We start from the raw sequence: 123,991 nt of genomic DNA, 5'->3' as shown, positions 1-123,991 counted from the left end.
GCAGAACCAGTGGCCTTGATAACTTACTGACATTCAAATATGTCACGTTAATCCTCTGGAGGCTGGGCTCATTTTATACATTTTACAAAACAAAACAAAATTCACCGTTTAACCCTTGTGTTGCCTTCGGGTCATTTTGACCCGAATCAATATTACACCTTCCTGCCGCCTTCGGGTTAATTTGACCCCATTCAATGTTTAATGTCGGTGTTCTTTCGGTAGTCAACAAACAAACATAAAGTGCCTCACACTTAAACTTGGAAAACAATATTAATTCTAATAATTTTCCGGAGGTTTTAATTGCTGGCGTCAAATTGAACCCAAAGGGTAAAATATGTTAGTAAATATAAAGGTAACAGGAGGGTGAAACATTGAATCGGGTCAAAATGACCCAAAGGCGGGGGGAGGGTTAAATATTTAATCGGGTCAAAATGACCCGAAGGCAACACAAGGGTTAAAAGTGTTTCCCTTCTTTTTAAAGACAAAACTTCACACAGAGCTGTGTTTTCAAAGAGGGTCCTACATATAAAGTGCCAGCGAGGTATTTAATATCGTGGATGATAAATTGTTTCTTCAGTGAAACATCAGATTAGTAAAAAATATATATATATTGAGACCCCATTGGTCCTGTCATCTTCAACATTGAACAGCAGCAGAACCAGTGGCCTTGGTAACTGACTGACATTCACATATTTGTCACGTTAACCCTCTGGAGGCTGGGGGCATTTTATACATTTTACAAAATAAATTAAATTCACCGTTTAAAGTCTTTTGCATGTGACACACCCCCACGTGTTATACATCAAACATTCCAGAACAATCTCAGCTCTGAAATGAGGCTCATTGTCCTCGCGCCGTGTCCTCTGGTTCTCTGACTGACAGGCTGCTAAATGAGCCTGACCTGTGAGGTGGGAGGTCCTTTGTGATTTACTGAGTGTTCATTGGGTTTTTTGTCCCCCCGAAATGTTGACAGACAAACGGATTGACCAATCACGTTGAAGGTTTCGTGTGTCGCGTTCTTTCCGCGCCGCGTCACCCGACACGTCGCCCCTGTGTTCCTCTGTGTATCAGAGGGGGAGACGGGAGGAAGGAGGAGCAGGAGGAAACCCGACTGATTCATCCACGAGTTTAAACTGATTTCTGCTCCTTATTTTCGCGGAGAAATTATTGTTTTAAAAACGGAAACAGTGTCAAACCGTACTGCCGCGGTTTAAAAAAAAAAAAAAAAAAACTTGCGTTAATTGCGTTAAAATATTTTTGTGCGTTAACGCGGCCAAATTAATCGCATAGATTAACGCGTTAACGCTGACAGCCCTAATATATATATAATGCTATCAATCTGTTTAGAGGTCAAATTAAGTTTAAAAAGCATCAACAATTATTTTTTCTTCAGTAATGACCCTCCAGATGATTGTTTATCATCCTGAGATTAAATGCACAAATGCATCTTGTTTTCTGGTCCTAATAGGTTCCACTGCTGTTGTGCCTTTCAATACACATGTTCAGATTATCGTAATTTATTATCAGTCGGTTTCAAATGAACCCATTGTTATTCCCTCCGCATCTTCCCATTGCTCGCGCCTTGCAGGCCGAGCTGTGACGCCACTAAGAGCAGCAATCTGTCTTCCCTCCTCTTGACACACTCGAGTGGTGTTAATTAACTGGTGTGGAGCACCTGCACCCCAGAGGAGAGTTCTGCACGAGCAGTTCGACCCACTGATTCTACTCGAGTTGCAAACTCTATTGTTGGAATAATAAAGTATGCAGGTTTTCTTTTAGGTCTGTTGAATTTAATGTTATTACCTTTTTAATATTACAATTTTTTTTTATCAGCCATTTCACATTCCCTGAATTGAATGAATACTTCCCAGCCGGTCTCAGTCTTGATTGGCTCTTTCCAGCCAGGCAGGTTTGTATAGTTAAAAAGAAAATGTCTCTGACTCTGAACTGCGATGGTGGCTATAGGGCCTGCAGCAAAGTCCCGACGGATCGCATTCAAAATAAACACACACACAAAAAATAGATAATATTGTAGTATTTTTGTGGTAAATAAAAAATAAGGTGTAATCATGTTATGCAATGAACATCTTGGTGGAACGAAAAATAAAACCACTGATACAGCTGAGGCTTGGGTTCTGTACCGAACAAAATTATTAAACAAACGAAAGACAAACAACCACATTATTTCAACGCGTGGTTAACGCTCTAAGGTTGATTTCAAAAGAACTCAACATGCAACAAAGTACCCCCCCCCCCCCCTCCCGTTCCCCACGGCCTACGCACTGTGGGGAAGCCGTGTTGTCACCGGGCTCTGAGTCGATGCATGACGGTGAGGTCAGGGGCCACAGAGGGCGCTGGTTCGATCTTGCGTGGCGACAGAATCATTTGGCACATCTGTCGCAGCGGGCTCCGGCAGCCCCTCATGTCGTCACAATCTTTAAAAGGTCAGATTCAATTCAAACACTCGCCCTCAAAAGCCAGCGGATTCGGCGGCCGATCGCTTCGACTCACACCGGGCGAAGCTGGAGAAGAAGCATCGACAACAACTAATCAAAGCAGACATTTTTAAAAGTAAGAACGTGTTTAAAGTACATTTTAAAAATATACAGAATACAGGGATTTTCCTAAATCTTTGTAAAAAAAATAAAAAAAAAGGGCTTACAAGTGGCTTACATATAATGTCGGGGAAACATCATTTAAAAAATAAAAGTACAGGGCAGTTGATTGGAGACGAGACTCGTGGTTTTGTCAGCCTCTCAGTCCGGCCTTCCCCTGGTGGACAAACCGCCATTTTATCAGGAGATGACTGAATTGCATCTGAGGCCATTAATCATTTACAATCCAACAGGTGTACAAGTTGAACGTGACTCATTAAAGCCTTCAGAACAAACAACAAAGGTGTGCCGCTTTGCATGCCAACACTTTGAAGGTGTGTGTTAGCGTGGAGATAGGAGCTCCCGCTTGAGATTATACCAACTGTGCTCAAAATCATAAAATACCTCAAGTGATGTCACTTCGTAAGCTCAGAGTTTACTATTTGTTATCTGGACTTGCTATCTGGCTTCATTAGCTGCTGCTAGCGTACAACAACAACGGGGGAGCGGCCTGTCCATCACAAGGTAGCCCCGCCCTAAAGCATACATGGTTTATTTCACTCTAATCAGGAACGTCATTTACGAAGTGAACATCATGCTCTATTGAAAAAGACTTTAAACTATAGTATAGATTGAAACAAAGAGAATAATTTTCTCTTAAAGTTCCATATAATCAGACTACTTTTAGCAACCAGAGGAGTCGCCCCCTGATGGCCGTTAGAAAGGATGCAAGTTTAAGGCACTCTTTTCTTTTCAGAACCACAGGTGGCCCACCTGTTATAACTCCTACGTACTTTACCATACGACGTCAGACCCGACTCCGTAAGATAAGTGGCCCTTTCCGTACTCCTCCGAATGTGAGTGTGAACTCCCTCAGCCACCGTACATGAATGTGATGCTGGTCAGTGTTGTGACACCAATGTCAGTCAACAGTGACACAACAACAGCTGCTTGACGCTTTAGAAAGGCGTTATACCCAGTCTATGAATACCAAAGTCTCCCCTGAGTCCGAAGCACTCTCAGTTGTAATAGAGTGTATTGAATTTCCCTCTGCTTCTCAGTTTAATTATCTGGCATGACCTATCGGCGGAGATCACACGCTTGTGCATCGCAGTGCAGTGTGCAGACAAAACTATTACGCTGATCAAGTCTTGGAAGCTCATTTCAGAGCGGAGATGGGTTTGAGAAAGCGCCGGCCTTCATGGCAAGACTCGTGGCGATCCATCTACATTAAAATAAAAGTTTGGCCACCATTCAGCGGCGCAACTTCTTCACCACGAGGTCTGAGGCGTAAGGCTGAACAGAGGAGCAGGGCACAGTGCCACAACACTGGATATTAGCTAAGTGGAAAGGCACACACACACACAAACACACACACACACTGTAGCCTTCATTAATTGTATTCCAATTACGGAATGTATTGATGTACACTGCAAAATATGCAACATTTAAAATGAATAATTATTAGAGTGAAAGATTGTTATCTGGGCTTTTGTAAGGGAAATAATACAATTAAAAAGTCTAATAAAGCTAATAATAACATTGCAACGTTGTATGCGTCAGTAAGCGTGTGCTTTCCACATATGCATAGTTGTCCTTGAGTGAGCATTAATATGGTTAAACATGGTTAATATGCATAACACACAGCGCACTGATGAAATAGGATGCATGGACGGGATTCTTGTGTGTGTGTGTGTGTGTGTGTTCTTGTATCCCGGTGGGGACTTTTACTTGAGTGCACACAGACACATGGGGACTTGTGTAACCGTGGGGTCCCCACCGACACGCCACTCCCACAAGCTTCAACACAGTAGACACGCCCCGTGAAGTTTTCAAGGAAGTCCTTATGAAAAAATGCACATTAAAATGTCATTTTAATTACGTAAACAGAGATTGAAGGAAAAGTGTTATTCACTGTGGGTCATGATAATCCATCTAAATCCATCCAGTGTGCACATACATTGGGACACTGCTGGCTGTGGAGCCTCGTTCCTCAACTATACCGTGCACACCTGTCGAAGGCCTTTGCATCAACAGCAGCGACTCAACGTGGGCTGGGAAGAACTGAAGAGTAGAAGAGGAAGAACTCCGCTGGCATTTGTTCTGTCTGTGAACACATCACAGCGTCAACTGTAACTGGTCGTATTCTTGACTCGGGGAGAACCACGATGAGTAATTCATGACAGCACACACTGGTACTGTTGGACAATACTGCACCAGGGTTACACAATGGCTGGACTCTCGCTATCAGCTCAGAGCTCTGGCTCTCGGTTATCAGATTGCCGGCTGGAGCCGGATGTTTCAAGGTGATCTCGCTGGTGTGTCAACACATCTGAAAAAATGTGATACCCAAAAAGACCTCTTCCTCTATATATTAGATATATTTATCTATTTACAAAGTGCCAGCGACCTTTCTACAACAACTCGACTTCTCAAAAGCCAAAAGCTGTTCTTTGACGACTTGGACAATTCTTTCCAGGTTTACTTCACGATGCCGTCACTGATTTCATGATGTTGGCCAAGTGAATATTGTGGCAGACTATTTCATGTCGAAGGACAAACGGTTATCCAAAGACTAAGGTCAAATAAACGGTAAAACATTATATAATGACCTAATGACTTGTTTCCATGACATTTTTCCAACCGGTGCTTCCAGTAAAAAGGGAGGTCAGCGTGATCAATATGCAGCCTTATGCAGTCCTCTGCCGCCCTCCTCTGGTACTTAAATATACACACAGGGCTTTAAACATTTACCTGCTACCTCCTGGACACATTTACCAGCTTGAATGAACTTTGAGAAACAAAGCCTGGAATCTTGTTAGTGAAATCCATATATTTTTTTATGTTGCAACATGAGCAGTCATCATCACGCCGGCTGTGTTAGTCACATATGCATCGACTCATTGAACCAAATTAAAACAAATATACCATAGATTGGATTTAGCCTCACTCGAGAGACCCGTTCAACTTGGGGCTCTCTCACAGCATCCTCCACTTCCTCTACCTCCACCTCCTCCTCCTCCTCTGCCTTTCTCCAACCTTAAAAGGTTGCTTTCTCAGAGGATTAATACAAATTGAAATGGTTGTACTTGTTACGCAGCTTCCATAGTGCTGGACATGTGTATAGATGTAATATATCATATCACAAGTGTTACCATCTTATTTGGATGCTGTTCGTAGAGGCATCACAGATATGGACACCCAATTAGCCTGAACCGAACCAGTATGCAATCCTATGAACACAACCAGACACGTCTTTATCACATACCTGTTGGAACAGCCCTGGAGTTTCAAGAAGAAGAGGGTCAGGGCGGGGGGGGGGGGGGGGGGGGGGGGCAATCAACTCCTCTGGGACTACATTCATATTCTCATTAATATGCCAAAACATCAGGTCTTAATTTGGATTTGAGATGTTGTGCTTCTCATCAAATAAACACTTTTTTAATCTGACACCTTCCTTGTATAATCGGAAACAAACACATTATTATTACTTGTACATGAGATTAGTTTCACCAGGTGTGAAAACGTCCCCTCGGCAGCGCGTTATGATGACTGATGATTATCATGAAGATCATGATCATGATGATGATCGATCTTTTCCCCTAGTGGTGAGTTAAAAACAAATTAAACTGTAAAGCCATCAATTAAAACTTTAATCAAGATTGTATTACATTTGGATGACACATTGAACATACTTAAAAACATATTTCTCATTTGCACAACAGCAACAATTGTTACGTAACTGCAAAATATCTCTATGATACTCCTGTCTCGTGATACTGTCGACACGTTTACTATAAAGAGACAAGTCTCTAGTTTTCCTCGCAGTCAGAGCAGACGCTTTCATTTCACGACCGAGGACCCTGGACGTGACGTCACATCCTACAGCTGGAGTAGCTCTGCGCATGCGCTGTTTTGCAGAGGCTCGCCTCCGTCTGCTTTGTTGAGACCATCGATGCTCCGACTTTCGGCGAGTCCACCGCGAATTTGCACGACATAAACGGGACGACCGACAGCGGTTTCCGGTCATTGGACGCCGTTCGCTCGTTCTAAGTTCACCGTGTGCACGCGCCAGACGACGGGAGCGAGGATTCCCCCCTCCCCCGCCCCGCCCCCCTGTATATAAACAAAACGCAGCAAGCTGCTTTTTTTTTTAAGGTCGCACGTCAGAGAGCCGCAACAACAACAACAACTCGCTCGATCTGTTAAGTTCGCTAACTTCGTGTCGTCCGTGCCGTCGGCGATGGGAACCCCCGTGGAGCTTCGTTAGGAGTTAAACTCCCAAACCTGCGCGTGCGAACATGAGAGAAGAGGACAGTCTGTTGTCAGGAAGGCAGCTCGTGGCCAGTGAGAGAGGGGGTGCACGTCCCTGCTGCTGCTGCTGCTGCTCCGACTTGACAGAAGGAGCTATCGCTACCGAGAAGGGTGACCCGAGGCCTCTTGCTCATCTGTCCGTCCCCGAGTAGTATCCCATCCCGGCGTCGGCACAATATGGAGACGGTGGGCAAATTTGAGTTCAGTCGGAAGGACCTGATAGGACATGGCGCATTCGCTGTCGTCTTTAAAGGCAGACACCGAGAGGTGAGTGCTTTCCTTGTCTGCTATACTTTTTACTTTAAAAAAACAATAACAAATGAATACAAATAGAAAATACTATTGCTGAAGCGATGCAAAAAAATAAATGAAATAGCAGTTCGCTCGTTGACGTGAGTCGCATTTGATTGGCCATCTGGTGTATTTGTTGTCATAGTACGGCCTTAAGAGGCCTGGGAGCACGAATAGCGTGTAACGACACAGTTATTGGATACAATACTTGTGGTTTTGTATCTTTACTGCATGCGACCTTTTCTTGATGATGATGTTACTTAGTGAGGGTTTTTATGTTATTATGTTTGGTCCATAATCCTGTTAAATGTCAATGTAGAGCAGCAGAGCTTTATTGTTTCCATGAGAAAGCTTTGTACTGAGAACAACAATGAACAAGTTGTAACATGCCCTACACCTGACATGAAAGAGTATATATTATGATGTCTTTGCAGTAATACAATACATCACACCTGCTAACACAGACAGATACTTTGGGTAAATGTAGGCCTGTGGCATCTTTGTTGCTTTATTAGTCAATGGGCATATCAGTGCCATCTATATTCTATAATAAAGGAGAATGGCATCTTGGAACACATATTGCAATGTACACATAATATAATACATTTAAAAGGTCAGAAAATGCAGAACAAGGACATTGCATTGTATAGTTGAGTTTATGGAAGTAAAGATCCAAATCTATCTCAGTAACCAGACTTTCTGGTTGATTGCAGTGACGGCATGTGATAAGTAACCAACAACCATGAGTGTGACCCCTGGAATATCCAAGTATTATAAATGGATTATGCATTGCATGGGATTTTTGACTGCGCAGTGACACATTTTGGAAGTTTAACCAAGTTGAAACATTCTGACTTACTTGTGAACCGTAGTACAAAGAATCTTAATTTCTTTATCCGCCCCCAAAACATACTGTGTGCGCGTCTTTCCTCCTAGAAACACGACTGGGAGGTGGCGGTAAAGTGCATCAACAAGAAGAACTTGGCCAAATCCCATACGCTGCTGGGGAAAGAGATTAAAATACTCAAGGTAAGTCAAAAGTATTCCTTCCCCATGGGTACTTCACTGGTTTCCAGTTATTAGGTCACTATATGTAATACAATGAACACATGCAGGATGCATTTGCATTTAAACTGTCTGCCCTCACCAGCAGTGGTAAACCCCTGAATGACTCTGCTGTTTCCCCATCACATGTGTGTCACCTTGATATGTTAAAGTCTTATATTAGATCATCGTGAAGAGTATCTAGTGGTGGAAAGGTGCCACATGTCAGAGGGACATATGAGCACTGGTTATTACGGTAGCATGGGACGTCTCGTTCAACATGGGGAGGTCATAGTGGAACATCGTGCAAAGTCAAATTGGAAGCAAAAAAATAAGGATTAGGCATACACCATCCAAATATTTATATTTTCTTTATCTGTCATTTCTGCAGGAACTGAAACATGAGAACATTGTTGCATTACTGGACTTTCAGGTATGTAAATCAACACTGGCGTCTGGGTCTGGGTGGATTGAGCGCCGTCTGTGCATAGATAATTATCACACCTCTGTGTGCCTCACGAAGCAGCTGTGTGTGTGTGTGTGTGTGTGTGTGTGTGTTCCACATGACCCACTTGGTTCTCATGCAGCTTGAATAGTCTTGTTTTCTCCTAGTCGTGAAATGAGGCTTCGCTAAATTAGTTTGTTCTTTTAAAAAAACAACTTCTGTTTCAGTTCAATACTTCTGCCTTTCTGCGAGCGCAGTCGTCTCTCTCGTTAACATTCTGTCTCCAGTTCCTGCCGGAGCTCCTTGATGGAGGAGGCTATGTGTGAATTCTAGTGTCTGTATCTCTGCTCATAGCAAGAAAAAAATCTTGTCACCTTTTTTTTTTTCGGGCACGATCCGTCGGGTGTTGACGAGGTGTTTTCTGCGCATGTGTAATGCTCATATTATCGTGTTATAACCTCTTCGCTCGGTGCCACACCAAAGCGGGCGTCGCATTGTGACCATAGTGCTGCCTGAAGCCTACAGACCAGTCAGGAGCTCACTGGGCTCACTGGGGCAACACCTGCCAGACGGATGTAGACGGCCCGACGCAAATACATATCCTTCACTCCCCGTGTGTTTCCTTTGATAACACACCATCTGGTGAAAAAACATCTCGTGTTCAAATTATTCTTATCGCGCCATCTGACAAGACCACATTTTCGCACGACGCCGTGTGCCGTCAAGCGTGATTAGCGACTGTTGACTTCCATCCTGTTTCACCGCGGCCTCTCAGTAATCGACTGCCGTGATCGTGGTCTCACTGTGCTCTTTGTTTTGATGCAGTTTCTTTCATTTATTTATTTTATCCCATTTAAAATCTCAAAATGAAAACTGCTTTTTAATTCTGGATAATAAAAATACTGCCAGCCTTATTGATCTGTGTTATCCAGAGGGATTTAAAGATTAGTCCGAGAGTTGATAAATAATCGTAATGTTCGACATTATCCGAGAACTGCATGCAAACGACCCGTTTGACTGTCACACGGATTTTGAGCAAAAGCAAAAATACTAAACTTTCTCTTGTTCCAGCTTCACAAATGTAAATATTTGTAGCTTTTTTTTGCTAATTATTTATCAAGAGTAATTGGCCTATTGAGGGATAATGCAAGTACTCCTTATTTGCAGATCTAATGTAATATTATATTTAAACACTGAAACAGTGAATAGTTGCCGTGGGAAAAGGCCTGGTTGTCTCTGTATTTATTAGCAAGTCACATTACGAGATTAAGATTGCCTTTCAATGTGGCGCCAAACGACGTATCAAGCTGAAGTTTGGTGCACTTCTGTCAGAGAGCCGGTGGAAACCAGTTGGTTGCTGCCTGGTTGGTTGCCGTCCGGATTCAATAAAGCCAAAGACAACCGATTTAAAGAGGCCTGACTCAGCGAAACTATAGAAAACAGCCTGGCCTCTGACTGGTAGATTAAACAAGATACTGAGATGAGGTCAGAGTGAAAGTCATCTGTTGCCATGTGATAAGAGGGCTTCTTTTTTCTTTCTGTTTTTAAAGCAGGCATTAATGTGTTTTATTTTTCACAACTTGTGCCTCAGGTGGGTTTAAAGAAGTCAAGACGGGAGATAGCAGAGGAAAAATAAATGTTTGAAAAGATGTTATAGAACTCTGAATTCCCCCACACCCCAAATGTGCAATATAAAAACTACATGTTTGCTCAGTATTAATGGAGCAGAGCATTGCTTTTAAAAGTCCAGTGGTACAGGAGTCTGGGGTTGAATCAGCTTTTACTAAATCAGTGTGTTTATGTAGACGGCAGAAAGCAATGCTTTAATTTGCTCTCCTTTTACCTCTACCTTGTGTCTTTTCTTTCTCAAGACTCAGCAGTTTTCTGTTTGTTTTGTTTAGTCAGTCCTCAATATTTACATACAACTTTTTTGGGATAATTTGATATTTCTCCAATTTGAATCTGCCCAGTTTAGTTTGCTCAAACAGAATGTCTGTGCACAAGTGCCACCTGTTCCTTTGTCTGTTACTCATTACAACTCGTGGTGATACAGTTCAGAGTTACATTCGAATTATCAACTGGTCCGACTAAGGTGTTTACATGAAACGGATAATTCGATTTCAGTCCGACTAAGCCAATAATTCGATTGCATGTAACCGCACTGACTGACATGTGTTTGTTTACCCCTCCCCCCCTCCCCCCTCCCCCTCTTATCTCTTCCCTCTTTAGGAAACTGCCAGCTCAGTGTACCTGGTAATGGAGGTAAGGCTTCTGTGATGTTTGGCTCTGTTTGCTGAGCGCTGTATGGACCTGGGCTTTAATTATCTGTGTCCTCAGGGGGGGGGCACTGGTCAACATCCATAAACTGCTAGGTTTTTTTTGCTGTGATTTCCCTCAAAACCTGTACCTACGACTTTACCTTGGCCTCTGGACGAATGCTTTAAATCTGACAAGTGCTTCATACTAACTTATTATTCCTGTAAGGCAAGACATGGTCACGCTCGCTCTTCAGACCCCATAATTGGACATTCCAGTACTTCTTAGAGGGCTAATCAAATGCTATGTGTGTAGATTATTTTGTTGTTGTTGCATCCAATACTGTGTGAACACGTTTGCCGTCCGAGCCGAAGAGCTCGCTCAAAAACAACTTCTTCAAAGTGGCGTTGGTCGCCAGAGGCTCCGGATCTCGAAATGTGTTCAGTGTTCACATCCACAATGAATACTGAGGACTGCAGGAGCATCTGAAAATGATTGGAACGTAACTTAGCAGGAAATACAAATATATATATATATATATATTTATATTCTTCATGTGCATCCCCTGAAGCATCATCTTCATGTGTTCATGCTTATCTCAGTGTCTGGGAAAAGGAAAGGACTGAGCCACCTCATAACACACCTTGTCTCTTCCTGGATTCATTCATATTGATGAGCGGGTGGTTATATATTGGTAAACGGATCACTCCTCAGCAAATCACTGCTCTGATCTCCTTTTCCTTTCTAGTCCCTTCAGAGACATGTTGATATCAAAGACGTATTCACTATGGTTATACAGCCGCCTGTGTTTTACCCATGTGTCCTAATGTGATTCCTTTTCATCTCCTTCTTTCATTTCCTCTTCTCCCCCCCCCCCCCCCTCTCTCCCCCTCCCTGCCTCTCTTTCTCATCCCAGTACTGCAATGGGGGCGACCTTGCTGACTATTTACACTGTAAGTGCGACAATTTCCAACAGTAGAATAATAGTTTCTATAGGTTTAAATCAGTAAAGCGATCAATCGAGGCATTTAAGTGACTAAATCAACTCTAATTAAATCTTTTAAATATTCTATGAGACCTAGAATGATGCTATGGTCTTCAGACAGGAACGGCTGGTTAGGACTGTGACTAGTAGAAGAAGAAGAATCATTTTGCAGCTCTGATAAGTACCAAGACCATTGAAAAAAGTGCAAATAAAAGTGAAGAACTTTATAAGTAAAATATAGGCCCCAGACGGCCTTTGAGTTTCCTGTTTGACCACAGGAAGCTGCCTTCTTATCTGCGGCCCTGAAGACGGAGACAGATTTGGAGCCAAGGCTTAAAATCGACTTCAACACGCAGTGTCATGAAACCACGTGGAGACGTATATGTATTTGTGAGACATATATCGCATGCACACGGTACACCGCCTCAGTACTACGCTAACAAACTGGCTGTTAAAGTAACGTTGAGAAGTCGAGAAGTCTGTCTGCCGGTTTGCCGTGTCTCATAAATTGCTGGGCTCTTAACAGCCAGTGCACTCGCCTCGTCGGGGGCGGGCCTTGATCTGTCAGCGTGGGAAAAAAGACATGCAGCAGTTAGCAGACTAATTACAGCTCTAGCTGCTAACTCTGTCTGTCAGGTACACATCGTGTAAAGAGAGGACCTATTCCAGGAACAGTCTTTTCCTGCCTGGTAGAGAAATAGAAAACATGAACAATCAGGGCAATGAACAATCTTTTTTTCCTGGCTCTGGTCAAGCCTGATTCTGGCTCTAAAGGAAGGGAGGTGGACTCAGAGAGAAATTCAAGACAAGGGAGGGACGCTCACATAGAACCATGTCGTACCACCGTGAGATGAGGGACACTATTGGAGGAAGGGAGGAGACGAGGAGCAGGAGGTGGCAGTGGGGTGATGCGAGAAAACAGAGGGAAAAAATACATCTGGTTACAAAATGTTGTTTTGAAAACGAGTATGATTTGCATACATTTCAAAATCTATGTTAGAGGGATATTCAGTCCCAATCCGTCTAGTATGCCCCCACCATGTTTCCTCCATCAGTAATGCATCAATACGCCACATTGTACACCCAGGATACCAAACAGACCGACAGTCAATGAACCCTGTTTCTCTGCAGCCAAGGGCACGCTGAGTGAGGACACCATCCGGGTGTTCCTGCAGCAGATTGCAGGGGCCATGAGGGTCTTACAGGGCAAAGGCATAATCCACAGGGACCTCAAGCCCCAGAACATTCTGCTCCACTACCCACCGGGATGCAAGTCACACTCCAACAACACCTGCATCAAGATTGGTAGGTTTGATGGTGGGAGAGCCTGCCATGTTGTGGCATGTGGACGCGGTGTGGTGGCATGTGCACGTGGCATGTGCACGCGGTGTGGTGGCATGTGCATGCACTTGTTAATTTCTTGAGATCTGTAATATTAAAGTGATTTTAAAATGTGTCAGAACTTGTGCAACCCAGTTGTATTGTATGTGTGTTTATAGGAAATGAAAAGAATAAAAAACGTTTTTATATTTCTAGACCAAATCTTGTTGGTTTACATTAGGATTTTACAGTAAAACACTAGGACCCTCAACAGAAGCACAGTATGGACTCTCATGACACAGCACATTGGAAACCTGCACGCTGTAATCCAGCTCTGTATATTGAGAAACTCTAAACTGGTTCAGGAAATTTATTAAATTATAAATATCATTTCACATTTTCTTCCTCTGATAAACATTGTGGGGAAGAAATACCCGAAACAGTAAGAACCCTCAAGAAGTATGCGTCCCCTCGGTTTTGAGTTTGGCTCATTTGACCGTGAACAAAGTCGGTTTAATGACGAGCACTGAGAGTTAGGGTTCAGCTGTTTGGAAACTCTGCTAATCCTTAAGCCTATTCATTTGTGTTCCTCTGGAGAGAATGGATTGCCTCATGGGAGTGAAGTCTGAGGCTCCCAGTCACTGCAGAATGTTATTCTCCTCACCGCTCGGGGAAAAGTGTCACGGCCACACTAACAAACAGACTGATCACACTCACTGCACCTCCTCAGACATGAGTACCGACACACGGGCACAGCCACGCCGGGGTTAATAAACATGTTGACACTGATATTAGGTTTCATTTAATGAGTTTAAAGAAGATTTTTGATCTAATAATCCGAGTAATATAATTAGCTACACAGAGGTTATTATATATATATATATATATGCACTGTTGTTAAGAAAACAATGGTGCTTTATGATTGGCATGGGTTTTATTAAACAATATCTCCCTGGGGGGTGAACTCCAGTGGGATAATACTGCATTGTCAGCATATCTGTAATCACAGTGAAGCTGCCTCTCAACCATCATTAATATTATGATTTATAGTTTTATCAGTTTTTAAAATAGATACCGTTTAATTGGAAACCTGTAGGAGACAAAACATAAAATGTTTTTAGAGCACAATAGATTTCTTTTTTTTGGGCAGTTGTTTTTCTGGGAGTTCTTTTCTATTGTTCTTGATTTCATCAGTTTGAGTCTGAGCATGTGCACATGTTCTCTCCACAGCGGACTTTGGCTTTGCCAGGTACCTTCAGAGCAACATGATGGCGGCCACGCTGTGCGGCTCCCCGATGTACATGGTAAGCATCCTTTGTTCACCCGCACCTGGTGAAGGTGTGGCTTCTGATGCTTCTCCTAGCGTTGGTCACGGGAAAAAGCCAAGCGAGGAGCAGGATCTTTTTTAATTTGGGAGTGTTTGCTGAACACATACTCTTTACGTCTCGGGTGATATTAACTTATTGGTCTCATTAATTGTTCATCAAAGAGTTCCACTGAAGTGTCGCAATCTCATTTTGTTTCCTCACTAGGCGCCTGAAGTCATCATGTCCCAACACTATGATGCCAAGGCTGACTTGTGGAGCATCGGAACCATCTTGTTCCAGTGCCTGAGTGGAAAGGCTCCTTTTCAGGTATTTTACAATATTAACCGCTTCCCTCACAACGCCATTTAGGGAGGAGCCAGCAGTAAGACTCCATTGCCTGTTATCACTGGCATTTAAGTCATACGCATATGTGTACAGAAAAGTGAAACAAAAGAAAATCTGAATCTTTAAATGGCCTTTGCATAATATCTGTGAACAATATGCAGTAACATTAGTTTGCTTGTCAGTTTGCACAAGAAAATGGGATTGAAGCAGATATTTCAACGTAATCCAAAAGATGGAAAACACATGCAGTAATAACAAAATAGTGAGAAGTTAAAGTGCTGAATGCCTTTTTGGCAACATCAGTAAGTCTATTTGTTGAAAGTCTTCAACACACGTGTGTTGTTGTGCCGTCTGTGCAAGGGCAGCGCACTGTGCCATAAAAGTGTGTGTGTGTGTGTGTGTGTGTGTGTGTGTGTGTGTGTGTGTGTGTGTGTGTGTGTGTGTGTGTGTGTGTGTGTGTGTGTGTGTGTGTGTGTGTGTGTGTGTGTGTGTGTGTGTGTGTGTGTGTGTGTGTGTGTGTGTGTGTGTGTGTGTGTGTGTGTGTGTGCAGATGTACATACATTTGCAGACATTTGCATGTTTTCAACGATCGCTCTGACCCTTTTGTCATTATTTTAGGCCAGCAGTCCCCAGGACCTCCGGCTGTTCTATGAAAAGAACAAGACTCTCAGCCCCAAGTAAGGAGTCACGATGACAGCCCATTTATTTACAACGTGATCAACCAATGTTATGCATTCGCTTCATGGGTTTCACTTCAAAGAAAGAAGAAACTTTGCAGCGATACATCTGGAGAGCAGACTAGCCAACAGAAATTGAAGCCGTGGCCTAAACTCTTCAGAGAGAGCCAATTATCTTTGACAGTGTGTTTGCTCAAACCAAAACAAATGCAGTCTTTCACATAAATGCTTCCAGTCACGGCCGCGCCAGCCGGGTGGTTTAAAACAGTCGAACAGCAGTGTATTCACAACATTGTTCGCGACGACAAGCCCCCGACCAATCCCCGACATCCCAACCTAATCATGCGGCTTTACATTTCAGCTCTGCACAGCTGCCTCGTGAAACCACCCTGTGGTTTTCATTCATTTAATCATCTCAAGGCAATAGAGAGAGATTATATATTTGGTGGCAGTACAAACATAACAAGTGAACCGAGCGCAGCTAAAAGTGATCGTGTATCTGTTCTGTATTTGAAGCATCCCCAGAGAGACTTCGAGCCACCTGAGGCATCTGCTGCTGGGTGTGCTGCAGCGCGACCACAAGGACCGCATGGACTTTGGTCAGTCAACTTTAAGGGCGGGGAAATGAATGAGACCGTTGACTACGTGCTGTTGATGCAGATCTACAATACTGCAAACCTACGAATGTAGCATTTTATAAATGCTTATCGAGTAAATATGATGAAACAAGTATTCCTGTGTTGGTCTATATCTCTATGAATATGGACTTCACTACCTCCTACTTATCCTGTTTCTCTTTGTGTGTCGTTGCTAGACGAGTTCTTTTGTCATCCCTTCCTGGAGGCGAGCTCATCCCTGAAAAAGAGTAAGTGAGAATAAAGAGTACACTTCTTAATAAAGCTAGGTTGAATAATTGCCAGTAATACAAAAGTGCAGGACTGTGGGTGTGGGTGTATCAAATGTCTTGGAACTAGAATGTATAATTATATAACTAACTATAACTATAATGTGTAATAAACATTACACATTTTCTGATGGTAGTAAGTGCAAAAATGTGCATCTCTTTTAAAATAGTAGATTGAAATAATGACTGGACTTGATTTTTCATCGATATGATGCCTTGACTCCATTGTAGGACTCGATTCGAGACGTAGAGACGGACACATTGTGATGCGTAGCGACAACAAAAGCTATTTCCTTTTGTCAAAACGCCAGAGACTCGTGGCATGCCGTGTGTCGGACTTCTTCTCGTGCACAAACTCTGTGTTTCTCACGCCGCCGTGACTTGTCTAACGAGTTGTCTTGCATTTGGCCGCAGCAACTCCTACTGTGTCCATGACCTGCTTCCCAAGCTCTGCGTCAGCCAGCTCCTGCAGCAGCTCGTCCACCTCTCACCTCGCCTCTCCCCCGGTTCGTGTTTGTCATTCCTGTATTATTCCTCTGTCTGTTCCGAGGCAGCGTTAAGACGTGCAATCGTAGAAACCGACCACGTGCCTGTTTCTCACACGGTTTTCTCTGCTTCGTTGTGTCGTTTCTGTGCTTTCTCTCTTCGTTTACTCTCTCTCTCCTCGTCTCTGCAGCAGTCTCTTGCGGAGGGTCAGCACTTGCGTGCCAAAGCTCTGGCCTCCCCTACCCAGGAGGCGACTGGTTTCCTCCTCAAGGACTCCTCTGGTGGGGGCGGCAGCAGCAAGAACTCCTCCTGTGACACGGATGACTTTGTCATGGTGCCTGCTCACTTCAACAGTGAGAAAACATATTATTGTTGTAAAACCTACAAATCAAATGCCGCTGTGCAGAGTCCATGCCTTGGCATATTTTATTATGTGGCAGTAATAGCATTTCATAAGTTGGACTCTTGTCGTCATCTGTTTGATTTATTCCCCCCTGGTTTTCCAGCGGGTGAGCTGGCATGTGAGAGTAAAGTGCTGCAGGACAGCCTCATGAATAGCAGGTGAGACGCGAGGATGTGGTTATTCATAGGCATTACCTGTATTACACCAATCTAATGTAGTTGTGTCACATTATTAGAGAACCCCGCTGGTAAAAGAGGATAACTGACTATCCTTAATTTAATTCAGTCTAAAGTGAGAGCGTGTTGTATTCCTTTTCGCAACGGCATCTCGATCGAGCCCTAACGACATCCCTTCTCCTCGTTCACCAGCTCTCTTCTGGCTTCTGCCGGTCTGTGCAGCCAAGTGAAAACCCCACCACACTCCCCACCCTGCAGCGGCTCTCCGACTGCCGTCAGGTAACGGCTCTCCGCTATATGCTCGGCTGTGGTGAAACATGTGCTGCTCTGACGCTCGGACGGCAAGCCACTGACGGATAGATTAGTAGAACAAGAACAACAACAAGAAGAACAAGAACAGGAACAGATTGTCCCTTGGACGTGTGGAGTACTCGTTCATGTTAAACTCGTCTGTGTCCACACACACACACACACACACACACCCTCACACTCACCGCTAAACTGTTTCTCTTGGCACACTCTGCTCCTCTGTTGTTGGCAGGCCCAGTGAGTGCTCGGGAAGTAACTTCGGTCAATCATTGCCGATCCCAGTGCCCACCCAGGTCCAGAACTACCAGCGCATGGAGCAGAATCTCCACTGTACCAAACAGGATGTCTCTCCACGGTCTGTGTTGTGTTGCTGATGTAAACGTGTGTTGACATTTCTCGTAATGGACTGCAGTGACTAGCGGACGGTGTCGCGTTATTAGGCTGTCGACACCGGTGCGTCGTTGCAGCAGCGGAAGCTCGTTGGCCTTTGCTCGGGCCGGACGTTCACCGCCCCACGGGCCGGGGGCGGCCCCCACCAACCCTAGGCTTTCCCTGGGAGGCGCCAGACCTTTCCATCTCTCCCCTCAAGGTATCTCAAAGGCTACACGTTGCTTTGTGAACCACCTCCACGGATACACATCACAGCGTTCTCTATGCTACTTTCTACGGTTACAAATTATTATAAAGTAATGAGGTGCAGCCCTGGAAAGTCAAGTGGCTTTTTGTCGGTGTTTTTGCCTCAGAAATTCAAGTGCAGACAAAGAAGGAAATACTTTTGTGGTTCGCATTTGCCAATGTTGCTCAGAGTCAACCAGTTTGTTACTTTTGAAAGTCCTCGGTTGAGACAACAAACCAACCGCCTACGTACACAAACACTCCTTCTCACCACCGGCTGCTCTCTAGTCGTCTGTGCCTCACGCTGGCGCTGTCTGGACATCCAGCATGGCAGCGTGGGAGTTAGGCAGCGTCCAGTTCTGCAGTCTCTTGTTGTCTGGTCTCACATCTCATTGTGCGACGACACCTGCTGTCTAAAAGCGGGAAACATTCTGACCTCTGACCTCTGTCCCGCAGCTCCTCAGTACATTGAGTCCCGGGTGACTTCTCAGCAACGACCGCAGACGGCGGTGGGTCTGGGCACGCGGCTCCACAGTGCCCCCTGTCTTCTGGAGGGTGGCGGTGGCGGTGGTGGCAAGCAAAAGATCCGGAAGCAGCACTCCGACCCGGTGGTGGCCCCCTCGGCGGGTCTGAAGACCCTCCGCCCTCTACACTCTTCCCCCAGACTCAGTGAGCTGATGCAGCGTAGCCCCCTCCCCACCATCCTGGGCTCCCCTTCCAGGGTGAGTCGGCACTGTGTGTGTGCGTGTGTGTGCCAGAGAGTGAGACAAATGTGTGTGTGTGTGTCAGAGAGTGAGACAAGTGTGTGTGTGTTTGTCAGAGAGTGAGACCAGTGTGTGTGTGTGTGTGTCAGAGAGTGAGACAAGTGTGTGTGTGTTTGTCAGAGTGAGACAAGTGTGTGTGTGTGTCAGAGAGTGAGACCAGTGTGTGTGTGTTTGTCAGAGTGAGACAAGTGTGTGTGTCAGAGAGTGAGACAAGTGTGTGTGTGTTTGTCAGAGAGTGAGACAAGTGTGTGTGTGTGTCAGAGAGTGAGACAAGTGTGTGTGTGTGTTTGTCAGAGAGTGAGACAAGTGTGTGTGTGTTTGTCAGAGAGTGAGACAAGTGTGTGTGTGTTTGTCAGAGAGTGAGACAAGTGTGTGTGTGTTTGTCAGAGAGTGAGACAAGTGTGTGTGTGTGTGTGTGTCAGAGTGAGACAAGTGTGTGTGTGTTTGTCAGAGAGTGAGACAAGTGTGTGTGTGTTTGTCAGAGAGTGAGACAAGTGTGTGTGTGTTTGTCAGAGAGTGAGACAAGTGTGTGTGTGTGTCAGAGTGAGACAAGTGTGTGTATGTGTCAGAGAGTGAGACAAGTGTGTGTGTGTCAGAGAGTGAGACAAGTGTGTGTGTGTGTGTGTTTGTCAGAGAGTGAGACGTGTAAGTGTCAGAGAGTGAGACAAATATGTGTGGCTATGTCAGAGAGTGAGACGAATATGTGTGTGTGTGTGTGTGTGTGTGTCAGAGAGTGAGACGTGTATGTATCAGAGAGTGAGACAAATGTGTGTGTGTGTGTGTGTCAGAGAGTGAGACAAATGTGTGTGTGTGCGTGTGTGTGTGTCAGAGAGTGAGACGTGTGTGTGTGTGTCAGAGAGTGAGACGTGTATGTATCAGAGAGTTAGACAAGTGTGTGTGTGTGTGTCAGAGTGAGACAAATTTGTGTTTGTGCGTGTGTGTCAGAGAGTGAGACGTGTGTGTGTGAGAGAGAGAGTGAGACGTGTGTGTGTGTGAGAGAGAGAGAGTGAGACGTGTGTGTGTGTGAGAGAGAGAGAGTGAGACGTGTGTGTGTGTCAGAGAGTGAGACAAATTTGTGTTTGTGCGTGTGTGTCAGAGAGTGAGACATGTGTGTGTGAGAGAGAGTGAGACGTGTGTGTGTGTGTGTGTGAGAGAGAGAGAGTGAGACGTGTGTGTGTGTGTGTGTGTGTGAGAGAGAGAGAGTGAGACGTGTGTGTGTGTGTGTGTGTGTGTGTCAGAGAGAGTGAGACCGATATGTGCGTACTTGAGTCTCTGGAGATACACAGAACAGGTGAAGACTACCGAGCAGTTCCCACAAACCCGTCTCCTTCTCTCGTCTCCTTCCTCAGACCATCCCTCCGTTTGAGTTCCCGAAGCCTCCGAGCTCTCCCAACCTCGTGGCCTTCCTGACCCAGCAGGGTCTGGTCATCGGCTCCCCTCTCGGCAGGACCGCTCCGGTGGAGCCCAGAGAGGCGGGACCACCAGCGCTCACGCAGGCTCTCCAGCCGGCCCACTGCATCCACAGACTGGGCGACGACACCAAGGCCTTCGGAAGGTTCGGCTATTGTTTATTCTGTTGTTTTCTCCGCGTTGCGTTTATCACGCTGATGCTGTGTATCCATGAGGAATTGTTTGTCTTCAGAAGGAAATGGGCAGCTATTAAAAAGAACTAAAAGACATGTATAAAACAAGGATCTGCACCTAATTCCTATCCCTCTGTCCTTCCATGTTCTCCACTTGTTTCTTCGGAGCAGGTCTCAGAGTGCCGGCCGTCTGTCTGACATGCTGCTGATGGCTGCATTCGGACCAGGTGGGCCTGTGGCGGACCGAGGCAGCACAGAGAACTTGACCTCTGAAAAAACCGCAGGCATAACAGGTAGAAACTCTTTGTTGATTTACATGAACAAACACATGTCTGACATTTAGGATTGCTGTTTATTTAACCCTCCTGTTACCTTTCGGGTCAAATTGACCCCATGCAATGTTTAACGTCGGTGTTCTTTGGGGTCAATTTGACCCCAGGCTGTTTTTCACTGTGTCAAACATATAAGAAATATCGACTTTTTTATATATTTAAAGGGCTATTTAGGTAGTCAACAAACAAACATAAAGTACCTCACACTTAAACTTGGGAAACAATATTAATTCTAATAATTTTCTGGAGGTTTTAATTGCTGGGGTCAAATTGACCCCGAGGATAAAATATGTGAGTAAATGTAAAGGTAACAGGAGGGTTAAGTGGCTCAATCCACCGATGCATCAGGACAGTATACACACATCTTTTAATTCTGTCGTTGAAATACAATCTAGTAGTTCTTGGTATTTATTGGAAAACGAACAGGTCAATGATGTGCAGTATCCCCCAGCTGGAGCTTCACTCATCGCTCTTTTCTTGCCTCTAGTGCCCCCGCGTGGTGGGGGATGTTTTGCACCTGGCTCGGTCAGCCCTGCTCAGGTGGTCTTCACTGTGGGCTCTCCTCCCAGTGGCAGCACCCCACCTCACACCTCCAGACCGAGGAAATACTCAGGTAGCTCGTGCACATTGGAACACAAAGAAATACAAGTCATGTGTCTCTGCCTCCCTTCTGCAGCTCGCAGGAATCAAATCCCACTTTTGCAGCATTTTACCACACAGAGCACTGGGAAGATATTACTTTCATTTTCCAACGATGTAGAAACTTAATTAGATATTAGGGAGACGAGCGTAAAAGGTTGACTAACTTTTAATTCTGATAAAACCTAACTGTGGAGAAATGTAGCTACATTTAGGGACTAATAACCCAAATGACTTCTTTTTTTTCAAACACACAATTTTCCAATTGGTAATTAGAGTTTGGAGCATTTTAAGGGAAAAGAAAAATTCATGTAGCCGCTGGCAGATGTTGATCATTAACTGGAACGAATCTCTACTCAACACAGTGGTCATCAAGTGTGAATGCCGAGAGCAACAAGCATGGCATTTGATCTAGAAAATGCGTACGTATTAAATACATTTAATTTCACATGTTTCTTCTAATTTGTTCTCCTCCAGGCTCGTTCACTTCAATCAGCCCTGCAGGCTCCTTCACTAGCCGCTATCCCCAGACCGCCACCTATTTGGATGGCTTTGAGGCTCCTCCCAGTCCTCGCTACGGCTTCGCTGATCCTATCACCGCCAACATGGGCGGGCATATAACCTTCGAGGCTCCTGAGCTGCCCGAGGAGACGCTGATGGAGGTGAGGAGCAGGTTTTATACACGGCACGTCTACCAGGGGTTCATTCTCAGAAAACCTTGATATGAATAATCTCCCTTGAAAGTGCAGACTGTAAGAAAAATGCAACAAGAAAGATCAAAGTGTAGTTGAAAGGGTCTTTGGCTCAAGTCATCGTGGTAAAATGAGCCTAATCTTGAATCTGAGAATGGAAAATTTTAATTCATTGACCGGTCTCCTGTTAATGCTGGTTTCACCAATGCAGTCTGCTGCCCTCTGTTTCTAAGTTCTCTCTCTCAACAATCTGTCTCTCCGTCTCTCCCCTTGTGTCCGTCTCTGGGCGAGCGCAGCAGGAGCACACGGACACCGTGCAGAGCCTGCGCTTCACGTTGGATTTCGCCCGCTGCCTGATGGAGATCGCTGGCGCCTGTGAGGTTGTGGTGTTTGAGGAGCAGGGAGACGCGTGTCAAGCCTTCCAGCAGCAGAGCCTGGTAGCAGATCAGATAAGCTCACTGAGCCGGGAGTGGAGGTACGGCCGTATCAATCGACTATCGCCCTGAGTCTGTGTGGATGGGGACGGATCCAATTTGGATAGAACATTATTTAAATGTGGATCTCATGTTTTTCTTTTTTAGTGGCAAAACGGTTTGTCAGACTTTCATGTGGCAGTTGGCAGATGTATAGAAGCTGCTCACGAGTATTGACTCAAATATGTCAAAATGCATGCATGCATTTCAATGTATGAAATGAGATTTATGAGCTTGAATCCATTCCTTTGGCTCCAGAACAAACAAAGACGCGCTGACTTAAATATGATAAAGTCAGGGAAAAAGAGGAGGAGATTTCATGCCTGCTAGCATTTGGGAATACACACGGCGGATGAGTATGATAATAAGGAGCGTGTAATTTAATGAGAACGTCTTTGATCTCATCTCTGGTCCTGAGGGTGATCAGAGATATTGTCTGCGCCGTAGCCAGCGGTCGCATTAACGTTTTCTCATTTTCTGTGACCTTCTTGCTGCATAACGGCCCCACACAACTCGATCATGCAGATATTTCCCTAACTTTCACAATAGAACACAATTTAGATTTAAGTTTTAACCTGTGTGTGTGTGTGTGTGTTGTGTGTGTGTGTCTCCTCAGTCATGCAGAACAGCTGGTTCTCTACCTAAAGACTGCAGAACTCTTGTCCGCAGCCTTGCACACAGCCATGGAGCGAGTTAAACAGGGCAAACTCTACCCATCCTCCACAGTCAAACAAAGTACGAGCCATTTCGTTTTTCTTTTTCTTGTACGAGGATGTTCTTGTCGAGGCATCCGATACGTGTCTGAAACAGGATGCCCGATGAGTGTCCTGGCAGCATATTGAAATGCATGTCTGTCCGCATACAGTAGTGAGGAGGCTGAATGAGCTGTACAAGTCCAGTGTGGCCTCCTGTCGCTCTCTCAGCACCCGTCTGGAGCACTTCTTTTCCAGGAAGCACCGCCTAATGGACCAAATCACATCTATCACAGCCGAGCGGCTGCTGTTCAGCCACACTGTGCAGATGGTAAGCCGCCAGGGGGGGGGGGGAGTTAGAGAGTTGGGATGCAGAGGAGCAGATGAGGGTTATTGACCTGCAGGCCGAAGCGTCATCATTTAAATACTGTATGTGTGGGCGGCCAGCATCAAATTCAACAAGCAGTCATGGCCAACCGAGGCGCCCCGATGGCAACGTTCAGCCTCCGAGCCCTTGCTCTCAGATTGTTTGTTGCTTTATGGCCACAGCAATATTGTACGGCCACGAAAGTAACTGTCAGCGAAATAGAGTGTTTGTATATCTGCCACACAAAGCGAGGACCGCAGACGCCGGTGGATGATGTCGGTGTTTTTAACCCGGACGAAAAATGAAACTTCGATGCGTTGACTTGAGCCTGCCGGTGTGGTCTCAGGTTCAGACCGCTGCACTGGACGAGATGTTCCACCAGGGGGAAGCGTCCGTCCGGCGCTACCATAAAGCTCTGCTGCTGATGGAGGGCCTGTCTCTGCTGCTCACTGAGCAGGAGGACATCCTCAGCGTGAGCAAATGTAAGTGAGAGAAGGGATGCCTCCGATCTTTCCATTGATACAGCGATGTTAAAATTAATATTTCAGCCAGTTCATCATAAAGCTAATGCAGAAAAAAAAACATCATAGCACATGGAAGAAACCCCCATTATCGTGGATATGACTTGTCATGCCGTCTTTGCTCCTGTTTGTCTGCAGGTAAGGAGTGCATTGAACGCCGCCTCACAGCTCTGCAGTCGGGTCTCTGCATTTGACCGTCCCACACTGCTTCCCGAGCGCGGCTGAGATGTCAGTCGTTTGCACCCTCGCACATTACCAACAAACCAAATCCTCCACCAAAAGAATCTCATGGTTTTCACTTAGAAGTTGCTTTTTTCTTTTCACGAGAAAACCGCAAGGCTTGAAGTTTGGACTCGACCGCCGGGGCTTGTGCGCTCCCTGAATGGCTCGCCTTTCATCCCGAGTCCTGGACTGCGGCGGTGACTTTCCCCCCCCCGCGCTAAACTCGTGCCAGCCGCGGACACGAAGCACTTGTGCTGCGAAAGAATGTCCGCGCTCTTGTCTATGTGAGACTTTGCTCCTGGCACTGAAAAGAGGGGGTATCGCCTGCCAGGAAGAAGATTTCTCTCACCAGGCGAAACACGGGCAGGAGTCACTGTTGCCAAGTAGCTGCATACACACGTACAATACTTTACTCAACACAAACACAATGTTATCTTTTACCAGGATCAGGAGCTGGAGGGCAAGTCCTGTATCTGCTGTACACTTCCGCACAGTGAGGACGAGTGCTGGGGAAAGGCGGGAATGTCCAAGTCTGAATCTCATCACGTGTGTTTGTCTTCACCCCATGTTTGCTTTCCCGAGTTTCTTTAATTTCTGGTATTTACCAAATTGTTACTTGCTTGCTGAAGGGAAATTTAAATAGCGGCGCTCCGGTCTGTATGGAAGTCCACACAGGCACGATGACGAAACTGTTGCCAAAATGAAATGTAGGTTTGTTTCTGTGTTATATATTTTAGAGTACTGTAGGTTATCATGCTGGTTTGGGGGGTGGGGGGGGAGTTCCCTGTGTTTGTCACTTTACTGATTCTATACTTTCTTAACGTTGAAGACTACGTTCCATGATTGAAACCATGGCGTAGTGGAGATTTTGTGTTTTAAAATGATGGCTGGTATTAAAGCAACAGACAGAAAGTTGGGTCCATAAAACACTTTAAATGTAAAATATAGTTTGAGTTCAACAGCTCTGAGCTGCTCTGTTTGCATTCTTGGTTGCAATCATGTTAAATAACCTGGGGTGTATTCTTAACCCTCCTGTTACCTTTACATTTACTAACATATTTTACCCTCAGGGTCAATTTGACCCCAGCAATTAAAACCTCCAGAAAATTATTAGAATTAATATTGTTTCCCAAGTTTAAGTGTGAGGTACTTTATGTTTGTTTGTTGACTACGTAAATAGCCCTTTAAATATATAAAAAAGTTGATATTTCTTCTATGTTTGACACAGTGAAAAACAGCCTGGGGTCAAATTGACCCCAAAGAACACCGACATTAAACATTGAATGGGGTCAAATTGACCCTAAAGGTAACAGGAGGGTAAAGTCATTCAGACGCTTAAGTGCTGGAGTTGCTAATAATGCCGTCACATCATTCCATATTCTGTCTGATCATATGTTATCAATCAATCATGTTGGAGTTGAGCAGGTTTAATCGAAGTTGAATGTAGGGCCGCCAGAAGAGAAACGGCGTTAATATCAGCCCATTGTTACTGAAGTTGAGGGTTTGTCCCGGGATGAACGTCTGAGTGTGTTTGCACTGTTGAAGTACTGTATGAGATGAGCTCGAGTGGGGCATGTTAAACGTGTCCAGTTGTTCTATTTACCGAGACATATTTGCTTATTTAGAGATCTATTTTCCATGCTTTGATTGCAGTTCAGTTGTTTTACAGTCAAAAGGCACGGAGGTGTGCTCCATGTGAGAATACCGACACGGAGATGGTATAAGCTATGAAACCTTAGAAAGAGTTCTTTAAGAAGTAAAAGGAGAATATAAATTGCTTTTACACTGAAAAATGATTTGCATTGCCCGCGCGGAGGAGTTTGTAGTTAGTATGTTTGTTTTGAAAAGTGACCGGTTGATTTGCAGTGCTAGTTAAAAATGTGTATTTGACCTGAAATATGTATGTATTTGTTGACCGTAGCCATATATTTTAACATGATACCTTTACTCCACCAAAGGGTGGGTCAACTTCTACTTTGGCTGCTGCAGAGAGAAGTGTGTGTGCATGTGTGAAGTGATGTTCAACGTATTAATGGATGCTGGGGATTGTTCCCTACACAACTAAAGGCATTGCTCCGCAACCAAATGTGAATGATTGGATGTTGACTCCACTCCTGCTGTGGATGTGGTTCAACAAGACCCGCTGGAACTCAGAGCATCCTCTGGCGTAACCGACTTCCTTTTCCCCCCGGGGGGTATTTTCCTCTGCCTTTTGTAAAGTTTATTAACATGGGGACTAAAGATGCACCCGAGTGCATATTTTGGAATACGTTGTTGATGTACGGTCAGGGCTGAAGATTGTTGAAGCTGAGATTTTTGGACGCCAGTATAGTAGCAGTATGTCAGCAGAACAGAATGGAGGAAATCATATGATGTAAATGTACATCATTTGTATTTGTTTTTTTTGGGTCTATTTTCTTTCATACATTTTCTTCGGTTTTCACTCTAGCGAGAGCATTTTGTGTGTGTGTAATGTTTGTGAGGGTGTACATTCCTGATATCAACTCACCCACAGCCTCTTCCCTCTTACAGATGCTGTTCTGCTCTGTTATTATGTCGTGGCAATGTCTCAAAAGATACAGATGGCAGAAAGAGATGACGTCGTACCTTGATAGAACTGATGCATGTCACTTTTTATTGTTCCCTACAATCATTGCTATTGGCCATCCTGTCGGTGGACGGGGTCGACAGATGTGTGCAGCTGTTGATATAATATAAAACGGCTGATTCATCATAAAATCATCTGTCATTGATTTAGATTTATGTTAGAACGCACCTGAATGTTCTAATTTCTTTGAGTTCACATTATTCATTCTGTATTACCTGTACATATTGTAAATGAAGTTATTGTTGTAGTGTAAATGACGCCGCAGGAATGGAGAGAATGGCACCACACCACCGATACATTTCCAAAGATTAGACTTTCTTCTGATTTTCCATATTGCCTCTGACTGTTTCCAAATCATTTTAATGTTGTCATATCTATGACCGACACACTTTCTCAGTGTCCCCGTGTGTGATGTAACCTTTACTGTTGGAGAGTTGCAACATGAATAAAGTGAATGGAAAGGTAATTTGTCTTAAGATGAAGTGAGTTTCCTTAATTTATATTTAACATCCACGATAAATAGCTTTTCCCCATTAGTCCCCATAGATATGGAGTAGTGTACACGGGAATCTGTTATACAAGTTATACCAGCAGCTACTGTCCTGCTGCTGACCCAGTGAACCCACGGCTACAGGACCCATTCAAGTTGGGGACTTGACATTAAGTCTATTTAAAGGAGCATACCAGTGTCTTGGCATGTTTTAGAGTTAGACAATTAATTATAAGTGACATGTCTTCAACATCACAGCTGGTAATTTCTTAAAACATAATGTGTGTGTAAGTGAGGTGGGGAGATAAAAGAAAGTGAAGAGAAAGAGGTGAGTGAGAGCTGCAAACACTGAGTAACCACTTGCCTTGTGTGAAATGAGAAAAACAGAGAGAAACTCCAAATGTTGCGTGAGTGACCCATGAGAGTGTGACTGTTGGCTTCAGAGACTGCAAACAAACACTCCAACTTGTGGTCGGTCACCATCCACATCTCATGAGCTTTTTCAGTAAATACATTCTCAATTATTCCCCCAATCCAAAGTTACTCTGTTGTGCTGCAGAAGTTTCATGCTAAATACTTGTTTTGTGAGTGTATTATGATGTATGTGTATTTGTATGTGCTGTAGTCTGCTTTTTCTTTTTGCATGTACTATAGGTAAACATGCATATTTCGTTGAGTCATAGTGAGGTCACATCTCTTGCAACATGGATGAGTCTTGACTCTTGACAATCCAGGATGTCCACGTTTTTTTTAATAGTTTTGTTGTAATATGTCAAAAAGTCAGACACATCTTGGATGTGTACCCTAGAAACTCGTAGGAATATGACGTTTTTAGTCCTGTTTGAGGTTCTGGGAGAAGCCTGGTTAAACACTCCCTCGGACAAGGGAGGAGTTTTTTAATATCCAGGATGTGTACCCTAGAAACTCGTAGGAATATTTTTTTTTAATGTAATATGTCAACAAATTTGACACATCTTCGATGTGTATCATAGAAACTCGTAGGAATAGTAACTTTTTTATTTTGTGTACATTACTTTTTCTTTTTTTTTACGGCAGCCTGTTGGTTGTCACGGCAACGTTGTGTGTGAGTGGGGCGCGTGTCAAACGAGTGCGAAGGTAATTCATGGAGGCGAGCGCTACTTAAGCTGTAGACCACCAGGATAACCATGTAGGGCGACCTGCTGACACCGGGAAGCAATGGTGAGAGAAAACGGTCTGCTCACGACGCCGGTTAACGGTTAACGATAGTTCGTCGCCTTGCTAGTTAGCTAACTAGTTAGCATGAACCGGAGCCATGTCTAGTCGTAATCTCCCCCCGGTGCAACACCTGCCTCAGTGGACTCGAGTCGGGCGATTCGGGAAGTCTGACACTCCGCGATATTTACCGGCGAGCCAACCGCAACAACTGCCTGTCGCCCCGCCGGCGATCCGGGGAGCGTGCGGTGCGGCGGGGGCGTCCCGCCACGGCGACGTGGACCCCCGCAGCGCGTCGGTCCAGAAGAATATCCAGTTCCTTCAGCAACAACACAAGGACACTCTCGAGAAGCTCCACGCAGAGATAGAGTATCTCAGACGGGAGAATAAAGGTAAAGAAACCAGTGGGAACAATACCATTATTATTTTACCAGTTTTTATTTTTTTTATTTTTTATGGTTAAGGAGCAAAACGGCAAATAATGCTTTGTGATCAATATTCTTATTCATAGATGGTTAGATTAAAAATTGTAACTTGTTTTATTCCCAAGAGAATATTGCAGGGTAATAGTGTTCTTGGAGGAATCGGCTACTTTATGGACACCAGGCCCAGAAGAATCCATATCACTTTTTAATTTTCATTTCAAAGGGGTAAACTTAGCAACCTGCTGTTGTGTCCACAGCACGCCTTCTATGTAATTCATTTACATGAATGCCAAAGAGCTGTCCGCTTCTGATAAGGTGATGAAAAGAGAGACATTCAATAGGTACCGTGGTCTCATAGCAACTCCAGGGTTTTGATGGTCTCTCGGTGGGAGGTAGACAAAGATGCAGTGTCACTTTACTGAACAGGTCAAATGCTGTTCCATATAAAGGCCTCTCGCCACCACCAGGAGACTCTCCAGGAGATCTGTCTCGGCAGTCGGGCCCCGTGGAAACATAGGCCGTCCGTCGGGTCCGTGTTGCATGATTGTGCCTCCCTACAGTACATTGCACACTAAAATACTCTCAATGTGGATTTTGCAGAGTTGCAGTATAAGATGATAATGGAGCCTGCAAATTCAAGTAGAAAAGGTAAGAATCCCTGATTTACTGTTCTTTTTGGTTCTTTCAGGTAAGCTCAGAAATATGGCTAACATCTTTATGAAGGGATATATGTGTATATTTTACATTCTGGTATGAATATATAGTGATATTTAAATCAACCAGGTGTTAACAGTATATCACTGAACCTTACTTCAAAGGCATCCTCAGAACAGAAAGGCTATGTTCTTGTTGTTGGTCTCTCATCCTCGGCCAATTAGGTGAAACTCGTCTACCAAATAACAGCACATGTGTTTAATAACAGTTCAGATTCTAACACTCCTTTTGTCGGGTCCTCTTTCTTCTAGGGAAGACATACAGTCGGAGAGGCGCTAGACCACCCACTCAGGGAAGTGAAGCTCATACGGGACTCTACCTGGAGGAGCAGCTGCAGGACACGCGAACCTCACAGGACCAAGCACAAAGGTGAATTTACATTCAGATACATCTGGTTCTGTTCAGCAGCTGCCTACCTGCCTCAGCGTGGATGTAGTGGGATTATATAAGGTACGGGATTTTTGAGAACCCGTGCCTGTTCAAAACTGTCTGTTGAGAACAGGCTGAATGCTTGGCCTGTGGGGGTGCTGCTTGCATCTTTCTCTGGGAAAGTGCTCAGACAAACAACTTCACACTTGACTGCACTTCGTTGGGACCTGAACAATGACCGGCCATCACACAGCTCATCACGGTCAGAAACAATGGTGAAATACAGTGGGTACGGAAAGTATTCAGACCCCTTTTAAATTGTTCACTCTTTGTTTCATTGCAGCCATTTGCTAAAATCCAAAAAGTTCATTTTATTTCTCATTAATGTGACTCAGAACCCCATCTTGACAGAATGTTCTTGGCAATTTTTTTTTTTTTTTTAAACCCTGAAATGTCACATGGTCATAAGTATTCAGAGCCTGTTCTTTCTGTCAAGATTAAAATAAACTTTTTTTATTTTAGCAAATGGCTGCAATGAAACAAAGAGTGAACATTTTAAAGGAGTCTGAATACTTTCCGTACCCACTGTAGGTCTGCCATCTGGTTCACAAGAAAAAACACCAAGGGCCGACTTTACCGCGTGGCAATCTTTAACAACCTGGGCAATTATAGATTCATTATGATATGAAAAGTATTGAATTATGCATATTATAACTAAAGTAACTTAAAAGGCCCCCAATGCATATGCAACTTGGCTGTATAGAGTATATACATATGCATATGCAGCTGTATAGCATAGTACTTACTGTATACTCTTCTTGTACTTCAGAGGAAAACATTGTAGTACTAATACGTGGTTATATCACAGATTCAGATTTGACTCGTGAAATACAACAGTTAACATATGATTCATTGTTATTTATTCAATTATCCAGCATATTATCCTAATTTAAAGGTCCACCTTGAACCGACATTCAGTACCCTTCAAGTCATTGTGCCTCGTTTTCACTGAAGTAAACATTTAAATGCCGGATTTTTATTGTGTGGTATTAGTAGTTTTACTATTGATAATTAATAGTTTTACTTGAGAAACATTTTTTGCTTAGCCTACTTCTTCTACTTCAATACCAACATTACTAGGTAGAGAAAGGCTGTAAATTAAACAAGCATTTGGGCCCAAAATCACTTAATCCAATCCTGAAAAACACACAGAGTTCTGGATTACGCACAATCAGAAACATTGATAGAGGAGGTAATTTACAAATAGATACATTAGTCGCTTGTTATGACATAACCACCTCGGTTATAAAGTAGAGCACAGATGTAATTAGCAGAGGTATTTGGCTGGCGATAACGTTAAATCCATACAGCGAGGAAATAGAGCGAGGATAGTCTGAATAGCCCATACATGTGTGTGACTCAACTGTAATTCAGCTGCTAAAACATTAAGAAAACACTGAATCAATCTAAAGAAAATCTGATAATATCTCATCTCATGATATCACTGTTCAGCTGTCCAGCTCTAAATGAAATTATAGCAATACACTGACATGAAATGACATGTTTGTTGATACAAGGTCATGTCATTTTGAGATGAGACCAAATTAAGCTCAGTATAGGTGAAACACAATGTACAACACGAGTCATATAATGTATAAGGTACATAACATATTGAACTAGAATGGGCACTCGGTAGAGCGCATACCTTAGCATATCACAAGATTGGGCATTGAATTATGAACATTTTGGCATTAGTTGCATGCCAATTGGACAAAAATGTATCGTGCTATGGTAAAAAAAGAGTTTGACCTTTCCATGACCTTGACCTTTGACCCGATTGATCCCAAAATCTAATCAAATGGTCCCCGGATAATAACCAATCATCCCACCAAATTTCATGCGATTCAAGAAGATTTTGACCTTTTCGTGACCTTGACCTTTGACCCGATCGATCCCAAAATCTAATCAACTGGTCCCCGGATAATAAACAATCATCCCTCCAAATTTCATGCGATTCGGTTCAATACTTTTTGAGTTTTGCGAATAACACGCATACAAATAAATAAATACACGGCGATCAAAACATAACCTTCCGGCATTTTCAATGCGAAGGTAATTACATTATTATAACCTGAATGGCACAAAGAAGATGTCGAAACAAGAACACTTTCATCCCCACCACATGCAGTGGTACACCACAGCGACGGCATGGGAAGAAGCACAAGGCGGGTTCACAGAGAGGCTGTGACACTGACACTGAATGTCAAATCCAAAGTTTATGGCCAGCATATGTATCAATATTTGTAAATCCAGATTGCAGTCCAATCTTGTTCTTCTGATTTTATGGTATGGATTTCTTCAAACCATATATTATTTGATTAAACCCTGTTTGTGCTTGATTGGGTATGCCAAGCTCAAGAAGTTATATTTGTTAAAAAAAATTGTATCTAGGGTTTTTAGTGTGTGCTTATGCAAAGACTCAATTCATTTGACCACAGTGCAGTTAGCACGTATGAACACATAGATCTGGTCACATTCAAATGTTGGACACTTTTCCAGCATTTCCTCATGTGGGAAGGCTACTCAGAACATTTTCTCAATTTAATAGTTTTAATGTCCTTTTTTGTAGGTGCAAAATATACCTTGTCTTTTTGAAAGCCACATATTTAGATACAATCGACCCGCGTCCCATTGGTGACGTTGGTCCTAGACTCAACTCCGAGGAGCCTGGGCCATGAGAGACATATTGTACATCTGATCTAGTCGTACAAACAAGGCAAAGGAATAGAGTTGAGTCTCGCTCTGTACGTGTAGGCGAAGCACCGAGACGTTCACAGCTTTAACAGCTTGTCTGTTATTGCTCATTGGTATTGTCTCCCTCACTACTCGGCAGCAGCATTGGAGAGGGCAGCGACGTTCTGGGATCTGCCAGACCGGACCATAGCCCGGACATGAAGGGGGGCCTCCTCACCTCATTACAGCCGCTACGAATCCACAGCCATCCCTCCCATCCGCCGCGCGCTCCCACACTGCAGGAGTGCGAGGTCATCATCCGGCAGCTCTACAATGCTAACAGTTTACAGTCTCAGGAAGTGAGTTCCCCATCAACAGACAATATTAGGCAAAATAGATTCAGCTTTCCATAATTGTGGTATTTCTTATTATTTAGTTGTTTAATAGATCTTTTTGTGGGTATAATTTCATGACTTTATGACTGTGCTTTTAGATTATTCGTGTGAAGGCGTTGCTGAGAGATATTGTCTTGAGCAAGAAAATAACCTCGGAAAATCACATTCTGACCAAGGCGTACCTTGTTGATGGTACCCGGTAAAGTGATACATTATTATCATTTTTTAAGGTATTCCTTTCATTTTAAAAATAAAATAAAATAGCACAGTTGTGACAAGGGTGTCTTTTGTTTTTGGCACTTCTCAGCAAATCTTCAGAAGAAAAGAAATTTCCAAAACTTGGTGTTCAAACATATCCGGAAAAAACGTATGTAAACCTGTCTCTCCCTCTAATCTCAATAATATAGCATTTACTGCCTGTTGTAACAATACAAAGACTTTTTGGGGCCCTAAAAGACTAAACGCCATCTCGGCCCTCAGATAAATCTGTATATTCCCTTTTCCCAGGGCTGGACCCTCTCATTCTGGTGTGGTCCTCCCGGCCCTCAAACAGAGCCTCAGCTCCACCATCGCAGACCGAAAGAGGAGGACCCGGGCGGTGCAGAGGGACCGCTTCAAAAGGACGGTGCAGTGACGGGATCAGAACCTAACACAGCTGCTAAGAGCTGGGGGCTTTTCATGGTTGTTCTAAAAAGCCCTTTTCAGTTATTGATATCCATTTGAAGTATTTATAGCCTATAAAATGTTTTTTTAAGATGTCGATCACGGGTACAGAAATCTACTCTCGTAGGACACATAATATGAAAAGATTTTTAAAAAGGTCCATAGACTTTAAAAGCCTTTAATTTTGCACACACAAAAAGAAGATGAAACATGGTCCCAAATCTACCTTTTTACTGGAAATTGTAACTGTATTTATTAATTTGACCTTTTTTAGTTTAGTTCTCACTGCACTTTTGTTGTAATTCTGCCAAAAGGATGGTGGAATTGTTGTATATCATATAATTGTATATAACCAATCACATGTTACGTTTAGCTCAGTGTTCAAAATGTTCACCAATGCAAACAACCACCGTAAAGTCTTTAACAGCACATTAGTTAATGAAACAGGAGAGACTCTTCAGGGTTACTTCTCAGGCACTTTTTGTATTTATTTATTGCTGTAACTGGCCTGTTATCGGTCTTGCACCTGCAGCACAGCTTAGCGCAACAATACAAAACTCTATTAAAATGATCAGCAATCTACTGAGTTATTCTTTCTGTACCACTTGACACCCGAGTCCATTTACCGGAGGCAAATGACATGAGACGGTAGTTCCTGAATTCACTTCTCGGGAAAGGTTGCGCAGCAAAGCATATCTCAGACTGCATCTCACAATGCCAGCTGTGCTATATTCAGCTGCACGATGTCGGCAGTGTCTCATGCAGTGACTCTGCATTAGATTAGGAGATGTCTGAGGCAGCAGACTTTAAATGATCACTCAGCAACTCTGTTCCAAGCTTGACTTCCACACATTCTACAAACCCAGATAATTGGGGCTGCACAAGGTGCACCCTAGCATTACTGAAAGAGACATACAGCTTATATTAAGGGTGCCTCCCTTTCTAATGATGTTCTCAAACCCCTCACGTGCCTTCTTGTGAAATGCAGACGCTTTTAATGCCACCGTGTTTCATAAAGTATGAAACAGTCTATAAAGGTTGCTTATGACTAATCATGCAACTGAACAGTCAACAATCTAAAATAAAATAAAAAATGGCTGAAACGTGACTGTTATGTAGCCTTGTTTTCACAATGTATTAATTGTTTTAGTTAAGATGCATGAAATGTGTGTATTTATTATAAATACCATAATGAAATTATTTATATGACCTACACTGAAAACTCCATCCTACCGTGTCATGAAATCACAATATATGGTTTAAACAAAGCTGTATACCAAGTGAATGGCTAAACCATGTTTGTAATGACGCTTAGAGGTAAACAGTATGCATCCCTCAATAATTGGGTCGTTTACTTCTAAGGAGTAAGGGGATGTTTGTATGTATCTATCCTATTTTTTGCTCCCCTGTGTTGTGTAAATGTGTGAATTAGCAGGCATTAGCCGTCGAGACCCAGTGGGTGTGAATCTATTAACATGCAGGCAGCGCTGCAGTGATGAGAGCTGCTCTCTGCCAGCTGCAGCCTCGTGATGCACGGGCACAGAAACCTCAATAACCAGAGGAACAGAGTTACAGCGTTATATTTATTTTACTTTCATCAATTAGCAGAAGTTGTCCTGACGCGTTGGAAGGCTCGTCGTGTTTAATATGAGTTTTTCAGCATATTCTTTGGTTTATCACTCTTTATTCAGGCTTCTTTTGAGCCACGACACCCCCTCCATTTCAATTCCCTCTCTCCCTTCCAGCATATTGTGCTGAGGGTTGGGGAGCTCCGAATCGATGTGTCACAGTGCTGTGCCAGATACTAATACTTAAAATAATGAGTTTGAATGGAGGGGAAGTTGGAGAACAACAGGAAATTAAAATAGGGAAACATGTCCAACTTTTTACGGGTGGCATGAAATAGCTGACGGAGCAAATGTACTGTACCTCAAACATGTGAGCCACAGTCAGCTACGGCCGTGAGGCGAAGAAGAAATACATCATGAATATCACTTCACATCATCAGGCAGACAGACAGGGATGATTGGGGGTAAAACTGTCATGACTTAAATCATCAGCCACTCATTATCACGATACAGTAATAGTGGAATTAAACAGTTTATTCTGCCTAGGAATAAATGTCCTTTACTTTGAGATGTCAACAGATGTGGTGGAAAGAAAAAAATAAACTAACTACTTACTTTGCAATTTGAGATTGCATAAATATATTATAGGATTAGCTAAGCATACATTTTAAATAATTACACCCCAATCGACATCAACAGCAAAATGCCACTTGCACGTAATGCTTCAGTTATAACAGTCCAATGCTAAAACAATGAAAAGGAATACAGGAGTACCTTATTTCGCTGATAATATTAAGTTTATTTTTAAATGCAGGACTTGATCTTGTAGTATTTTCCACATTGTGCTGTTGCTACTTTTATTTATTCAACCTTTAGTTATTCGGACTGAGTTAGACAGGATACGGATGTGCATGTGAGATTTACCCGTCATGTATGTGCATGTAAGTTGCACCATGATATTGAGAGTTATGCAATGAGCAAATTAGTCAACTTGTTTTGCACTTTACTGCAAACTGTTTAAAAAAATAACACCATGGAACATGCCTGTGTGGTCGTGCTGCTGTTATAAACATTTCTGCACTGTATTTGGACTTTTACCGCTGGTAGTTTGTTCTTTATCGTTGGTCATACAAAATGTTCTGTAGCTGTGTCCCGGAAACGTGATCGACACTTCGCTCTGGGGGGGGAGGGGGGGGCTGTCCGTGGCTCGTCACCCCGCCCACCCCGTTTCCTCCCCCCCCACCTCCCCCTCCAGGCGTCAGTGACGTGCAGACAGAAAGCGGGACCTGCCCTCCCGTCGCCATTTTTCGGTCTCGTACTCGTACTTCTGGTGTCTCGGGTGAGGGGGGGGGGGACGAGCAGAGATAAGGGAAACATCAAATACTGAACCCGTTAAGCCGTTATCCCTCGCGAGCGGTCGGAAATACGCGCGCGAGCTTCAGCATAACGGCGTGGCACCTGAGATGAACGCGCAGGAGACGCGCCGCTGCTGTGAAATCTTTTTTTGTGTGAAGACGTGTTGCGGGCCGCCATTTTTTGCTCCGCTGCCTCAAAAGTCTGCTCCGGCTCGAGAAAGGAGATTCAAAAACGCATTTTTCATGACTTGTACCTCACAGTGAGACCACGAAGAGACGAAGTAGTCCGCTCGTTTCCGACCTGTGGCCACTGGCGACTTTTTCTCTGGCCGACAGATGTAAAACCGAGTCTACCTTTTCCGTTCTCAGAACTGACACTGACTGGAGGAGATACAATTATTAGACGCCTGGTGTTTCTCGGAAGGCGGAACGAAAAAGGGAAGCTTCATTGATCCGCTGTTGCTTTGGTCTTCGTCGGCGTTTGGCCGTCGCAAGTTTGTAGTTGTTTTTTTGTGTGTATTTTGGCCGCTGAAACAATCCTTTGACTGCGGAACACAGGAACCACATAATGGTCCAAAGTTGGATCAAGCCAGTCGCAGCCTGTCTCTGAAACACGTCAGGCTGTTTGTGTTTTCTGTTGCCTGGTTGTTTTTTTGATCCGCGGTCTCTAGAGTCGGCAGCGTTTGTGCAGGACTCCCGGGGCGACGAGTGCCCTGCCCTGCATCTTTCTCAACCCTCCGGCTGCCTGTGATTAACTCTTAACAAACGCGCGCACGCGTTTAAAAAAAACCGTATTGTCTCGTCTATTTTGTAATGTGTCCTTCTTATTTTTAAATCTTTATTAACTTATTTTTTCGGGAGCAGAAATGTCAAACGCTCGGTTTGATTCGTCTGATCGGTCCGCCTGGTATGTTGGACCCGTGTCGCGACAAGAGGCTCAGAACCGGTTACAGGGACAGCGGCACGGCATGTTTCTGGTTCGCGACTCGTCGACCTGCCCCGGCGACTACGTGCTGTCGGTGTCCGAGAACTCCAAAGTGTCTCACTATATCATCAACTCTTTGCCCAGCAAGAGGTTTAAAATCGGCGACCAAGAATTCGAGCACCTCCCGGCTCTCCTGGAGTTCTACAAAATCCACTACCTGGACACGACCACGCTCATCGAGCCAGCCCCCAGGTAGGAACGTCTCGTGGTCACACACGACTGGGCCCCACCACGTTTTACCACCGGAGGACTGGGTGATCTGGGTTAATAGGCTGTCTATTTTAATCAAAAGCAACCCACTTACAGGCCTCAGTAACTTCCTCGTGCAGCATTGGTTTGTTTGCCACATTTTGGACAAACTGGTGGCACTTCCACTGCACCAGCACTCCCAACACGCATCCAGTGCATTAGTTGGCAGTCTGTGGCGTGTCCCAGCAAACAAGACAGCAGCCAAAGATGCTAATGCACGTTTGTGTTTATTTACTCTGTTGCCATGTTTGCTTACATACAACTAGAGCTCTCCACTTGATGTTACGTTTTTGCTTCTTCACCACTGATGACAGGGCTTTTTTTTAATCAATCTGTATGTGGGATTGCTTGCTCAGTCATTTTAATAAAAATATAGATGTTTTCTTTTAAGCCTTTGTTTTGCCAACTGCGTACATACACTACATTATTATTAACCATGAGTTGAATGCCAGTCAACAAAAAAATATGTGACAGATGTCCCTGATTTTATGAGTGTTAATACTATCCAGTTTTTAATGGTAACTGCATTGTGTCTTCTGGCTTGGCCTCATTGTTATATTCTCTCAAGGTACCCAAGCACAGTGAGCGGTCCTATCCAGCCCATGGGAGGCCCAGATGAGAACCTGGAGTATGTGCGGACTCTGTACGACTTCATTGGCAGCGACGCAGAGGACCTTCCCTTCAAGAAGGGGGAGGTCCTCGTCATCCTCGAGAAGCCCGAGGAGCAGTGGTGGAGCGCCAAGAGTAAAGAGGGACGTGTCGGGATGATCCCTGTGCCCTACGTGGAGAAATTGGTCCGGCCATCACCTCAACCCGGCCAACCTTCCCATGGATCTCGCAACTCCAACAGCTATGGGATCCCCGAGCCCTCCCACGCTCTCGTCCACGCCTACGCCCAGCCTCAGACGCCATCGCCATTGCCCCCCGGATTGCCTGGAGCAGTTATCAGCCCTCTACCGTCCGTGCAGAACGGCCCCGTCATGGCAAAAGCCATCCAGAAACGAGTGCCCTGCGCCTATGACAAAACTGCTCTTGCTTTAGAGGTAAAGTACATTTGGAGTTCACTTATCTAAAATGTGTTTCCTCTTTCATTTGATTATTTCCCTTTCTTCTCTTGTTTGCCTGTCTAGGGGATAGTATTGGCTTGATCAGCTGTTTTTAAAATTATTCCATAATGGATTGCTGCTCTTGTGAGAGATTAAATGTTGTACTAACGACAGTCGTAAAACTCCACTTCAGCGTTTGTGGGTTGTAATGGCCAACAGAGCAATGTGGAGAGAGTTGGGCAGAGGTGTGTTTTTGGATGTTAGAAGTAAAACAATGTGTCTGAGGTCTGATTCATTCAAGGGGAACAGATCTTCAACCGGGTCTGTCGCTGCAGTGCAGGCAGGTGGATCTCCGCCGGGTGACTCGATACACGGGGTGGACGTCTGCCGGAGGCGGAGCGGCGAGCGTCCACATGCGTGTGGTGCCCGAGCTGCAGCGGCAGACAGTTGAACATCGCTCCCACTCCGCATCCCAGCCGTTTCTGCCCTCTCCGGTTAAAATATTCAATTCCTTTCTTGCCTCTGACCTCTGTCGTTGGGCGTAGTCGGCAATGTGCTTTATTGAATCCGTAACCACGCTCGACAGTGAGGTTCCAGGGTTCTGTGGTCCACGATGTGCATCACTGCAGCAAGGAGAGAAGTCAACCGCTGGCCATGAAAAACAAGCTTCTTTGGAAGTGTTGATTTGACCACAGTTCAGAGTTTGTCGTAAGATGCCAGTCTTGCGCTCCGCATATCGTCACATTCGGCCCGGGAGCTCAAAGAGGAGCCGTGAGGACGAACTGCACTCGGCGTTGAAATTGCGTCAGTCAGTAGCAAGGGAACGAAAGGTTGTTTTTATGTGTGACGGTGTCGTATGATAACGTGCAGCCCTTCTTTTACGTGTAAGGCCGTTTCCTGCGTGGTCACACCGGTAGATTCATAACCCAACAGCAGCCACCCTGTCTGCACGCCGTATCTGCAGGGGCTTGTTGGTAATGTGCAGCGAGTTGACAGCTGGTTGCTCCGGGCGCTGGCATCGTGCTGCGTGCTGATTGGACGGTGGGTAGATGGTCCTTGATGGCGTTCATTGGAAATGAGTGAACGTGTGCCACATTTAGTTTTTAGACAATTTTGGAGAATGCTAAATCCACGTTGGCAGTGGTTACAGGGTTCGTACGGTCATGGAAAACCTGGAAAAGTCATGGCATTTTAAAATGGTCATTTCCAGGCCTGGAAAAGTCATGGAAATGTGTTATAATCACATGTTCATTCAGTGGTGAGATTGAGGGTACTGCGGTGGGACGACACCATCATGTCCCAATTTCAAATGACGGGTCCGAGCGGCGCTCCACTCTGACCGGTTGCCTGAAGCTCGGGCTCAAATCTACTTGCTAGCCGCTGTTTCGCTTCTCAGCTCCATTGTATTTCCACTTTGTGCCCTCCGGCTCATTCAAATCCGCTCCGACTGCGGTGACATGCCGGAGCGTGTCCTGTGACGCACCACCTGCGCTTCGTATATCGGGCCTCCGGAATGCTCCGCTCTGGATCCCCGGCCGAGCTGCAGCGATGCCCCCGGGGGACGGTTGGAAGTGGAAGGTGTCTCTGGGCTCATCGCTGCCGCCGCTCTCCGGCATCAGAGTGAGTCAGCGGACGTAGGAAGTGAAGCCGGCCGCTGCAGCGTGGGCGCTGTGCTCCACGACGGCCCCGTGACTCTGAAAGGAGGTGTATATTTGGATCGTGAGCAAACCCGGTGACGGGTATTCATTTAGAAGGTCAGGCCGCTCGGTCTAGTTGTCTCGCGCCCGTTTGTGTTCTTTCACATTTACATTAATAATTGCCTCAGTAAGGACTCATTTAAATCCTGTGTGGATCCCTTCTGATGGTTGCTGAAGTTATTGATTGGTTATTGCAGTTGTGCTTCCATACACTTTGCCAAAAAAACACAACTCTAGCCTAAACATGGACAGTCTTTTTTTTTGGGTGCAATGCTTATAATGATGCTATTGACGAAGAAGTAGTTAATAGTGACTGTTTTTTATTTATTAATTGTGCTGTGATGCCTGTAATCCTCAGTTCCCATGTGACCCCTGCCTTAAAGCAGGAGGACTGAGGAGACCCCGTACTCGGTTGCAGCTGCAGTGTTTCCCACAGATCTGGAGTGGGAAACACTTCGTCCCCCACCACTGTTCTGACACGAGAAATCCACTGGCTCATCCATTTATTTATTTTTTTACAAAAATGCTCATGTAGTTCAAATATATTCGTCCGGCTGTATGTACCTGTGCGGCCCGCCCACGTAAAGTGTACATATAAGTATAATATACAGGACTGTCTCAGAAAATTAGAATATTGTGATAAAGTTCTTTATTTTCTGTAATGCAATTAAAAAAACAAATGTCATGCATTCTGGATTCATTACAAATCAACTGAAATATTGCAAGCCTTTTATTCTTTTAATATTTAATAATTTTTTAATTGCATTACAGAAAATAAAGAACTTTGTCACAATATTCTAATTTTCTGAGACAGTCCTGTATACACTGATTCGTCCTGGATTATCATTAAATCATCCCCTGTCGTTAACAGTTCCACATTTCAATGCACTAATCTTACTAATCTTACACTTTCTTTTACAACACTATATCTTTCAATATTGGACGTTATTAAAACTCTCTGCTCCATAAATATTCTGTATTCTGAATGATTTGAGCAGGAGATGCAAAGGAGCAGACCTCCATGTAAAGGGCCTACGGTATGACGCTGTCCCTCACCAACACGGGGCAATCCGTGGCGTCATCTCTCTGATTGAGACGAGGAAGCCACCATAAAGATGACGAGAAACAAACCGCCGTGTGTCCTGTGGCATTTCTTATTGACTGGCGTTGCAGAAGCTGAGGGTCGTGATGTATTCTCTCTCGGCGAGGCAGACCCAGCATCTCATCGGGTTATGTCCTCATTGGTTTGAGTTTGAAATGATTGACCTCACACTCCTCGTCTGCTCCTTCATGCCTGTGTTCTTTATAGTTAGGATGATAATTCTAAACATTACATTTGATTCTGATTTGTTGGGATTCCGGTTTTAATAATAAGCCCCAAGTACGAAGTTAACGCACGTCTTTTAATTAGGCTATCATTAACAATCAATCTGTTCTGATTTGTAGAATATTAATCCCGTGACATTTTAGATATAATTCAACACTTGGGTCAATTATTCCACCGTGACTGTCGTTTTTGTCTTTAAACGTGCGTGACTCGTTTGACTCCACGCGTCGCACAAAGTGAAGCTTTTCATGACGAAGCAGCATTCCTGTCTTCCCATGATGGCGTAAAGGATTATTGTTTCTCATCATGTTTCGGACTAGATGTCCGTGAAGTTGAAGCTGCCGACGGCGTGCCCTCACATTCTCCTTTCAGTCATGCTTCTTTTTTTTTCCACGATGAAGACTTTGCCCGTCTAATCCCGATGAAGAGCATTTGTCTTTAACCGATCGGGGTCGTGATCAGTGTCACTCACCCATCTGAGCGGCAGCCCTGTGCTCCTGACCGTCTGCTTAATGCCAATGTGGAGCTCTGAAAAACGGCTTTTATTTTGTAATGAATATGAAGTACGATGACCCCTGCTCGTCCTGTAACCCGGCCTCCTGTCCTTCTGCCCTCAGGTTGGTGACATCGTCATGGTTACTCGGATGAACATCAGCGGCCAGTGGGAGGGAGAGGTAAATGGACGGAGGGGTCTCTTCCCGTTCACCCATGTCAAAATCATAGACCCCCAGAACCCGGATGAGAGTGACTGACCCACGAGTTCGACCGGACCGTCGCGTCAGTATTTCCTGTAGCTGAATCTGCTGGCTGTGTCCACCTCTCCCGCCAGCGTCACCACGGTTACGTGCTTGCCTGCTTCGGGCTGTACCATGACAGCGACCCCTCTTGTTGCCAACCGTTGTAAGGCTTTCTGACTGTTTACAGCTTTGGACATTGGTTCCAAACTAAAAAAAACCTGACCCCTCTTCTCCCCGTCCCCTTTCCCCACAGCTGGGCAGTGTTTGGTTGTTTTTTGCATTTGTGTCCTTTTCATTTCCAGATCACTGGGCGTCAGTGTGAGTCTGAATGTGTATGTGCGGATGTATGTATAATTGTGTATGTGTGTGTGTGATCACAATAGATATATAGCACATTACATCACAACATGGTTTTTTTTGTTTTTCCTCTCCTAATATCTGTTATGTTTGAAGTATTGGGGACTTTAGAAAGTGTCGGTGTTTGTTTTGTTGTGAGGATGTTTGTGCAAAGTAGGGAAGGCAATATCCCGACGGACTTTGGAGAGCACTGAGGCGATGAGGAGAGAACCAGCCAGTCAAATGTTATGTCTCCAAACAATCAAGTCACTGTTGTACCTTAACCATCACACACACACACACACACACACACACACTGGCCATGAGTGTTATTCAGGTTGACAGTTTCTTTTGTTTTTCTACGTGCATGTGATGTGTGACTGACGTCAGGAGGAAGCAGGAAAGAGGTTTGAGGAAGAGCTTGGTTGTACCTTGACATAATATATCCCCTCCACTCTTCAACCTGGCACATGTCTGGCTGACGAGACTTATTTATAATATGTTAATAAGACATGACACGGCCATAAGTGATGTTATTTGTGCCACATGATCAAATATAGTTTTTATTTTGTTAGTTTCAACAAAAAAATGGTGTGACATTGAGAGGATGTGTTGTAGAGTGCTGACTGCATGTCCACTCGGTACCTCTCTTTACGGTCCTTCGTATTATTTTGAACAGGGAGGACATTGCTTGGAGGTGAGTAGGCGTTTGGATCGGACAGCGCCGAGCACTAAAAGAGGTTTCTGCTTTCTGAGTGCCACGCTTCAAACGGCACGGAGCAACACCGCGGCCCTGGCCAGCACTTTCCCACAAGCGTCCGACTAAATGGCCGAAGGCGTTCCACTGAGGCGGCGATGCCCGCGTTCAGTGGCTCAGGTCAGGGGAGGAGTTAATGCTTCAGCAAGCCAATGAGAATCCCATCAATGCCTTTTTCCAGAGTAAGATCAATGCATCCTTCTTCTTCTTTTTAGCGCATGCTCTGCAAACTTGTGTTTTTAAATGCCGTGTTGCTCGCGTCAGGTTTGGGATTTCAACCATCTTTGTTACGTCGATATCCGTCTGTGCACAACTCGCCTCTTTGTTCCGACTGAGCTGCCACCAGCGTGGCCAGTAGGAGCAGCCAGTTAAGCAGTTGTGTAAACGATGCCACGCCCACATTTTCTGCTGTAAAAATGCCTCTGCGCCTCATGCTTTCCCTTCAAATCAGTGCTCAGCCATTCACTCAGTCATATTGTGCAGCTCTTAGTCGTATCCCCTTATTTTCTTTTTTTTCTGCCAGTTTATAGTCGGCTATTAAATCGAGCATTTTCTTAAAACGATTGGTGTTCTTAAACTTGCGTGTCTACGGTGACATTTACAAAAGGGAAAGCTGCCTGCCGGTTGCCTCTGTGCATGACCTCTTGGCCGGGGGGGGGGGGGTTCTGCCTGGCCAAATGCTGCTTAATGCCATTGTTCTCCTTATTGAATCCAGTTGATCTCATTGTAATCCCCCCTGGGCTGCACACTCACACCAGTGTGGGTTGTTCTCATCAAACTCAATGAAATCTACTAATTAAACAATACGCCCCGATTCTTTCCTTTGTTGATGTGAACTTGCTTTTCTCTTGCTTCCGAGTTGTTTTGTAATGTGGCATTAACAGTATTACTGTGCTCTCTTCTCATATTCTAGGAAAGTCTGTCTTTTACTTAAGAATTGAAAATTGTGCCTTTTTATTTTCTTAAACCATTTACATGTGTTAATATTTCCCATGGTTAACACCTGTGCTGGTAATGACCCTTTATGTACAGAACAAGTAAATAAAATTTACGTCTACTTCTTTAATTTTCTCTCCTCTATACACATGTTGTCTGTGGGAGAGTCACAGGTTGTGTATCTAGAGCACAGGACAGTTGCTCTAATTTTTGACAGTCCCAGTTTTGATTCTGGCTGCGCCCAGGAGAAAGGAAGCAATTAATGAATTTTAATGAAGGGCTAATAAAAGAAACTCCGCTGACCTAAAGATGGGGAGTGGAAAAGTTTTGAAGGGCAGTGTTTGAGATGAGCATGTTCTCTGACTTGTTTATTCAACACTTTTCAAACCAGCTACACTTATAACACAGGTTTAAATATGTTTATCCAACATCTGTAAAGAAGTGGATGGTATACTGAAATATACAAGTTCTGGCTCATTGAGAAGTAACATTCTCTTCCTCTTTGACCACCGGAGATCACCGTGCCATTTTGAACTACATCATAGAATAAGCATAGCCTCATTGCCCCGCTCTGTTTTTAAACCATGCTGTGTATTTAGTCTCTCCCTGACCTTTCCTGACCTTGGGCTTTGTGTGCATGTGCCAGGTTAAATTGTCATTAAAGCCGATCGATGCTTAGCTCCAGACTGGCTGCAGTGGGAATGACCACGGGGAGCCTCTCGGAGCCTGACCTCTCCTCGGGCTCGCTGCATGTCGGTTGTGGAGAAATGGATTTGCTCGACGGTCAATGGAAGCTTTCCTGCCGAGCTCAAACTGAGAGTTTAGCACACGGGACATGTTCGCTGCTAAAGAATATTAAGATTTCAATTCAATTTCAGTTTATTTGTATAGCCCATTCTCACAAATTACAAATTTGTCTCAGAGAGCTTTACAATCCGTACACAGAGACATCCCTGTTCCAGAACCTCGCATCGGATCAGGAAAAACTCCTAAACAAACCTTTCCTGGGAAAAAAAGGGAAGAAACCTTCAGGAGAGCAACAGAGGAGGATCCCTCTCCAGGATGGACAGAAGAATAGATGTCATGTGACCAGAAGGAATCATTACAGAGTTACAACACATTCAATGAGTATGACAGTGTATGAATAGTTGGTAGTCGGCATGGACCACGATCCAGACCTCCATGATCCATCAGGCAGATGGAGGGAGAGAGAAGTGGGCGGAGCATCAACAGGGCCATGGCGTAAGATAAATGATTTAAAGAGGACTACAATCAAGGTTAAGGTAACGAGAAACATTTAGTCACTGATTACTAATTTCACTCTTTTACAAGCAGAAACCACCAGTATATACTAGATATAAGTAATCTTAATGTCAAGTGTAGTCTTGAGTCTACTCTACATGAGGTGACTGTCTGCCTCCCGGACTGAAGGGGGAAGCTGGTTCCATAAAAGAGGAGCTTGATAACTGAAGGCTGGCTCCTATCCTACCATGTCTTGCTACATACGTTGACATTTATATGACTTTTTGGTCATGCTATACCCGGGCTCCTCAAAGCTCTGAGGACTCAGAAAACAGAAACGGGCTCACACACGACGATCTATCCATTCCTTCTCACTTACACATTAAACTGTTGAGTCTTACACACACATTTATCATGCAATTTTAATGACTTACTTTACTCTTACATCTTTTATGATTTTTTTGTGACATACTCTTACAAGGCCTTAGGTGCCTGAATTACAACGTGTGCATTAGAATTGATCCCATCTAGGGTAAATAATATATTTCTTTTAAGAGGAGTCTGGGATGGACTGCGTGGGCGTCCCAGATGACCCAGGCTACTTATCATCCTGTAATCAGAATCATCCATCTTTACAACCTATATTTTAATAAAGCATCCTGTAGAAACACTGACTGAAAGCCTGTCTGCTCTCGGGCTGGTGCCATTCAAGATGTTGCTTTCTGTATGTATTTTTGTCAGTGATCTTATAAAACAAAATTTTAAAAAGTATCGCACAACAACATGTCAGTTGATATGCTCTAGAAAATGTATTTGCAGTGTCTGCTCCCTGAAGCTGGATGAATGTCCCAGATATGGCCTCTCTCTCTTTCTTTCTCTCTTTCTCTTTCTCGTAAAACATTTACAGCACAGACGCTGCTGCCTTCTGCAGAAGAAACTATGCCAGACTGTGAAGCTCATTTTATACTCACTATCTGCCATAACTTCATCTGGTCAGACTAAAGTTATATATATATATATATATATATATATATAGCTTTATATATAGCTTTATATATATATATATAGCTTTATACATATAGCGCTATATATATATATATAGCTTTATATATATACATATAGCTTTATATATATAGCTTTATATATATAGCTTTATATATATATATATAGCTTTATATATATAGCTTTATATATATAGCTTTATATATATATATATATATATATATATATATATAGCTTTATATATATAGCTTGAAAGGCTTTTTTTCAAACAAACAATTAAAGTGACCCCCACATACAGTACAGGCTCTCGGAAACATGCCATTAGGAAACACTCTACACAATGATATACTTTTAACATAAACTGCTAGAGTGGCCTTCCCGTAGTCCACCCATAATAACAGCATTCCTTCAAGGCTTTCGTGGTTTTATCCCCCGTCGACGACGTCACCGTTGCAAAGTTCACCAACAGGAGTAGGAAAAGAGCGGGTACTGGCTCCAGTCCGCCGCGTGGCCGCCGCGGTGGTGAGCGTGACGGTAGTAGCCGTGCTGTTGAGCGGTGTGTTCGGCCGTGGCAAGGGGAGGAGGTGGAGGGTGGACGTGGGTGTGCGCTGCGTCAACGCCGTTGGAGGAAAGTGGATACCTGGTGTACTCTACAGACCTAGAGAAATGAAGAGTGACATGGCGTTTACATTTCATGGATCATTAGTTTGCATTTCTATTTCCCCGTACACGGACACGCGGGTAATTGGATTTGCTCTCAACCTCGGAAGGCTATTTTAAAATCACCTGTAGGGCTGGTATGGCACGGATGCAGGCACCATCTGTTCTTCACAGCTGTAATCGTACTCTTGCAGCTCCAGGGGCTCAGTGTGGAGACTCTCAGGCGGGTCCTGCTCCGCAGCCGAGGCCGAAAGGTCAACGGCCTTCAGTGGCTGCTGTGTGGAAACCTGACCCCGCTCGGCCTCCGCTGACGGAGAGGTCAAGGGCATCCTCTGCAGGACTGATGTGGAAATACAATATTTAATACGACCACTCTGACCACTGTGATTTGTGTTGTAAAAACTTGAAAATGACTGAAACTCACTAGAAGGACTATTGCAAAGGGTATTCCTGTCCAGAACGGCTCTTTTCGGAGGAGGGCTTCTTTTTGAGCGACAACTAGAGGGAAAAACAGATCATTTATCGCTTTTTTTTCGCCACTTTTCTGCACATTTTGATTACATCTTTCTCCGTTACCTGAAAGTTCATGGTAAAAAAACAAATGTCTGTCTTCAATTTATATACGGAACATTGAAAACGTGTTTTCACAATTCGATTAATTCCGACCTTTTGCTGTGGGAATGGGTACCTCCCTCCCTGAATCCCTTCGCGAAGGGGTTGTGGTCGATTTTCAATTTGGTGATCTTAAAAAAGCAAAAGAAAGATACTGAAAAACTGTTGGTGGTACGGTGTGTTTAGTTTAAATCAGGAATATCCTCACATTGGTGTCGGCTTAATGTTTCATAAACCTGCTGAGCTCATACCCGTGGATTCTGGTAAGCGGTCGCTGCAGTGAAGGTGGTCTCTGGGAAGGAGACGGTCTGAAATGGCGCCCAGCAGATCGTGTAGGGACTGTCGGCCTGGGTGACATGAAACCGGGGGTAGTAGCGTTGCATGGAGTGGAGGATGATCTGAGGGATTAAGAGAGACACATTGAAGTTAAAAGCATACATGTGTGTTCTCATTTGAACCCTGTGTGTAAGATGCGGTCTCACATGGCCGTATTGGTCCAATGTGTTGTTGGTGAGCTTCATCCTGAGAAAAGACAACGGCTGCTTCATCCAGTGACTTCCTGTGGCAGGGGAGTCCGGGTGCATGTATGTCCGACACGGGGGCTGGGGCTCTGCCTTCCCCGCGACCTCCCACTGCTCCTTTTTCCACTACAAAGAGACGGGGGAGGGGATGCAAAGTCATCAAGGGTTAGACCGGAGGCCATGTCTGATTAATCAGAAGTCTTGGTGAAGCATGAAATACCCTTTTCCCCCTCATAATGACTGGTGCAACGCAAGAGAGAAACACTGTCTTTGTTGGCAGACTGTTCTTCACGTTGTGTTACAAAGGTGAGGTTCTTTCTTTCTGCTCCAGTATGCGAAATATATATGCATAGAACTGAAAGGAAAATCCTAAACGACCACTGTTTCTACAAATTCACCACCAGCCAACGACCAAATGCTCTCCTCCAGTACTTTTCCTTTATTATGTAGCTCTTTGTTTCACATGTGTGCTAAAGGCGATATCAAGGGCCAAATGGGCCACAGCAGTTGGTGTAAGAGCCGTTGAGAGTATGAATGGTCGACTGCGACTCATTCACCGATCGTGAATAAGGAGGGATGCTAATTGATTGGGCCTCCAGCTGAGACTGCACAAACAGGAAGCAATGAAAGGCTTTGAAATGCAGCGGTGAACGGCTCAGAGGGCCGGCCCTGTCTGCAGACTGCTGCGTTTTACATACTGCAATCGGCTGGGTTTAATCTCCCAAATGACGTTAAAAACAGTGCATACAGTATACAATGAGCACTTTATATGTATATATATATATATTATATATGCATTTACATATATATATATAATATATATATGCATTTACATATATATACAGGACTGTCTCAGAAAATTAGAATATTGTGATAAAGTTCTTTATTTTCTGTAATGCAATTAAAAAAACAAAAATGTCATGCATTCTGGATTCATTACAAATCAACTGAAATATTGCAAGCCTTTTATTCTTTTAATATTGCTGATTATGGCTTACAGCTTAAGAAAACTCTAATATCCTATCTCATAAAATTAGAATATTTCCTGAGAAAGTAAAAAAGTAGGGTATTAAACAAATCACTTGAGTGTTTAATTAACTCGAAACACCTGGAAACACATGTTTCAAATGACAATTCAAGTGATTTGTTTAATACCCTACTAGTATACTTTTTCATGATATTCTAATTTTATGAGATAGGATATTTGAGTTTTCTTAAGCTGTAAGCCATAATCAGCAATAAATCAGAATAAAAGGCTTGCAATATTTCAGTTGATTTGTAATGAATCCAGAATGCATGACATTTTTGTTTTTTTAATTGCATTACAGAAAATAAAGAACTTTATCACAATATTCTAATTTTCTGAGACAGTCCTGTATATATATATATATATATATATATATATATATATATATATATATATATATGCATTTACCTTGTATTTGAAGCTGTCTGCAGGAACCATGTCCATCATGATGACGTAATTAACAAAAGGCTGGAGCCCAGATACACTGATGCTGCAGTGTGGAAACATTCTCCTGAAACAAACACACAAGGTCCCGTGTCACGGAAGTCATTTCTTCGACAAAGCACTGTTAGTATTTTCAGAAACCAGCGTTCAGTATTGTTACCTTCCATGCTTTGTTATAATCATCTCCGTCCCAATGTTGTGAAAGGACTTCCAGAGGTCAGCGTTCTCCAGGGTCATCCTGATGCTGCCCTGCTGGTACGAGTCAGCAGCCGGGGGGGACGGGGGCATGCTCAGATGCGATTTGGAGTCTGTGGGGGGACATGCCCATGAGAACAGTTCTGCAAAATCAGATGTATGTCATCAAAGACATCCAAAAAGAAAAGAAAAGTTTGTCGGCATATTCAAAACAGGAAAAATATGTTCTTTCACAAAAGAAGAAGACCTTCAGACATCGTATCATAGGTCCGGATAGTTTTTCCCCATCCTAATTTAATGATCAATTTCTCTTCAAATCAGTAAAAAAAAAGAACATTTGGGTTGAAAGTAAAGTAAATTAAAGAACTATGTGAGACTTAATGGCCAAACGCATCTTGCATCTAAGAACAAATCATTGCACGGTGGGATACAGTGAGTTGAAACTTACCAGAAGTGTGTTGCATGTTACACCAACGCGTCCTGAGACCAAGTGATGTTCTCAGATAGGTCTCTACCCTCACAAAGTCTGAGCTTTACACTTGATTGGTCATCGCACAAAAGGGTGGGGTCTGAACAGCCATGTGTGGGGGTGGGGGTGTGGGGGGGGGGCAGGTGAGAATATTACCTGATGTGGTTCAATTGTTCTCGGATGACTCTGTGAGCAGACACAAAGCAGCCGTGAAAGAGATGCCTAGATTTGTACTATCTCTGAAGGGAGATGAAAAGAAAATTCCGTAAACCGTTCCATGAAAACATAAATATATACACACCAGCCAGGTGTGTTCAGTCTTGATTTGCTCCTTGGTTGGCCCGCTTGTTGTTATTGTCTTTTGGACAGAATTGTATGTGATTTTGTAGATACCACCCAAAGACAGTAATCTACCTGCGACTTTGATTCTGGCGATGCAGCACAAATCTACTGTGTGTGTGTGTGTGCGTGTTGTTTGTGTGTGTGTGTGTGTGTGTGTGTGCGCTGTAGGCCTTAAATGCATAAAAGATTCTCTCTGCTTCAGTCTAAGTTGAGGAACAGTGAGCAGGAAGTCGAAGGCCCCGGGGGATGGAGGAGCAGACAGGTCTCTTCCTGGCAGCTCTGCTTGTGTATTGAGGACAAATCATGAGATTACAGAGGTGATTGGAGCTGCAGTGTAGCCTTCACAATGCTGCTTGTCCTATGAGGCCATTTGGGGAGGAGAGTATAGGCTCCCTGATGGAGCGAGCAGTTAGCAGCCCGTTTAAATGGCAGACCGATGGGAAGGAATTTGGGCCTTTAGAGCAACACATATTTAAAGAGTACGAAGCAGTTTGTGAATTTCATCGAGGAAAATGTCTTTCCAGAAATACCAAACATGTCAGGCGTCACAAAACATCTTGAATCTTTGCATTTAATGCAACGGTTGAGCCATATAAAACACTCGGGTTTACCATCGGTGTAAACAAAATACTGCTTCAGTGAAGAAGTTGGAACGAGCAAATACAGAATATATGAGGCTGTCTGACGGAGTGGAGTTTTGCAACCGTAAAGCATAAAAGAAAAGGGAAAATAAACTATACGAGGGGTTAACACCTGGAAGACAACATCTGCAAAAAGGGTGATTGTTTCGACTTGTTACAATCAATACAACTTTTACAGTTTCAGATGAAATGTTCTGAGCATTCAACAAATGAACGAGAGCAAAATCAACTAAATTTGTTCATCTGTGGCCAGACATTGACATTTAATTCAATTCAGTTTATTTTGTATAGCCCAATATCACAAATTACAAATTTGCCTCAGAGGGCTTTACAATCTGCACACAGTGAGGTGAGTTTGACCGTAATGCCTCATCATCATCACCCTTTAGGCTGAGCGCAGCTATATCAGTTCAGCTATGAGTTGCTCTTGCCAAGATGAACTAAAACAAAATTAATTAAAATCCTGTAAGCCCTCCGAGTCACCAGAGAATTCAATGAGACGAATGATGAGCAATTCGATTCACATTCTTCATTTCGCGTTTAAGTGTTTTACTGACTGTTTTCTCGTTGCAATCAGTCGTATAGCTCTTTCCAGGTTTGGGGTCACAGTGTGAGGGCGTTGCATATTGGGAACGTTCCTGGTGGAGGCCTCGCTGTAGCCTACGGTGTTACTCTCCTTACGTCAGAGCTCACGTAGGAGGAGCGGCTTGTAGACGTGTTGAGACACTTCTCTGTTATAACTTTCAGGATTAAAGATGGAATTCAGTCTGTTCCCGCCTGCGGCACGCGGCACCTCGGCAGACACACAACGTCAAGTTCGTGTGGGAGAAGATACCACGAACATCTGCCTCTGCTAATGGCATTTCAGCATGATTGGGCAGTGCTATAATGGGAATGCAAATGAAGTAATGTCAAAGTGTTGCCTTGGATCTTGGGTGCGATTTGCTTCAACGTCTCATCCGGTGATCCGATAGCAGGGGAAATTGCAGATCTCCAGATATCCCATTTATGTTAGATGTGTATTCTTCCTGTATTAAATGTGCTTAGTGTCATGTTTCTGTGATGCATCCGATCCGCTGCATTAAAAAACTATCTGGTGGCACAGGAAGTGTTGCGGTTTTCGACAGTTTCACAAGGTCCTTCGAAGCTGCAGCTGGAAGATGCTGCATAACCTCGTGGACGTGGATGTGTGATCTGTTCACCGCTTCGGAGGAAGTCGCTGAGTGGATGAATAATCTGAGGCTCTGACTCAAGCAAGTCATATCAAATACAGAGAAAGGTAGGCGGGTTTTTTGTGTGTGGAGGCCAAATACATGACATTTGTCTTCCTTCAAAAACGACCTCCTGCAGCATCTAACAAACAGTATCCAGAACAACGTATAGTATCACGTCCACATCTATGAGGACATCTATGAGGTAGGACCGTTTACCATCGTCCCACAACTGTAGAGATAAGAAGTAATGTTAAGAAGCCAAAACAAGTTTCTATAAAGCTCTTATTTGTCAATACTGCCACCTACTGGATATTTATTTAAAACCTCACATTTCAGAATATGAATGATCCATTCACTCATAATTGTTTTAGAATAGAATAGAATATACACTTTTATTAATCCCCAAGGGGAAATTAGTTCTCTGCATTTAACCCATCCTTGGTTATTAAGGAGCAGTGGGCTGCGGGTGAAGCGCCGGAGGCTGGTGAAGCGCCCAGGAAGCAACTGGGGGTTCAGTGCCTTGCTCAAGGACACTTCGACTTGCAACTAATGGGGAGAGCAGGGATCGAACCCACAACCCTGCGGTTGCAGGACGGCCCTCTTACCCCACTGAGCTAAAGCCGCCCGTACCTATATATTTACCTTGTGTTGTTGTGCGAATTTTTTTTGTAATTCAAAAAAATCCACAATGCAAATCAGCCTTCATTCTCGACATCAACAGTGCCCCGTAGGGTTAAATTCCATCTGGACAGCTAAATACCGTCCTTTACCCAGCTTATGCTTTAATGTACTACGTGTAGTTATTCATTCATATTTGTATTCACACAAATTCACTATGTATGTAATAAATATTACAATAAATGCAATAAATATTGTCGAGCAAATTAACTCAATGTTTAAGCACTTTAGATACATCTACATAACAAACACACACACACACTAACTGTCACAAATTCCTCGTCATATACGTTGTTTTCATTCTGTTTGCTGGTTTAATGACCCTGCATGTCATTTCAGACCTGATCTTCCTTCACTCCCTTCACCTGGTTCTCTCGCCCCTCTCCCCTGCAGCCCATCCCTTCTTTAGTCTGTCAGTTCTTCACTCACACTGGTCCTCTGCCAGGTTGCCTTGTGTTTTTGTGCCAAGCGCTCCAGCGTATCTTATTCTGTATTCCTGTTCTGCCTGTTCTGACCTTCCGTTTTCTGACCTTCCATTTTCAGCCACTTTGTTGGACCCGTTTGCCTCATGGACTGATCTCCCGGTTTGAACCCTCCCTGTATCCGGTAAAAACAATCATCTTAGTTTCCCCCCGTCTCAGAGTCGTGCTTTTGGGTTCCAGTTTGTTGCACAAACACTATATGTGATGATATAATGAAGATATGATGATACACAAAAACTGGAGCAAACATAATATTAAGAGGAAGGTTACTGAATTGCCAGACCTTGTACTCTTATTATTTGAGGCATAATTAATGAAATCAATTCCAGTGCTGATCATCGGCAAATAACAGAGAAAAGCATGAAGGTGGCAAAATTTGACTATTAATTCTCACTTTTCTCGTACATTAAGATGTTTTGAGCTCACCAAGAATGACTTGAGGCATGAGTTCATATTTATAGACAGAAATTCACGGACAAATATACAATATTTAGCTCGATATTAACGTTTGAGGACATCTCTTGTGATGTACTTTGTTAATTATTGACACTTACGCGTTATGCATTCAAAATGTAAATATTCCTGAAACCTGATAGAATGACGACATCCTAAAATGTAAAGATTTCATGCAAAGGGGAGAACGAATCCTCCAGATTTAGTGTGAAAAGCGTGTAAAATCAAAGAAAATTGCAAAGGAATTAATAAAAAGAGCTCACGAAACTATTAAACAGAGACACTCGAAGATGAGGCAGGACAAAGAGAAGGGCGAGAGAGGGTGAAGGCAGAAGGAAAAGGGATGAACAAGGAGGAAGAAGCCTTGAGAAAATGTGCACAAGACAAAAACCTCCAGTGTCTAAAAGGGGCAGCTCACGATAACAAGGTAGACCGACATTGAAAGGACAGTTCTTCATTTGGGGAGAAGACAATAATAAAGTAGAGTTTAGAGCAGATACTTCTTTGTCCGAAGATCCAAAGTAGAATAAATTAAACGTCCACAATTCAGACACTCAAGTGCCTGCACATCTAAGAAATAACTGAGGGAGGGTCTGAGGAAGCCCCCGGGGGACAGACTTTAGTCGAAGTCGCTGAACAGAAGCCGAGGAATATTTAAAGAGACATGAAAAAAGATCAGAGCACACACGTCTGCAGATATCTCTGCTACCAAACTCTGCTGCAACAGGTGTGTGTGTGTGTGTGTGTGGAGGGAATGTCAGCCACACACCAAGAAGGCTTTAACCCGCCTGGACCCAAGTAAGGGTATTTCTTAATCTATGACATAATCACAGATTATTGATCAGACCGCACAACCATCATCATGCTGGTTTAACCAACTAATGTCAGATGTCCCCACCAGCAGAGGGCGCCAGACCCAAAACACACAGGATAACCTGTCTGCATATTTGCAATGCAATATGAGCGAATAACTATTCTCCCACTACTACTACCACTACTACCACTACTACTACTACTACTACTACTACTACTACCACTACTACCACTACCACTACTACTACTACTACTACTACTACTACTACTTGGAAAGTAAACCAAGGTCCTTCCTGCTGTGCTGTTATTTTAAATTATCGAAAATGCTCATGAAGAATATAGTTCAGACACATTTAGAAAACAGTGCTGAGCCGCTGGTCACCACAGGTTGCGCGTCCCAGAATCCTACCCAATGCTCTCAAACCATTCCATGACAACATTTCGTAAGAGTATTTCAGCCTGATGTATTGATTGGCCTGTGCCATTGATAATGGGTGCAAAAGGCCTTTTGGGGTCATTTCCAGTTCAAGGAAAAGATCCATGCCTAGCGAAGTATCTCATGTATGAAATGAAAATACATCTTTGGACCATGACCGAACCCCCTTGTGTCTGAGATAAGTCATTGATGCTCCAGAGGGTGTGAAATGATGAGATTCATAACTCTAGAGTATTCCATGTGAACTTATGCGCTTGATCTTGAAAAGTAAAACAATGTTTTTTCATCCTCTATAACTTACTGTAGGTTTCCGTGTGCTCCTAAAGCAGCTCCTCCCTGCAGTCAGGGCTCACAGCAGCATCCTTCTCAGGTCTTTAAAGGTCTGTGTTGTTTTATTCGGCACCTGTGCCCGCCTCAGGGGTCCTGCCCGGAGCTCTTTGATGTGTGCGTAAGGACAGGCGGAATGAAGAAGCTGCTGCTTTCCCCCATGACCACCACCTCCTGCTCCATGGAGGGAGGACGATCCTGCAAGCCGAAAGCACACACACACACACACACACACACACCTGCACCTCTGGCATTGTGAGGATACAGATTCACACAATGCATTGCCAAGCCCCTTACTCTACCCATCACAACTGAAGCCCTAACCCGTACGACTAATTCAACCCTGAACCTTAAACGCAGGTCTGAATTCTCATACAGGCCTTTAAAAGGTATAAAACTCTCACACACAAAGAGAGATAGAGAGAGAGGGAGAGAGAGAAAATACTTATTACAACCTGGGTCTTGATTTCATAGAAGGAAAAAATAAATCCTACCAGTAACACATCGTGCATGTCCGTTGAGATCTGTGAACGTGACAGTGTCCCTTGATACAAATTTAACGGGGCAAGAGACGTGAGATTTGGAAGAGAAAACAAATGTAAATACATAAATGGAGTAAACAGCCATCAGAGTTTACAGACCAACCTCCTGTTTCAATTTGGCTTTTCTGACTCGCCATATTTGTACATGCACAAATTCATTTTGGATGTTGCAGGTTTCACCTTCAAATGTCATGGTTTTGGTAACCTGGCTCAACAGCTTTTTTAATAACCTATGTAATCATCTCCTCAAACCTTAATTTAGCAGTTATTTTGGGGATTATGTTGTTATCATAACTGATAGAAATTATGGTCCAAACTATAAAAAAAAGGCAGACGTTGTAATAAACAGAATTGTGCTTTAACAGACCGTATTAGCAACAACTGGGAGGAAACCGTTTCTCCTCTGTGGATTACGTAGGCTACTTACCGCTAAATTGCTTCTTTATCTTTGCTCTTGTCTCTCCGGAGACAACATTCTATTTCTATCCGTTTGTCTTTTTCATTGTTTGTTCTGTGGCTGCCAGTTCCTCCGTTATCAGTTTGCCTGTGTCCGGATATCAAACAGGCTCTTCCTGAACATTTGTTCCTCCTCTCACACAACACAACCACACTTGCAGCTCCTCAGCTTCGCGAGCCGGTCCTCAACTCTTGAATATTTTAGTTACGCAGTGATGGATTGGCTGTGCCGGCCCATCTGGAGACTCAGCGAGCAGCGAGAGGGCCGAGGCGAGACTCTAGAAGAAGTGGATGATGACACTCTTTTTTGAAGATTCAGTGAAACAGTAGTTTAGAAAATGAAAAATGTCTACCTACAATAACATTACAGTATTACTAAATCAACCACATCTAATTGTTTCATTCATGGTGTCTTACCAGACAGGAAGTAGACTACCACGAGTAAGTGACCCATCCCTGCTACATTTGCCTGTGGGTGCAGGTGCTCTCCTGGTGGCTGCTGAGACACACCGGTTAATTAATACCACTCGAGTGTGTCAAGAGCAAGGAAGGGAAACTGCTGCCGTTGGCAGGAATGATGACTGAGTGAGTTTTTAACCTTTGAAATAATAGTCACAGAAAAGGGATAACAATATTTTGACATTTATTAACTAGTTTTGAATTAATTTTGAGGAACTGAACTGTGTAATAAAGCATTATAAAGTGTGTGTGTGTGTTGATACGCTGTTCACTTTTGCGTCTGCTTAAATTCAAGGATACCTTTATCTTACCTGTATACGAGGCATTGCAGCTGTACATCCGCTGCACATGAAGACCGATAATTACGCCGAGTGCATTTTTCTCTAACTTGCAGTATTTTTTCCTTCCACATATGAGGCAGTTGTTCAAGGTGTTGTTTTTGTTTTTACATTCAACGTTCTCCTTGTCATGTTCTGCAATCAAATTGAACATCATTCATAACTGAAACATCAGATATTGCAGAAAAGGACAGTGGTGCTTTTGCTGACGATGCACATATAATATTTACCACGTGATTCATGAGGCTGACGTCCTCTTAACTTCTCTGATCTGTGAATTGGCAGTATCTGAGCGCCTGGATTTTTGTCGGATGAGGTGACATTACTTCCCTGATTCTCTTTCCTTCAGAAGCCCAGAGGTACACTGTATCTCTCTGCCAGTGAATGTATTCATGAAGCCACTCACAGTGTGAACGTGCGCTGTGATGGACAGGTTGTGTTTTGCATCCGTGATGAGCAGCAGTGGTCATTACGAGAGGAAACATCAGAGAGATGGAGAGCAGCTTGGTGTCTGTAAACTGCCGTGTTTCCTTCATCCGTCTTCAAGGCCGGCCTCCTTCTCTCTAGACACTAATTACACTCTCACACAGACACCACACCGAGTCCTCAGAATGACCTGCCTTGGGAGAAATGCATGTGACCGGGCCAATAAAGTCATTCAGATGTTTTTTAATCTTTTTCTAAAAAAATATTTTACATTATAAAACACAGCTTAAAATATACACAGACCACTCGGTTATGCAGTAAGTGCAGAACCCTTCAACTCAAATATATCGGTCTATAGGTAAATATATCTTTACGGCAAGAATAAATCCAGGGACCACGTTGTGACTTATTCAGAAGGAGCTCAGGGTGATAAATCATCCAACAGTCCAGAAAAAAGTCTCTATAAACTATGGCCTAAGCAATGTTAAATAAACAGGAAGATTATTTCATCTGAATTTGATACAAAAGATACAGCTAAACCAAGAGCAAGAGGGAATGCTTCTGAACCAGAGGTGAAAATGATGAAACCATGGGAAAAGGTACGCGTGCAGCAGCGCCTCCATTCAGAGTACAGACCGAGTCCACCGACACATCGGACCTCCTGGAGGCTCTCGCAGTCAGAAGTTTGCAGATTGAATGTTTGTGGTGCACACAGCAAAGTAAATCTGCATTACTTTCATAACTTCCAATTCAAGAGTCCCTGTTACTGTCTAACTTAGTTTTGAACTATTTCCATTGCAACTAGTTTTACAGCGTTGCACTGCACAAATAAACTCACCTCCACTGTATTGAGCTGTCGGCAGAAACTATTACATGATAATCAAACTGCCTACATGGCTCGGTGCGACTAGAGCTGTATGGGAATAGGTATTGAGGTGATAAAAAAAAAAAAAATCAAGATTAACTTCATTCATACTATTCACAAGCAAGAGCACAGCAGAATGAAATAATAGCGTCATAAAAAAGTGCTAACAATATTTTTACCATTTTTAAACTAGTTTTGAACAATTTCTGGGGAACTGGACCGTGTAATAAAACATCTGCTTTAATTACAAAAGAAATAGACAACAGTGGGTATGTGTGTGTGTGTGTGTCGGTACGCTGTTCACCTTTGCGCCTGCTTAAATTCAAGGATACCTTTATCTCATCTGTATATGAGGCACTGCAGCTGAACATCTGCTGCACATGAAGACCGATAATTATGCTGAGTGCATTTGGAATATGTTTCTATAACTTGCAGTATTTCTCCTTCCACATATGAGGCAGTTTGACAATTCAGGAAAACACTTTGTAAAGCATGTGTGGGTTGATGCCTATACGGATGACTACTTAATCTGGCAGTGTCCACCAAACGACCTGTAAGATAAATAACCAAAGGATACCAAAGCTATTGTAAGACGAGGCTTCCACTGAGCTGGCGACTGGCCCTTCACCTGTCAGCTCAGGAGCGTTGTCCCATGCTTTGGCATCATAGCGGTTCTGAGCGGAGGGCCAGCGAGAGCGTCCAGAGAGGCGGCAGCAGCCACACGGGAGACGGGGAGGGCCGCGCTCCCGAAGGAGAGGCGCCGCCAGAGGTGCAGGAGCACACCTCGTAGCCGTTCTCCGCGTGGTCCGGCTGAGGCGGCACGTTGACTCTCGTCTCCGTGCTTTTGGGCTCCGAGTCCGGAGAGTCCGACTGCATCTCGGTGCACAGCAGCCAGTCTTTAGCGATGGGGCGCGGGGACCCGGCCTCCGCCTCCATGGCGCTGGTCGGCACTCGCCAGTACTCCTTCCCCTTGAAGAAATAGGATGAGCCTGGAGAGAGAGAGAGAGAGAGAGAGGGAGAGAGAGATAGAAAGAGTGGGAGAGAGAGGAAGGGAGAGGGTGAGAGAGGGAGAGAGAGAGAGAGAGAGGGAGAGAGAGGAAGGGAGAGGGTGAGAGAGGAGAGGGAGAGAGGAGAGGGAGAGAGGGAGGGAGGAGAGAGAGGGAGAGAGAGAGAGATGAGGGAGAGATGAGGGAGAGAGAGGGAGGGAGAGAGAGAGGGAGAGAAGAGAGGAGAGAGGAGTGAGAGGGAGAGAGGAGAGAGAGGGAAGAGAGAGGAGAGAGAGGGAGATGAGAGAGAGAGAGGGAAGAGAGAAAGGGAAGAGAGAGGAGAGAGAGGGAGAGGAGAGAGAGGAGAGAGAGAGGAGAGAGGAGAGAGGGGAGAGAGAGAGAGAGGGGAGAGAGAGAGAGAGGAGGAGAGAGGAGACAGGAGAGGAGAGAGGAGAGGAGGGAGGAGAGAGAGAGAGGGAGAGGGAGAGAGAGAGAGGGAGAGAGAGAGAGAGAGGAGGGAGAGAGGGAGAGAGAGAGAGGGAGAGAGAGAGGGAGAGAAAGAGACACACAGTTTGAGAACAGAACACAATAATCTGTGCTTTAGTATTCTTCACACAAGGTGCAGAGTCGTTTTTTATGTAGAATACATCTCAAGCATTGTTGGGATCCGGTAGGAGCGTGTTTGCTTTTAAGCAAGTATTAAAACTAAATCCTTGATATCAATAAAAGTATTACAATACATTACATGTCATTGAGCTGACGCTTTTATCCAAAGGGACTTACAATCATGTTACATTCACACACCGTAAGTGTCTTGCTCAAGGACACATCGACTATGGCGGGGATAGAACCGCTAACCCCGTGCTTGAAAGGTGGGCCTGCTAACCACTGACCCACATTTGCCCCCCCCCCCTATTAATATCAATATAATTATTAACAGATATGAACTAAAACGGGGCACCACCCTGAGATCAAGGACCAATAACCAGACTGTAGATAACATTTCAAACTTGGTGTTCACTCAAAAATGTCAATAGTCAAAGTACTAATCCACATTTATAGCCTTGGTGACATCATGGCCGTGTCAGAGGGACGTCCTGTGGGCTCATCCAATGAGGCACCGGTGTTTGGTTTGACCCAAATCTCACACAGAGGTGAGACGTTGACGCCTGATGGGGATTTGTGCGGTTAAACCAGCTTTAAGCTTTTGAAATGCCCGGTGAGCCTCTCCTTGGTTTCAGCCACATGGTAAACAACAACATCCCAACAACTTAAAACATCAATGCCCTTAATATCATGAATCAGTGATCCAGAATGCAGAACAGCATCTCAACACCTTCACACTGTTGTTCACAGACCACATGGCACACCTGCTCAAGACCGAGTGGGATTACAAAAGATCACCCAACAAAGAGACATGCTATTCATACGCACATACAATAAGATCAATAAAATAGAGCTCTTAGGGTATTGACACACGACTAGTATTAAAAACTAAAACCAACAACCTGACAAGCAGTTGTCGTGCAGATGGTACTGTATGCTCGATTATCTCCGTATGAGAACAATGGCTAAGCTGCCACACATCATTGTCACCACTATGTGTTGTCTCAATCTCTTTTTATTTGGATGCAGCTAGGCATTGTGGAGCGGTGGCTATCCAACGAGGGAGTGAACCAAATTGAATGAAGGTGGCAGATGCAGATGTGACTCCTGCACTTCGAGCTAATCCCTCTCAATCCAGACTGTTTGCTGTCCTGGCTCCTCAGTGGTGGAACGAGCTCCCCACTGACATCAGGACAGCAGAAAGTCTCTACACCTTCCGCCGGAAACTGAAAACACATCTTTTCCGACTATATCTGGATTAAAACACAGATTAGCACTTCAGTGGCACTTAAATGGCTCTTATTATGGTACTTTTGTAGTTCGACTATGTTGAGGAAATGTTACTTTCTGTATTCTTGTTGTTCTTAGTTTGTACTCTAGGTTGAAATGCACTTATTGTAAGTCGCTTTGGATAAAAGCGTCTGCTAAATGTAAATGTAATGTAATATATACTCGGATGCTTTAAGCCAGAACTTTGCTGGTGAGATAGCTGCAAGCTTCATCGCCGACGCCAGGAGAAACTGGATCATAGAACACCAGCAAGAGCATGCAAAGGCGATCCTTAAATTAGTCGTGACAAGGTGTATTTTGTTCAGCTGTTTAGGAGATTTGGTTATCAGAAGATAACAAATGTCCAATTTAAAGACAGAATCATTCAAACGGGTCGGATGTACAGACATCAAAGGGTTAACGTCATTTTGTGGGTGTCTTTGTTGCAAAGCAGAAAACAGCAACCCTGGGTGGACATTCTTGACACCACAATTGCACTGTGCCAGTTATTGACATTCACTTAAAATAATTATTGTTTCCAAAAAAGCAAATGGATTTTGGCAGGACAAAAGAGAGAGAAAAAACAAACCCAGTGTGCTTCCATTGAAAATGCTATTTCCAAATAGTCTCCAAAATGTTTTATGAAAAACAGGTTTCTAAAATAGATGACAATCGTTTTTCTCCGTACATTCCTTATGCTATCATCACGTCAAATTTGAGTATAAACATATGTATTATTTGTCAATTTGCATATGGGCCCAAAATAATGAATGACTGGTGATTGAAATGAATACGAGGTCAGGAAAACAAAAGAATGAGCGTGAGCAATCTGAACAATGTTCCCGAGTCGTTGACGACATTGGGAGCTCAACATTCACGTTGGAGTAAATGTTCTTTTGGGTTTAAATGCTTGTCGAATAAAATCTATTTAAAAAATAGGAATCTGTAATATCACACAGCCATGAGCCTTTCATTCATTTTGGTGGAGGATGTAAAAGAATGAGACAGAAAATGATTAAATCCTTCAGTTTACTTCTGATTGTTTCCTGCACCCCGAGTGGAATATTCATCAAATCCTATTTTCAAGCATTACGTTAGAGCATAACCTTCGTGTTAAGTTCAAAGAATAATGCACATTTGATCATGCAGCAATGTTTACATCGAAGATTAAGATCCATGCTTTGCTCTTGATGCCAAACAGGGGAATCTCTGATCTACCAAATAAAGGCTAAAGATGTTTTCTTCTGGATAATTCTGCCTCTGAGGACACAACAAGTTACACCTACTCTTCATGTTTAAGAAAACCCGGGAGCTGAACCCTGACAAACACTAATGGGTATGACTCGGTGTTTCCCCTACCATTATAACAGGGTGGCGGCCACCCCCCTGAAATACTCCCCCGCCCCCCTGTCCTTTTCTCCATAGCGCCAGATTACAATAGAAGTAATTTAAGGTTCCCCACCGTGTTCTTTTATTAAACTAAACGGCCATATGTTATTGATCGTAACTCCACAACAGCAATGCCATTTCTGTCTCTACGTGGTCGCGTTAACACTTCTCCTCGGCTCTCGGTATCACGCGTGGCGGAGCTGTATGGCCGGATCAAGCCTGCACCCCCGTTTTAAAAAGAGGTGTCGTGGAAAGCTCATTGCAGCGTATAATAATGATAAAACGTGATGACTCACGCATATCTGCACTCGTTTTGTTTTGCTCTGCAAAGGTTGCACATTATTGCTTTGAAAAGATATGCAGTGTAAAACTCAGTAAAACTCTTTATTGGCAAATATTTGAACTTGTTTTGTTTAGTTTTTCACAGGTTGCACTTTATTGTTATTATTATTATTATTATTATTAATAATATATTGTGTAAAACAGGTTAATTGCAGCCACAATAAGCTATTTTTTTGCCAAATGTTAGTTATATTTTGCCCAGATAGAACTGTATTTTCTGTAAAAGTGATTGAGAACTTGTATTAGTTTTTCGTCTGATGGAGCAATCTTGTTTAGTTGAAAGTGATTGCAAAGTAATTATATTATTTGAAAAAGCATAGATGGAGGAGTCACAAAAAGTTGTTATTTCAATATAAATTCAGCATGGACGAAAGTGGGGCATGACAGTAGCAGCTTGAGAACCCCTGCAGTACACAGAGAATGAAAAAGGGCTTATTTCAGTTTTCTTTTTGGCTTTAGAAATGTTCTGTCCAATATGTAGACAGCTTAACCAGTTGTGAGAGGAAATCAGGCCCGGCTCCCTGCCAGTCCTACAGAAAGGATGTTTGGCTCTTCAATGTGATGCTGGCAACACTGTCCTCACATCATTTGAGCCCACTGCGGTCCTGGAGCATGAGTCCGTCGTGGGGCATTCAAGGGCTTGTACTGGCTCATAAAGCAGAACATATATGTAAAATACATTATAAGGACCCAAATCACACCAACTAGCTAATCTGTTGGGCTGCACCTATTTTGACAAGCTCAATAAGCTTCTTCTGTACATGTTGACCATATTTTTTGTTTTGCGTTATGTGATAGTTATATAAATTTTTTTGAGTTTGGCAAAAGCACCATCTATAGGTGTTTGTGTCAGTCGGTCGGTCGCCCCCCCTGAAGCTGTAAACCTAGGGGAAACACTGTGACTAATACAAAAAATACATCAAATGTACAAGGTAAGGTAACAAGACGCGTGCTGTGCAAAGTCCAGAGATATATTCAACCTGGGTTTTCAACCTGTTGGAATAAAAATAAGGTACTCTCTCCATTTCACAAACACACTCATCATACCTCTAACCTTCTGAGGACCATTTCTCTCTGTCCTACCTTAACCATAAAACAAGTTCTAAAAAAGCACTGAGGCCCTTTGCAATGAGGATTTATCATAGCCTCACTTTCCAAAAATGCCCCAATCCACCAAGTCTAGAGCTGAACTTTATCCTCCCAAAGACATGAGCACAAGAATAATCGCACTCACAAAGTCACTCTCCTTATCCATCTATCACTATTATTGGAAGTCCAATCCCATAGGGCTGAATGAACACATCTGAAAGCTCACCCGCCACTGGACAATAACACCTGAATCTATTTGAGAATAGTTTTACTTAAGATTGTTTGACTGAGGAAAATCGATGGCTTTTACTTTGGACTGCATGGTCATTTTGGATCATTATACCAAAAGGACAGCGCTATTCATTCAATACTGAAACATCAGGAAAAAAAAGAATAAGGCAGGTGTTGCTTTATATCTTTCTTGCCAAGAAATCCCATGAAAAGATCACGCACCAAACTCATTCACTCATACAGAAGACTCAAATCACTAATATGGATCACACATACACTACCGTTCAAAAGTTTGGGATCACCCAGACAATTTTGTGTCTTCCATGAAAAATCACACTTTTATTTATCAAATGAATATAAAATATAGTCAAGACATTGACAAGGTTAGAAATAATGATTAATATTTGAAATATTAATTTTGTTCTACAAACTTCAAGCTCAAAGGAAGGCCAGTTGTATAGCTTATATCACCAGCATAACTGTTTTCAGCTGTGCTAACATAATTGCACAAGGGTTTTCTAATCAGACATTAGTCTTCTAAGGCGATTAGCAAACACAATGTACCATTAGAACACTGGAGTGATAGTTGATGGAAATGGGCCTCTATACACCTATGGAGATATTTCATTAGAAACCAGACACTTCCACCTAGAAGAGTCATTTACCACATTAACAATGTAGAGTGTATTTCTGATTAATTTAATGTTATCTTTATTGAAAAAACAGTGCTTTTCTTTGAAAAATAAAGTAATTTCTAAGTGATCCCAAACTTTTGAACGGTAGTGTACTTCTAACAAAGGACGAGTAGCTTTCCTAAACAGCAGGGCACTGTAGTTTCTCAACAGGAGGAAGTAAGTGTATTTATTGGGCATTATTTTCATCTGAGCTTTACACCTATTATTTAGGAGCATTTGTGGTATTTACTCAAAGTAAACAACAGTGCCCATATTCAAGCTGATGAAGGAACCGGTGTCATCCATTGTTGCGTTTCTAATAGTTTTTTGGAACACACTGGACAATAACGCTGTGTAGCAAAGTTATGATTCCTTGAATATGCCATTCTCACTATAATATATTTTTATATAATAATTTAAAATATTATCATTGAAATATTATGCTATTTAATATCTTTTAAAAAATAAATACTGTTCATATTGTGTTTTTAGTTTCCAACTGGGTACAATAGTGTGTTGTGTGCAACACGTGGCTTTTGAGGTACCCACGATTAGAATGTTTGATGTCAAAATCATTACAGGAAAAACGTCCTGACATAATGTTTAACGTTGACTACTAATGACACGCTACTAGAATTATGGATGCTGACTGGTATATTTAAACTTCCTCTACATATGACTAAATGGCAACACTATTCCTGGTTGCCATACTGGTGCCAGCAGTTATGGTTGTTATGCCCATTACTATTTTGGAAACGAGGTGTCACCGTATCGCCTCTCTCCTTCTCGCTGCCACACCAACTCTTTTCTTCCGTGTCTTTGCTCTCTATGCACGCTGAGCTGCTGAAACCAACAGAGAGCAGTCTTTGATGTAGCTCCAGTTTCCGTGCCCCATGGTCCGTCTATGCGTTTGTGCGTGTAAGTTTCCAAGTTTAACCCTTCCCGGCTCCGTGGTGATGATGGCCGGGGTTGGAGCGTCAGGGGGTAAAGAGTCGGGACCCTGCGATTGGCCTCATCTCATACACATCAAAGAGTTTGGAGTGAGACCGAAGACGGAACACAGACCAATAAACACCTGGCAGCGAAGGAGCTTCCTTGTGCTAACATACCGCAGGGGGTGTTCGGGACATCCCCAGAGTGGCCGAAAAGGACTCAGTGGCTACTTATTGGGGGTATTTTGTTTCACAAATAATGCCCTTGCTTCACTCAGAGCTTCATCTACACACAAGCCGAACAGAAAAACTAAAATGTGTCAGAAAAGTTTCTTGCAAATAGTGTAGGCTCCATGTGATCAGATGACTGTGGTGCTTTGACGGAAGCCGGCGGTCTAACCTTGACCCTCAGCTCAGTGGAGCTGAGCGGTGTGATTACACTGGGCGAGCTCCAAGGGTTGAACATATTCCCCGCTGTGAATGTGAAGCTCAGTGTTGGCTGAAACCGACCATGTGTGCTCCGTCAAAACAACACACAATATGAGAGATATAATTTGTCTTTAACTAATAAATACATACAATTTGAATTAAAACCATTATTATTATTCATTATTCAAATGAGTACACGGTGTTAAAGTCTGTATTCCACACAAACATCAATGGGATGCAATGTAAAGACAATGGCACCATTGCTATGCCATGCTAGCGGCGTAGCAGGGAGGCACGCGGCTTTGAGCTAAACGCTCATGTCAACATGCTAACATGCTCAGAATCATACGAGCAAGCTAATCTTTAGAAGGTAGAATTATAACCATCTTTGTTTACCAGTTAGCATGCTGGCATGAGCTAATTAGTACTACATTTATGAATTTAGCAAGGAATCAAAGTCAAGTATTACAATTCTTGAATGTGTGTTTCGCACAAAATCACACATTTAAACGTTATGCGAGAGGAAGTTTAGAAATCACCAAGTCAGTAGGATTCACGCTCAGGGGACCAAGAACGTTCATTCACGATATTAGCAAGGCTGAAAAGACACATTCAAAGTGATTACAACTGGTTCAGCGTTTTACTGCTCCTGGAAAGTTGTCTCAGATAAGATTGTAAAACTTCATCCAGGACTTCAGGCTGCACGTTTGCTAACTTGCATAATTGTTCAATCCTCGTCTCACATATCTCTTGTAATTCATTCGTCTTTGAGGATTTCCCCAAAGAAGGATATTGCACAGTCTTGCCTTTGGCACCAGCAGATACCAGAGCTACCAGTGGTCCGACGCTCTGGTGGAGTGTTACGACTATCGCTCTCTGAGAAATGTAATCAGTTATCGCTGGAAGCAACATACAGTGGTGATTCATCATTTACACGTTAAATGTAATCAATCAGTATACCTTTATAATCAGATTTTAATAAAGACAGAAGAGGTCAACATAGGTCACCGGTTGCATTTCACACACCTTTTCACTGTGCGATGGATCACTTTTGGGGAGATGTGGTTTTGATAGTTTATTTGTGGAATATTGAAAAAGTAGCAACACAGCTTTATAGTCACACGTACATTTATTTGAAGTTCATTTGTTATTCGTTATTGAAACAACAAAGACAAATAAAGACGAGATATACTTTTGTGGTATTTTACAATGATATGATAAAGTATCATAGCGATCTGTCTGGATTGCATTTGATTGTAAAGAACGTTGTGACTTTTTCTCAAGGTGTCATATTAATCTATTTTTTGACTTTCCTTTCAGCACAGGAGAGAGCACCGGAGGCTGGACTTCTTATGTCGAGGTAAAAGCGGTTGAGATATCGACTGTACTTTAGGTCACGTGACGTGTCATCCAACCACGCCTACAGGAGAGCCACTCATATCCTCTGTTGTAATGGGGTGGTTCACACACTGTTGGACAATCTGATCAGCACCTCACTTGTTGCCTTACGCCCCAAAGGCAAAGCTTCCCTCACGTCACACCTTTCCTTTCTTAAACTTTGGTTCGTGGCAAAACGAGATGATGGATCTTGTGCACAAAGGGTCAAATTACATTTCTTTGGAGCGTGACAAGTTAAAGTGCCCAAAGGACGTAAAAGTCAACGTCAAAAGTCAAAGTCTTTCTTCAATTCCTGTGCATGACTCGTTATGGGAAAGCAGAACCAGACCACTCCTGAGGTACTACATCTTCAAAATGATGGGAATTACCTGGACATTCCCGAGGAGGAATAAAGGAATGTTCTTGGCAAACTAAGAACGATGCAGATCAAAAATGGAATAAAACAAACAAACAAGCATAAATGGATGATGATAAAATGTCATCCGTGTGTATTCTTTAAGGCCACTCACCGTCAGACCACCTCATGGCGTCATCCAGTTGTGTCGGCAGCCCCTTCCAGAGCGAGCTGTCTTTGGGGTAGCCCAGGTCCATACGCCTCAGGTGGTCATCGTAGCGCCAGTAGTGGCTGTCCTTGAAGAAGTAGGTTTTGTCGTTGTGTAACCACACAAAGGCTGCATCCACTCCTTCCAAGGGCAGGCCAAAGTCACTGATTGGACGAGGGTAGCCCTCCTCAGCAATGTTGTCTTGAAATACCCAGTACTGTAGACCTGAAGAGGAGGGGGACACAGAAAATCCCTTGAGATGGTACATTTGAAAATATAAGCTGTGAATGATACGTTAAGTACACTGATAAAATAAAGAAAGATCCATTCATACGTTTTGCTAAGGCGCCAAGAAAAAGTGTTCTCTGCAAGGAAGGCTGTTTTAAATTTCATATCAAGAGTGAAACATGCCCTTGTTTCTGCACCCACTTTTATTTATTTTGTTTACAGAAAATGTACATCTCTTCTTTCTCTCTCTCACATAGTTAGATCAAAAGTCATAATTTCCTTCAACGTCTCTGTGACAGATGTCTCTTTTGATCAGGACTCATTATAGTGTGGATGAATCACAATTAAATAAATCCTGCAAATCATCCAGATTATAAAATGAGAAGAAAAAAACCCACTCTTTTTCTTACTTTTGAATTAGACAAAGAGAAGAAAGAGAACAATTACATCCAGTGATTACAGATGCTCACTGACACTATTGAACCAGAACCACTTGAAGTACAATTCAATACTTATTCCAAGATCTGATCCTGTTTCTGGTTCTGTACCTTTGAAAAAGACTATCTTGTGGTCCCCAGGCCGCTCATAAACAGCATCCACACGGTCCAGATTGGTTGGGAGGCCCCTCCAGAAGCGCTGGATCTGAGCCGGACGCAGAGACACCAGGTGCTTCTCTCTCGTTAGTCGCCAAAAGTACTTCCCTGTGGGGAACAAAACAGTTAAAAAAATTGTTTTTGTTATTTTAATGAAGAAATGAATTAGTTTAGTATCAGTCTTAATCACAATGCATTAGCTATTTCCTATCCTCTGAAGTTTGTATATTGCAGTTTACCCATGTAGTGACACTTCAGAACAGCTCCAACACTTTATTTAAAAAAACGCATCACTGTGCTTCAGACAATAACCAAAATATAATATAGCATTTGCGGAACTGCACGCAAAATCTACACCTAGATCAATTCAGATGTTTGAAAAAAATAACATTCAAAAGGCAAAATGATTGGAACGACTAATCCAAAAACGTGTAACGTCATCTCATGTAAAAATCTAAGTATAAAAGGTTAAAACAGTTCGAAAACGGTCAGTTAAAGTGCAGCACAGTTAGCCAACGCTTGTTCTGCTGAAGGTAAGTCGGTTTCCTATTTCCATTGGCAGTGGGAGGCTTGGGGTCATTCATGAAAGACTGATGTCCTTTTTGGACTGCAGTCCCTCAGCGGAGCTCCACTGGCTCAGTCGGCTGGCTGCATCCACCCCACTCGCTCATCCTCCTTCTATTCTCTCTTTTTTAAATGTGCTTTTATTTCAGCTCAATTAGCTCATTTTGTATTTCCCCCAAGCAGCTCTGCAGCTTTGCGTCCGCCTTTCTCCCTTTGTGACTTGGTACCTTTGAAAAAGAAGGCCTCCCCTCGTATCTGGGCCACTGCATCAAAGTGACTGGTGCATCTGTCTGGGGCATCTCGAGCCAGCCTGAGAGAGATGTGAAGAAAGAAGAAAGGAAGAATGCGAAAGTGTGGGAGGGGGGAACCACTTTTGTAAATCCCGGACACATTCAATCTTTGAACATCACAGTCAATAATGTTTATGTGCCCTGATGAATGTGTATATATATTTTTAAGACCTTTTTAGGTTCACTTTGAATTTCAGGATGCCTCCTCATGCACCAGTAGAATGAGGCTAAACGAGAGAGGTGATAGCTGACACGTTGAGATCGCACACTGCAGTGATGCTACGTTTTTTAAGTGATATAAAGCACTGACGTGACTGGCCTTCCAATGATGAATCCATTAGCATTACAGGGCAGGGAGTGGGAGCCCGCCAGGCCTTATATTGCCAACAAAGGTCTCTATTCAAAGCTCTATTAACGCGACACCACTGCCTAGTGGTCAGCATTGGAGCTCTTGTCAGGCCTAATCCAGCGTTTTCACGCCTCATGACCCGATGGAGTCAGTCGAACATGATTAATGAAGGCGGTGGCAGTCTGAAAGAGTGGGAAGAAAAAGATTACGTTTAAATATTGATCCACTGCCTGTTCAACTTGGTCATTTTTTCTAAGTGCTGCCTTTACTGTAGTGTGTATCTATGTTTTTTTAATAATGTGAATTACACCATCCTTCCAAATTAAGGCATCTTTTGGTTTTGTCTTCCTCTCGGGGGCTACTTTAAGGTTAGTGCTTGCTGGTTTGGGTGTGTGAGTGAAAAAATACATAAATGGACAAAATTAAGCCAAATTATCCTTGATAATGTTATAGCGGCCCAACTTGCTTTAGGGAATTACTTAATTAGACGGGCAGGCTCCCAAGCTCACGCTCGGCATCTTTGCTAATTTGCTTTGTTGGCTCCTCGTGACTTTCTATGAAGCACCAACAAAATATCTGTTATAATAAAGGTTAAGTATTCCTGCACGGGTTCCTTACAATAATTCTCAGTGGAAGTGGAGAAAGAGCATGCACATTAGAAAAACAATCAAACTCAAATTATGCTGATGTACAAGGAACTCTATAATGAACGAGCAATACAGTTACACTGCAATAAATACCACCTGTGTGAGGCCTATTAGGAGTATAATGTTCATATTGCATTTTATTGCCATCATTTTAATCGACACATGTTTTATGGCTCTGTAAACATGCCTAGTTAAGGAATTGATATCACATTGAAATGCAAATGAAGAATTTTCATGAGCATTTCCAACCTTGGCAACTGAGGACAGAAGACGTCTTGAAGAGCATCACTTCTACTTTCTAATCAGATGTGTCACTTTTGGTGCCAACATTGAACTGTGCCATCCCGGTTCTTATCCTTTCTGCCGCACTCATCTGGCCACTGGAGCACAGGCCGTGTCATGTTGAATGGGATCAACAGAATGAGTGACGGCTGGAAACATTTCATAAAACACTGAAACTATTGTGAAGCAAGAGCGCTGCATTTGACCACATGCACAACAGGAAGATCCTATGAGAGAGATGCCCGCGGATTATTGAAGAGGCCGGATTGGATCTTTTAGTGCAGTACCAGGTTGTTTTGTGCTGCATGTGAAATAATCCAAGACACTTTACATCTTCTACTTACAGGAGGGTGGATCTGTTTTCAGGGAGGTCCAGCAGGACAGGAGGTTCAGTTGTCTGGGAGGGGTCGCCTGGTCGGTTTGTGTGGGACACCGAGTCTCTGACACCTAGGAAGATGTCAAATGTCAACTCAAAAGAATATAAAGCAACATTGCTGTGATTCTTGGTTATTTTCTCTACTCCTGTTTTTTTTCAATGCTACCATCTCCCTATGTTGTACCAAATTATAACAGTGCACACCATGTGTGTACTTACCCCCCTCTTTTGTGTTTGCTGTATTTATTCGTTCTCTCATGTACTTCACTGCACTCCTCTCCATGTTCACCCTTCTCTTTCCTCACACTGCCATTTGCTTTCCACCCCAGAGTGAATGGTGTGATAAGGTCTCATGCCATCGCGAGGTACATGTTTACATTAAATCAATAACCTTCCTCTACAGAGCTCGTCAATTGCTGCTTCCTGCACGAGAAGGCCTCTGTGTCTTTAGTCTGCTGAGCTGGCACCAGCAAACGGCTGTTTCCAACACTACTCTGGGAAACGTACATAATTACAGCAGAGGTTCTTGCGATATGGTAGACATGGTGGTACGGTAGGTAGTACAGAAGAGGAAGTTTCTGTGAAACAAGTATGTGTCCACGCTGTTCTTGTTTCACACACTTATGCACTTATGAGACAGAAACATCTGTCAAGACTCTAATGAACAGCTAACTCAGCCAGTATGTGATATAACAGAGATATCATATTCATAATAACAGACCTTTCCCATCGTTGTTTACGTAATTATAGGTCCAGTAGGTAATGACAGAGGCTTAGTGAGGTACGGAAAAGAGATCAGTATTTCCAAGTACTTTGAAATTATTTTTATGGCTGACTGTAAAATGAATTGAACATGGACTTCCCACAAAATGTCATACATGTTGGTGCCGTTCATAGTTATATGGCCATTTTGTTACACTAACAGCATCTTCCTCAGTGCCCCCAAAATAAGTTTTTTTCGGTTTGTGTGCTGTTTTTTTAGTTAAAAAACAGAATTGGTGATAGAAATGCAACAAATGTAACAGCACCCCGTTTTTTATCTCTTTCACACATAACACAGATATAGTAAGTTGACTACATGATCCCGCGTACCGTAGAGCTGCCAGACGCGGACCTTGTCCTCATAGGGTAGGTCGTATTTCAGAGGGTCTCCTACAGGACCCTGGTAGTACGGCCTCATGATGGACTCGATGGCTGAGGTGTGGACCAGGCCGATGGCGTGGCCAAACTCATGGACCGCCACCGCAAACAGATCCATCCCATGAGAGTCTGACGGAGACAGAGAGAGCGAGAGAGAGAGATCATTAAATAAAAGAATACATCATAGTCACAGTTGTTTGAAGTGAATTTTCTTTAAAAAACTAAATACTGACAGGGTCAAAATGGATGGTAAATGCTCAATCTGACTTCCTAACAATTCTCTATTGGACAGAATATAGGCCAATCAATCTGTACCTGTGTGAGGGGATCAACAGAAACTACTATTGTAACGCGTTACAGTTGGGTTATTACTAATGTAGAGACACAGGACGGTTACTTGTAAAGTGTTTTCTTCATGTAATAACCATTGTATGGCTTTCAGCTATGTGTACGGGACTAGTTCCTACACATTGTTGTGTAACGGCTTTTTTTCCGTGACCAATACAATGGTTCAAATGGTCAAACATATTGAACACATTGTTCATAAATCTTTGAGTTTGATGTTTGAACAGGGCATGAAAGATTTGGGGGAAATAGCTTTGGAAAGAGTGCCGCCGCTCACCCATGTGCCCAATATACTCTGTGTCCTAAATTGACCTCGTCAAAGCCCTATTCAGGTATTTTATACTTTTTCAGCTCATCTGCTTATGATGCAAATGAAGAGGCATGACAGACAGCTCAGGAGGCTTTAAGTGCCGTTAGCCATGTGGTGTTGTGAGATAACTATGGTAGAACTGCCCGAGTTCCTCGGCTGGCAATCAGAAAGTGTGGAGAGACACCTGAAGAGGCTTCGGGCTATTTAAGCATCCTTCCCTCTATGTTCAGCAAGAAACCGAAAAAAAAGCCTCCCAAACTCTTTGTCTGACTTTGTCAACCAAGACAAAACCTGGGCTTGGAGATTTAGATTTGCTAAAATATGGAGAGCTAGCGTCTCAAGCCAAGCTAGTTTAGGGTTCCTTGGTGGCTAAGCTGAGGTCTGCCTTCAGTTAACCTACGGTTGGCCTCAGCATGGGACGTGCACTCATGCCTACCGTACCCAGTCGGGGTATTCGAGAGGCAAATGCCAAGTCTAATCTACAAGAGCACATGGTGCAGAGAGAAAAGGTGGACAAAAGAAATGAGAGAGAGAGAGAGAGAGAGAGAGTAGGGGCTCAGAACAGAGTTTGTACTATGTCATCATATTCACGGTCCATGGGAGGCTGACAGAATGAACGTAATGCCTGTGGACAAAGTAGGAGCAGAGAGAATTGGATGGATGAACCAGATTCATTTCGGGAGGTAGAGAGAGATAGAGAGACAGAGAGGACTTTTGTGTAACTCCACAGACTATTTAATTCTTTTATATTTTGGGGTTCAATCTTTGTTCCGCTGGATTAACCAGGGAGACATTACGCAGGTTTTTATCAACCTTAGTGCTCTCACTGCATGATGCTGATGATGGGGAATCATTTAATAGACCTCTAAACTCTTTCTGTCTTCCAATCCTACAGTCCTCAAAATACTAGGATCTAAGGATACAGTGGCATTGATCTTAGAGGGCCTTAAAGACAGCAACCTCATAAAGCAAAAGCAACAACACACAGCCTTCAGTAGATGACCTGGATTTTACCTGCAGGGCCAGCATGTCTGTGGAAGACTGGCTCAGTCAACATGAGTCTGAAGTAACTTTGATAGTCATCATGTTTAAAGACCTAACATCAAGAAACTTGCATCCAACATCATTACCAACTTCCTCAATGCTCCAAACTCTCCCTTCCAGGAAGCAACTCAGGATAACGTGAGCCAAACAGCCTCTTCCCCTGAGCAGTGCTCCTCATCGATACATCTGATATCCCCCAAAAATGTTAAATATAAATATTTAGTTGCATTTCAAACTCAATTTTTTACTTGATTTGTGTAAGGGATCTTCAATTGTTTTTTAAATAAATGTTGTTTTCGTGGGAGTTTTCCTCAACAACGATGGAGGGCTATACTTGATATTGCTGTATCTGCAGAACGCATATAGATTATAATATTATATATTGTTGCTTTGTGTTTTCATTTTTTTTCTCTTCGTGCAATCAATATTTTATAACTGCATTGCAATGCATTTTATAACTATTTCTAGAGGAGTATTCGTTAAAGTTGTATTTCTGTTTATTGTTATCATAACAATGCAATATGGGTATTAAGACTATAAGGCTCTCAGTGGCAAAATGGGCTGTAGCAAATATATCTCTCCACTCAGTCCAATTCCTTATTAACATGGCAAAGACAATGTTTATTACCCCCTATGCGAGATAGTTGAGAAATTGGCATTATGAAAACTGAATAATGAGCCTGAAGCAACCTTGTGTAACACAGAATTAATCAGTTTATGTTGTTGCCTTGTTCGTCTTGCGCTTTGTCAAAATTGAGCTGACGGTGATATAATGAGCTACATTTCAACATGTATGGGGATTCTTTTCCTCTCTGTTACTAGTTTCAATATCTTCCTTCCAGCTCCTCAAACATTCATGGTAAATGAAGGCAAAGCTTTTTCCATGTTGTCGATATCTCACAACAGAATGATGGTTTATGCAGCGTCCCCGGGGCTCCGGTCCAAGTAAAGATCATTTGTTGTGCCATGAATACAGTGAAGTCAAGTGCTGCATTACCTGCGATGTGGTATGATGTAAAGACTCTCCGGCCTCCACTTTGCTAAACTTTAACAAGGACATGAACGATCGACGATCAGGTTGCTCGTGTTTATTGATCTTGATTAAAAAAATGCACATTGGTTTTGCAATTGAGCATTTAAATGTTCTCGTCCATTTTTTCTTCATGAGGATGATAATTATTGCACCGGAAACTCTGAGGGACAACGGTTAGAGATGACCTCTTACCAATCTGAAATAATAGTACTGGCATTCACAGTTCAGCATGTGTTTAAGCACACATTTTCCACAGGCCACAAGAGTATACTCCCTTCCTGATATCTCCTGCATGCTCAGTGAGCCCTAACAGAGCTTTGTGTTTACATGTTTATCCACCGGAGGTACACGAACACAGCTCAGTGTTATTGTGTACACTCGGCCATACTGCAAGTCCACTGGCACAGCTTACATCTAACAACGGTGACAAGAAGCAACCGAATGGCCGTGTTGCCTCGATGAGACGAACACACTCATGTTTAAAAAAAATATATCCTGTATTATGTTCCTATAATAGATAATGGCAGAACTAGATCAGTTTGTGCTACTTTATTTTGGAGGAAAGATAAACCAGAAATAAGTAAGTTATAACTTAAGTCCAAACAGTTGAGTAGATAAAGGCTCCAGTAACTCCGCCTCCTCACGTCCTGTTATAGTTTTCTATTTTGTGATGTGATGTGATATAAAAGGTATTATCTGGTAGGAAGTTTAAATGTATGATAATCTAGTAGCATTTGGCTGTCCAATGTGCCTATTATGGTCTTATTTTTTGTTCATTTTTTTTTGCAGAAGATATGAGGTTCACAATGATGCATGATCACAGAAAAATATCTTGAAAAATGAACCCGCATGAAGAAACTTGTTTTAAATCGGGGTAATCAGTTTGCAGAAGCAGATTGTTGGCAGTCTGCTAATTAATAGAATATATCTGCTGCGGATCAAAGCGAAAACAACACATCCTGACCTCCACTTGTTTGTCCCACCGGGACTCCGCCCTCTCACGACTCCTAATGGAGGGGTGAGCCGTCAATCACACAGCAGGGGCGAACTGGTCCGCTAAATGTGGTGCTTAATATTCCACCATTCAGCATCATCACACACATGAGGACACGGCCATGGCAGACTTCAATGTCGGGTCCCGCAGAGAACAATGCACCAGGAGATGGGGGTAGGGAATTAGCAAAGGCAATTACTCAGCTACGGATTTGTCTGATAAGGTTAATTTTTCTAAAGACGATTACATAGCTCTGCAATCTGCTGCAGCGCCGACATTCACGTTTTACCCACTGGGCTGACCTAACAAGTTTACATCTTCTCAAGGGATTCGCGTGCTTTAGAAAAAGTTGCTAAGAACAACAATTTACAAATCTGATAGCTTTGTGGGAGCAGAGCTGAGCTAGGCAGGACGTGTGCCGCCTTAAAGGCAGAGCGACGCGCAGAAGCAGGGATACAGTTGATGATGCTGGGGGAGGATGTTGTGAGATAGCAGCAAGGTGAGGCTGGCAGAGTGTGACTTGAAGAAATTAAGAGTGGTTTAATTAACTTTTTTGCAGCTCTGCCTCAGTGTGCCAGTCTGGCAGCCTCAGAGCGAGAGTGAAGGCAAATCCCAAGGGTTTAGCAGAGCATCCTAATCCAGAGGTGAGCTGAACACACGGAAGAACCACAGAAGACGAGAGGAGATCTGCGGCTCTCTTGGGGGGCTTATTAAAGTTGTTTCAGGAGAGTATTGATGGGATTCACCATGCTGGAAAAAATAGGCATCCATAAAAACAGCAACGTCCAACCAGGTATGACGATTCCCACCTCGAAGGCCACTTTAGCCGACAAGCTCAATGGGCAGCATCACCCTTCAGTCTCCCTCCATGCATTATGGTCAAATCAACATGGCGTTTGAAAATGAGCACATGAATGCCGAGACTACTGTAACTCCCTCCTGACAGGTCTACCTGCTGAGGCCATCCGACCTCTGCAGCTCATCCAGAATGCAGCAGCTCCACTGGTCTTCAGCCTAAATTCATCCACACTACTCCGCTCCTCCGCTCCCTTCACTGGTGACCGGTGGCCGCATGCCTCGCTTCAAAACATTGGTGCTTGCGTACCGTGCTGTGAACAGATCGGGCCCCGTCTACATCCAGGACATGGTCAAACCTGACATCCCGGCACGTTCAATCTGCTCGGCAACAACCAATCGACTTGTGACTCCGTCACTTCGGGCTCATCGCTCGACTAAATCCAGACTGGTTGGTGTCCTGGTTCCTCATTGGTGGAACGAGCTCCCCGCTGACATCAGGACAGCAGAAAGTCTCCACATCATCCACCGGAAACGAAAAACACATATTTTCCGACAATACCTTGAATAAAAACAGATTAGCGCTCCAGTGGCACTTGAATACTACTTATGGTGTTTTTGTAGTTTGGCTTTCTTGAAGAAACGTTACTTTCTTGATTCTTGTTGTTCTGACTTTGTACTCATGGTTGAATGCACTTATTGTAAGTCCCTTTGGATAAAAGTGTCAGTAATGTAATGTAATATAGAAGGCAATAACGTTGCTGTTGTTTTAGGTTAAGTTTGAGCTATTTTACTGAATTGTTTTTTAACTACAAATGTATTAAATATATTTGCATTACTGTCTTTTATAAAGCACCATGATTGAGGCAGATAAATAAATTAGTCACCAGACGATGTCCCACCTTTGACCGCACCCGGCCTCACTGCCCTGCTCCCATTAACCAAACCCACATCTGTGCAGCTGCTCCTCCCCCCCTCCAGTGACACCGTCTCTGTGACCCGGTGGGAGGTCTAATTGGAGCAGATTGAGCTGCTGTCCTGTAACATATGGCTCACAGCCAACACAAAGGAGGGAGACCCAAAGAGGTCCTGGCCCCATCAAAGACTCATCAGCTGGGATGGATGGATGGACGCACGCACACACACGCACACACAAACACAGCTCCGTTAAGGGCCTTGCATCAGACCTTTCTTATGGACAATAACACAACTGAATAAAAGCATGTTAAATTGGAATTCGGTTACCATATTAAACACATTGTTAAACCAATTTCAGAGTCTAAATCTTCACGATAAAGTGTTGAAATTCTTGCAGTTACTAATTAAGAAAACAAAGTCATTCCATGAACATGTAGCTCGTCTGATCCCAAGTCCCCTCGTTAAATACACAATTCCCTTTTGGCTTAGCCATGTTAGAGGGAAGTGACTAAGTGTTATGAAACGGAGACTAAGAAGCCAGGCATGCATTAATTTCAACACTTCATATTCAGTGAGGAAAAACAAAATGTTAATTTAAATTCATCCTTCAGATCCGTGGTAAACAACAAGCGATTGAACCTCTGGTCTCACACACCATCAGCTCATTGTTTACAACAGAGTTGAACTTCCTGCTTATCGTGTGTGACAAGTGACTAACTAAGCTCTTGATATCATGCAACTTACAACTAGCTAATTAACACATATTCTATCAAAATCTAAATATTGCTATTACAAGACTGTTCCAATAAAGTATTGCTGCATGAACTTGTTCCTGACCTCGGTGTCTCACAGTGCGTTGCACAGGAGAATGTACACATCACACTGAAAGTCATCCAGTGAGTGTCCAGGCATACGTCTATTGCGTCTCTCCTACTGTAAGTGCAGCTGCTTCAGGAGTTACTGCTTGCTGACAGATTGCACTCCGTTTTGGTTCCAGCTCCGGAAGAAGTATTCATATCAGGTTTTGTCACATATTCATCTCTCTTCCAGGAATTACTCTCCTTGGGATGTGTAAGGATGCGGTGAGAGAAAAAAGTGTATTTTTAAATAGATATAAGCTGCCTAATTCCGTTTTTCTACTGGAAGGATGAAACAGCTTCACTCAGAAACAGAGGAGGAGTAACGGCGGCGAACGCGTCGCAAACTTTTGGCACCCTTTCATTTCTTGGCTGCCGGGACTTTCCAGCATATGATGATATATATATAGCGTGGCGGTAACAATGTCTCTTCCCCTGCTTCGGCACGGTTTGCTATTATATAGGAACAAAGGCAAAATACCACCATCAATACAACCCGCTCACTGTGTGCAGCACTGTTGATGTCTTTGAGGAGAGACTGAGCTTCATGTGGCCCATTACTCACTGAACCCCACGGGGCCTCCTCTTAACGGCACCTGGTCCCCTTTAAGTGACAGGTGATGATAACAAACATTTTTTGTGGGGCTTCCCTGTGACATAACTAATCACCTACATTTCTATCAACCCTTTTGCTCATTTGTTTAGCGTATCAGCCGAAGTGCGTCACTTTAAAAAAACATAACCCGTATGCCAATATCCATTACAGCGTGGTGCTAAATTACCTCGGTCAGAATTGCACCCTCAGGACACTCGTCTATCAACCCTTTGCTTTATCACCCAGCCGATAACGCAGCCTGATAGGATTTTGCGCCACGATTCTGGATGGCATTTCTTTTGTGTGTGTCCTGGTATTGATGGACCAAGTCAGAGTGCCGTGGCTTCTGCTCACAGCACAATCTATTTTTGAGATAACGCAAAGAAGAAATATTGGCACGTATTCCTGCTTACACACTTGTGTTTCGTCTATAATCTTCTTGACAGTGTCCTAAGATTATTTTTAAAAGCCTTTGCCGCATTCGAATTGAAAGGAGTTATTAAAGTACAAGAGCGTCATCCAACGACAACTTCACTCCGACTTCCTTCTTGGATTTACTTGTGAAACTCGTGAGGGACTTTTTTTCTCTCCAAATATTTTCTCAAATCATCTCCACCTCTCTTGTTTGTTTCTCTCCTCTGTTGTCCATCCATCTTTCAGACAGAAAGGTGAATGAAGGTACACTGAGCAGAGGAGAGCGGAAGGACATTTTAAATCCAGTCATCCAGATGAAAGGGAGACTAAAGAAGGCAAGTCGGAGTAAAGTAGAGTTAATGATTCATGTTGTCATTCGTGCGACCGCACTGAGACAGCCTCTGCCTGGCGATGCATTCAGCGCGACGACATCACTCCGTGCGCTCATTTCATACGGATGAGTGGACTTGTAGTGCTCCCATGCCCTTTCCTGCTTTCCTGCCGCCCCCCTTCTTTAAAAAACAGAAAAGAAAAAAAGTGCAAAGGACACTGAAGAGAAATGATGCCGAGTGACAAGACCGCCACAAGTTGAGAGAATGTGACGATTAGATCACATTTTGGGATTAATGGTCCTGCTGAGCCACCGGTAATTTAATTTACACCAGTGAACACACACATATGCACGCCCACGCACACACATTTCTGCAGAGGTGCAAAGAGGACGCCAGTGAATGAGACATCGTGTTGATGCTTGGACGGTGAGTGAGTGAATGTGTGGAGGTAACCTTCTCGAGCCAAAACACCGAAGCACTGTGTTGCGTTTTCCAGAGCTGTCAAGGAATAATGGATATTTCTAATATGAGCTCGTCTATCTTTGAGTGGCAGAGCTGATTGAATTCCATTTTGAGCCGCTGTCATTCTGTCCTCGTCGCACATCTCCCTCAGCGGGTAATCACGCGCTTTCAAAACTGTTTGATGAAAGTAATTTGCTCCGATCATTCAGGATAATTCCGCATAAAGCGATCTATTAGCCCACACAGCTCAAAACAAAAACACTGCGTGGATATGTTTCAAGGGAATGGGCCAAACAGCCTGAGTGTCGATGAGTAAAAACAGACTTAATAATAACACAATCCAACAGAGATTCATTATCCTGGCTGTGGTTAATAAACTACCTTGACACTGAATCAAAGCTTCATTTCACCGAAATGAAAGGCTTGGGATGCTGTTGCCAGGGTTACGTAGAAAGTTCAACTGAAATGACGTGGGTTAAGGAGGGAAAACAAACAGACACATTGGATTTCACACTGGTGTTAATGTTTTCTATTGTGAATGAAAGCTAGACGGCAAGCGAGCAAATTAGTTGAACTTTTACTCTAAGTAATGGATACATGTTGAAATCAGCTTAAATGGTTTTAAATACGACATTCAGAGCAGTGATCAGTGGTAACCGCTATGAACGCACAGCAGAGCGCCGGCTATTATCTAACCAGCGGGCCAATAAATGAAGATTCACATGAACTAATATGTACACACACACACACACACAGACACAGACACACACACAGAGACACACACACCTAGTGGTTTACTGCTGTATTAAAGCTCGGAATATCATATTGAGAAGCTTCAATGTAATAGAGAAAGTGTTGAAAAAGCTGTAATGATGGAACAGTGGAAAAGATGTTTTCCACGAGATTGCAGCCTTCCTCACCTGGAGATCTGAAGGTCCAGGCCTCGTCATCATCAAAGTGTGTATCTCCAGCTGTGAACCTCTCTCCGGGGAAAAATGCGTGCGCCACGGTTCCCCCCGGCCCGTCAAAGGGATACCCATCGTTGTGGTCGGCCTTCGTGAAGTCAATCTGAATGTCCGCATCACTGCCGGCCACTTCATGGAAGTTTAGCGGTGCGATGTCACTCCAGACCTTCAGGGCGTAGTACATCAGGGCTCGGACCGTGTCCCGGCCCAGTGAGGCCGAATCCTTGGGGAAGGTCCTCACTCTGAGAGAAGAGAGAGAGAGAGGGAGGGGGACAGATCTTAGTTACAAAAGAGAAGAATGAGATGGGGTGTGGAGGAAAGAAATAAGGACACGGGGGAGTTGAGATGACAAGAAAGGAGAGTAGAGAAGAGGTGGCTGATTAAGGGAGAGGATGGGAGACTTGACAGAAGAACAAAGTAAAAGTGGATAAAAGAGGAAAGAGTGAGAGAAGAAAAGGAGATGACGGACAAGAGACAAGAGGGGAAGAAAAAGAAAAAAATATGGAGGAAAGGGTCAGGGATGTAAAATCCATGGCAGGAGACAGGATAATAGGATGTCAAATGTAAGGGTGACACATCACAGATGAATGGGGAAGGGGCACGGAAGGAAAATGTCTGGGAAAGATGGAGCCGAGCACAGAAAAAAGAAATAAGTGGAAAAAGGAATCCGGGTGCAGCAGTCGATACTGGCAGGAGGGGAGGAGGATGGAGAGAGAGAGCTCTGAATTGTAGAAACGCATAAAGGTCGACTGTGCAATGTTTGCCACTGGGACAGACCTGCACAGAAACAAACAAATCATGTTTGCATCCAGTGATTCCATTGATTTTTGTATTTCATGGTTAAGTGCCCCCGCTGCTCACACATCCTGATAATAAATAGAGAATACAAAGTGCATTGGAACAGATTGTGGCTAAATTTCCCTTTCCTCCCTTATTTGATTTTCTCCCTATTATCACACTTGGCATCTCTCAAGCTATTTTGACTTTGCGTCAGTGACGGTAGAAACAGGATAGGAACAAACAGAAAGTCATCCAGAAGTTTGTTTACCTCTTCTCCTTCTTCATCATTCCCTTATTTTGCCTCCTCCTCCTCCTCCGCCCTTAACTTCTTTCTCCCCACTCCTCTGTATATTTACAAGAAGCGATTTGGCCACTGCAGGCTGCTGTTGGACTTGTAATCAAGGCGCTTGGCCTTGAGAGACGCCGCCTGACGTTGCTTAAAAATAAGCACAGTTTTGTATTGATGGAGCTATATTTTTCATTTGAAAATGAAAATCTAACGAGAGAGAGAGAGTCACAGCATTGAAACTGAAATTTGCATTGCCGATTGTTGCGATACATAATAAAAATAACCAATGGTACTTTAAGGTATTCATATGTTTAACATTTCAAAGGTGCACGTTTGGACAGCTTGATTTTAATCAACCATCTTGACCTCTTGAACATAAAAAAATAAAGAAGTACATTGATTCACAAATTGATTGTCATAGACAGACGTGAGACATAACTTAATACTACGAGGCAAGACGTCCCACACATATCAATAAACAGAATATATTCGTCTGTGATAGTGTGAAGCGAAAAATATACTGACAGGACTGAAGTGGAATGGTGACAGGCAACCTCGGGAGAACATCAATTCCTGCATGTAGCTGCACCAAAACAACAACAACGACCTTCTGTCAAAACACCCACATTTCTCATTCATGCTGCAATTTGCAAGAGGTAAGACGATGCGAGTGAAGTGTAGGTGAAATGGGGAATACAGACTGTAATCTCTGTCGGTGAGTGCACTGCAGCTCAGCGGTCACTTTCCAGTATGTGTAGATAAACCGGCTAATAAGGGAATTGTCTTTCCCTCGAGGGAAACACTGATTTTATGTTGGCTTTGAGTTTTTAATTCATTCATTAAGTGTATCATAACATGATCTACTGGTTCCTACTGAGCATGAGATCAGAATATTTCTTTATTACACACTATAGAATTGGCAACCCAGTCCATGTCCAGTGGTTCTCAGAATGAGGAGACAGAGAGACGGAGCAGAGGGGGACCACTACGAGTGCTCTGATGTTTGGAAGGATATTAAGAAGCCGTGAACGTTTGAGTTTTGAGAGAATCGGTTATTTTAATCCTTAAAGAAACATCTTCCCCTCAAAATCAAACAGACATTTTTTCCCCTCCAGAACAAAATCAGAGCATTATGGCATAATGGAAAAAGGCTAATTATTGTCTAATCATAATTAGAACAATGTGAGTTTGTTTGTTTGGCTGGACATCTACACTGCTTGCTGTGTTTCTGACAACGTAGCCGCTGAAGGAATGTTCAGCCCTCAGTCATTCCCATTTATTTAGCTGGAAAGTTGAGTTCCTGTCCAGCAAATCATCTGTTTGACATTTGTTTCAATTCATACCCACATCCTTCATGATTCAGGACTTTTTTTCTGATGACTGGTGAATCGTTTTTTTAAATTCCAGCTTCTCTCCCAGTTTTCTTTCGCTCATTTACCAGCCTCGGATCTCTGGTCACGGTGTAGGTGCACCAGCGGTTCATAATGATGCTTTCAATGACCCATTTATCTTTCTGGGTTCTTCATCTTAACTGATTAATGCGGAACTCTTTGTTCTGGCATTCTCCAAAAAAAAAAGATGAAACAAAGATGAATCCAATACAGTATGTGAAAAAGAACATCAACGTTATTGTCTCGTCGGTATTTCAAGCATTTCCTAGTTTGGGATTCAGACTCATTGCATTTGTTATTGACAATATCTAAAAAAAAAGTCTCCGCCCTGACAGCTCTTCACAGGGGTTTGAGAGTAAATACTTACACTCCACAAACAACCCACTCACACACAGGCAGGAATTGGAGTTGAAGCTGAATTGCTGACTGTACGCCAATGTGCGTCCGACAGAAACGTTGAAATGCCGTTGCAACAATTTTAAGATCATATTGTTAGCCTTTTTATTCATTCTACTTGGTGACACTCATTATTATATTTCAGAAGAGCACACTATGCATGTAGATAAACTAAAGGAGAGACTGTACAGGATTATGCAGGTAAAACGAAGACAAAGAGGAAGCAAAGGGAACGAGAGACCTGCCACAACATGAGGGAGGGGGAGCAAAAGAGGGACTGAAAAGCAGACACACAGACTCTCCTTTGGCAGGAATATGTCTGACATCTCCCCATCTTCCACAGTTCTAACTTTAGTTCAAACTTTAGTCGGAATCAGTTTGTTCTTTACGAGTATGACAAGTTGCTTGAGTTCCAGCGTTTCTCCGGGCTACTACACTCAGAGGGATCGTGATCACACAGACACATTTCCATCTCTGACAAAGTATGTGATGTCTCCTTTTCCTCACCCGCGAAAAAATGTACCTCATTACAAAAGCTCTTTACTCATGTTGTGTGTGTGTGTGCGTGTGAGAGAGTGAGAGAGAGAGAGAGAGAGAGAGAGAGGTATAGATGGGTGCAAGTGGGGCTTGGCGTTAAAATCGGTGGTTTAATAGAATGAAACTTTATGGAAGCTTTTTCCTCCATCGGCAGTTACATCAACTTACAGTAGAAAATGACACATTGTGACAAATACATCACCATGATAAAGGGTATTTGTAAAACATGAATGAGAAATACGCTTTTCATGTCTGTACTATGTTATAATATGGCTTCATCCTGCCAACAAATACATTCACATTCACTGAAACATAGAAAATGTATCCATTCTTCTTGTTAAACCAATTGCATCTAAACCAAAGTCCTTGACTGCCGTAGCTTGTATTGAGGTCCGATTGTAGGGTCTTTTGTTTTAGGATATTATAATACACATTGTGTCAAATGTAATTTGAAACATGAATTCATTTTGACCCTTTTACCAACATTGAACATGGTGTTTTCTTGAGAGCTAGAGAAGCCTGAATGAAGCCTGAGAGGTGAATCCCCGGGAAGGAAACAGCCCAGATGCACTTTCTGCTGCTTTATGAGAGTTTGTTGATGAGAGTACATCTTTCAAATTAATAATAATTGCTGTGGGGTGAAAGGGCTCTTTTAAGAAATGTTCCAGTGAGTCATTGGAAGTATGAACATCAATAATGGAGGATTCTGCTAAACCAATACCGCCGTTCATGTACTTTCTGCAATATCTGTGAATGGCAGCTGTGATTTGTTTAGGGTCAGAGAAAGATTCTGGTTGTGGAAAAGTAAACTGTGGTGAGGTATAATTATGGTTTGGCAACTAAAAAACATTGGCTGTGGTTACGAAAAAGCCAACTTTAATTGCATATGTGCATAAATGCCCCTCCATCATCCCAACCTGGAATTTGATGAGGTACTGGGATAGAAAATTACAACCTTGCATTAATATGTCTATGAAATAAACAACCCTGCACAACGCCAGTAGGCTGTAGGCGCTTTCCATACTCTACAATTGAGAAATGTCTATCAACATTGTATGTACCATGAACTCAGCAGTAGTTTGCTGACTGACATGATTTCAATGTTTCTCACACACCAACATGTACTGTGGCCAAAACCTCATTTCAGGTAACAAAGACAGCAACAGAAGTTACAGATTTTTGCTCGAAATGCAATTTCACTCATTGTCGTGATGTTCAGGTCCCTATTCCACTCACATGTCCATGCAGAATGTGAGTTGTGGGGATGGGACAAGAAACAGGTCTGCAACCCATCCAGCTTCCTCCGCCACGGATTAGGAAAAAGTCATTTAACAGTCTTTGAAAGTAGTTGGACGGACAGAAAGCTCATTAAGGTGCGAACTTCTCTCTCTCGACCTATTAAGTTCCACGGCCCGATTTCCACCGTCATTTGACAAATGAGGAGGCTTAATAGTGGGAACACTGTGCACGTGCTGTAGGAGCTTACGCTGACATGAAAAGACTCCGAGAAGATTCTGCGTGTGGACCTGTGTGCCTGAAACGTCTATTTCACCTGTTCCACATACATTACACAGGCCTTGCCGCACACAGAGTGGTGATTCAGATGAAGAGAGGCGGATGGGAGAGAAGAGAAGGATGGATGGAGGGAGAGAGAGAAGCAGATGAAGAAAACTCGAAGACTCTTTTGCTGTGCCCCACCTTCCGCCTCTTTGCAGGCTCCTGCGGCTCTGCTGCTCCTGGGAGACATGAGCTGATATCAAAACGTACAGCCGCACACACACACACACACACACACACAGTCATATTCCCCTACTGCGCTACCCTCCGTAGACATAAGCTGATTACTCTGAAAATTGAAAGCTCGTATGCAGACGGTGATTCATCTGCTCATGTGCGTTTGTAGATGCACACATGTAGCGACACAAACACACTCACAAACACGAAAATGTTTTAATGACATACACAGACTCTTGTTGTGCATGTCATGCTGTGTATGATCAACAACACCTCATACTTCTCTTACACACACACACACACACACCTCATTCAGGCTGAAGATGAAAGACATTAAATTAAAAGGCTCTGCATGAGCCTTCCCTCTCGCCAAACAAATCTTTCTCTCCCCCTTTCTCCGTCTATCGGGACTATCAAAGTCACCAACTCGGAGATGGCAATGAGAATTCTGGAGAAAAAGATAATGGGCTCCTAATAAGATAACACTCAACAATAGTTATAGTTATTACTAAGGTTCACAAAGAAAATGTCACAGTTTGGTGGCCTCAAATGGCAGCAGGGAGATATACATTTAGGATTCCAACCCCCTATAAGTCAATAAACTCGTGTGTGTGGCAGGACCGCTTTGTGATACAGACACAATGACTGATTTGGTGATTGGCCAATAGTAATCGAGGTAGCTCTCTCACATATGAGAGGCACTCAAGGGACACGCTTCCCGGACTTAGACGATTTCAACATTATTTATCAGGATAGTTCATTAAAAAAAGAGTCCAGCAGTGATGTGCAAAACTCCGCTTGTTCAAATAACATGTAAACAAGAACACATTTTAGGGAATGTAGTAATTGGTAGCACTTCAAAACATTTGAATAAATAACAGCAATTCCTGTTTCCTGTGCAATCCTCCCACCTGCTGCTTTGCGTATAATTCCACTTTTCTATTTCAAAATATGTGAACCAAAAGCTGTCCATGAGCGGAATCAACATATTGATGTTGAACATCTAAAGAGTGCATCTGTGTGAGAAGAAAATGATGCCATAATGATGTCCAGTCAACATATCTTCATAAGAAATTCATTGTGGGGGGGGGGGGGGAGAGTCCCCAAAGTTCCCAAATGTTAGTGATCCTCTTTTCCTTTGGATCAGTAAACATTTTAGTTTGTCCAATTGTTTATTTTATGAAAAAATACCTTTCCCGTCAGCCTAAACTGTAGGCTCCTAAGATGCTAAACAGACTAAAAGTTAGCATGTTGTCATTATTAGCATGTTAGCACGTTGACGTTAGCATTTAGCTCAGTACAGCCTCACACAGCTGCGAGCAAAGCTTTTGAGTGTTGTAACCAGAGCAGTAACTCAGGCAAGATTATCATCGTACTCCTTATTAGCCACATAGCCCCAGTGGGGATACGATAGACGTCTTAGATTAGCCCTCCGGGTACACCGTTGTACAACATCTCCCAATGCAGGCCAAAATAAAACATTAGGCCGATATGGAATTCTAAATCATTCAACTTGCTGATATTGTTGAATATTACACTTAAACTGTATATACCAGTGAGTTACCTGGTTGAATAATGAATAAGACATATTCCAAGTATCTCATAGGTGCCAATGGAACAAGATAATGAAAAAAAAAGTTTGTCATGCTGTGATATGCGTGGCCATTACTGCTAGCAGCTTTAAATTATTATAGTTCCAGAGCTGCTTTTACGACTATACCATACCGGTGCTATTGGATACAGCTGTGGCATTTCTAAACACTCACTAACAACTGTGAGCTATGGCTATAATTAGTACATCGATGGACCCCTGCTGCTGAGTTATGACCATGGGTGTACTAAATATTCTCATTAGCGACTGCCTTGGACTTTGAATGTGTCTTTACTGTTTTTAAATAATTCTCACTGGCTTCAAAGCATGAGGCGCCACCGTACAGGCTTCACCAAACAGTGGCTTTGAGCTTTAGGGCATGCTAAAACAATAACAATATAAATGCCACAAAGTGTTAAGAGCATGAACCCCCTGTGAATTTACATCTATGATGGATTTTTTTCTTGTAATTAAGTGTCTGTTCATGTTCCTACATCGCTAATTATCGCGCTTATTTCATTGGCTTCATGAGAAAGATGACAAGTCTGAAGAGAGAGAGAAAGAGTTGTGGATTTTTCAACCAAGCATTTAGTCAGTGAAACCCACCCACTGTATCGGACTAAATAGATGCAGAGGGAAAAGTTTCAATCTTCCTCTCCATGTTTGCTGCTTGCTTTGTGTTCTTTCCTCTTCGTTATCCTCGTCCCAATCTCTTCTCTGAGCTTGCTACCCACCTATCCGCTTGAGTTATCAGTTGGGCTGCTAATGACTGCCAGGCTGTCTGCTGTGATAATGGGCCAAAAATAAGAGATAACGAGCCAACGGTGGACTCCTACACAACTGGGCTCTAACACACTTGGCTGAGTGCAGTGTGTAATATGGGCGTGTGTGTAAGAGGAAGAGAAAAAGAGTTAAGCGGTTAAATTGGGGATTAAGGGCTCAGCCCTGGCACAAAGACTTGCAGACATCACGAAAATAATTTACTTATATTTCTATTGTGGAAAAAAACACATTACTTGAATCCCAGTCCTTAAAATCAATGCATACTTAGCCTAACCCCTTATCTTTTCTTTTTCTCCCCCCATGAAATAACACTCACCACCTCCGACTCTGCACATTTTCAGAACACAATGATGTGATTGATGTGTGTGTACAAGCAGAGGAGAGTGTGAAGTGCCAACCAGAGAGACATTGTCGACTGTGCCAAGGTGAGCTAAATCAGGTGTCGGGCAAGTCTTTGTTTTCCAACTGGAAGTTAATATAATAAACAGTCCATACATGACGGTGCGAAAAACCTGTGAGATCCAGGACTAGATAACGTGTCACATTTTAAACGCTTAAGGAATTGAAAGCCTTGGTTACTGCGAATACCCAAATAAAAGCCAGTGTTCAATTCAAAGTATTTGAATACATGAATAGAACTATGCAGCAGTACAATACTTTGCATTACTCTTTGTTGTCGAGCTATGTATTTATTTTTTAATCAGAGCATTGGGGACACAAGCATATTACTTTGCTGTTTCCCACTGCTAGCACCTACTCTTTTGTGTGTGAAAGAAACCATATTTCATCCAGATCATTGTGGCACTGTCGCACAAGCTTAAAATAACCATCCAGTGCATGAGTAACATAACTGAGTAACTCTTGCAATGATGGCATGAATAACATAACCAACTGATGTTGCTGTTAACATGGGGCGACTGTGTGTCAGTGGTTAGCAGGTCTGTCTTTCAATCAGGGGGTTGGCGGTTCAAAACCTAGTCGATGTGTCCTTGAGCATGTAGCTGTGTCTATGGTGTATGAATGTAACATCATTGTAAGTCGCGTTGGATAAAGGCGTCAGCTAAATGACATGTCATGTAATATAATTAACATGACAGTTACCATATGATGACTTAATGTTGACTTTATGTTTCATTCAGTGACCAGACTCCCACTTATGAAAACCTAATAGACACGTTTGGGATATGTTGTGTAATCCTGCCGTCGAAACCAATAGCAGGTAATGAACAATCTATCGTGTTTTGTGTCAGCTTCTTAGACTTTGGGGACTACAGCAGTTGGTCCTTCGTTATGCCTCGTCCCCCTGCTGCTAATCTGTCAAGCTGCCAGTGCAAACATGGAGCCCACACTGTCACTAACTGCCCTCCCTGAATTCATATCATTGAATTTTTGTGAACTGAAAATTTGATTTCAGAGAAAAGAAGACAGACGACTCTGCAATATGCGTTTTGAAGAATATATCCAGGATGTCAAACTGGCTGAGCGTCAGAAACAGGTTAAAAAGATGAAGATAGAAGCTGAAGCCTACAGACACCAGTGTAAAAGTGAACCAGCACTAGACCGACCAATCGAGACTGAATACAATGAAATTAAGGAGCAGCAATGATCCTATGCAGCTGGGTAGGTATTTATTCACTGTTAAATAAGCAAAAAAAAATTCAGTAGCTTGTATTGTTTCGACGTACTAAAGTAGTTCATGACACTCTGCTGATGTTAGCTCAACAGTTTCTTTTGTACGTAGAAATGTAACGTTTTAGAAAGGTATATTTCCTGTGAGTGTCACTATTACTCGTGGGCCAGGCACAACATTTAACCACGACAAGCTCAAAATCCACAAAAGGAGCCATTGGTCAGAGTTGGCTGCTGTTATGAGTCGGAAAGAGTTAGCTGTGTGTTTTACTTTATCCAAACATTATGTTACCCTCCGATGTTATGCATATACTTTGCCTTCAGGCTGTACAACTAAATAATTAAAAATAATATATTGATGCAATAATTATGTTGTACTTTTCTTGAATGTGGTGGATGAAAATACTAATATTTAATATGGATGTCAGATTGCATCTGACTCATTAGATGTTTGGAGCATTATCTCAATTCTGTCAGCCCTGATAAACTATATAATCTAATAAAGCAAAGATAGCGTGAAATATTGGATGATAAAAATAATGTTCCAAACCGAGCAGCGAGTTAATCACGATGGCAGCGCCACACTGTCAGCTGAAACCGACAGAAGCCGGAAGCATGACTAGAGAATTACGGTGGCAGCCAATCTATACAGAATATGAATCTATTTTTGTTAGGCTTTACTAAAAATCTGTATCATATGGAAATCTCTTTGCATCTGAAGCTGAGTGCTGTGAATACAAAAGGTGCTTCGCTGGACTGGTGCAAAAACGTGTTATATTTCAAGGTGGCGTTAGCTGACGGGTTCACGGTTTATGAGCGGTACGAAATGGAGAACGAAAGTTAAACCCCGCCAGGATGGAGACAAATGCATAAACACGTGTGCATGTAACCTCTAGAAATGTGTGTAGGCTCTCATCCTGAAGTTTGAAATGATGTGCATATTCATATTCTGCACCACAAATCAGCTTATAGCAGATTATCGTGAAATCAGCCCAGCTTGTGTGAGACCAACTATGTTTCACGGCCTCCTCCTCTGCTGTCTGACACTGTAGGCTGAGGTTTCCCAGGTGGTCATGAATCCATATTTTTCTATCCTGTTGGACCTACAAAATAAACCCAACCTCTCTCTGTAACTAAGCCTCTGCTTTTTGGGAATTATACACTTGACCTTCTTCTTTCACCACATGTGGCCTCGAAAGATAGCTCTATAAAGTTTGTATGATGTTTTTTTGTGGAAGATGGGAGCTGTTCGCAGTAGAAATATAGTCACAGGTTCCTTTCCACAGGAAGCCTGCAGCATTATCTACTTTCCTTCTGTTGATCGTCATGTTTAGTGCATTTCAAACAAGCCTCTTTTTTCCAATAGATAACTTCTGGCGAGCTTTTACGATATATGCAGGCAATGAGAAAGTAGTAATGCATTTAGCTGGAGTGAGCAGACGTCTAGTTCTGCAGGTGCTGAACACCAGAGAGTGGGATTATGTTACAGGAGTGCTTTAGGAAGTTTCTATGGTTTTTAATGTTTTCATATGTTTTCGGAGGGACTCTGGGTCACCTTAAGAATTCCTTGTAATCAAGATAGACTTGAGAGATAGTTATATTTTCAGTGCAATATAATTGCAGTAGAACGGCATTTAGGATGGATCCAATTAAGGGATGTACAAATTATTCATGAATTTTCTTTCTTTGGATGTAATAATGAAGAGATTTTGGCAGGTAGAAAAGTTCAATCACTTAAAATGACATTATATTTTATATGGTTAATAGTATCAGAGTTTTTTTTAGGAAGAAGACAGCGGATTTCCCCATCTGTTGCATACAGTATTGTAGCGGTATCAACATGGCATCTATTAGACTTCATACATGTATGTAATTGTTCCTACCTCCAGGACAGATGTCTCTTTTTCCATTTGTTCTGAGGAGTCAGGCTTCGTTTCCTGCGGCCCATTGTGACCTCGGACTCAGAGACATCTGGTAAAGAACATCTGGGTGTTGTCATTAGGCCCAGTGTGGCTTGGTCTAAGAGGAGAGGAGGCGACAGTTGGTAGTGTTCTTAATTGGATATCATTCATTCCTCTTAGATATTTCTCCTCCAACCAGCCAAACAACCAACCATCCCACATGATTCCCTCAAACAAACTGAGCCACATACCCAAGACTCCGGTCTCCTTCAGCCCTCCGTACTTCTGCATGGCTTTGATGGCCTTGGTCAGGGCCTCCGTGGTCTGAAGCTGACCAGTCACTGGATCAGGGGGCGGGAGGTAGCCAAACTTACTCAGCCAGTCCTGGAGGGGAAACAGTAGACACAGAGGTCAAGGGTCAACCCGAGCATTTCAAGGACTCCAAGTATCCCAACGCCGCTGAGAGGTCTGACACCTGTTCATGTTTACTGTCTTTGAATACTGTGTGCTTGCATGTTGGGCTTTTGCAAAGAAGCAGTTGTGAGTTGGCATGTTGAAAATGAGTATTATTTGCACAAGACGTCATTTTGCATCTCCTGAACTCAATTGATGTACCCAAAGTGTTATTTCACAGTGCTTGTGTGTAGACCTGTTGGTTGACAGTAAATACAGGCTAGGGAGCAAGAGGGATGACATGCAATATGTTACAATGACATGTTATGCATTTCAGACCACAAGGTCTTGAGGAAGCCCCAATTGCTAGTTGTTTCTTTAGACACCCTGTGTGCACAAATAGATAGGGCTGCAACTAACGATTATTTTGATAATCGATTAATCTGTTGATTATTTTGTCGATTAATCGATTAATCGGATAAAAAAACAAAACCAATTTTTTTTTTCAAAACAGGGTCCGTACGGTCATGGAAAACCTGGAAAAGTCATGGAATCTTTAAATGGCTATTAGCAGGCCTAGAAAAGTAATAAAAAATAAAAAAATCCCAAAATAATTGGAAATGTAATGCAAATTTGTTTTATTCAAATGTTAATTTACATGGAATATATACTGTATGCTTTGGAATTCTCATTGTTAGTTTAAATACTACATCTTCTCACTTTGTCATGTATAGACAGTTTTCACAAAATGTTTAATCATGGAAATTTGGTTTAAAGTCATGGAAAGGTCCTGGAGACCCACTGGTCAGGATGTGGGTGAACCCTGTTCACTGGTCAGCAGTATGAACCTGTTCACTGGTCATGTGGATGAACCCTGTCACAAACAGATTGACAGCGCTTTACTCTCCTGAGTTGGCTATTTATGGGTTAAACGCCTCATACGGTGAGGGGGCGGGGCTTATCTCCGTTGCCTTTCTCCGTGGAAAAATATTTTCCGCCATCCACCACGGAATAAATAACCATGTTTTCTACGTTATACTCTTGTGGAAATGCCACACACATCGTAACATGTAGCGCCCTGGTGTCTGGGGTCATAACGTCAACCGTAGGCGCACTTAGCTCCGTGAATGTCTCCGACTACGTGATTGACTTCCGCTTCCAGCGCCACGTGAGCAGCAGCAGCCAATTAGATTCATCAACAGCGGGGCAGCTCAGCGTTGATTGGCTCTCACAACGCAGCATCTGGTTTCTCCTGCGGCTTTGCTCTCAACTCAACTTTTATTATAATCCACGATTTATTGAGCGCCGTAATAATCGAATCGATAATGAAATTCGTTGCCAACTATTATAATAATCGATTTTTATCGATTTTATCGATTCGTTGTTGCAGCCCTACAAATAGAATCAATGGATGTGCGAATAAGGCAATATTTGTGCTGAATGTTGGCGGTGAAAATTGGGGTCAAAAAAGGACGATGCGACTTCGCCAGTCAGAGTTTACTAAAGTTGAACTCAGTACGATGAGAAGATGCAAAGTGTGCAAATGTGTGAACGTGCCCCACTACTGCGACCCCACATCCATTGGAGACCAATGAAGTTGCTGCCAATCAAAGCCGCCCAGCTGAGCTGCCACTTGAACGTTGCTCTTCCCTCTGTCTTGCCTTTTCTCCGCGAAGATCTTACTTTGTCTCGTTTCTCTCTTCCCTTCATCCGTGTCCACCCAACCGAAGCCCCCTCCTGCCGTCTCATGATCTGGCAGCCATTAAGATGGTGACACAGAGCAATGGCGAGGCATCCTCTCTGTATCGACAGCCCCGGCGAAATCCCATTCACTGAATGATTTAGCTCCGGCGTCGCTCTCTGTTGGCTGGTATTTGCCTATTTGTCCTCGGCTGGTTTGATATGCTCTCTCTTCTTGGTTCTGGCTAAACGGCAAGCTGCAGAGTTTTGAATGAACTGAAGCGTCGCAGTTTTCTTTTGGGGCTGCCAGTAAAAAGTGCATTACAGTAATCGAGTCGGCTTGAATTAAAGGCATGAATCGAGTTTCCAGCCTACTTTTGATTTGGAAATTGTGGCACTTTAACTCTAATGTAAAACATTCTCCCTGTATTGATTTTTTGGAAAATGTTCAACACAGTTTGAAAGACCAACCAACATCTGAAGACATTTGATTTTGATGTTGTCCATTGTGTCAAATGATGTCCAAATATGTCTGAGAGGACAAGGATTGAGACGTCGTCGTGACACAAAGAATATCGAAATAACTTTGAAAATAAGTCTCACGTTGTATTAATAATAATACACCAGACATTTTCTTTAAATCAAAGCACATGCCTTTATGCATTGTGTGAATGTTCATGAGACCATACAGACATGAGGTTTATGTTCCTCTTCTCTGTGAGCAAGGTGTGCTGCTGATAGATTACATCTGCCCTGTCTACACAACCGCAATGCCCCGTTTTCACACTCATAAACTTACCACATCGAACTTTTTTGTGGAGCCAGCAAGTAATTTAGAGCCTGACATCGTAGCTCATCGGGGAGGAAGCAATAAAACCTGCCAACGAGTTCAGTAACATGCTGAACACTTCGACATTATATATATTAGCGTGTTTAGGTGAGACTGTGTACCTTCAAAGGTCTAAACACAAGACATCTAACAGAGAAGGAAAAAAAAGATTCCTGAATAAGGAGAACAAACTTCAGCACACTTACAGTAAAATAGCAATAATTCACTCTTACGGACAAAACAGAACGTGACAGCTCGAAGATGCGATCATGATTGTAAGAACAGAAACGATTTACAAGCACTTCAAATTTAATGAACGTAAGAAATAATGTTTCTTCTTTCCTCGAGGTTTCAGCCTTGAAAATAATGTTGCAGTTGGGAGAAGAACACAGAATCTGGTCCGTACATCAAATTAACTCTCTGATTAACAATAACAGCTCAGATGGTTGCCATTTATTTTATCGCTCATTAAGATGCACTAAGTACAAACGCATACACATATATGCATACACACTCAAAATGTGCAAAACGGAAACTGTACTGCGTCCCAAATGAGAAGCATCCTTCTCAAGCCTTTGATGCTGCAGTGGTAACTTGTTCGACTCAACCACTGCAGCAATGTTTTGATTGCCGTGTTGCGTTCTGCATAAAATAAGAGTGTGGACCCGTACTTTCTTGTGCCAGAGTTGTAAAGCAGAACAACAAAAATATCAGTTTTAATGGTGCAGTGTAAAGTTCAACTTCGGCTTCAAGCTAAATTTAAAAAGCGTATGTGTTTCTCTCTTTATGCTAATGAATTCAGGAAGCTGAGAGTATGTGAATGAAAGATAGAGAGCAGACAAATAAAAGTCTCCTGCCAAAAAATTATTGAGACTTTAAGGTCATTCAAAGAAAAGAACCGGAGAGAAAGCATTCTCTTTAATCTTGACGTCTTCTTTTTCTCGTGTCTCGCTCATATGACATCAAGCTTCTCGGCTTGTTGTTGTTGTTTCAGGAGCTCGAGAGAAAATCAACACAATTCTAAACTAATCCGTTGATACAGGAAACCTTTTTACCGACAGATTAATGCACATTAAATAGAGTGCAGAAAAATTGAACCACGTCTTTCATCATAAACTTCAATTCTGTGTCTAATTAATTGAGTCAATAATGGATGACATGATGAGCAACAATACTTATGACCTCGCTCTGCACGTGAAGGAAAGCTGACTTCAGTGCTGGAATTTGTGCATCTTCAACAATCTCAAAGAGATCAAATGGAGTGATCTGAAATGAAATTCATTAAAACACTATGGCTGAACATAAAAAAGTAATGTGGCATCCATTTCTAAAGAACGCTAAATAGAGAAACGCATTAATTGCAAACAATTTAAATAAAAAAGAGATGGATTGCAATCTAAATCAATGAATGCCACAATCAAGTGTGGGTGTAATGAGTACATAGACCCAGCATTACATCCTCTGTGTTTACCAAAATGGTCAGCTACACTGTTAATTTATTATCAAATCACCATTAATCATTTGTGAAACTCGTCATTAAATCCATAGAAAAAAAGAAAGACGATAAACAGGCTAAATGGTCTGTTTTTTTCTCTCTCTCTCAGTTTTCTTTCCCTGTTGAAGCCAGAGCTCTCTCTCTCAGCTGCAGACCAGCTACCCAGAAGCTGGTATTCAATGACTTCAGCAGGGTACATTCTCACTGACGTGGGGGCTTGACCCCGTGTCCCAACTCAGGCCCAGAGTGTTTTTACCACTTAGCCTTCTTAGTGATGAACTGACCTACAACGTCCTGGTAAATTAACTTTCAGCTTTCATTAGGCTGGTAAACCAATACCAGAGGAAACATGTCCGTATAACATAATGTAGGGCTGCTTAGAGGGACTCAAATGCTGCTTTTGTTAGGTCACATTTTAAAGGTTTGAAAAGGTGGATTTACCAAAGAAAACTCCCTACAATATCTACTCAATAATGTAAATACATTTGTTTGTGTTTTTTTGTTAGGGTAAAGCAACTCTCATCTGCAAGTACAATTATATGACCATTGAACCCAACACCTAAGTAGCCAGAGCATGTTGCATATACATACAAAACACAAAAGAAAAACGGATGTTTCCTGGGTCAAAGTTATAAATCCTCTGTGTGAAATTAAAATGCCAGTTGCTCTACCGCAAAGATAACGGTTTGGTGGTTAAAAAAAAAGAAGTTTGGCGTTTTGGGAAATATGATTTTATTGCAAAGAAAAAAGGGAGAATATATGTATCATATCAGTAAATATGAAGCTACCGCCAGCAACTTGGCAAATATAGCACAAATAAAGGGAGCATTCACAAATGTTCCCTGTATTTGTGTATCTGCATGTTATGTCCCTGACATTATACATTTTGTATTAGCGTCTTACCATCAGCAGCCGGGTCCCACATGAACATATATTTGACATGCTTATGTTGGAAACATTTTTATTACTTTAAATGCTACACGTCAATCCAATCTGACGAGGACATCAGCTGTCTTTTTGAATGTTCATAAGTCATATATATATAAAACTTATGAACATTCAAAAAGACGAAAAAAGATGTCATTCATATTTAATGTCACAGAAAACAAAATTCAAATCCAAAGTCTCCCTCAAAACCCCATCATCTTTTTTCCCCAGATTATTCTTTCAATAACTCTTTCACAGCTATAGGTTTGAGAAAAATAACATTAGTGCTCCAGTGCTCTACAAACCAACATACTCTTGTTTTCTTTCCTCTTTTCGTTTGAATACCGGTAGCTGTGCTGCTTTTCATCAATCTCAGCCGCCCTTTTCATCACTGTCAATCAGCTGACATTCATCACTGGCTGTGTGCTTGGTGGGGGACGGGGCTGCGCTGATTCATTTCACTGTGGTACAATTAGACAGACCTCCTTAATCAACCACGTCTGTTGATGCACCGCCAATTGCAAGAGCAGTCAATTTTCCTCAGCATGTAACCCCGGCAGATTAAGCTCTCGGTCTCATGGCATCCTTTCTATCAAATCTGGTGATCAATGTGTGCCCCTGCTTTTCCCATGTTACGCACACCTTGAGTCCCTTGGTTTGCCGATATGATGACGTATACCATTAAAACAAAAGAAACCCGTCAGCCGGCAGAGGTTTTACTAATCCCATCTCCTCTGTGATAACAGTTTTAGCAATGTTGGAAATCAGCAAGTTGGCAACACATGATCACTTTCTCTCCCGTTGCTTCAGACCCAGACTCACAATTTGCAATCAATAATTAGGCCAACTTGGGAAGAGTGCTTTTGCTACCATTTGGTACCAATGCTTGCAGGTCACTTGTGAGAAGAGGCCCTGGTCCTTCAGGATCGGATTAGATTCACAGGATTATTGAAATTAATGTGATAAAGTAATTTGATTTTAGTTATTTATTTTCCTGGATTAGCCAGCACAGTGGATTGCATTTCAAGGAAATATACTGTATCACAAGATCTCAAACTCAAATGGTCAGGGAAGTAAAAAAAAAAAAAACCCTTGCCATTCCAGACGGATCACCATTTTATAAACTTTTCAAAAGATACCCCGTCGAGTTTTCCTGTAAACAATCTACAGTTTCTATTTATATTCAGCGTCTTTCTCCAAAACTAATTGCGTCTACCCTGTGGTCTTAAAGTGGGCTGAATGTATTTTCTTCTAAATAACACACTTATCTTTCCAAGTGTAAACCTGTATTGTTTACATCCATGTCTGTATTGTTTACGTCATGTAACAGTCTTCAGTTCTTTACTGCACATGGCTGTGCTTTACCAGCACCTGTAGATAAGTGGAACACTGACACCATTAGCAGGAATGTGTAGGGAGTAATCCACACATATCTGCATGAAACCTCACATGCATGCACAAAAACAGAAGAATCAGATCCATAGCACTGGTCAAAAACTCCAATGTATCTTTGATTAAAATATGGTTTTAAGCAAATGCAAGTCCATGACCCTTGTCATAAAAGTTGAACCGTTTCCTAAACAACTTGAAAACATCCTTTTTTTAAGGAAACAAACTCCACAAGATGTGAGCAGATATCGATTATGTCTTATCTCAATTACAATATGTATAGTACCGGTATGCTTTCTGGTTATTGATCTAATAAAAAGTCCATATAATAGTTCTATTTTTGTAAATTGCTGTTTGAATGAAGTCCTAAAAAGTCAGTATGTTGAAATTTTTCTACGATGTCCCTTTATTAATACAAATTCATATTTACCAGCCGGGTATTGTTAGGGCTAAAGAGTGAGGATTCAATTGGCGGAGATGACAAAAATGTCCGTCTATTAACTGACTATCTCTACAAGCATGCTCACAAATAGCTTAGGGAAATAATATGACTTAACTAGACTGGGGTATTCTCATAAACATAATTCTTGAATCATCGGACGTGCAGAAGTTGCACCATGAAACTGGCTCCAGCTTCCTGTGTCCCGTTGCCGCCCAAGATCCCAGGTCCAGAGTCCCCTTCTCCTGAGCCCGGTGACCCAGGGCCCCGTTCCTGTCCCTCCTCTGGCTCCCCTCCACCCGCCCTACGTCAACGTGTTCTGATGGGACTTCTGGAATCCGTCCCTTGAGAAGGAGGTACTGTAACACCCTGTTAGTTATGTGTCTGTCGCCCCAGTGACTGTTTCATTCCCTTCACCTGCCCTCAGCCACACCTCTGTCTCCCTGATTGTTAATTTCCTTCACCTGCCCTCAGCCACTCCTGTCTCCCTGATTGTTAATTCCCTTCACCTGCCCTCAGCCACTCCTGTCTCCCTGATTGTTAATTCCCTTCACCTGCCCTCAGCCACTCCTCTGTCTCCCTGATTGTTAATTCCCTTCACCTGCCCTCAGCCACTCCTGTCTCCCTGATTGTTAATTCCCTTCACCTGCCCTCAGCCACTCCTGTCTCCCTGATTGTTAATTCCCTTCACCTGCCCTCAGCCACTCCTGTGTCTCCCTGATTGTTAATTCCCTTCACCTGCCCTCAGCCACTCCTGTCTCCCTGATTGTTAATTCCCTTCACCTGCCCTGAGCTTCCTCTGCCTCCCTGATTGTTCATGCCCTACACCTGTGGTTTCCCCCTTATATATACTGCCATTCTGTCCCGTGTCCCCTAGAAATTTATGAATTCCTATTGTTAGTTCCTGTAAATCCTGTGTGTCTCTTTGCCTTTCTACCTGAGTTCCACGTTTGATCTTTTTCTCAATAGGAGTTTTTTGTTTCACCTTACCTGGACTCCTGTCTGTTGCCCGACCACCTCCCGTTGCATCATTATTGTGCAGAATGAGCCCTCTTAGGCTGTACACACTCATATTCTGGGGCAATGGAACTCAAAGGTTGGAGAGGCTTGTGACTGGAAGGTTGCCAGTTTGAGTTCAGATTGATAATCGCATTGAATAAGTGGTAATGTAAAGTGTAATGTAAAAACAAAACAACAATCCTCAAATGACATTTATAAAGACAATTTTCTATTCTATGTTTTATTTCTCCAAAATATAAAGACTGAGGACAATGTTAATATGAAGAACATGTTGTGTTGTGTCAAGATAATACACAAAACTATATCATATATACTTTGACATATGATTATTCATGTGACACACCACACTAACTATCTTTTAATGATTTGTTGACAATATATTAACTTGAAATACTATATGGAGAGAAATCTTCAACCATATATATGATATTCAGGACAACTCTACAAATTAGCTTGCAATTATACATATGTATGTACTGACCCAAGTACATTACACAGATCCATACTCACATTTTTATTTATAATAACACAAACAATAATTTGCAGTGGGATCTTCACACACATCCTGCACACATATTCTGCTTTTTACTTTCTCACATAAACACACATAATTAAGGTGTTGAACTGGTATTCTAGGGTTTGACATACTCCCAGCCTGTGCTGCAGGATCTGGATGTAAAGGATCGTTTATCTCTGTAATCCTGAGCCCTGCTCCCTGTAAGTCTTTAATATAGTAAGGTCTGGAGTAGAACATTCATAAAAGAAATAAAAACATTCAGACTGAAAAAAGACAGCTATGAAGAAAAGTAGAGGCTACAAATAGTTGATGGTATTTATAATATAGTATGGTGCACTTTATAATATGTATGTTTACAGCTGGCTAGCGATGGAGGAAGCCCTGTCTGTCTCAGAACACTTTTCAGAATTAAATTATATTTGAAATGACTTGTTTCTCAATAGAAATGTATCTGTGGACACAGTAAACCAAGTGAGTAAACTGCCCTCCACTTTTCTGCAACCAAGCTCATAGTGCCAGCCAAGGAAGAAATAGATTCTAGGTAGAAAGCCAAGTTTCATGTGTGTGAGACATTGATTAATGTGGGGCGCATATTCGAAGAATTGATGAAGTGCAGATGCATCAGCGTAGCGTTTACAATGAGACGGATGAGGCGGTGAGGCAGCGTGTGGCTGTTTGGGCTTGAGAAAGGACCAGGCAGCGTTTGGTGATTTGAAAAAATGTTGCTTTTAATAGAAAGACATTTTGAATGTCGATGTAAAACAACAAATTGGTATTGGTAATAGTTTGTGTCATTAGAAAGGAAGAATAAAAGGTCTTCGGGGAAGTATCCAAAATGTTCCTTTTCAGCGGGTATTGAAATGACTGTTTGATTTGTCTGTGTTTGATTGATGAGCTGTGGTGCAGAACACTGGCAAAGGGAACAAGAGGAAACTTGCACTGCTCGCTTACAAGCAATAGCTGGAGCATTGGGATGGAAGATTATTGTCCATAAGTGATCATTTCAGAGAGGTTTACGTCTTGTTTAATGTAGCTGAGCAGGTCATTATCTATCGAGCCAGCAAACAGATGTGAGCAGTGCATTTTCTTTTCTTGTTGTGCAGACAAATTCATGCAAAATAAAACAAAATATCAGAGGTGCCCCAATGAAATAAAAAATATTATACATTAGTTTAAAACCATCTGTGACTGAGCGAAAGCCCTCTGTCCCACTCCTTACAGGATGGTTTGTGTTGCACATTGTTTGTTTACCAACAGGATGCTGAAGAAGAAAAAAGGTTTGCCATATTTTAGGGCATTTCGTGTGCAAAGAGATCTCTGATAACAAGAACCTGGGAACGTGTGAACGCAAGTCACTTTGAAAAGTTTGCTCAGCTCATTAATGTTGAGGTAGTCCAATACTACCGGTAAAGGTCTGGGCCTTATTATCTTTTCGACAACTTTATTTTCACACTAGCACCAGCCTCATCTCTCAGCCTGTTTCAGTGAGTGGCTGTGGCAGACTCACAGGTCAAAGGTCACCATTGTTTAACTTTCACTTCCAGATAGAATAATGACTCCTCTATTTCCGTACACAAGATGCAGTTGTTTTTCCTGGACCGTCACCCAGTTTGCACAATATCACAATATTACACTTCCAGATTACAAACCACAGCATCAGTATCACACTCTGCTCACCACTCTATCACTAGCTATTTCAGATCTGTGACCCCACATTCTCGTCTGGTCCTTTAATGAAATTGTGTCAGCTGGTACAACACACACACACACACACATGCACGCACGCACGCACACATTCTGTGACTATGGTATCACCACGGAAACATCTCTCAAAGGCGGAATCTGTTTTCTCCACCGTGGACACGGCCTCACACAGTACCTCCCTGTTTAGCCCTGATGAACAGCTGCTGAGCCTTTTTATTTTCAGCTTCAGGGACAGGAAATGAGTCACTGGGAGACTTTCAACCTCGCGACCTCACTGACTCTCAAAGGGTCGTAAAGTAGACCTTATAGATTAGGTCAGAACTGTGGCCGATGTTCCAGTTATGAATGTGCACTTGTTTGACAGTGTGGATGATTTTTTTTTTCATCACTTAAATGTTTTTATTCGTTTAGACATATTAACATAAAACAAATACAAAAATGTCAGACATAAACATACAAATATATATACATACATACGTACGTACATACACAACAGCAACATTCTGAAAAAGAAAAGCAACCCCGGCACCCCTTTAATTATCTTTTACTTGTAAGTTTGTATATACCACCCTGCATCTATATTTTGCATTTCCCTGAAAACATAAATCCGGCCGCTGATTATTTGACCCCTCCTCTAATTTGTAATAAAAGCCATCAGACTTTTCCATGCTTGGTCAGTTTGGCTTGAACTGTTCTTCACCCTGACAATCACACTTTCAAAAGCAGCCGTCTCCATCATGAGTTTGAGCCGGTCTGTGAGCGCGGCCGTATGTGGGCTCTTCCAGTTTCTCAGGATAAGCCTCGCTGTCACCATGAAACCTGTTGATGACAGTCTAATCTCTGCTTTGGTGAGGCCTGGTGGCCCCAGTGATGTGTCCCCTAATATACACAGTTGTGGGGACTCGGGTAAAGGCCTCTTGAGCCACCCTTCTCTTGTATTCAATGCTGCCTCCCATAAAGGCCACACGTTGGAGAACTCCCACATAGCGGGTAGAACAGTAAAAGTGCCAATTTCTATTTTACATTTCCAACATTTATTATCTTGCCTCAATCCCTTTTTATACAGTTTCAAAGGTGTAAATAATATCTGTGTACAATTTTATAGTAAGTAAACTTGCTTCTTGCATCCCTTGTAGCCCAGCCTACATTTGATATTATCTCTTGCCATACACCTTCCCTAATATCAGTATCAAGATCTTTTTTTTGTCTCAGTCCATCTCACATTCCAGCTTGAATATTCAACATGTTTCTATAAAGTATTGAGGGTGGTTGAATTTGAAAAGCGGGTGCCCTGACATTAAAACTTATGAGATACAATCATTTGAATCCAACAATAACTCAGGATCAAACTTTACCTCGCCTCTTTGGTGCTTGACGCTGACAACACAACAACTTTAGACTCTGCTCATGGAAAGAAGAGATGCAACTTAAGCTTCACAATTGAGATGTTCACCATTATATGATACAAATAATCACATTCATAGCCCACCAGCAGGAGGCCGATCCCACCGGAGAACAGGGGCAAGGAGAGGAGGCTGAGCATCTCCCAGTAAAGGATACATGCTACAGTGTTAACGGAGCTGGCTTCTCTTATTAGTGGTTGAGAGCAATTTATGTTTTTAATGACAACTCACGCAACAATGACAACAATTTCCCAACAAAGATTGCCAGGGCCAAATTGTGTTCCCTGTCCGCCTCTGCATGTGTTTCACCTGACAGCAATAGACTTCTAGGGATGAATGCAGTGGACTCATAATATTGGCCTGACTATAAAATTGTAAATGACTTTGCGGAAACTACATCTGATTCATTAAGTGGGTTGCATTATATCCCCGGACTAGAAATGTACTGCAGAGAGAACCTGTTACATTAAGAGAGCGTTGCATTATGGGTTGTTTGCAGATGCCAATGTTGCTAGCCTCGCAAGTTTACCTCAATTATATTTATTGTGTGTGTTTTTTTATTTAGAATAAGTCAGGCCCAAAAGTGTGAACAAAACTTATTGTGCAGCCACAGAGAACATACGTACTGGGTGCAAACCTGTCAAAAGCATATCTAGATATCTTTAATACAGAAATGGAAACCGAACCATCAGTCAAGCAGCCATGAAATACTGTGGTCATGAAATGTCATGATGATAACCTCAGATACAGTCGAACAGCAAATATAGCGTGTAAGTTTCTGCCTCTGTATATGACTGGCATATATTTGTATCTATAGGTGTATTGGAGAAAGTATCTTTTCCTGACAAATAATAGGGTTGACAACACAAAGAGCTTCTTCTGTACACGGGTGTCTCACTTCAAGTCATTTGCTTCTCATGACTGAAACATTTCTCTCAACAGAATTTCATCAGAACCTCCTTGGGCACAAAGACGCTATCATTATTCAAAGCAGTTGTAGCAGCTTCACATTTGATACAACAGCTTATTCAGATAGGGGTGGTTTACTTCGAGTGTTACACTGGGATGATATAGGATTCAGGGAATGAAAGCTTGAGTGTGTTTGAATGAGAAACCTTTCCAATAGCACATCCTGAGTCTTATTTGTTCAAAGAGATAAGATCAAGGAGGGAGAATATTGGGGCATAGAAAGAGAGGGGAATTGGGAAAGGATGGACAAGCAGCCGGAATGACACATTTAACCAACGGAACAACTGATTGCCGGGCGGTAAAAGAGAGAACATTGATCCATGCCGAGGAAACATCCCTGCACTCTGACACCTTTCCTTCACCTCACCTCTCCTCTCCTCTCACTGCTCTCTACATCTTCATGAATGTGTGTGTTTGAGGTTTACAGCTAGCACTCTTTTTCAAATGTATTGCCCTGTAGACCCTGATTTATGTTTTCGTTAACGGTCATATCTGGCCCATTATTTTGGATAATTGTAATCTAAAAGGGTTTTGGGACATCCACTGTTTGATCAAATTGGTGTTGATGAGGATAGATAATTGAATGCCATTAGTGTGGGAGCATGTGTGGGTTGTTGTATTCAGAGAGAGGACAGCACTTTCATAGCACACAGTTTTACAGTAAACCACAGACGTCTGTCACTATCCAGGTTTTTAAAGAAGCTCAGGTTCAAAAGCTGCACTCGGATCAACAGCCAACACCCCCGACATTGAATCTCAGTCAGTAGTGAGTAAAAGCTCATGGACCAATTAAGTCAACGCAAAATAAATAACATTTGTAGAGAGATGCAAAGTCAATCCCAACAACGTTTGATATCTACAGCAGCAGGAACGCAATTAGTACTCAATGATCGGTTATGCCCTTAGCAAGCACAGAAAAGAAGGAAACGCAATCACACACTCACAGAAATACAAGGAAAATTAAGTATTTAAAATCGCATTCTGAATAAAGAAAAATAGATGCGTGGTTACCCTCTTTGCCAAAGACTCACGTAGAACTGATGATATTGCTTTTATGAACCGAAAGTGTTGTTCACCTTATCGGCTGGATTTACACCGACACACCTTTTGGTTTATTCAAGACTGATATTTATCACGTTTACCGTTTATGTATGGATGTACAATGATGCGAGTCACATGATGTTGACCAAGTGAACGTTCAACATGACGGATGGTATTTGAAATGTTCCTCCCTGGGACCGGATAAGTTGATCCAGCCTGTAGACTATTCACACTGCTTATCAAATAGATATGTTTGGCAGGCAGCAGAAGACTCATGTGTGCTTCTGTTGTTGATTTGTAAACTGCCTATTGCTGGAAGTATTTATTGAAGTTCTAATCAGGATTTTTAGTAAATAACTGGCTCATGGAAAATGATGACTTTATTCTGCTTTTGTAAAATCAAGTTTGTATGATGGTTGAAAAGGAGTCAATTACTTAAATAACAAATAACATTTGTGAGTTATAAATAGTAAACCGGCTATCAGACAAAACTTTACAAGCTGTGAAAATTGATCATCAGTGATAAATGTTGTTGTTGCAGCAGGAAACAAACAACTTTTGGACGCTTGGGAGTCCGCTTGAAATCTGCCTGAATCCACTCAATACATTTCTGTAAATGGGGTATTATTCAGTGAAAAAAACAAACAATGAGCTTCATGTTACTGAATGGATCTACAGTACATCCACGCTTTCTTTTTATACCTCCAATTATCCGGCCCAGTTTTTATATTTAGCACCATTTGCATAAGATTTCCTGTTGATGCGTAACGGACTTGGCAAATGGCGTTGCCTCTGTGGACAAAGAGCCTCTGGTAAAAGTGTGTGTCAGACAGAATACAACATACAATATATAACAAATTATATATTTATATCATAATCAGCAACCCAAATCAAGTGTTGGTTTCAGTGAGGTTAAAGGAATGAAGGAGAGAACTGATGTCCATCGGAGCTTCAGAGCAACAGCTTTTTTGTTGTTGCAAGTTCTCTCCAGCAAAATATCTCCACATTAGGTCTCAACAACATTATGCAAATTAATATTTAGCTTTCGATCTTTGAGATTTGGTCATCTTCAAAATCGTTCTAACTTTTGAGTCCCAATCCAAACAGGAAATGAACTGCCGTTGTGGCCGACAACGCCACAAGAGGACGTGGACAATTATACAGCTTGGTATCTTGTTCGACGGCACGCATTTTAAAATGAGACCTTATTGTCAATAAGAAGTTATTTATTCATGAGAGTAATTTCAGTTATTAACTATTCTCCTCAGAATGCATGCAGTGGACTGGGAATGCAGGCAGCAGATTGGCCGTCAGCAGTGAGATTGGCCCCACGCCACCCTGCTGAAACAATCGATCTCATCACTATAATGGGACACGAGTCTGACTTGTGAAAATGATACAGTGCATTCTGATGGATGTGCTTATTCTGACACACAGTTTCCATGCAATTAGGAGTGGACGTAATATCCGAGACACATGGGAGGACAATCTGGCCTAATTTGCATGCGTGTGGCATCAGGGATTACGATGTGACTAAGTAATTCATCTAATCTCTGGTTTAGGAACAGCTGATTGTGCAGAGAGCTGCAACTCAACCACTGTGTTCCTAGAGGCAGCGAGGTGGAAGGATGAGAGACAGAAAAGTAACAAGAATAGGAAGATAGAATGACAGGGTGAGAAAGAAAGAGGATGGTTAGAGAGGAACAAAAACTCAAAGGGTTCATAAAAAGGTAAGACAGAAAATTAAGAAAAAAGTAATATGGAAAGAGAGAATCTGAACCCAGGATGGCGAAAAGAAACCAGGTCATTGGGAGAAACCGGGTTGAATCAGGACACTGCAGAATATATTTAGATGCTCTGCAATAAGCGAGGGCCTTGTTAATCACATTTGTAAAGAGAAAACTGTGCATGCTCAAATTGCCACACCAAGCCTCCTCCATTAGCGTGTGTTTGTGTGTGTGTGTGTGTGTGTGTTTGTTAAGAGTGTGTGTGTGGCGAAGCACTCCTTAAAAACAGAATGCAACAAAACAGAATCCTCTGTCTGTAGACATGTATCACCCACACTGACACACATTCTTCTTCTTGAGCAGTATTCTTGAGCTGAATCACAATACTTAGATTGATTGTCAAATAATTTAAACACTGTATATGTATTGATAGCGGACACAATCCTGTCTCAGTATCAAATCTTGTATGTCAGGCCATTAACCAACTCAACGCAGAAGTAAGGATGGATGGATGGAGATATATGGGATTTAAAGTGAAGAAAGTGAAATGGACTTAAAAGAACGGTCAGCCAGAGATTAAAGATACAAACATCTGATGGAGCCAATTAGGACGCCCCCCCCCCCCCCCTGTAACTGGAGCTTCTTCATTTAACAGCTATACATTTCAGTGTCTCCATTGAGGGAAAAATAAAGACCTAAAACCTTCTTAGAAGTTCTTCATGTAGTAATGCGGCACGTTTGAGATGTGCAGGTTCAAAACTCTGAATGCAACTTTCTCTTTTTCATTGCGAGATCTTTGTGAAATCTCAAACTACATACCAGGGGAAAGGACATTTGTCACTAAATAATTATTGTTCTGTCAAAAACATTCATATAAATGTGTTTAATCACTGTGGCTTTTACAGACATGGAAAAAAGCACGTCAATAAAATGCAATACGGGAATCTGTGACAGAATATATCATATTCATATGTACTATTTTATTATTATACCAATGTGTATGTTGAGTTAACTATAATAAGAATCTGCGCCTCAGAAACGGGTATGGTATGCTAACCATCTTCGTAACTGTTTTCAAGATGGGATATTGACATGAGCATTTATTTATGGACTCTCCTTATATGCAGTTCTGAGAGCCAACACGGAAGCCATGAAATAGCTGCCATGTGTTACGACCCCGACAAAGAAGACAATGTCCCTCTAGTGTTAGCTGAGGAATTCCGGCAACTGGCATGTCTGCACATGCACACATACCCACACACAGTATGTACATGTGTGCGTTCGTCTATATATATGGATGCTACTCTATTTTTAAACTAAACCCTTAAAGAGCACGGCTCTATTCGGCAAGATCCACACTGCAAGTGACCGAATCACAAGCAGCGCTTCACATTCAGCAGACCGTTAGTGGCTCATTATATTCACTTGATCGCAAGTCGAGTATCAACACTGGACTAAAGGGAAGTGGTCTTAATCGCCAGTGACAGTTGGATGGAGACATATCACATATCTGCCCCCCACCCAAGCTCTCTTGGCCTTCCCTCCCCCTGCTGTCGAATTCTCTTCATTTCACTCGGACCTTCAGAGGAATGAGATCATGACCACACAACGATCTGGAAGTTGACGATAGGCCATTCCCCTTCCCTTTTTTTGTCGTCATCCCATGACTTGTTTAGAAGTGTCGAATGAGACAAACTATGAGATCACCCGTGGGGCGGCGACGCACGAAGAAAGTGACAGACGCACAAAACCACATTGTTTAAATATTTCTGCCAATCGCTGCAAGTAATTTCCGAGTAGCTTTGTAGTTGCTTTCGGGTTTTCATGATCGTACTATTAAAGCAGCCGATTGGCAGCCGACGCATTATTGTAGGCTCCAGCATGTGAGGCAGCGCAACACCAGAAACCACTGTAATTACACGTTCTGGCCGGCCCTTTGAATAGCAACGGCAACCGAAACCTTGATCTGGTCAAAGACCAGGAGGAGAGGCGGGGCTCCTCGAGTTAAAATAGAACTGTCCACATGGAGTTGATTTGAGGTTTACTCGATGGGAAGCCCCAGAGTGGGTCTGCTGGGGTAAAGGAGTCAGTTCAAGCTTTTGGAAAAAGACTATCGCGTGCAACTCTGTTGTGGCACACAGAACTCACTTGCCCACAACATTAAATGCATGACTTCTGTAAAAAAATCAAACAGAACGAAGGCTTGAATCTGATCTCTGCGTCTGCGAATGGAAATCTTTAAATATACACACTTTTCTTTTGAAAAGAAAAGTAAATATACTGATGAGATGAAAATGAAAGGCATTCATTTCTTTCTTTATACATCACATGCAATGCACATACACAGATTTCCCCAGAGAACCTGAGGCTTGGTACATAAGATATTTCAGATTGGTCTGTAGTGTTGGCTTCACTTTAACGTATCCCTTATATAAGTCCGAACCATCTGTGAGATTGTTTTTTAAAAGCAAAGAAGTATTTGAGATGAAGCTACGCAAGTTTGTTCTAACCCGAGAGCAACAATCTGGGGTTAGCGTTAATCGTTCTGCGCCGTATGTCCTGCTGCAGGTGGTACACTGGTACACTTCTGGAGTCGCTGACAACTTTAAATGTTATGTTGGCAAAGACTAAGCTACAGTTCCTGCATAGTAGCCGATGGCTAAAGCTAATTTAATCACATCCTCAGGCTCAGGTTTAATAAAGACCTCTGTTTCATTTGCCCACAGAAACTATCCTGAGTTTGAGGTTTGTTGAAGCACTAATCACTGGCACATTAAGAAGCCTCAGCATATCAGCGCCACTACAGGACTGCACTGGGTCGAGCTTTCGTACGATTAAACCGAGTGTTCCCAGTAAAATGTATTTGCACCACTTCTATAACAGTACAAGACAGGGATTTATGATTTCAGTCATAGACGGGGCCTAAAACAAATGCATTGTCAATAAAAGTACGACCCGCTCCTTACAAAGTGTAACTGGCAGGCTTTCCTGTCTATATTATCGACTTTAAGTCTTAAATGTACGAAAAACACATTTTCTGTTGTCATTGACGAAAAATGTCGAGCAAAAGAATTGCAGCTGCCGCGCATCAGTTCCACAGCGCCATGCTGCAGTGGCAGCCAATAAAGTGTCAAGGCCCTTATGATCGTTCTTGAAATGGCCTCTAAGGATATTATGAACTCTGACAATCTCCTCAGAAACTTGCAACTCCTCGGAGAACTGTTACACTGAGCAAAGCCACGGTGAAAGATTGGATCGGAGTGGATTGAAGGACCGGTTGGTTTCCACAGTATCTCCCTCTCGCTGAGAAGCTGCAGTGAATGTGCTAAATGTTGAACTGCCTCTTGTGCCCTCGGTCATTTATTACACAATCTGACATTATATACTGCCCTGCAGTTACCCACCAGTTGACGTCCAAGGTGTCCTTGTCCTGGATTTAAGACCCAAGATACGCAGAAGGAGGTCACACAGCGGGATGGCAGGAGGACAGCGGATGACACTGTAATGATTTTAACTTGCGCTGAGTGCTCTGCTTTTCATCTGCAGTCATAACACAGCTGTTTGCAAAAACATATTTAAAATCATCCAGATATGACATCAAAAAGTGAACACTCTCCCCAAAACACTCCGCTGATGAATTCACACATTCAAAGCAGTCGCATAACTTATTCTCTTTCTTTTCATATGATACGTTTCCTGTCTTGACTCTGATTGATTACTTATTTCAGCACAGCAACGTACTCGACTGTCAGAGCATCCAGTTTTCTCTTTGAGGCCCACCCACCCCCGGGAGTAATCAGATGAACATACGAGGTGCTCGAGGAAGAAAGCCTCTCGACTGGATTGGAGGAGGAAGAGAATGAAAGACTAAGGGGACAAATCTGATACTGGTGAAATGTGCACTCATGGGAGGCAAAGAGGGAGCTAACAAGGGCTGGTGGTCGTGGTGCCGGGCAGGCGAGCTGCATGTGAACTCAATATTATAAGACCTACCAGGAAGGGAAAGTAAGTAGGACTTGTGGTTGGAGCTGGCGGAGGAGGGTGGCGTCGATCAGTTTTTTTTTTTTCTCTCTCTCTCTCTCTTATACAGTGCCGCAGACCAGATGGTATCCTCATTGAAGAAATTATGAAGCAAAAGGAGAATTAGAAGCAGACTGCAGGGTGCGGTTGTCCATCGGGCCACACACCGGTTTTCATTTCTTACAATACATAAAACATAACAGAAATAAACTGTTACTCACTGAAAGATTGAATGTCACACAGACATCCTTCAAGGTCAGTGTCTACAGGATTATAAAGCATGTTAGCTTCTTTTATCAGCAACAGATCAGGTCACCTCACTCCTTAATCTTAAGACGGCGGCTAAAGGGAGCACAGCTTCGCTTCTGAATACTCCTCCTCCGAGGAGCTCCGTTGTTCGGTTCTAGCGTCAGAAAACAGAAAATCCGGAGTTACATTTCACGATCAGCGAAGTGCAGATTACGTTTATAGCCGTTATGTAGCAGTTCCCTAAAATGCTGCAATTGCAAATTGGTGCACAGCAGTAATATGTTGGGCTGGATAACAGCAAAACTAGGAGCTGTGCTAAAGTTTGTGGTTTCAACTAACTGCAGTCACGGTGAGCAGTAGTTCTGAGGAGAGAGAGATACATGGACTGAAAGCCAAGCGGTGACCGAATGGGGCTGGGGAGGAGCAGAGCTGGAGATCAGGTCACGGTTCTGTGAGTAGACTGTTGTTTTTGTGATCCGAGTCCCAAATGTAAAGCACTTACTAGGAACACCACTGGGCTGAGCTGGGAGAGCCCACTCAAACCCTCAGCAACCAATTATCCTGCTCTCAACAGCTGACAGCGATTTCATCAAGGCAGGAGAAGTCTTGTTTAAAAGTCAATCAGGCACTCACGGGGGAGGAGTGTGTCTGTGGATGGTCGCTCATCTGTCCATCTGGCTGTCCAACTCCCCATGTACCCCAAAAAAACCTTTTACATTGAACCAACAATCGGAGAAAATTTTGCGTCAGACTTTTGTTAAAAAGACCTGAGATACCAATCAGGTGTGTACGATGACATTCACTGTACAGAGCTCACACACACTGTGATTATTGGAGTCTAAGGTGGGAACATCTAGCTCGCTGAAAGCACAAGTGCATTAGTTGATAAGCAGTGGCGGTTCGTCCATAGGGGGCGCTAGGGCGCCGCCCCTCTTAAAATTTGGAGATGAAAAAAAAAGAAGAAGAAAAAAAAAAAAATCTGTCAAAAAACATTATATGCCAAATCATTTAAATAGTAAATATACCGTGTTGACGCGCTAAATGTGTGTGGGAGACCGTAAGCCCCTGTCAACAACCACTTAAGTTAATGTGAAAAAATATAATATATCACCATTATCACGGAGAGAAGCCCCTCCCCTTTTCCGAGGCGCTGGTCTAACGTGTGTGTACGGCATCGATACAACATTTCAGTCGTTTTGGCAATGACCGGCTTCACATTGGCGGATGAAACCGGGAATCTTGGGGCGCACGCGATTGGATTATTCGGCAGATCAGAGACCCGTATGTTCCCTCAGCCCATAGAGCAGTGTTGCCAGGTCCGCGGTTTTCCTGCGGAATCGGGCCACCTTGAAGTGTTGCTGGTTGAATTTTTTGTCCTTGGTTCGGGTAGACCTATTTTGCATGCAAATTACATGAATATCTTTCAATAAAAATCCATATTTTAAATGAAATAATTTATTCATAGCCAAATCCTACCAAACTGACTCCAGATCAGCACGTACACATTTTATTTATGATAATATACTGTATCTAATTACACAAGGCCATTTTAGGACCTAGGTGAAATAACTTGAGGGAAAACTGCTTTTAATGCTGGCAAACTAAACATATGTTGTTACTTTGTAGATATTACAATACAGGGCTGGTTTTTGGGCTGGTTGTGTCACACAGACCTGGCAACCCTGCTGCCCAGAGCTCCACGGAGGTACGCGAGCAACATAGCTAGCAGAAGCTTTATGTTAGTATGGCGTCGGCGACTGAAAACTCTGGTATCTCTACACCAAACACCTTTCAATCGACGGTCAGATATTGACAAGAAGAGGCTGAAAGAGTTGGGACCCGAACATCCGGATTTAAAAATTCTGCAGCAAAGCGCTGACCGCGGAGGACGTACACCCGGAGGTTCTCCTCAAGCCTATATGCTAACCGGAGCTGGTTAGCTGAATGCTCCATGAGTAATTCGTTTTTTGTTTCCCCTGTCTGTTTTCTAAAGTCCTGGGACGGAAACTCTCTGGACTACAACGGGGTGAGGGATCTACAGAGCTTCAGACAAGTGTAAAGCACGAATCTTGCCGCAGTTATCTAGCTAAGAACATGGAGCTAACTCGCTAACAGCATGAAGCTAACCCTGTTTGCAGACCGAACTGGCATCGAAAACACAACAAAGAAGTTCTGAAAAACAGACACATTCACTCCAGAATAATGGAAACAGGCTGGTTACAGACATGATTGACTTTAACCAGAGTTATTGAGAAGTTTGACCACTTTAAAGAGAGGAGGCTACTTTTCTTTACATATAGTGGGTCTACTCTGTCAAACAGTTAGAAATGCACTCTGTCATTTCTTGTTTTCAATGTATTGTATTTTATTTTTGTTTGTTGTTCAACGATATTATTGAGTGTTTGTGAATTTTATTTTAATGAGCTATTTTTATTTAGCGTTATTTTTAAAAATCTGTTTCCTGCGGAAATTCCTTTCCATCTGTTGCACTTCCTGCTCCTGAGTCCGTCTTTCCGTCACAATGGTTTTATATTGCCGAGGGTGAGTTGAGTGAAAAACGATTTTGCACTATTTTGGCTATATTCTTTAATAAAAATTAACCGTTTATGTTACATACAGTAATGGAATGTTAATACGATCCCGGCGTCCAGCTGTCGTGTCATTTAGACTGTCAAAATATACGTTTGGTGGCGGTTTCATTGAGCCACTTTCTAGCTCATGTAGTTATTTATTTTGTCCATTAGGGGTCTCTGTTTTCCCTTGTATGTTACATGTCATGGTTTTGATGAGAATTGTTATTATTTAGATTTAATGTGGTCCTGTCTTCCATGGACAATGTTTTTTTATTGCTGAGGAAGTGGAAGTGCAGAGACAAATCAGAAGGCAAATGTGTGTGTTCTGTTGTCTTCTGCAGAATAAATAAGTGCTGGGAAAATCCACCATCTGAGCCGACTTCTTCCATGCCCGTTCCACATCAGTTACATCTGCTCTGAACCTCTTTCATGTGAGGGTGAAACTCTTTTATTTTGCAAACCTCTGAAACCCAACCCAATGTTCCTTAAAGCTGCTCTGAACCTCTCATGCCCAAAGTTACAGTGTGTTGATAGTTGTTGTTGGACAGTGTTGAGCACGCTGTGTTCTTGAAATAAAGCTTTGTTTTTTACAATATTCTACTCAAAACCTCTCCTTCTCATTGTTGAGTGATATTTAAACCACGTCGCCCAACTGCGCCCCCCCCAAAAAAAATGTCACCAGCCGCCACTGTTGATAAGTCATCGGAAGCTATTTTAATCAGCAATTTTTCATTTGAATGCAACACATTTGCTGCTTCTCAAATGTGAGGATTTTCTGTTTTGAAACACTGTGAAGAGAATATTTTTGTGCTTTTGTGTTGTTGACGGTAAAAAAACAGACCTTTTGAGACGTCACTCGGGTATTGGGAAACTGTGTGGGCATTTTTGTTTTGTTATGTTCTCGGGTTTTATAGACAAAAATAAAGTTGAAGAAAAATGTGTCGCCACCACAGTTCTAACTATTGAATTCCACTCTTCTTGACTGAAAAGATGCTGAGACATGACATCTCGAAGGATTTTACACATCCATGTTAAAGACCCTCTCCAAATTTAACCGAGTTTTGAACTTTGTTAACATGTCTAAAGTTAGTCTTATATACTACATCAGAGCAGAATAAGCAGCCAACGCCATGGTTCAACATCTCCACCGTCGATCTGCAGTGTAACAGTGACCGTCTCTATATTCAGGATTCAGAAAGCCAATCTCGTCAATTTGTAGGGCGGGGCTTCCCTTCTCATGAGCGTAACGTGACGGCGAAACGAGGCATATCGGAGGACGAGCCAGGTGGAGCTGAATGTGAGTATTTTGCACATTTCACTGATTTCAAGACGATGGCACAGAATACACTCCAACAGTTCGCTGCACACTGCTCAATCAGCCATTTTTCAATCTTAAACCTAGAAAATAAATCATCTTAATTTAAACCTGAAGTAAACAATACTTGGGATGTCAACACCAAATTGTATTTTCTCCAATAATATGTAAAAGGTTTGTTTGTGCTGCCAATCTCATTGACAATAAAGATTAAGCACTTATGAAAGAGAGAAGTAACAACTTGGCTTATGAGCAGAGTGTAATAACTCAAGAGTAAAAATCACAAATAGTTTCCTCCAAAACCAGAAACAAAACTATAGAGGATTTCTTCTTACACTCCATGTGCGGTGGGAAAAAGAACTACACACACCACACTTGGTTTCTGCTGGATGAATAATTTGAATCCCAGTGTTTGCTCACACGCTCAAAGAAAGCTTGATCAGGGATGAGATGGTATCAAGGCAGCTTTAAGGATTGCCTGTTCAAACAACATTCGCATCCAACAACAAACATACTGAATCTCCAGTGTAAACACACATTTAAATCAACTACTTGTATCAATGAAAGAAATGTAACGGTATTGAGCAGTGATACCTCCCTACAGACCTGTGTCTTTGATTGATCCATGGGAACCTTGTATTTAAACAAACGTGCAATGATGCCGTTTTTAAAGACGAGTGCCATGCTGCGCTGTGTCTCCTCGTCTAGCTGCCTTCTACAGCTGGTCTGTAGATGACACATTGCACCTCTCTGTGCACTCAAGTCCTAAACAATACCTTGTGAGGGACGATCACGTCTGCAGCTAAGAGTATACATGATCAAGGTGGCCTCCAGGCAGCACACAGACACAGGGAGCGAGAGGAGGTGGCAATAGAAACACCTCAGCAATGTTTTTACTTCTTGGGTCATCATCAAGCTCCTGCCACCCGAAACAAAAGAAGGACTCAACGCAGCGGAAGAGAGACACGAGTGAGATACTGACGAGCTAGAAGATGTATGACTGACATGAACATGAAATGACAAATGCATGTTGATATCAGAAACATACATTTGCTACGTGTGTAAGACACATGAAGAATTGGGCTTGGCGGCTGGTGTGTACATTAGACAGACAAAACAACAGTCAACATAACATAGTGCAATAATTTAAACATTCAATTTACAATGGTATACAATCAAATAAAGTGCACACACAGATAACAGTGCTATAGACAGGGCAATGTAAGTGTGTGTTAAAGTGACATGTGAAATAAGATGTTAAATATTAAGTATAAAGAGGTGTGCAGGGGAGTGACCAGAAGGAAATGTCCTGGGGATGACAGAGGGGGACCCGGGCTCTGTTCATGAGGGTCAGTGGGGGACCCGGGCTCTGATCATAAGGGTCAGTGGGGGACCCGGGCTCTGATCATAAGGGTCAGTGGGGGACCTGGGCTCTGTTCATGCGGGTGAGTGGGGGACCTGGGCTCTGTTCATGAGGGTCAGTGGGGGACCTGGGCTCTGTTCATGAGGGTCAGTGGGGGACCCGGGCTCTGTTCATGAGGGACAGTGGGGGACCCGGGCTCTGATCATAAGGGTCAGTGGGGGACCCGGGCTCTGATCATAAGGGTCAGTGGGGGACCTGGGCTCTGTTCATGCGGGTGAGTGGGGGACCTGGGCTCTGTTCATGAGGGTCAGTGGGGGACCCGGGCTCTGTTCATGAGGGTCAGTGGGGGACCCGGGCTCTGTTCATGAGGTCAGTGGGGACCCGGGCTCTGTTCATGAGGGTCAGTGGGGGACCCGGGCTCTGTTCATGAGGGTCAGTGGGGGACCCGGGCTCTGTTCATGAGGGTCAGTGGGGGACCCGGGCTCTGATCATAAGGGTCAGTGGGGGACCCGGGCTCTGTTCATGAGGGTCAGTGGGGGACCCGGGCTCTGATCATAAGGGTCAGTGGGGGACCCGGGCTCTGTTCATAAGGGTCAGTGGGGGACCCGGGCTCTGATCATAAGGGTCAGTGGGGGACCCGGGCTCTGTTCATGAGGGTCAGTGGGGGACCCGGGCTCTGATCATAAGGGTCAGTGGGGGACCCGGGCTCTGTTCATGAGGGTCAGTGGGGGACCCGGGCTCTGATCATAAGGGTCAGTGGGGGACCCGGGCTCTGTTCATGAGGGTCAGTGGGGGACCCGGGCTCTGATCATGAGGGTCAGTGGGGGACCCGGGCTCTGATCATAAGGGTCAGTGGGGGACCCGGGCTCTGTTCATGAGGGTCAGTGGGGGACCCGGGCTCTGTTCATGAGGGTCAGTGGGGGACCCGGGCTCTGTTCATGAGACCGCCTGCAGACGAAAAGAAGCTGTCTGTGTGGCGTGAGGTCTTGGTCCTGATCGTATGATTAGAGGCATTCAAAAAGACAATTAATTAGGATGTTGTCTCAGTTACCAATTAGGAGATGCTTGTTTTAGTGCTCTGCTCATTAAACTCTAAAGCTGAAATGTATTGCGAGTCGACCCTATAGATGAAATATATCACTTCATAACCTTCATTTGCTCACATGCAGTGCATTGGGGTGATTCTAATTTGTTATCACAGCTTGATTTATTCAATTCGTTCAGCAGGATCTGCTGTTCCGTGACTTCTCATTACAAACAACCCCATCTTTGAATGCAGTCATTGTATGGACTTGGCATCAGGTAACAAGCGTGTTGAGGAGGAACTAGTCCAGTGGCTTGGTGTGTGTCACTGTGCTGGCAGCGAGCCCCGCGTGTCATCAGAGCACATACACACGATGTCAGCATGCTGGGGAGGAGGTCGATATTCCGCCAAGGTAAATGCATTTACATATATTTATTGCAAGCCATTATGGAGATCAGCTTTCGAGCACCGGCTTAATGCTCCATCACATGCAAACCACAACGCCAAGCGAGCTGTTTGGATTCAGATCAGGTCTGGAGAGAGGACCGCGTTCGCCTCCGACCTCCCAAAAGTGGGGCGAACTGGCATCTCTGCGAGAGGTGGTGTCTGGTAACACAGCACGGGAGACTGAGCCAGTGGTGCTATCAAGTGCAACAACTTTTCACCTCCCCATGTTCTAAATGTGTAGCCCTATAAGTATAGCAAAAGTTCCTACCCCCGTGTAGATAATATATAAATAAATTAGAACTTACCACCCCTGTGTCCAGCTGCTCGTTAGTCAGAGACGGAGCGGCTCCAGTCAGAGGTAAAAACCACAATATCTGCACCAACAGCAGCATCTCCGGTGAAATACTCCTCATCCACTTGTGAAGCGCCACGGAGATCATGGTGCCCTATGACAGGCGGGTCCCGCAGGGCGCAGACAGGGACCCCGACAGCCGCATCCACGGGGGTGAAGCCGCACGCCGAGGCTTGCGTAAAACCTGTCCGTCTGCCTCGCTGTGGAGCGCAAAGCACATCCAACACATCCAAACCGGCACCGGTGAGATCGGTTAGAATTTACAAGTTAGTTGTTCGTCAGCAAAACGCCACTTATTTTCAGATTTTTAAAAAGTAAAAAAATAAAGTGTGTTCTTGTCCTATATCAAGTCCATCGGGGGGGGTGATATCCCTTGCAGCGAGAAGCGCGAGCTCGCCTCCTGCTCGTGCAGTCTCGAGCTCTGGAATATGTAAGCAGCTGCGTGCGGTTTTGTCCGGAGCCGCTAGCGGCAGAGACAGCACGTTGACGCCAGGGTTGCCAGGTCTGTGTGACAAAACCAGCCCAATGTCAGAACTAAAAATATGCCCATGCCAAACCATATACACTGCTTTTAAAGTCCAACAGCATTGCTATCATTGCCAAATGTATTGTAATATCTACAAAGTAACACCAAATGTTTAGTAGCCTATGCCAGCATTAAAAGCAGTTTTCCCAAAACAGTTATTTCACCTAGGTGCGTGTGTGTATGTGGGCGTGTCCCATGTCCATGTGTGTACGTGCTGATCTGGAGTCAGTTTGGTAGGATTTGGGTATAAATAAATTATTTCATTTAAAATATGGATTTTTATTTAAAGATATTCATGTAATTTGCATGCAAAATAGGTCTACCCGAACCAGCGGACAAAAAATTCAACCCGCGGCAACACTTCAAAAGTATCCCAATTCCGCGGGAAAACCGCGGACCTGGCAACACTGGTTGACGCACACACAGTGAGAGTGAATGGAGTGTGTGGCCACCACGGATTCATGTGAGGGGGAGGCGGAGGGGGAGCTCAGCCCACACTGTGTGGAGAGGGTTGGAGTCTTGGAGATCAGTTTTAGCTTGCATCGACATTGTATCTTTATTGACACCCCTAAACGCCCAAATAGGCACTATGTGAGCAAAATATACATATGGAGAATGAAGTATTAAGCAGGGGCGTTTGTAGGATCCAAAGCCAGGGGGGGCTAAGACCCAAGTGAGTTTAGAGTTGGGCAGTGCGCACCAATTTTTTATGAGGCCCCCGGATATCCATTATTTACAACAGCTCATATTTTGGTTCTATAAGTAAAAAGTGTTATTTTACTCGCTTGCATTGAGTACATGAGAACACATGAGACAGAATGTCAGGGTCATAGTGATATGCTACAGGGCAGATACGGGTTTTTTTCTGATTGGCTATTGTGTAGCCCATTTCTTTTTTTTGATTGGCTGATAAGTGGCTCCTCACAGCAGAACTCCAGGGGAGCGCTTGATTCCTCCACGGTGAGGGCAGCGCGGCTCATGTTTGCGCGCTGCGGCACATTAAAACATTAAATAGCCGAGAGTTTTTTTCAGCGTGAGAAATACGATGTGTGGCGGGAGTGCGTGACTTAAGACCGAAATGCGTGAGTCTCACGCTCAATGCGTGACACTTGAGAGCCCTGATGCTATGCTCATTTGGACACTATCACTGAGATAAAGATGAACTAGTTCAGTGTCAAATATACCATTCAATGGTAAAAAAAAAACCATCATAATATATATTAATGCAAAGGATAGAGAGATGTTGATTAGATATTTGTTGTATGTTGAATTTACTCGTTCACACTCTCGCTCACTGGAGACAGTTTCTAACTGTTAATTCCTTTCATTTGCCTCAAGTAAAGCTAAATGTAAGCAAGTAACAATAATTAATAACTAACGATTTTGTGACAGTTCATCACGCTATCGGATGGACTGTCATAGGATATGACAAAGTCGTCAGTGCATCCCTCAGGATGAATTTGAATAACTCTGGTGATCCTCTGACATTTCATCTAGCGCCATCGTCATTTCAACATTTACATGTGTCTATTGTTGTTTCAATACTTTGGTGTATGATCACATACCTGCAGAACTATGGCCTTTATTTATCGTTCCTGTGTTGTACTAATCAGCAAATTAAGGCATGTTTAACATTCTGAACTGAGATGGTGAACTTGGTAAACATGATGCCTGCTTAACTTTAGCATGGTAGCGTTTGGCTCTCAGCTCTGCAGGGTCCTGGAACAGTGGTCTGCTTTGACTTGTTGGCATGACTCAATTTGACAAAAGGTTTATCCTGAACTCCCCCTGCTCGTCATTGTTTATGTCTGAAAAGTAAAGTGCATAACTGACAGGGTAATAAAGAGAATTCAGAATAAAACAATAATTTAATAATATTCATATTTGTCTTGGTAGATGGGATGAACTTTAGTATCCCGCAGGGAAATTTGTCCTTGTCTGCAAGTTGCTGCATCACACAATAAATGTACCACCATCCCAATGCACACGCATGCATAAAACATAGATCATACTCACACTCATGTGTAATTAAGCATGTTTATGCATGCCGTCAATAGTTACGAATAATAAAATAAAAAAAACAAGTGTAATCAACACAAATGATAAATAATGAAGTCAAAATAAATTAGTCGCCAATCAAATGATATCATGTAA

General features: G+C 43.0%; 5 protein-coding genes and 1 long non-coding RNA gene across 8 annotated transcripts; 4 read left to right on the top strand and 2 right to left on the bottom strand.

Annotated features, from left to right (window-relative positions):
• Positions 1-6,315: 6,315 nt before the first annotated feature.
• Positions 6,316-27,840, top strand: ulk1b (unc-51 like autophagy activating kinase 1). Its single transcript, XM_056432323.1, has 27 exons — positions 6,316-7,175; positions 8,136-8,228; positions 8,635-8,676; positions 10,918-10,950; positions 11,861-11,897; positions 13,061-13,234; positions 14,480-14,553; positions 14,782-14,883; positions 15,520-15,578; positions 16,095-16,177; positions 16,393-16,443; positions 16,897-16,988; positions 17,159-17,321; positions 17,475-17,529; positions 17,740-17,826; positions 18,089-18,211; positions 18,297-18,445; positions 18,928-19,193; positions 20,585-20,790; positions 20,990-21,111; positions 21,638-21,763; positions 22,267-22,451; positions 22,778-22,956; positions 23,571-23,689; positions 23,820-23,977; positions 24,360-24,495; positions 24,673-27,840. Exons 1-27 carry the CDS (start codon positions 7,086-7,088, stop codon positions 24,726-24,728), a joined length of 3,060 nt encoding a protein of 1,019 aa, XP_056288298.1. The 5' UTR covers positions 6,316-7,085; the 3' UTR covers positions 24,729-27,840.
• A 1,132-nt stretch (positions 27,841-28,972) lies between these two features.
• si:ch211-222n4.2 (uncharacterized protein LOC101885505 homolog) lies at positions 28,973-34,929 on the top strand. Of its 3 annotated transcripts, none has more exons than XM_056432627.1 (8): positions 28,973-29,440; positions 30,074-30,121; positions 30,292-30,351; positions 30,439-30,556; positions 33,453-33,648; positions 33,783-33,883; positions 33,992-34,051; positions 34,192-34,929. In XM_056432627.1, the coding sequence occupies exons 1-8, from the start codon at positions 29,149-29,151 to the stop codon at positions 34,316-34,318; spliced, it is 1,002 nt and encodes a 333-aa protein (XP_056288602.1). In that variant the 5' UTR covers positions 28,973-29,148; the 3' UTR covers positions 34,319-34,929. The 3 variants fall into 3 exon arrangements, with proteins under 3 accessions (XP_056288602.1, XP_056288601.1, XP_056288603.1); XM_056432626.1 differs by having other exon boundaries at positions 33,450-33,648; XM_056432628.1 differs by lacking the exon at positions 30,292-30,351 and having other exon boundaries at positions 33,450-33,648.
• Positions 34,930-37,190: 2,261 nt separating this feature from the next.
• crkl (v-crk avian sarcoma virus CT10 oncogene homolog-like) lies at positions 37,191-45,470 on the top strand. Its single transcript, XM_056432820.1, has 3 exons — positions 37,191-38,447; positions 39,073-39,547; positions 43,192-45,470. Exons 1-3 carry the CDS (start codon positions 38,137-38,139, stop codon positions 43,324-43,326), a joined length of 921 nt encoding a protein of 306 aa, XP_056288795.1. The 5' UTR covers positions 37,191-38,136; the 3' UTR covers positions 43,327-45,470.
• Positions 45,471-47,898: 2,428 nt separating this feature from the next.
• On the bottom strand, positions 47,899-51,507 carry LOC130205677 (T-box-containing protein TBX6L-like). The gene is made up of 9 exons (XM_056433175.1): positions 51,492-51,507; positions 51,009-51,156; positions 50,813-50,915; positions 49,339-49,503; positions 49,108-49,254; positions 48,911-48,987; positions 48,669-48,742; positions 48,371-48,584; positions 47,899-48,242 (listed from the first exon to the last, which is right to left on the bottom strand). Exons 1-9 carry the CDS (start codon positions 51,505-51,507, stop codon positions 48,044-48,046), a joined length of 1,143 nt encoding a protein of 380 aa, XP_056289150.1. The 3' UTR covers positions 47,899-48,043.
• Positions 51,508-59,346: 7,839 nt separating this feature from the next.
• mmp17a (matrix metallopeptidase 17a) lies at positions 59,347-121,695 on the bottom strand. Its single transcript, XM_056433242.1, has 10 exons — positions 121,265-121,695; positions 94,687-94,819; positions 94,418-94,553; positions 83,360-83,646; positions 74,293-74,469; positions 73,169-73,271; positions 71,484-71,566; positions 70,648-70,800; positions 69,839-70,096; positions 59,347-60,973 (listed from the first exon to the last, which is right to left on the bottom strand). The coding sequence occupies exons 1-10, from the start codon at positions 121,397-121,399 to the stop codon at positions 60,648-60,650; spliced, it is 1,791 nt and encodes a 596-aa protein (XP_056289217.1). The 5' UTR covers positions 121,400-121,695; the 3' UTR covers positions 59,347-60,647.
• Positions 115,620-117,405, top strand: LOC130205741 (uncharacterized). Its single transcript, XR_008833959.1, has 2 exons — positions 115,620-116,778; positions 117,152-117,405. It is a non-coding gene; the product is annotated as an uncharacterized LOC130205741 (long non-coding RNA).
• Positions 121,696-123,991: the final 2,296 nt, after the last annotated feature.

The sequence above is a fragment of the Pseudoliparis swirei genome, chromosome 15 (genome assembly GCF_029220125.1).
Source record: "Pseudoliparis swirei isolate HS2019 ecotype Mariana Trench chromosome 15, NWPU_hadal_v1, whole genome shotgun sequence".
Lineage (NCBI taxonomy): Eukaryota > Metazoa > Chordata > Actinopteri > Perciformes > Liparidae > Pseudoliparis > Pseudoliparis swirei.
This window is presented reverse-complemented; position numbering and strand designations above follow the sequence as displayed.

Coding starts and splice junctions, on each gene's coding strand:
- ulk1b (XM_056432323.1), top strand. CDS start 7,086: ATGGAGACGGTGGGCAAATTTGAGTTCAGTCGGAAGGACCTGATAGGA. Junction 17,827..18,088: donor GGCTCTCCGACTGCCGTCAG/GTAACGGCTCTC, acceptor TGTTGTTGGCAG/GCCCAGTGAGTGCTCGGGAA. Junction 24,496..24,672: donor CATCCTCAGCGTGAGCAAAT/GTAAGTGAGAGA, acceptor GTTTGTCTGCAG/GTAAGGAGTGCATTGAACGC.
- si:ch211-222n4.2 (XM_056432626.1), top strand. CDS start 29,149: ATGTCTAGTCGTAATCTCCCCCCGGTGCAACACCTGCCTCAGTGGACT. Junction 33,649..33,782: donor ACAGTTTACAGTCTCAGGAA/GTGAGTTCCCCA, acceptor CTGTGCTTTTAG/ATTATTCGTGTGAAGGCGTT. Junction 34,052..34,191: donor CAAACATATCCGGAAAAAAC/GTATGTAAACCT, acceptor CCCTTTTCCCAG/GGCTGGACCCTCTCATTCTG.
- crkl (XM_056432820.1), top strand. CDS start 38,137: ATGTCAAACGCTCGGTTTGATTCGTCTGATCGGTCCGCCTGGTATGTT. Junction 38,448..39,072: donor CTCATCGAGCCAGCCCCCAG/GTAGGAACGTCT, acceptor TATTCTCTCAAG/GTACCCAAGCACAGTGAGCG. Junction 39,548..43,191: donor AAACTGCTCTTGCTTTAGAG/GTAAAGTACATT, acceptor TTCTGCCCTCAG/GTTGGTGACATCGTCATGGT.
- LOC130205677 (XM_056433175.1), bottom strand. Junction 49,504..50,812: donor CAGACAGCTTCAAATACAAG/GTAAATGCATAT, acceptor GTCTCTTTGTAG/TGGAAAAAGGAGCAGTGGGA. Junction 48,743..48,910: donor ACCCATTCCCACAGCAAAAG/GTCGGAATTAAT, acceptor TTTTCCCTCTAG/TTGTCGCTCAAAAAGAAGCC.
- mmp17a (XM_056433242.1), bottom strand. CDS start 121,399: ATGATCTCCGTGGCGCTTCACAAGTGGATGAGGAGTATTTCACCGGAG. Junction 94,554..94,686: donor GAAGGAGACCGGAGTCTTGG/GTATGTGGCTCA, acceptor CTCTCCTCTTAG/ACCAAGCCACACTGGGCCTA. Junction 70,097..70,647: donor CAAGATAGTCTTTTTCAAAG/GTACAGAACCAG, acceptor CCTCCTCTTCAG/GTCTACAGTACTGGGTATTT.